We start from the raw sequence: 144,179 nt of genomic DNA on the forward strand, positions 1-144,179 counted from the left end.
CGATGTCTTAATTCAACACCCCTGGCTTCACATGGTCCTGATGTAGCCTTCAAGTATTCATTGTAGATGGCACAGCTCTCCCAGCTGCACAAGGGACATCCCTCACCCTTCATTTTTCCCCAGCTTCACACCTTGGGCTTAGCCTCTTCCCTGGTTCTCTTGCTCACAAGGTGTCCTGGCTTCTCACTTATATTGTTTTCTCAGTGATGCTTCCTGGCAGGGGTGAGGCACACGGGTTTTAGAGTGTGCAGAGGAGAGGACACTATCCAGCCTGGAGGTGTAGGGGAGTGTCTCCAAGGAGTTGACTCTTGGGGGGGACAAAGATTAGGAAGGAGGGGGAGTAGTGAGGGCCGTCTAAGGCTCTGCAGAGACAGGGCATTTGCTGGGATGCCTGGGCATTTGTGCCAGCCCACCTGATCTGAGCTCAGAGCTATTTATCTGTTTGTTGAGACAGGGTCTCGCTATTCATCTCAGGCTGGTCTCAAACTCTAGCTCCTTCTGTCTCTACCTCCTGAGTACTGGGGTCACAAGTGTGCATCACCATTCTTGGCTCATATGTTAACTATTAAACACACACACACACACACACACACACACACACACACACACACACACACAATTTTTCTCACAGCAAAGATTGCTCCTTGTACACACTTCTCACAGAACCCAACTTATGGGGAGGCACAGAGCCAGCCCTAGGAGAGACTCAGTCACTGATTTGTTAACATGTGATAGGGAGTGGGTTCTGCTGGGGAGATGGAGAGCAAAGCCAGTGCAGAAAAACCATAGGGCAGAGAGTCTGACAGATCTTCTGTCAGCCTGTATTTGCTGCGAGCTTCATTTTTCTCATCTGTGAAATGGGGTTGTTAGGCAGAGACTTAGATATTTAACAATCTTAAAGGGTATCGAGGCTGGGACTGTCCCTCATACAAATGAAGAACTAGAGAGCAAGACAATCACTTGTCAGGGACCTGAGCCTGGCTCTGGCTCTGGGAGGAGATATGGTATCTGAACACCTTGAAGGTCACAGACAGAAAACTATCTAAGCTTGGCTCTAGAATCTCCATGCCTCATAAAATTACTGTATAAGAGACTTTAACAAGGACACACCACTGGTCCTCCTGGGAGAGCCAGTCCAAATAGGCCTGTCAATCACCTGAATAAAGGAACACGCCCCCAGGAAAGCTGTCTGTCCTAGAGTCTTCAGAAATGGTATAAAGCTTACCCAAAGGTAGGTCAGCACCATGGTCTCTTTGACCATGGACAGTGCTTTATGTTTCTCTGTAATAAACTGGGCCTGTCTTCTATGCTACACTCTGGGGGCTCCTCTGAATTCTTTCCAGGTAGATCATAAGGACCAGAAAGCTGAGGGGAGTCAAGGGTGACATCTTTTGGTATTTCTTCCCTGGTTGGATTTATGTATGTGTGCATGTTTCTGTGAGTGCACATGCCCACATGGAGATGTGCTTGTGGAGGCCAAATGTCAGTACTGAGTGTCTTCTCAGTTGCTTTTCACTTTATTTTTTGAGGCAGGGTCTCTCACTGACCCTAGACTGTAGCTGGAGTTTTCTCCACTGGCCAATCAGCATTTTATTTATACAGAGCGATATCCACAGCACTAGACCTCACTGATTTGGCTACATTGGCTAGCCAACAAACTCCAGGGATCTTCCCATTATCCCTTCCCCATTGCTGTGGTTACATATTTGGGCCACCATACCTGGATTTTCACATGGGTGCTGGGGAGTCAAACCCAGTCCTCCACCACAAGCTCTGTATTGGCTGAGCCCCATGATTGACTTTTAACTATCATCATAATGAGGCATGGACTGCCCTTCCTTGGGGTGAGATAGAAAATTCCCTGCTCTTTTTTTGCCTGTATCTTCCCTTGGTGTGTGCATCTGTGCCTGGCTCTGGGATCTTCCCCACTTTCCTATATTGGGGGATACAGGCCTCAGCATGCTGGATCTTGCCCTTCTTGTACTTCCATTTCTTGCTACATCTATGCTCAGGTGCCCTTTCTAAAGGGGAGTGGCTTGGTGTGTGCCATTTCCCCTGAGTGACTCTGTTATTATGAGATGAGGTCACCCTCTTTCTGTCAGATGTGGGAGATGACACTAGACCCCAAAATGCTGGGTCCTCTGTTTTGGGGGCCCTTATTTCATCTAATGTGCTAATTGGTCCTGAAGGGAGCTTCTAGATTCCTCTGTGACTGAAAGCCTCTGATGCATTGTAACAAGGATGAGATTCTTTCTTTTTGCCCCCTTCCCTGTTATCTCTGGATGCTTACAGGTAGGAAATTTATCTGAAGGGTGAAATTACACCTTTATGATCTATAAAAAATAAAAAAGGGGAACTCAGTCCCTTGCTGGCCAAGGTAACTCCAGAAGCAGGCAAGGCATGATGTATCTGATTCCCAGGCTCCTGAATCAAATGGAGGCATCCTTTCATTCACTGGTGTTTTCTTCACAGGACCCTAGTTGAGTGGTTTGCCTTTGGCATGAACTCCTGACATTTTTCCTTAGTTTTTGTCAACCTGACAGAAGTTAGAGTCATCTGGAAAGAGGGATCCTCAATTGAGAAAATGCCTCTATTAGATTGACCTGTAGGCAAATTTGTTAGAGGGATACCCAGACCACTTGGGCAGGTGGTCCTGGGTTATATAAGAAAGCAGGCTGGGCAAACCATGGGGCACAAGCCAGTGAGCAGTGTTTCTTCTTGGCCTCTGCTTCAGTTCTTGCCTCCAGGTTCCTGTCCTACTTGAGTTTCTGCTCTGACTAAAGTGAACAACTATGTCTATAAGATTTAAATGAAGTTGGTTTTGGTCAGTATTTTATCATAGCAACATGAAGCAAAGTAGGGCACTCCTCTATGTGGACAACTATCCTTGGATTTCTGTTGAGTTTTCTCTCCAACATATCCTTCATAATTGGGACAGATTTTTATCCCCAAACCTTAAAAAGAAAGAGACTAACTTGATTTTTTATACAATGTAATGATACAACTTAAGTTGGGTGTTGATAAAGTTGGTGACGGATGGCCAATAACTGATAATTTAAATCCCAACACCATTCCCAGCTAGGTGCATCTTGTAAAAACAAAACAAAACAACCATCCAAAGTGGTCAAGTACTCCTTATGTCTAGGTTTTTATGACTTTAAGAAAAAAGGAAAAGAAAAACCCAGGCTGGGAAGATGACTTAGTGGATAAGAATGCTTGTTGTGTAAACATGAGGACCTAAGTTCGAATCCCCAGGACCCACATAAATGGCTGGTTATGGCTACATGTGTCTTTTGGATCCCAGTGCTGTGAAAGGGAGAGACAAGAGGCACTCTGCAGCTTGTAGGCAGCCAGCCTAGTTCTAGGCTTAGTGACAGACCCTGCCTCCAGTGAATAAGGCAGAGTGATGACCTCTTCTGGTCTTCCTATGTATGCATTGATTGCACCCCACACACTACACATGCATTCATACACACATGGAAAAGCCCAAGTTACACCAGCAATGCTATCAAGAAGAGCAAGGCGGAAAAGAGCCAGCAAATGTAAGGAAGAGATGTAGATGGTTATAGCTACAAAAATGCATGACTAACAAAAGGAAATGCTTTTGATAAGAAGGGATTGTACATGGCAAAGTAGTGTGGTAGAAAATTATTCCAAAATGGGAAAAGGGAAAATTAGGACAAAACCAGGAGGTTAGGATATATCACAAGGTCTGTGAACATTAGTAGAATGATGGTGTGGATATGACTAAACTGACTATTCAAATTTCTAAGGTCAAAATTCAGGACTACTTAAAATTAAAGCCCAATTTGCTGCTGGAAACCATAAGGTTTTCTTAAAATATTGATCTGTTTTAAGCACACTTTGTAAAAACAGGTTATGAGAAATAAGGATTTTGTATTACTTCCATTGTCTGATGAGTTTGTCAGCCTTTTAACTACTGAGGAACTAGAGTGTGGATAGTCAAAATCGACTTGAAAACCTGTTTATTTCGTCAGACTTGAAGTATTCTATAACGGCTAAACTGTCATTTGTCCTTCTAGGCTGGTGTAATTAACAGTCAAGTGTTCAGCAGCCATAGGTGGCAGTCCAAGCCAATGAGGAGAAAGGGCTGAGACAAAGACAATATTTTGGTTCAGGTCAAAAAGATCCTGGGTGACAATAGTCACTCTAAAAGGCCCTAAAGCTCAGATAAGTCACCCATCCACTTGATCATGAATCATAGGTAGTGGAGAATTGGCCATCCCAGCAGGTGATATGGCTGACAGAGAAAACTCTAAAGGAACTAAGGGCTGTTTTCCCAAGTCCTTGTGATGGTTACTACTGATTGTCAAGTTGACAGGGTCTAGAGTCACCTACAAGAGGGCTCTCTGAGGACAGCTGTGAGGGATTATGTAGATTAGGTTAGCCTAGGCACAGCTGTGAGGAATTATGTAGATTAGGATAGCCTAGGCACAGCTTGAGGGATTTTCTTCATAACATAAACAGAAGTGGAAAGATCCACCCTGAATATGGTGGCATTATTTTAGTGGTGGCCATAGGTACAGAGGCCTGAGGAAAAAGCTTTTGCTTTTTGTCTGGTTGCCTTTGTGTCTCCATAGCAATTTCATTTACCATGGTCACAAGTTCATCTACCCTGTTGTTGCCACTGATGCTCAAATCCAGCTTCTGTCTTCTCACGTGGACTGAAGACCAGTGATTCTCTAGGCATTCAGCACCAGATTGGGACTGCTGAGACATCCAGCTGCATGGACTGAACAACTACTGGGTTCTTGGCCTCTCTAGTGTGACAGCCATTGTTGAACTACCCTGTGCCCTACCATGTAGGCTAATTTAATAGATCCCCCTTTAAATATATATTCATTTTACTGGTTCCTCTAGAGAAACCTGGTTAATACAGTTGCTCCAAGGAGCCGTAACCTACCTAACATTAAAAGAAGAAAAATTTAATTTGGGGCTACCTATAGAGTTTTAGACACCTCAAATGAAAATTAAGTGAAAGACTGGAGTAATTGTTAAAAATAAAAAAACAAAAGGAGCCAGACCAGATTTTAAGATCATCCAACAATCCTTCATCCCTTACAGGTATGCCCATTAATTCTGAAACATGAATTATTGACATGGGACAATCATAGCCAGCCAAGCTATAACCAGATTGAAGGCTCTGACACTTCTCCTAACTGGGAACAATATTTTCTCTAGCCTGAGCTTGGAGTGAAATTTCAATTCTGGATGAATAAATCTTTCCACTATGGGCTTTTAAACTTCTTGCTCACTCTGTAACACCCCAATGCTGATCACTAAATTATTCTTCAATTTGTCTTCTCAAGACCCCTTCAAAGGTACAATGGTCCTCTACTTACTTCCTGGAATGCTCAGTCTATAGCTGAATCTCTGGGAAAGATAATGCCACTCAGGTCTCATCTGATTTAGGCAATTTACAAAATCATAATCAAACCATGTAAGACACATTCTTCACTGGATTGAGAAAGAAAAGTGAGACGAGATAGACGTGAAGAGCTGAACTCTGGACATTCCACACATGTTCTTATCTTTGTTGACCATCCACTGTGCTAATCCTCACTGCTTAATAGAGTCCTTGACTCTGCAGATGGCAACTAGGGGAGGCTAAATTATATGTGTAGAACTCGGCCTGCGATAGCTATCTTTAGCAGTTGAAACAACCTAAAATTTCCTGGGAAGAGAGCTTCATTGAGGGACTGTCTACACCACAGTGTGTTAGCCTGTGAGCACATCAGTGGGAGATTGGCTTAATTAAATTAATTGATGTGGGAAGACCCAGCCCATTCTGGGTAGCACAATTCTCTAGGCAGGAGGTCCTGAACTGTTGGAGAGTGGAGAAATTGAGCTGAGCACTAAGCATGTGTTCACTCATTGCTCTGCACTCTTCACTGTGAATGGGATGTAACTAGCTGCTTCAAGTCTATGCCTTTACTTCCCTGAAGTGACGGACTGGAACCTGGAGTTTTAGGCTGACAAAAGCCTCTTTCTCTCCCAAGTTGCTTTTTGTCAGGGTATTTTACAAAGGAAGAGGAGCAAAGCTAGAACACGGTCAACTTGGCCACAGACCATTGTTACAGAACCAAGAGAGGTGACTCTACTCCTTCCCTATCTTGGAGATGGGAGATTGCCCTATAGCGGAATGCAATGCAAGATGATCCCAGCATGCAGGAGCCAGCTTTCCTATCTATGCTCATCTATGCTGAAGGCACGGGAGTCACATAGACCTGTAGACCTAGGAAGGCTCAAGGAGTCTCTCTTACCCTAAGCACCTGGCCTTCCTCTTGAGCTCTCTCTCTTTGCTCTTTATAGCCCCGCCCCACCAATGTGAAAGCTTTTAACTTAAAAAAAAATCTATCTATCTATCTATCTATCTATCTATCTATCTATCTATCTATCTGTCTGTCTATATATCTATTTATTTATTTTTGCTGAGCTTGGGATAGTTCCAAGCATGGTATAAAGGTCAATGATTTGGTGGGGAGAAACACATACTGGCCCCCATCTCCCAGTCCCTCTCCCTCCTTTGCCTTCAAGATGGAGTTGGTGTTGCTAGATCACATGTTATCCCCTCCCTAGGCTTTCTTCATAGACCCGTTCCACATTGGTCTCAGCACCATTGACAGGAGGCTTGTGGGTGGCCAAGGAGGTCAGGGCAGTGTTCCTGCAGGAAGGTTCCTTTGCTGTCTGCTTTGTTTAGTCAAACTTGAAAGGAGCTTGTGGTCTGTGCTCTGAGATGAGTGACAGACATTTTCCCAGTGTCTTAATTTTTTTTAAATTAAAAATCTAGGTAGTATACAAAATAATAGGTTTTACTATAGTGTTTTTGTACATTTATATCGTTGTAACTCGATCATACTCCCACCACCCTTCCACATGACACCTTTCTCATCTCCTCCCTTCTCTGAAAGTCTCCCACTGTGCCTTAGATTCATGGCTGGCCCTCTTTGAAGCTCCTTCCCTCAGTGGACACTTTTCTCCTCTTCTAATAAAGAATCAATCTAAACTTACAGCCGATATTATTGATGCTTCCAGCAGCAGATCCATTCTTCCTCTCTGTGCTGCAAACTGGGTCAGATCCCCCTCTGTGACCGAGTACCTGTGACACACACAATGAGGGCATTCTCCTTGCATACTTCCTCCTTTTTCTTTCCCTTTGTAAGCATTGAGGTTGTCTTCAGACACATGAGTGTGTTCATGAAACAGATTGTCCCCATGTCTTGAAGGCTCACCTGGATTGTGTTTTAAAATACATTTAGTGGGGCTGCAGATTTGGCATAGTAGGGCAGCAAGTTTAGTTCCCAGCATGCACATCAGGTAGTTCACAACCACCTGTAGCTCTAATAGGTCCAACACATATGGCCCTAAGGGTACTGGACTAACATGAGATATCTGCCCTCCCATATGCATATTATTAAAAATAAAATATTTTTTAAAAAGATAGCTGAAAAGACAGTAGCCAGTCTGGTGTTGTGGCTTATGCCTGTAATTCTAGCTCTTGGGAGGGAGTGACAGGTCATCCTAGTTTGAGGTCATCCTGGGGTACATGAGACTCTGACCCTGTCTCAAAAAGAAAAAAACAGAAACAGAAGCTATTTTTTCTTGACACTTTGCTTCTTATACAATACAGCATGGTGTTTTCTTGGAAGAGAGGTCCAATTTAGGACCCAAAAGATATATCAGCACTGTCATGTGTGATGACTAATTCATTGCTAAGTTGGTTAGATTTAGAATCACTATGGAAACCCACCTCTGGGTGGGTCTATGAAGGGATTTCTGGAAAGATTTAGTTCAAGTGGGAAGACCCATCCGAATAGGGTGGCACCATGCCACCTGGACTGAGTGAAAGAAGAGAGTGAGCACTGAGCACCAGCATCCATTGCTCTCTACTTCCTGACTGTGGATGCAGTGTGACCAGTTACCTCATGCCCTTTCCTCCATGAAAATGTGAGTAAAAAGAGCCCCTTCCCCCCCGAAGTTGCTTTCTTTCTCATGTGTTTTGTCACAGCAATGAGAAAAGTAGCTAATACAAAATAATAGTAGTGATTACTAGGAAAAGAGAATTTCAAATCGAATTGGTGGATACAGTCTCCCTCCTGAGCCTGGCCACTAAGAGCCTTGCCTTCCCTCCTGCCTAGCCCAGTGACAATATAAAACACTAGGTTGCAGCCCGGGCAGCTGTATTAGTAAATCACCTGCCTGGAAGATAAGAGGACCTGAATCCAGATCTCCAGAACCTCTGGGAAAAGGCTGGATTGGTACTGTGTGCCCATGAAGCAGTGCTGTGGGAGGTGGGGACCGATGGATGGGTCTCTGGAAACCCAACAACAAGCTAGTAGGTGACGAGAGACCCTATGTCAGGCAGAGGGTTGAAGCAGCTGATAACTCACACCTGAGGTCCTCAGTGTGCTGAATGTGTGCACACCTGTAACCATACAAATTCAATGTGAGTTCCCATGTACATGCACACAAACACACATATACAAACATATATACACATACATGTATTCAAAATCATATACACTTACACACACATACATACACAAGGTTAATGGCCATACACAAGCTTCACTTATGCACACACACACACACACACACACACACACACACACACACACACACAAGGTTGATGGCCATATGCAAGCTTCACCCTAGATGAAATGACCATGGTAGGCAGAGGTAGCAGGGCAGAGCTTAATGAAACAGGATTCAGGAATGCCAATGGGCCTTCTATACACTCTCCATTTTCATCTCCCAATCAATAAAGCCATGCATGAGAGAGAAGTATGTTGGTTACATTACTTTAAAATAACCTGGCAAATATAATTTCTTATTGATTAGTTTTGAGGTTTGTGAATAAAAGAAAATTGACTTCTGAAAATTCTAAAATAAAGAAAGTAAATGAGGGAAGATGTTTAAATTTTTAAAGGGTAGAAAAAAGATGTAATCAATGTCCCCCAAAGTGCTACTTATGAAGGTGCTGCCAAGGCTGAAACCTAGGTTGTTTCTGATCTGATTGATGGGGTCTCATTTATTATAACATTTTAAAAATGTGAGATCAACTGGCTTTTGGAAAGCAAAACTAGGGAGAGGTTTCACAGGGTAAAGAAGGTGAAGGGACAGGGAGCAGGGCTGGGCATGGTCGTGCCACCTGACATTCCTGTTAGAGGGAGACAGAGGCAGGAGGATGAGGAATTTGAGACCAGATAGTGTGCTGCATAGTGAGTTTCTATTTTTCTCATTGGCCTGAAAAACCTTTGTCCCATGATCTTCCCTGAGCAACCCATGGCAGGGACTGAAGATGCCAATTGGCTAGACCTGGGCACATACCTCTGTGATGCTGACTCAGGGGTTGAGTTGGCCTCACCTACTCTCAGGGAGTTGTGGGCCAACCAGTGGAAGGTGTGCTTCCAAAAGTACCTGCAGTATGGGAGAATACATGCTGAACTGCCAGAAAATGATGACTACTGTATCTATCTATTTGTCTATTTGTCTATTTGTCTATCTGTCTGCCTATCTATCTATCTATCTATCTATCTATCTATCTATCTATCTATCTATCTATCTATCATCTATCTATCTATTCATCTATTTATCACCTATCTATTGTCTGTCTTCTGTATGTCTCTATATCTATCTATCTATCTATCTATCTATCTATCTATCTATCTATCCTCTATGTATCTATGTATCTATGTATCTATCTATCTATCTATCATCAATCTGCCTATTTATGTATATATGTACATATACATATATATTTGCCTAACTGTCTATCTATTAATCCATTTCTTTATCTGTGGTAGTTTGAGTGGGAATGGCTCCATAGGCTAATATATCTGAGTGTTTGTTTCCTAGATGGTGGACTGTTTGGGAAGGATTAGGAGGTGTGGTTTTGTTGGAGGAGTGTTGTGGAATATTATTTTAAGATGTTACATTTGTTTATGCTATGGAACATTTGTTTAATGATGCAAAGATGTGTTGCATTATTTTATGTTGCATTTTTTAACTCTGTGAAGCTGTGTTACTTTGCCTGTCTAAACACCTAATTGGTCTAATAAAGAGCTAGCTGAATGGCCAATAGTGAGGCAGGATGAAGGATAGGTGGGGCTGGCAGGTAGAAATAATAAATAGAAGGAGAAAAAGAGAGAAGAAAGAAGGTCAAGGAGCAAGAAAAGGAGTGGAGGACACCAGGGGCCAGCCACCCAGCCACATAGCCAGCCACAGAGTAAGAGTGAAAGATTACAGAAGTAAGAAAAGGAAAAAGCCCAGAGGCAGAAAGTAGATGTGATAATTTAAGGAAGCCTGTCTAGAAATAAGCCAAACTAAGGCCAGACATTTATAGTTAAGAATAAGCCTCTATGTGTGACTTATTTGGGAGTTGGGTGGTGGGCCCCCCAAAAGAACAAAAGACCCAAAAAGTAAAAATAAAAACAAAAACAAAACCCAACCAACTACAGAGGAGGTATGGCCTTGTTGGAGGAGGCATGTCCTTGGGGGTGGTGTTGAGATTTCAAAGAACCCACACCATTCCCAGTTACCTCCCTATCTGCTTAGGGTTTGTGTATCAGATATAAGCTCTCCAGTGCCATGCCTGCCTGCCTGATGCCATGCTCCCTGCCATGCTGGTCATGGACTCACCCTCTGAAACTGTGAGCAAATCCCCAACCAAATGCTTTCTTTCATAAGTTTCCTTCATCATGGTGTCCCTTCATAGAAGAGTAGAAAAGTAATAAATAGAAAAGTAATCAGACCGAAGTTGGTACTAGGGAGTGGCATATTTCTGTGACAGGCCTGGCCATGATGCTTGTTGAAAGAATGTGGACTTTGGGTCTTTGGATTAGGAAAGTGGTTGAGTGCAGAATGTAAGGCTTACCAGGCCATCCTGGTAGGAGCTTGGAAGACAGTAGTGCTGAGAGCAATGTGGACTATGGAGATGTAGCTCAAGAGGTTTCAGTGGGGAACAATGATGGCGACTGGGCTAGGGACCATTCTTGTGATAGTTTCCTTAGGGAGGTCTTGCCTCGATTTCAGCACAGAACAAACCTCAAGCCTCATGGCACCCTCATTTTCTTCACTTTGATTTTCATCAGAATTTGCAGTCTTTGAACTTTTGTACAGTTTTCCTGCCCAGCCTGTTTGAAGTTTTAAAGAATCACATACAACTGGTATCTATAAGCCAATAATGGCAGTTAAATCAATAAGGAAACAGCATTGTGGGAGGGAGGCCTTTAAGAAAACATTGTTTACAAAGTGTACCCTGTTTCAGATGATCAAGGCTTTAATGAGGATAGCGCTGGTGTTTGATTCGGTTCCTAAATAGAAGATGCTCACTTAAATCTCAACAAATATGTTAAGAAGGTCTAGTCTTTGGTTCTTCCTTTCTTGTTCCAGCCTTGTGGCATTTGGATATAGCACTGCCAACTACCAGTTCATGCTTGAGAACTGTGAAATAAAGTTACAAAATCTTAGGAAAAAAAGAAAAAGGAAAACAAAACAAGACCAATAAGAAGCCCTTCAGAGCTGGAGAGTTGGCTCAGCAGCTAAACCAGTTTGTGCTTTTGCAGGGAATCTGAGTTGTTCCCAGCACCCACATGGCAGTTCACAACCATCTGGAGCTACAGTTCCAAGGGATCTGATGCCCTCTATTGGTCTCCATGGGCATTGTATAAATGTCGTGCAAAGACACTTGTGTAGACATGATACATAAAACAGAAATATATATGAAAACTCTCATAATGTTTAAGTTTCTGGTTTTGTATAGATTCATATTCAGAGCTGTTCTCTGTTGTATGATGTCTTCAGGCTGTGGGTTGGACACACTGCATTAGGATGATTCATGGGACAGGACTGCTAAAAATTTTGGGGACTAGAAAGAAAGTCAGTGTTTATTGAGAACCAACTAGTGGCCAGGTACTGTGAAGCACTTAGAGAAGGCGTCCTCATCCAATGCTCCTGATTATGAAAAGGCTCCTTTCTCTTCCATTTCAGCCCCTGACAACTGCCATTCTGCTAAAATCTGTTTTCTAGACTCCTTTGTAACCATGATTTTGGCTATGACTTGGGGTCTGTGAGTTAGATGCTATATTTCCTTCTTTTTCTGTTGCAGTGATAAATTATCCTGAAAAAAAACAACAACAACAAAATGAAATAAAGTAAAACAAAACCAAACCCAGCAACTCGAGGGAGAGAAGGCTCCTTCTGGCCCACAGTTCAAGGTGCAGTTCATCACAGTAGAAAGTGAAGGTGGTAAGAATTTGCTGGTTATGTTGCATCCATGTGGGGAAGCAGACAGAGGATGAATGCATGTGTTCAGGTGCTTAGTGCTCTTTCTAACTTTACATATTCCAGGGTCCTCTGAACAGAGCATGGCCCCATCCACAGTGGATAGGTCTTCACACCCCAGTGAACACAGTCAAGATAATCCCCCACAGGCATGCCCTGAGGTCTGTCTGCCGAATGGTTCTAGATTCGGTCAAGATGACAGTCAAAGCTGCCATCACAGGTGCTTTCCCACAAGTCTTGAGTTCAGAACTGTGTTAGGAAGGGAGAGAGGCCTAAGACAAACTCCCGTGGGTCTCCAGAACCTGATCAAGTCTGCAGCCATTAGCTTCCTGACTTGGTGGCTTCTGGTAGTGGTGGCAACTATTGTCCCTGTCGTGGAAGAGGCAGTCACTCCACATCCAGTAAGGAATCCCTTTCAGCTGCACACTTCTGTGATAGCCTCTGTTGTCCGGGGCTGAACTCTAGGTCCTATGCTTCAGATAGCCTCCTCTCATTTCACATGAGGACATCTGGTGACTGCGTTGAAATAATTTGCTTCAGGTTTTTCAGTAAGTAAGAAGGGGGGGGGTGTCTTTTACCTCCCTTTTCTGGACCCATTTCTTATTTCAAATCCTTCTCCCACATCAGAGTTTGTTTGAAACAGATGGATCTGATGGTTTCAGATCCCCAGGACCCAAGGAGACCATTCCCAGGTGCCCTTCTGCTTTTTAGAGGACTGTGGTGTGTGTGGGGAGGTCAGACTTTAAGGCATAAACCCCAGGCTCTATGAGACCTGCTTGAGGAAGCAGCGAAGGGGTCAGAGAGAAAGCTGCCACAGGATGGAGAGGAAGGAAGGGCAGGACAAAAACTTCAGGTCCTCTTCTTCTGATCGGTCCTGTGTCATTTCCTGTGAGAGTCTTCCCAGTTTGCTGAGAGCAGTTGGCTCCAGGTGCTAAGCCTCAGGAGCTCTGGATGGAGGCATCTAAGCCGTCTGGAGCGCTTGCCCCTCTGTTCAGTTCCCAAGAGCTCTCCAGTCAGATCGCAGACATGCCAGCTAATTCCTTCTTATAGATTTGCCTGGCTTTATTAGCAGTAATGGTATCGAGGGTATTTTTCTTTATAGACATTATAATTAGTAATTGTTTTGAAGGGCAATTGCTGTTAAACTACTTATTTTTTCTTCTCCTGGAGGACAGGACAATTTCCAAGACTGATTATTTTGCAATTGAAATTCCACGTCTCCCAGAGGGAAATTTTTATAGCAGTCAGTGAAGTCAAATCTGCTCTGTTTTTTGTTTTTTTGCCTATTGCTCGTGTACACACACACACACACACACACACACACACACACACACACACACACACACACGTTTCTGTTTGACAGCTTTTGTAGGCAGTTCCCTGACTCTCTGGCTAATGGGATAGATGATAAATATTCCCGTGATACCATTTCAGTCAATTAATTAGCTAATGTTCAAAGATGGAAAGTGTCATGTAGACAGAGAACATTAAGACTGTCTTAATAAAAATAAAGGCTTAAGCTGAGGGAAACCATGGGTGGAGAGATGGTGTGTGCTTTGCCTTTGAACTCTAATTTTCTTTTCTTTCCCAGCTTTGCAGCCCATCACAGAGCTGAAAGGGCCTCGTGTTGTCAGGTCACCTCTAGACAGCTTTTTCTTCTATTTGAAAGTTTTCTGTACCACGTGTATGGTCAGGTAACGAACAGGCTATTTTCTCTTAAGTGGAACTGGGGTGGTATTTGGTCTATCAGGATTGCTGTAATACAATGCCATGGACAGTGTGGCTTATAAACAAAAAATTGTGCCTCAGAATCATGGAGGTTGGAAGCCCAAGATCAAAGACCTGGCAGATTCGGTGTCTGACCAGGGTTCCCTTCCTGGTGCATAGACAGCTCGCTTATCTCTGTGATGTTATGTGGCAGGAGGGATGAGGGTCTTTCCAGGTGTATCAGTTACATTTTTCATTGATGTGATTAAAACACCCAGAAGAAGCAACTAATAGAGGGGAGATTTATTTGGGGTTATGACTCTGGGAGGCATTGTCCATCATGGTGGGGAAAACATGGCAGCTGGATCTGTAGAGGTGGGAACTTGAGCCTGGGATGTTCATGTCATTCTGGATCCGGAAGCAAGGAGTTCAGGTTGGATCCTGAAGCAGGCATCACCTTCAGGACTCCTAATGACCCACTGCTGCTGCTAGGCCACAGTCCCATAGACTCTTCCCCAAATAGCAGCCCTGGATGGGGACAAAGTGTCCCAACACAGGGGCCTGTGGGAAACATTTCATGTCCAAATCATAACACTGGGTATCTTTGATGAGGGTACATCCTATCATGAGGGCTGCCCTGCTTAGACCTAACCACTCCACCCCCACCTCCAGAGACCCACATTCTAACATCATCACCTTGAAGATTTCAACTTCTGTGTTTTTGAGGGACACAATCTTATCCATACCACAGCAGCCAAGAATGTTTGGGCTTTGGTGACTAGGTAAGAATAATTACCTCAATTAGTTTTGCTTGGGAGCAACTGGGAGGTACGGTGTGGCACATCATCCCCTCCTTTTCATAGCCCCATCTATCAGTACTCAAAGAGTAGAATCTGGTCCTTCATGGTGAGCATTTTGAGCTTGAATTAGAGATGAGAGGGGTGGTGGGTGGTTTATATGCCGGGGGTGTCGTTGCTTTGGTAGGATGATTTGGGGTGAGAACAGACAGCCCTCATCAAACATAGGGTCCATCAAATTCACCCCTCCCAACCATCTTCCACCGAAGGCTGCCTGTACCGCCTGTTGTATTGTTGGCACCTCAACTTCTACTAAGGGGATCCCAGAGAGACAGGTGCACCAGAGGAGCTCAGAATGATGGCTCCCCAAAGTTCTGTTCTATTCTGATCGTTGACAAAGTGGCAGTGTCTGATGTGGAAGACGCATCCCTGGTATGACACGCTCACAACTGTGTGCTAATAAAAGACTTTTCCTTGTCACAGCTCCTCAGGCACTTCTCATTAGCAGGAGTTGGGAAACAATTGATTAAGACATAATCTCCCATCTTCCCACACAGCACCGAGCAGAGCAGCGAGAACACAGGCTGTGGAGTCACAGTGTTCGGTGGTCAGAAGCTTGCCTCTGCCGCTGGTCAGCTGTGCACGTTTGTGGTGTTTCCTGACCTCTCCCTTGCCTCAGTTTCCTTCTCTGCAAATGGGGGAGGGACAATGTGGGAAGAGCCATAGGGCAGGTCGCCTGTGCATTCGTGGCAGAAGTATGTATCGAGCTGCGTGTGGCAGGTGTAGTAGTCACTTAAAAGGTTTAATTGTTTGATAGTTTCTTAGATCTTTATAAAGAATTTTGGTCATGTCCACCCTGTTCTCCTCCCTCAGCTCCCTCTTTCTCCTTCTGGCACAAGTGTTCTCAGCCAGCCCCCCTCCTACTCTCGTGCCTTCTTTTTGTGGGTTTTAAACATTTTTGCTTTAGATTTATTTATTCTATTTTATGTATGTGAGTGTTTGCCTACATGCACATGTGTGTGCACACAATGTGTGCCTGCTGCCCCTGGGAGCTAGAAGGTGGCATCAGATCCCCTGGAGCTGGAGTTACGGATGGTTGTGAGTTTATTTAGTTTCTGCCCAAGTGTGGGAGGGAGGTTACTTTATATTCTCCGTCACCAACATTTCTGAGAGAACAAAATAGGGAAGAAAGGTTTGTTTTGACTCAGGATTTGAGGGAAACAGTCTCCATGGCTGTTTGAATATCACGGCAGAATCATGTAGTGGAGTAGCTGCTCACTTTGTGGCTGACCAGGAAGCAGAAAACAGGACAGGAAGGGGCAGGGAACAACTCATACCCATGTTAACATAACCATCTACACATCTGTTAACCCACTTCTTCCTGCTGGGTTCCACCTCCCAAGATCTTCAGAAGCACCCCCCCCCCCCAAGTGCCATAACTGAGGATTAAACATTCAAAACAGGAGCCTTCAGGAGATTCTTCCTGCACAAACTACAGCAGCAGCAGGTGTGGACTGGCATTCTGGTCTCATAGCACTTTGTCGGAATATCTCCTTGTATTCATGGAGCTTGCATATTTATGGGAAGCAGGACTTGGTCAAGTAATTAAAAATGGTGATGTGTTGACTGGGGAGATGGTTCCATTGGTAAAGTGCTTGCTCTGCAAGCTTGAGGACCTAAGAATGATCCCTAGAATTCATGTAGTGCTCGTGACTGTACCCAGTGCTGAGGAGTCAGAGCTAGGAGGATCCCTGGAGTGCCTTGGTTAGCCAGCCCACCTTACTTGGTGAGCTCCAGGCTAGTAAGAAAACTTTTCTCAATACAAGGCAGTCAGCATCGGAGGGATGACATTTGAGGTTGACTTGTGACCTCTACATGCACATATGCACAGCTGCACCACTGCCCCCTTACATGTGTACCTGAATGCACCCCAAATAGTGAAGTGCCATGAAGGGAATACAATGGAGGAACATGATAGGGAAAGACCATGGGACATGGGCAGCTTAACCATGGAGGGCATTTCTAAGGTGATGCCAGGTTGAGAAATGAGGCATGACAATGAATGATCCATGCACATATCTATAGAGGGAGTAGCATGTGCAAGGGTGAATGTTCTGAGGCAGGAAGTGCTTGGCGGACTCTAGAACACAGGCAGGGCTAGTATGTAGGTAGCATAGGAAGGCTGTTGGACTGTGAGCAGAGATGGGCCAAACAGTCTGGAGGGGTAGAGTGTTCACGGCCTCACAGGCCATAACAAGGAATAAAAAACCTATTCTTAATCCAGGGCCCAGCTCAGTTTTCACTCAGTCATCTACTGTTTGCTTTCTTAGCAAGTTCTCTTTCTTTTTTTCCTTTTTAAATTATTTGCATTTTTGATAAGAAAAATACAACAGGGAAAGAAAATAAAAAAAAATTATAGTCTGCTATTAGACCAGTGACTGATAGAAATAAGTTACTTTTTTTCTGTCAAAATATTTTTATTTATTTTATATATATTTCTTTTTATTTAAGTTTTTTTTTTTTTTTTTTTTTTTTTTTTTTTTTAAATTTTTTTTAAAGATTTATTTATTTATTATGTATACAATATTCTGTCTGCATATATTGCTACACCCCAGAAGAGGGCACAAGATCTCATTACAGATGGGTGTGAGCCACCATGTGGTTGCTGGGAATTGAACTCAGGACCTCTGGAAGAGCAGTCAGTGCTCTTAACCTCTGAGCCATCTCTCCAGCCCCTTATTTAAGTTTTTATATAATATATTTTGATCATGTTCTTTCCCTTTCTCAAACTCCTCCCAAATCTGCCCCACATCCTTACCCACCCAACTTCATGTTCTTACTCTCAAAAAAGACAAAAAAGAAAAGAAAAACAAAAAAGCAAACCAAACAAGGAGACAAACCCAAACCAACCAACCAAAGAATTAAAAAAAAAAAAAAAAACAAGCAAAATAAAACACGAAAATACCACAAAAAGAAATGGAGTCTTTTTGTGTTGGCCAGCTACTCTTGGACATGGGGTCTGCCCCGGATGGTGATAGGTATATCCAGTGACACTATTGAAGAAAACTGATTTTTCTCTTTCCCAGTAGAGAACAACTGCAAATAGCTTCTTGATTAGGGAAGGGACTTAGTGTCCACTGGAAAGATTGTAAGAGCCAGAGGTGGTGGAAGACTCCAAGGAAACAGTGTCTCCTGGACAGAGTAAGATTGATGCTCATACAAATTCACAGAGACTGTGACAGCAGGCACAGGACCTGTACGGTTCAAAGGCATTTCTTTTTCTTAAAATAGTGTTGAACCCTGTTAAGGTATCAAATGGCTGTTCTGGATGCGTCTCCCCATAGCAGTGTAAGGATCTCTTACTCCACACAAAAAAGGTCTTTGTTTCTGCACAACAGCATAGACCATGGGCAGGTACCAAGTACGGGTTTTATGCATCTCGAAGGGGAGAGAATTCCAGATGCTCAGAGGGCTGAGCAGATAGACTAGGATGCGCGTGACAGTTAAAGTCACTGTAAACTTGAAGGGATTTAGAGTCACCATGAACACACAGCTCTGGGTGTGACAATGGGTGTTTCCAGAGAGATTTATCCCAGCAGAGGAGACCTCCCTGAGTGAGTGACACCATGGGCTGTGGTCCCGGACTGCATAAAGAGGGGAGGAGAATTAAGCTGGAAGACAAAGTTTTAGATGACACCTGAAATCCCAGCAGGGTTGAGAGCATAGGCCAGCCTGGTATACACAGCCAGGCCCCAAGTCAGACTCACTCAGTGGGGTAACACCTGCCTACCATCCAGTACTAAAACCAAAGCCACAGAGAAAGATTCCCAGGAACCACTGCAGGCCCATCATTCCCTTCTAGGTACCCAGATGCTATCCCAGTGCCCAAATTAGATATGCCATCTACAAATCCCCAAAAACCTTGCGGCCAGCTTGTACCCTCCCGTACTTTTAAAAACACAAAACACCCCACCCATGTAGCAATTGGCTTCATCTAATCCTCTTCACCTTCAGTCATTTAAAATTGAACAGCGTTCCCCAACACCCAAAAGTTTTATCACACTTAGGAATGCCTCTGTCCAATGCAGAGGCAGGCAGGCTACAGAAGCAGGGAAGGTGTCAAGGTCACTGGGCTCCTCTGCAAACACCATCTTACAAGGCATCATGCTGTGCCGAGTGTTCTACACCTTAAGCAATCTTCTCGAAGCCAAGTTCGTAGCACAGACCTAAAGACTGGAGGCTTGATTTAGAAGATGCAGCAGCTGAATGCCTCTACCCCCAGGAAGGGGGCTGCTGGCTGGCATTCATGTATCCAGAGAATGGTGCTCCCAGAACAAGACATTCATCCGGAACATTCATAGCCGACAGCCACTCCAGCAGGAAGCATCTGCCCGTCCCCACCCCCAGAAGCTGGTCTGAACCACTTATAATGATGGGTTTCTGAACACAGGGCTTCCTGAGTAAGGCCTGGACACATGGCAGTGCAGAACTTCCTAAGCCTCTGGAATTCACTGTATAGACATCAACTTAGGTCGCTGTCTCCTTCAGGGTCTGCCCTCCTGCACTGCTAGGACTCACTGGCAGGGGGTCCCTTTCTTCTGGTGACATCTACTCGCCATAATAAGCACTACAGTAATAAACCACATCCATGAGGCATTTGGGTGACTGGAACCATGGCTGTGAGCCTACCCGGGGTCCACATTCAAGCCCCACTCTCTGCAAATCAACACCAACCCTCCCCACCCAGTCAGGGTATCCTCTACTTTTACCAGAAATACCAAGATACCGAGTCCAAGACTCCAACACTAACTCTCTACCTTACCCAGGCTTACCAGATGACCCAGAGGCAAGGTTTTTAAGTGAACCCATAACCTCAGAGTTAGAGGGAAGAGAAGGGGAGAGAGATCACAGACGAGGGAACCGCGGAACCTGGGGAAAGTCCAGAGGGGGGTACTGCCACCTGAAAAATAAAGCTGTGATCAATGTGCCTCCCCCCCCCCGTCCCCACAAAGAAAAAGAGGGGAGAAGAAGCTGAGCTGCAGCATTCATCCCCCTCTGCTTCCTGACTGCAGGTGTGGTGTGACCATCCTCCTCCTTCTCCCATAATGCCTTCCTCATGGTGATGGGCTGCACCTGTAAAAGTCTATAGCTTACTAATAAGTGCATTCCAACTGATCTGTGCTGGACCTTGAATCCAGAGCCCTCAGATAACCAGGTCTTAGACTGCCAGTACATTGCTTGTAGAGGAATGGTGAAGAAAGAAAATATGAATGAGAGCAAGTAATATTTCATTGCATTTATGTGTATGCTTGTATTAATGTTTGGGGGTGTGGTTGTGCACATGTGCATGCATGTGTGTGTATACACACATACACACATATATGTATACATATATTGTGCATGTGTGTGCATGTGTGTGTGTGTGTGTGTGTGTGTGTGTGTGTATCTAGGTCCAAAGTTGATATGAGATGTTCCTCTCAGTTGGTTTATTGAGGCAGAATCTTTTGCTGAACCAACATTTCACAATTTTTCTTTGTTTTTCTGGTGCTATGCTACAGGCAGCTGCCATGCCTGCCTGGGTTTTTAATGTGCATTCTGGCTCTAGGAACTGTGTTCTTTACCCTTTCATGGCAAGAGGTTTATCCATTAGCCCTTACTTTTTATTTAGGGTCTCACTAGTACAGTTTGGGTCTTGAACTTACAATCTTCTCACCTCAGCTTCCCAAGTAGCTGGTATTATAGGCTGTGTCATCAGGTCTGGCATAGAAGGAATTTGAAAATAAAAGATCCCACCTGTCAAAGATCTCTGCCCAACTGAACATCTTGTTATATCTTTAATCTCAGAATACATGATTCTTAAGCCTGCAAGGTGTTTATCTCTCATAGGCAGGCGCCATATCTTTTGGGGTAATTTATGGATAGTCTCAGAATGGACTAGCATATAAAATTTTCCCAAGTAATAAAGGGAGGAATGAGTGGGAATTTTAGTTTTATTCCTGTGCTAACCAGGGTGATAAAAAGCTACCCCAGTCACCTACCAATGTGCACAGAACCCTGCTTAATCATTCTTGCTATGGTTGGCAGACAAAAGCTGAGCAGATTTTCTCTAAGTATGGTGCAAAGCCAGGCTGGATTTTACTGTAATTTTGTCATTAGGACCCAAAGAAGAAATCACATCAATCAAAGATAATTTTCCTGGGCTTCCCAGAAGGGTATGAAAGGAAGAGTGAATTCCCTGTTGCTCTGAAGTGGCAGTGAGTGACTGTCCAGCAGATGAATCGAACAGATGGGAGGAAGTGTAAATGTGAAATTGATATACACCCTGCTGCTAGCAATGAAGGAGATGCTTAGATGACGATGTAAGGGGAGCAGAGAGTGAAGCCCTTGATGATACCGAGGCCTTCTCTTACCTCAATTTAGGAACCCCCAATTTAGGTAACCCCAAAATGATGGGTTATAATGAAATATTTGGCCAAAATTTCATGGGCTAAGTGATAAACAAATAAATTAATTACTTTGGTAAACACTTGTTAAATATCTACTATATACTGGATGCTGTGCTTAGGTTATGAATAAAAATGCCATGGGAGCTGGACAGTGGCCCACGCCTTTAATCCCAGCCCTAGGGAGGCAGAGCCAGGCGGATCTCTGTGAGTTTGAGGCCATCCTGGTCTACAGAGTGAGATCCAGGACAGGCACCAAAGCTACACAGAGAAACCCTGTTTCAAAAAATCAATAAAATAAAAGAATGCCATGGGAGTCATCAGTGATGTGCTGGCTGTGCAAGAATGAGGACTAGATTTGAATCCCCAGAACTTATGAAAAAAAAAAAAAGAGCCAGGCATGGTGGAATGTGCTGGAGTGGCAGGAGGTTCTCTGGGGCACACTATCACTCTAGCTGAATTGTTAAGCCCTGGGTCCCTGTAAAAGAACCTGTCTCAAAAAGCAAGATGGAGAGAGATCTAGGTAGACACACAAGGCTGACCTCTGGCTTTCAGATGCACATACACACACATAATTTTCTTTCCCAAAGGTCTTCCCTCCTTCTGTCAAGTAGGGGAGTCAAGGGGATAAAAGTGACTGAGGCATGATTTTAGGGTGATGAAGACCAGGATGGAGAGGACATAGAGGTTGCTTTCTGGAGATGTCAGAGGAAAGTTACGTTTGTGAATTTGAGATACTGGATCCATCACTTTTTGCTACATATTAACCCACACCAGAACTCAGCAACTTCAAACCATATTGTCACCCTCTCACAGCTGTTGTGGGTCAGGAGTGTGGCTGTGAGCTTGCAAGACTTGTCTTACGGTTATGCATAAAACTGTAGTCAAAGGTCAGGTTAAGGTTGAGGTTTCTCGTCTGAAGCCTCAACACAGGAAGGATGTGTACTCAAGATAACTTAACAGTAGCTGTCTGTTTCCATTTCTTTTGCTCCAATAAAATACCCCAACAAAAAGGAATTTAGGATACAAAGGGTTTATTTTAGCTCACAATCCCAGATTGCAGTCTAACACTTCAGGGGAGTCAAGGAAGGAATGTGAAGCAGCTAGTCACAAGACAACCACAGTCAAGAGCAGAGAATGAACACATGCATGCCTTCTGCTCAGCCTTCTTTCTACACTGACACAGTTCCAAACCCAAACCTACGGAGTGGTGCTACCCACAATGGGTGGGTCTTCCCACCTCAATTAGCTCAATCAAAACAATCCTCCACAGACATGCTCACATGCTAACCATATCTAGACAACCCCTCATTAAGACTTTCTTCCTAAGTGATTCCAGATTGTGTTGAGTTGACAGTTAAAGGCAACCAACCAGCATTACTAGCATTTACCACGGCATCCATCTGGCTCATGGTTTAGCTGTGGCTGAACCTACTTATGCTTCCCTGACATGTGGGTCTCCATTACGTCAGTTCATATTATCAGCACACACAAGGTGAGACAATGAGTCTGCTTGGCAGGATGGAAGTCAAAATCTTTTCCCTCCTAGTGATGGAAGTGACATCCATAACCTTTAGATTTAGAAACTCATCATATCAGAGTGAGGGGCTTGCACAGGAGCATGAGAACAGAACGTAGATGTCACTGGAGGGGTGTCATGCAGAATCTGTTAGACATCGGTCCCAGAAGTAGGGCCTGAAGTGAGAAACTCGTTATAAACCAATGTGTTAGGACAGTTTTCCAAGAAAAATCCCAAACAAGTGCATGACAATAAACATTGTGGGCAGGGGTGAACTTTGGCTCACTCAGTCAGGAAGATGGGCAACAGCATATTTTACAGTATTTCATACTGGGGTGAAGGGCTAGAGCACTTACTGCCCATCATAGGCTGTTAGACACCTTACATCACTGACAAACTACTTAAGAAAACCAATCTACAAGAGGAAAGAAAGAAGATTTATTTTGGCTCATTGCTCTAGAGGGTTTAGTTCACAATAAGTAGGTCCCACATGCTTGGGTAGAACATCTTGGTGGGACCATGTGGAGAAGGAGGCTGTTCACTTCATGAACTGGAAGCAAAGACACCAGTATAGGCTCAACTTTCATAGGTACCTTCTGAGTGATTTCCTCTGACTAGGCCTCGGTCCAAAGTTTCCAGAATCTTAAAACAAAAACAAAAACAAACCAGAATTACTTGCTGAGGATCAAGTGTCTAACTCATGAGTCTGTGGGGACATTTCATATTCAAGCTATGACAAGGAGGACAGGTATATTTTGGTTGACAGTTTCATAGGATTCAGCCCATGGCCAAGGGGCTCCATTGCTGTGGGCCTGAGCTGAGGGAAAGGAAAGCCGCTCACATGGTGACTAGGGTGTATATGGAAAGGAAGAAGAACCATCAGAAATATGACACTGCCTCCAGGGCCAACCTCCCACCACACCTCATTGACACCTCTTCCAGCTAGGCTCTGCTTCTTATTTCTCACCACATCCCAATAAAGCCACCCAAAGATGAATCTATCAATGCATTATACCATCAGTTAAGGCACAACACTCATATCCAATGGCCTCCCCAAAGCCTGACCTCCAAATATTGATTTGGACACAAGCCTCCACCATATGAGCCTTTCATAACTCAGTTTGTAACATGTGTGTGTGTGTGCGCGTGCGCGCGTGTGACAATAATAACATTTACTACTCACATTCACAGCAAAAACAGCAAGAATGTGGAGAAGCATGAACAAATGGATAATTCTGCATGAGTAAGCGGAACAAGAAGGAGTCTGAAAGGTCAGGTGGGAAAGAGCCCAGGAAGCAGAAAGGAGCAATGGCAGCAGAGGGAACATTGGGGAAGACTCACTGGGAGGGAAGACAACACATTGGGGTATGTCTAAGGGGTTAAGGAACAGAGTCACAGACTGAGGCACTGAGAGCCACTGGTCACAAGTGTCTTCCTCTCCACTCTATGTTTAGAGACAAGGCCTGTCACTGAACTTGGAGCCCAGTGATTCAGGTAGCCTAGCTGGACAGTGAGCTCCAAAGATTGTCCTTGTCTCTGCCTCCCCAATGCTGGGATACTCGCTGTTCCCTGCTGCACCCAGACTCTTATGTGGGTGCTAGGGATCCAAACTCAGGTCGCTGTGCCCACATAGCAGGCACTTCACCCACTGATCCACCTCTCTAGTCCGAGATCAGACTTTTTAATCAGACTTCAGATATTCAGAATCAGGTCAATTGTAATCCTCATTCATGATGTACTGTCATCTCCCTAAGAATGGATTTCTTTTCATTGACTTCAGTTCATTAAATATTTACTAATCTATTAAATGCCTGTGGTGTCATTTAACCAGGAGTGGTCACACTGAAGGCAGTTTACCTTTATTCTTATCTCACAGTGTAGTGAGGCTGAATTATCTTTGCTTGTTCTGCAGCCAGTCTCTATTACAGCAACCTGGTGGAGCTTAGAAGCCATGGGGTATTAAAATTTGAATCTGAATTGTCCTCCTACAGGCTCATGCTTTAAAAAACTGTATGTATGTATGTATATGTGTGTGTGCATGTGTGTGAGTGCAGGTTTGCATGCATCACAGTCCACGTGTTCAGGTTAGTGGATAATCCCAGGTATCAGTCCGCACTTTCCACCTGGTTTGAGACAGGTCTCTGGTTGTTCATGGCTACGTAGTCTCAGGCTAGCCAGCCTGAGAGCTCCAGGGACTCTGAGCACTGAGATTACATATATGCTGGGGATCTGAACCCAGACCTTCCCACGGTGTGCCAAGTGCTTTACTCAATGAGCAATACCCCAGTCTCATGTTTTGAATCCCCTCCTTTCCCAGTGGTGCCACTTAACAAGATTTAGGAGTTAGAGTCCAGCTGATGGAAGTAGGGCCTTAGAGACAGGCCTTTGAAGGATGTATGTTAGGTCATCTTGTTTGTAGTGATGGGAAATTCGTAACTCCATCAAGCAGCCAATTCCAGCTGTTAGGTCATTAGGCCTTCTGGAAGCACCTGCCCACTGATTCTAGCTGGGCTGTTCAGCAGCTTCCTTCTACCTGTGAGGAATCTGGGAAGCATAATCCCCACTCTCCCCGTGTTATGCACCTGCCTCCCACATATCACTTCCAGGAACACAAAGGTGCTTAAGATAAGCATTTTCTGCTCCAGTGGAGTTCAGAGTTTATAGAGAAGGAGAGAAGATAAAACAAATACATAAGTAATCATAATAGAGTGTGTCAAGAGTGCTATGTACTGTAAGAGAGGAACAAAAATGTTATTGGAAGAAAGGGTGGTAGAGGGGGGAGAGGAATGAATACATACATACACAGAGAGAGACAGAAAAGAGACAGAGAGACAGAGAGATAGAGAGACAGAGAGACAGAGAGCAGGTAGAAATGTGTCTTAGAGATGGTATTTTGGCTATGTCTTGGTGAGAGGTGGCAATAATGGTTTTGCAGATGAGGGACAGGACAGTGTTACCCAGAAAGAAGAAACAGCACGAGTGATAGAAGACTCCAGGCTTGATGGCTCTCAGGGACATGGTTATGAACATAGTGTCATTCCCAAGGAGCCTCAAGGTAGAAGCAACAGGCTGAGGTGACCACAGGGACACACAATCCTTGCCTGACAGAATATGTATCATTTGCTTCACTAATTCTGCTTTACCCACCTGCTCTCGGAAGCCTTTGCATAACTCTGCCTTATCATTGGCTCCATGTTACTGTGTGTTTATGCCTGTATTTCCCTGTGGAAGTCCACAAAGATTCCAACTTGTGGTGTGACTCAAGGTCAGAGAGTCAGAGTTTATGTGGCTCTCCAAGGCTGCATAATAGGGTGCAAAGGCCTGGTTACCAGGTGTCTTACTTCAAGGCCTAATCACAAGATGCTTTTGCCATGGGGGCGTGGTTACCAGGTGTTTTGAAGGGTCTACACTTGGTTGGTTGTTGTGCTTTGATCTTGAAAGGGGGATGTCCTCTGCCTCTCCCCTTGCTAGTGTATAAAATGCCCATCAGAAATAAACTTGAGGCTTCTGGGTATTGACCTAGGGCCCTCATGAAGTTATCCTGTGTCTCTATCCTACTCGTCATCTACTTCTATACTTCTTATCCAGCATTTCTCAGTTCCTCACTCCCCCCTTCAAGGGACCCTTTGATAGGTCGGGGCTGAACTCCAGTACTGGTCCTCTGACATTTCCCCCATAAGAGCACGGGCACCAGAGGGCTGGAATCATGATTTGCACATCACTGTATCCTCAGCACTTAGCACAGTGCCTGACCCATGGTAGATATTTGATAATGTAGTTGCTTAGGGAGCAACCACCATTTTGGTCCTTAGCTATTTATATCTTACCTTCCTTATCCTGTCCACTGACTTTAAATGTGTTCTTAGTTCCCTTTAGCATACCCTCAGCTGTCATTCCAGGTCTTGACTTTTTCTTATCCCAGTGTATATTTTCATTTTGTACGTGATTTTCGATTTAAATTTTAGCTTTCATCTTAGCCCACCCTACAATGAGACCTTTGGGAAAATTCCTTTTATTTAGCCAAGTTGCTGTGCTTTAAGCCCCAGTACATGGTCTCTTGGGCAATTTTCAATTCAGTAATTATTTATTGAGTGCCTACTACATGGCAAGACCACAGGATGACGGTGGTAGCTATGGCATCCTTGGGTTGAACCAAGCTGGGCTGTGTTCCTGAATCTCACCAGGAAAACAAAGAAGCTGAAGAAATTGGCAGTTCCAATGGGGGAATGAGGTCTGATACACTACCAACCAGATGAATTCATCCCAATGACCAGGTTAGATGAGTGTTTGGGTCTGTCAAGCACGCCTGATCTGACAATCATCGGGAATCTATCTGAGATCCTCCAGGGGAAACGAGAGATTGTAATTCTGAAGTGGAACAGAAAGAAGTATAATTGGATCAATGAGTTGTTAATGATGATATTGAAGAACTTTCTGCCAGAGCTGTGCTGGGAATGGGGCTGGCCACAGGCAGCCTGGCCACAGCCATGCATGTGCTTGGCTCTGACACAGACTCTGCAGGCTTTCTCTCTCCCTCCCTCCCTTCCTTCTTAATTGAAAATTCATACAGAACATTCTGATAATAGTTTTCTCTTCCATCTCTTCCAAGATCTTCCCCATCTCTCCACCCATTCAGCACCGTGCTTTCTTCTCTTTCTCTCTCTTTGTAGAAAACAAACAGGAAAAAATAATCAAACAATCCAGAATTTAAAGAAACACAGTGAAAAATCACAGGAAACACACACACACACACACACACACACACACACACACACACCATAGAAACACAAAATCATAAATCATAATATACAAGCAAAAGACCAGTAACATAAAAAATACCCCAACAAAGCAAAAACCAAGACAAAAAAATCTACAAAAATATCACTGAGTTAATTTTTTTTTTGGCCATCTACTCCTGGCCATGAGGTCTGTCCTTAAGCGTGGTTTATATACCCAGTGAGACTCCATTAGAAAAAACTGATTTTTCTTTTGTAAGTGGTTGTCAGTTGGAGATATCTTCTCATGGAGAAATGGGAGATGGTGTCCACGTCCCCCTCTCAGTGTTGAAACTCAATCTGTCTTGAACTTGTGCAGGCCTTATGTATGCTGCCACAGTCTGTTTGCGTCAGGTCCTGTTGTGTTTGGAAGACACTATTTCCTTTATGTCATCCATCCCTTTTCGCTCTTACAATCTTTCTGCCTCCTCTTCCACAAAGCTTCCTGAGCCCTCAGAGGAGGGGTTTGATGAAGACATCCCATTTAGGACTGAGTGTTCCAAGGCCTCTCACTCTCTGCACATCATCCAGTTGTGGCTCTCTGTATTTATCTACTGTAAGAGGAAATTTTTCTGATGTTGACTGAGCAAGGCACTGATCCATAGGTATAGCAGAATGTCATTAGTAGTAATTTCATTGCTCAATTCCTTCAGCAGAATAGTAGTATTTGGTTCCCCCATGCCTATGGGTGATTTAGTCACAGGTTCTTGGACACTCAAGCAATGTTAGGTGTGTGTTTCATGTGGACTGGGCTTCAAATCCAATCAGACAGTGGTTGGTTACTCCCACAGCTTTTGTGCCACTACTGCACCAGTGTGTCGTGCAGGCAGGTCATTGTTGTAGATCAAAAAGTTGGTAGCTGGGCTGGTATTGACCTTTCTCCTCTGGTAGCATTCGGAGTACCCCCCAGCATCACACATACTAGACAGCATAGGTGAGGGATCTAGGTAAGCACCAGCTTGGCTTCTCCATGTTCAATGAGATATATAGGTGTTGTCTTCAGGAATAAGCCTTTACCAGCAGTTTGTGGAGAAGAACCAATAGCCTTGGCAACAGCTCAAGCTTCTATATTAGTAGGTCTCCAGACGACTCCTTAAATGACCCTTAGTGTTAGTTTTCTTACCCTGTATTCCCTACCTTATCCCCTCTCCCCCTCATTTAATTCTTCTGTTCCAGTCTGCCCCATGTCTCTCCATAACTGTGTAGTCTACTTTCTCTTACTTGGGAGATCTTCTCTACCCCTAGTCCTTTATTTCATACATAACCTCTATGGTTCTATATCTTTGATAGGAATTGTGGCATTTTCATAAAAGAAAATACACACTATATTTTCTTTTTGGGCTTGGATTACCTCACTCAGGATGACTTTTTCTAGCTCCATCTATCTACCTGAGAATTTAATTTTTTAAACTACTTAATAATATTCTGCTGTATAAATGTACCACATTTTTCTTATCCATTCATCCACTGATGGACAACCAAGCTGTTTCCAATTTGTAGCTATTATGAATAGAGCAGTAATGAACACTGATGAACAAGTGTGTCTGTAGTAGGATATAGAGTCCCTTACATGTATGCCAAGAGTGGTATAGCTGGCTCTTGGTGTAGATCTCTTTCTAGTTTTCTGAGGAACTACCACACTGGTTTCTGTAGTGGCTGTACAAGGTTACATTCCCACCAGCCATGGGTAAGTGCTCTCCTTTCTCCATTCTCCACATCCCCACTAACATCAGCTGTCATCTAGTTTATTGATCTTGGCCACTCTGACTGGTATAAGATGAAATCTTTAAGTAATTTTGATTTGCATTTCTCTGATGACGAAGGATGTTGAACATTTCTTTAGTGTTTCTCAGCCATTTGTGTTTCCTCTTTAGAGAAGTCTCTGTTTGGTTTTGTATCCCAATTTTCATTGGATTATTTGTTTTCTTTTTGTTCATTTTTAAAGTTTTTTTAAAAATATATTTTAGGAATTATCCCTCTATTGGATATGCAGTTGGTAAAAATTTTATTCTGTAGGCTGCCACTTTGCCTGAATAATGGTGTCCTTTGCCATACAAGAGTTTTTTAGTTTCATGAGGTCCCCTTTATTAATTGTTGGTTTTAGTGCCTGCACTATTTTTGTCCTGATCATAAAATCTTTTCCTGTGCCAAAGAGTTCAAGACTATTCTCAACTTTCTCTTCAGTTCAGTGTATCTGGCCTTATGTTGAGGTCCTTGATCCATTTAGAGTTGCATTTTGTGCAGGTTAAGTATGGATCTGTTTGGATTCTTTTACATGCAAGACATCCCATTTGACCAGCACCATTTGTCAAAGATACTGTCTTTTCTCCAGTGTGTATTTCTGACTCCTTTGTCAAAAATCAGATGTTCATAGGTATGTGAATTGATGTCTAGATCTTTAATTTGATTTTGTTGATCAACCTATCTGTAATTAAAATGATGAATAAAAAGCAATGAGAACCATGCTGTTTTTATTAGTATAGCTCTGTAGAGCAACTTGAAATCTGGAATGGTAATACCACCAGCAGTTCTTTAATTATTTAGGATTATTTTTTAGCTATTCTGGGTTATTTGTTTTCATATGAAGCTGAAAATTGTCTTTTCAAGATCTGTGAAAAATTGTGTTGGAATTTTGATGGGAATTGCATTGAATCTGTAGATTGCTTTTAATAGGATTGTCATTTTCACAATATTAATCCTAACAATCCATGAGCATGGGATATCTTTTCATCTCCTGATATCTTCTTCAATTTCTTTCTGCAGTGTCTTAAAGTTTTTATTATACAAGACTTTTACTTGCTTGGTTAGAATTATCTCAAGAATTTTTGAGGCTATTGTGAATGTATTGTTTCTCTGATTTCTTTCTCAGTCTGTTTATCATTTTTATATAGGAAGGTTATTGATTTTTGTGAGTTAATTTTGTATCCTGCTACTTTGATGAAAATTTTTATCAGCTGTAGAAGTTTCCTGGTAGAGGGTTTTTTTTTTTTTTTTTTGGGTATGGCATAGTATGTTTTATTTGGATATAGACTTCCAGAGAATGGCCAGGTGAGCAGGGGCCAAGCATGTTAGTGTACACAGAAGGGGGGAGTCTGCTCTCAGTGAGATTTTTTTTTAATTTTAAGTTTTTTTAAAATTTTATTTATTTTATTTTACAATATCATTCAGTTCTACATATCAGCCACGGGTTCCTCTATTCTCCCCTCTCCCACCTCCTCCCCTTAACCCCAGCCCACCCCCCATTCCCACCTCCTCCAGGGCAAATCCTCCCCCGAGGACTGCAATCAGCCTGGTAGACTCAGTCCAGGCAGGTCCAGTCCCTGGTGGAGTTTTTAGGGTCTTTCATGTATACAACTACATCATTTGAAGATAAAAATTCTTTAACTTCTTCCTTTTCAATTTGTATCCCCTCGATATCATTTAGTTGTCTTACTGTTCTAGCTAAGACTTCACATGCCATATTGAATAGGTATGAAGAGAGTGAACATCCTCATCTTTTTTTCTGATTTTAGTGAAAATGCCTTACATTTCTCTCCATTTAGGTTGACATTAGCTGTGGGCTTGCTGTATATTGCCTTTATTTTGTTGAGATATGTTCCTCATATCCCTAGTCTCTCCAGGAATTTTATCATGAAGGGATGTTGCATTTTGTCAAAGGCCTTTTCTGCATCTAATAAGATGATCATGTGGCTTTGGCTCTCGATGAAGCCTATTTCATCATGGTAGATAATCTTTTTGATGTGTTCTTGGATTTGGTTTATATGTATTTTATTAAGAATTTTTGTACATATGTTCATAAGGAAAACTGATCTGTAATTTTCTTTTTTTGTTGGGTCTTCGTGTGGTCTAGATATCAGGGTAATTTTGGCCCCATAAAAAGAATTGGGAAATGTTCCTTCTGTTTATGTTTTGCAAAATAATTTGAGGAGAATTGGCATTAGTTCTTCTTGGAAGATCTGGTAGAATTTTGTGCTTAATCTGTCTAGCCCTGGCCTTTTTTTTTGGGGGGGGGGGAGTTGGAGACTTCTAATTACAGCTTCTATTTCACTAGGAGCTATGGATCTGTTTAAATTGCTCACCTGATATTGAGTTAATTTTGGAAGGTTGCATATATCAATATATCCATATCTTTTTTTAATTTTTATTTTTTAAGTTTTTTCAAGTTTGGTGGTGTACAGATTTTAAAGTATGTCCTTATTCTCTATTCCTTAGTATCTGTGGATATTTCTCCCACTTTGTCTCTAATTTTGTTAATTTCAAACTTCACTCTTCATCTTTTAGTTAATTTGGCTAAGGGCTTATCAATGTTACTAATTTTTTTTTAAAAGAACCAATCTTCATTTCATTGATTCTTTGTATTTTTGTTTGTTTCTATATTTCAGCCCCGATTTTGATTATTTCTTGCCATCTACTCTTTTTGAGTGTGATTTGCTCTTTTAATTCCAGAGCTTTCAGGTATGATGTTAAATTCCTAATATGAGATCTCTCCAAATTTTTTATGTAGGCACTTGATGCTATGAACTTGCCTGTTAGAACCACCTTCCTTGTGTCCTGTAGGTTTTATTATGTTGTGCTTTTATTTTCATTAAATTCTGTGAAGTTTTAAAATTTTCTTCTTAATTTCTGTCTTGACCCATTTTTCATCCAGTAGTGAGTTGTTAAATTTTTATCAGTTTGTATATGCTCTGTTGTTTTTGATATCCAGCTTTAATTCATGGTACTCAGAAAGGATGCAAGTGTCATTTCGATTTTTTTGTATCTGTTGAGACTTGCTTTGTGTTCAAGTATGTAGTCAATTTTGGAGAAAGTTCCATGAGCTACTAAGAATAATGTATATTCTTTTGTGTTTGGGTGAAATGTACTATAAATATCTGGTATGTCCATTTGATTTATGATGTCATTTAACTCTAGAATTTTTCTGTTTAGTTATTGTTTGGATGGCCTGTCTATGGGTGAAATGGGGTATTGAAGTCACTTACTATCACTGTGCAAGGGTCAATGTGTGATATGTAATTTTAGCTGTTTCTTTTATGAACTTGCATGCCCTTGTATTTGGTGCATAAATGTATAGAATTGTTAATACTCTCTTGGTGGATTTTTCCTTTGATGAGTATGTAGTGTCTTTCCCTATCTCTTAAGATTATTTGGTCAGATATTAAAATGCTTACACCTGCTTGCTTCTTGGTTCTATTAGCTTGGTATATTTTTTCCATCATTTTGTCTCAAGTAATGTCTATCCTTTATAGTTGGACTTTCTTTAGTGCACCAGCTCCCAAATAATAATGTGGAGATGTCTTATTAAGTATGAAAGCTTGGCCTTAGCCTAGGTTTGTTCCCAACTAGCTCTTAAAAATTAAATTAACCCATTTATAGTAATTTATATTCTGCTACTTGGTTCATTACTCTTCCCAGTACTGTACATTCCATTTCCTCTATGTCTGGCTGGTGAATCCTGCACACCTCAGATCCTTCCCAGAGTTCCTATTTCTGCCTGGAAGTCCCACCTATCCTCTCCTGCCCAGCTATTGGCTGTTCAGTGTTTATTAAACCAATCAGAAGGTGCCTGAGGCTGATGAGGTAAAACAGAGACACATCTTCACACAGCGTGATCAAATATCTTGCAACAATCCTTGATGGTATGATGTATTTTTTTTGGATGCAACAGAAAATGAATCCTGTTTTAAAATCCAATCTGTTAGAGTGTGTGTCTTTTTATTGGATAATTGAGACCATTATTCCTGAGAGTTAACACATAACAGTGTTCATATTGATTTCTGCTAGTTTGTTGTTATGGTGTGGGTTCCCCCTGCCTCTTTTGATGAACTGGTCTGGGATTATTTATTCTTTGTGTTTTCTTGGATGTGGTTTATTTCTTTAGATTGAAGTTTTCCTTCTATCTCCTTCTGTAGAGCTGGATTTGTAGGTAGATACTTCTTAAATTTGGTTTTATTGTGGGATTCTTTTCTTTTTTTTTGGCTATTATGATTGATAGTTTTGCGGGGTATTGCAGGCTGGATGAGCTCTGTGGTCTTCAAGAATTTGTAGAACATCCCCTTCATGCCTTTCTGGATTTTAGAGTCTCCATGGAGAAGTCAGGTGTTATTCTAATAGTTCTGCCTTTATATATTACTTGGTCTTTTTCCCTTGTGGGAAATTTAATATTCTTTCTTTCTTCTGTATGTTTTGTGTTTTGACTATTATGTGTCACAGAAAAATTTTTTTTTCTGGTTCTGTCTATTTGGTGTTCCATGTGCTTCTTGTACCTTGATAGCCACTTATTTTTTTAGGTTAGGGAAATTTTTGTCTATGACTTTGTTGGAAATGTTTTCTGTGGCTTTGGTTTGGATTCCCTTCTACTTCCTCTATTCCCATTATTCTTAGATTTGGCCTTTTCATAGTGTTCCATATTTCCTGAATATTTTGTGCCTGTTTTTTTCTTTTAGACTTAATATTTTCTTTGACTGAGGTATCCATTTTTGGTACCTTATCTTCAGTGCCTGAGATTCTTTTTTTCATGTCTTTGTACTATGTTGGTGAGGCTTACCTCTGAGGTTTTTGTTTGACTTCCTAAATTTTTCACTTTCAGTTTCATCTCAGGTGTTTTTTTTTATTTTTTGTTTTGTTTTACATGTGTGATTTTATTTCTACTTTTATGTTTTGAATGGTTTTTATTATTTCAGTTCACTGTGTTTTCACAAGCTTCATTAAGGGATTTATTCATACCCTGTTGCTATTTTGCAGTTCTTGTCTTCTGCTTCAGTTATATTGCATTTCTCAGGCTCTTGTAGTTGGGTTACTGGGTTCTGGTGGAGACACGTTGTCTTAGCAGTTAAAGATTGTGTTTTTGTACCATTTTCTAGGCATCTGGAGTTAGGATGATTGAGGTGATTCTAGATGTTGATATATGGTCTTGTCTTTTTTGGATGTGTGTTTTATGTCTTGGTTTCTTTGCTCTTTCTGGATCTTAGGAAAATGTGGTGGCTGTGGGTTGCCTGGTAGAGAGTGCTTCTGTAGTAGCAGAGAGGAATAGAGATGGGCTAGGAAAAAAGACAGCGAGGGGCTGCAGAAGGGAGCTCAGGGGATTCTGTCCACACCAAGTGGCAAGGTCTTGGGAATCAGAGATGTGGTGGGAGGAGGGGCTTTTGCCAGGAGATTGCGATAAGACAAAGAATAATCTGGGAGACAGGGATGAAAGGGCTGGGGGACTTTAGATTTGTACCCAGAGTTGGGCTCTACCCACTGGAGAAGCCACACCTCTGAGCCTGTTGTTACATGGCTGAGGTGAGACTGGAGAGATGGCACTGGAGGAAAGGAAGGAGAGTGAAAATTTCCTTCCTGAATTACAGCCTGGTGTAGCCACTGGGGATCCCAGGTAGAGAGTGTTTCTGTGTATCCCTGGCTGACACAGAGGGGTGGGAATGAGCTAGAAGGAAGGGCCCAGAGGGTTTACAGGAAAGGGAAAAGCTGAGTCTGTGTCAAGGTTCAGCGGCGTGCCCAGAGAATGCTGCTGCAGGCTCTTTCTAACACCTGTCTTTCAGGTTGTGGTGGTTTGAAAGAAAATGGCCCCCAAAGGGAGTGGCACTATTAAGAAGTGTGGCCTTGTTGGAGAAAGTGTGTTACTATGGGGGTGGGCTTTGAGGTCTCTTTTGCTCAAGCTAACCTCAGTGTGACAGTCAGTTGACTTCCTGTGGCCTGCAAGATGTAGGACTCTCAGCTACGCCTTCAGCACCATGTCTGCCTGCACGCCACCATGCTTCCCATCATGATGATAGTGGACTGAACCTCTAAAACTGTAAGTGGGTCACCAAATTAAATGTTTTCTTTAGAAGAGTTATCGTGGTTATGGTGTCACTTCACAGCAATAGTAAGCTCTAACTAAGACACAAGTCATTCATGACAGTCTTCCCCAGTTGGAGAAAGTGTTCAGTGGTATCAAGGCATACCTGCCTGGTGTGTTGGGTTGTATGTGTAGGGAAAGAATGCAAGTGACCTAGGGGTGTCTGTGCTCTGCAATGTGGGCACAAGCATCAGCTGTCCTTGTGATTGTTGTAGTGTGGTTTTTAGAAATTAGAAGCAAAGTGAATGCTCTTCTCTACCGGAACAACTAAGTGATGGTATATCCATCTGAGGTCTGGTGTGGCCCATTAGAGGGAGTGAAGAAGATTCCATTAAGTGGCTTGGAGAGCTTTCTATAAGACATTGTGGAATGAGCAAAGCTACATGGAGAACAGTAGGTAGGATATCATTCCAAAAGAGAGCATACAGACTTACGTTCCCATGAGTCTTTACCTCTGTCTAGAAATAAGTGAGGATGGAAGGGAGTGTCACGAAATGGAGTGATGGAGTAGGTCACAGGAGAGGAAAGGATGGTAACAGGCTGGGAACCATGTCAAGAGAGAAAAATTGAAAAGGAAGAAATTACATTCTCTCTCTTCCCTCTCTCTCTGCCTAGCTCTCCCCTAGAAAGCTTATATTAGTCATCTTAATGCATTTATGTAAAATTTATGTATACATTGATGTATGTATAAGGCTAAATAACTGAACAGGCAACATACACAGGCATCGAATGACACTATTGTTTTATCCCCATGCTGAGCATTCCTGGCACATTCAGTTGTGGTAACAGAGAGGAAGTTCCAGGACAAGCCTTTTAGAATGCATTTTGTAGTATATCAAAGAACAACCTGGGATAGAATCCTCTCAGTCCTGGCTATATATTACCTACAGTCATCAAGAGAAGATGGAATTTAAAAAAAATCCTGATACTGTAATTATATATACTTTTTTTTGCTTAGTTTTGAGATTGTAATTTCATTGCAATATTTCTCCCGTCCATTTCCTCCCTCCCAAACCTCCTATATACTCCTTCCTGCTCTCCTTCAAATTCACAGCCTCCATTTCATCAATTGTTATTGCATGTACATGCACACACACACACACACACACACACACACACACACACACACACACATTTTGTCTTAGTTAGGGTTTCTATTGCTGTGAAGAAACATCATGACCATGGTAACTCTTAGTTCAGAGGTTTAGTCCATTATCATTACAATGGGACATGGTGGCATGCAGGCAGACATGGTGCTGGAGGAGCTGAGAATCCTACATCTTCATCTGTGGGTAACAGGAAATGAACTGTCTACCACAATGAGCATAGCTTGAGCATATCAGACCTGAAGCCCACCCCCACAGTGATACACTTCCTCCAACAAGGCTACACATCCTTTGGGCCAAGCATCGGGGCCGTTTCTACTAAAACCACCATATATATACATATATATATTCCTAAATATAACCTATTGAGTCCATTTAATGGCACTTATACATATGGTTTCAAGGCTGACTGTTTGGTAAAAAGAGTCTAGAGTTTAAAGTACATCCAAGTAGGTAAAAGAATAATAAAATTTCAATAGAAATCATGATTCAGGTTATTATTTTAAAAACTACTATAAAAAACTTTCAAATAAAAATCATTTCTTTAAAAACATCCTGATACCTAAGGGCTCAATGCTGAACCAATTAAAGTAGAAACCAGAGCCTTCCTACATGAATAACAGTAATGATAATCATTATCATCATCATCATCATCGTCGTCTTAAAACCTTTTCTAATGTGTGGGCTCAAACCATTGATTTAGAACTCCAGTTATAACATTGTAAACATTTTGTCTTTGACCAGAGTCATTTATAAATAGCCAGAGTTATTTATAAACTTAGGCTAGACTTTTGTGAAGATTACATTTATTTAATGAAATGAAAAATTGGGGTGTAGTTCAATCATAAAGTACTTATCTGCATGCATGAATCTTGGGTTCTATACAAAGTGCACACACACACACATGCACACACTCATGCACACACACACACACACACACACACACACACACACACACACAGTGCTAAGCAACTGTTGCTATGAGGAAGTGGGACCAACCTGAGTCTTGTAGGAGCTCTCATGCCAAATGAACTGACTGAGCTAGGGGAGGAGAGGGCCACTTGCTAAAGGGTGGGCCAGCTAATAATGGAGTGGTTTGATCTCATATCCTGTGCCCTGTGCTGTGTCTCCCCAACCTCTGCTGAATGTGGGCCTCTGGTTTATGCTATTCAGGCAGAAGCAGCATTTCCTTGGCCTGCTCTCCTTCCAGGCTGAAGCTGTGTGGTTTGAAATTAGCTGGGGGCTCTGCCACCTCTGGGATGTTTTCACAACATGAGGAGTTGTTTCCCCACTGAAAAACATGCATGCAAGTCATTTAGAGGAACTCCACAGGTGAAGCCCAGTGATTAAGGCTCTGCAGGAAAACAGCAGCTGGGTCTTTTCTGAACATAGCTATTAATTAGCCCACCTGCACCAGGAAAGAGCCAGCATCCCCTTGCAGGCCGAGGGCACTAGCCCAGTATCCCCCTTGGGACTGTCACTATACAGCATTTTAAGGCTGCTGTGAGGCATGCCAGGCACCCAGGATGTGGAATGAAGCCTCGTTCACCTGATGTATGCATGACCAAGTGTCCTATGCTTCCTCCATCTTACAGAAGCATCCATTTTCTATGTTCTGTATGTGCAGGGTTCTGCACCTAAGAGTAAGCACCACCTTAAGTTTCTCATCCCAGGTACATTCCTGGCCTCACTACAGTCTCAGGGCTGGGAAAACAGGTCTGTTTAGGGATAGATAGAATTTTCATGATTCTACTTTCTAGCTCAGTAATTTGTTTCAAGAGACAGTTTTCTATTCGACCCTCAGTTTCCTTAGGGGGTGTGGTAGTTTGAATGTAATTGGCCCCCATAATCTCATAGGGAGTGACACTATTAGGAGGTGTGGCTTTGTTAGAGTGAGTATGGCCTTATAGGAGGAAATGAAGTGTGTCACTGTGGGGGCAGGCTTTGAGGTTTCTGTGCTCAGGATACTGCCCAGTGTGTCAACTGACTTCCTGTTGCCTGTAAGATGTAGGACTCTCAGCTACTTCAGCACCATGTCTGCCTGTGTGCTGCCATGCTTCCCATTGTGATGATAATGGATTCAACCTCTGAAACTGTAAGCAAGCCCCTTCAATTAAATGTTTTCTTTGTAAGAGTTGCCATGGTCATGTTGTCTTTTCACAGCGATAGAAACCCAAACTAAGATGGGGGGGGGGATGAGTGAAAAGCTGTGGGGAGCAGATGCAGTCCTAAGTTAGTGTGTATTGTTGATATGACCATTTCCATGTCAAGGACCCAACGCCTCAGACCCATGGAAATGGCAAAGCCTCCCCGCTGTCCAAGTACAAGTGTTTTGAACAATTGGCTAGTGTGTGTAGAAACTATCAACCACAGCTTTCTCTTCTCTGATGACTGCAGACTGAAACGGATCCCCTATAGTGACCTCCTTCCTAGATTAGCTATACAAACTTCTTTGTCCAGCTATATACAACAAACCTACCTCCTTGATCCAGAGGTATAAAATAGAAGTGATGTTTCTGGCTGCTGCTTGTGTGTCTTCATCAGAGCACATGGCCCACCTGATTCCAGCTTTTCTGTATGTATGTCTGTGTGTCTGTCCTTATTTCATTATCTAATAGGCCCAGTCATGTCAAAATCCAAAGCTGTGAGGCACATGGCAGAAAACACAATGCTCCATGCCAGTGTGCAGGTACACTGCACGATGTTACTGTTAGCTACCAGGGAACTTTTATTTAGAAAATTGGCTGCTGTTTGAGTTGATCCATATGGCAGGCTTAGGAAGAAGTCCTTTGCTTATTTTTTTCTCCAAAAAAAGATAGCTTAATTGGTTAGATTCGCTCATTTGCTGTGAGCCTTAGTTTGAGGTATGTGGAGGAGTTGTGTTGCTATGTATGATCAAGGACAGGGATGTGAGTTCTTCTAATTCTCAAGAAGAGGAAGTCTTGAGGGTCCTGGGAATTGCAACAAAGGGGAATGGTCAGGAGATGAGAGCAGTTGGGTTTTGGGGAAAGAACAGAACAGGCAGTTTCCTAGGGTGGGTGGGTACTTTCGAAAAGAATAGTTGAGCAATGTGGTGGTCACTGCCTGCTCTGCTACTCTGACGCCCTCCACTTCCCCAGAGCTTCAGTGAAGTCAGCGGTCAAGTCTGAAGCAGCCCTGACTTGATGCTCCGGAGAAATGAAGGAAGAGGTGGGGTCTGTTTTAGGTTGCAACAAGTTGAGAGAGACCGTAAAGCAGAGCTTGTTCTGGGGAGATGAGGGATTCTTCAGGAGTGGAAATTCCAAACGAGACACAGCTTGAGTGAGAAGCCTTTGAAAACTGGACCAAGATACACACTTCTTGTCCAGTGAGTTGTGGGATCTTGAGATATTTCATTTGGCTTTTAAGAAAAAGAGTGACCTAGAAAATTTAGGGACATCCAAGCAGCAGGCACAGGTATCCATGTAACAGAATGGCTCTTACTGAAATGCTCCAGGCAGGGGTCACTTGGGGGACCAGATGCCCAGAATCTACTGTCTTTCCCTTCATTCTTCCCTTCCTTCTTTGTGAGTGTGTGCACACAGGTACATGTGCATTTGTGTGTGTGAATGCACATGTGAGTGCCTGTGGATGAAGACCAGGAGACAATCACAGGTGTTCTTCAGGTTCTGCTCAACCTTGTTGTTTGAGTCAGGGCCTCCCATTGTTCTGAAACTCACCAAGCAAGCTTGGCTGGCTGGCCAGCCAGCCCCAGGAATCCACCTGTCTCTGTCTCTTCAGTGTTAGCATTATAAGGTTAAACTATAAGTGTGTCTCATCATATCCAGCTCTTTCTTTAATCTGGGTTTCAGGAAAATGACCTCAGTTTCTCATGCCTACAAGGCAAGTACTTCATGAGCTGGGGTATCTACCACCCTACCCTAGAACAGATTTTTCATAAAACCTTTCTAGTAGTAGTATGAGGGGTCATTCAACTTTGGGGATCACAGTCTATCCATCAGATAGAGCCACGGAACACCCCTACTGTTTTATCGCCTGCCATTGTAAGCCCTATCTTCCTGTCATCACCAGTGAGTGGCTCCCCACCCCCATCTCCGCCCTCATCTACACCTCTGGTTTTCCCTCTCAAATTGGAGTATTTGATTGTTAAGTTTCACTCTCAGTCTTAATTCCCAACTTTGGCTCTCACTTCAGAAATGAAACATTTCTGGAGATGATGACCCTGGGCCATAACTTCTCAAATGAGTCTCTCTTAAGCAGCCACAATGGAGCTTGCCCTGCCCAGCCATACCAGTCAGCACACATCCACTCACTCCTCCCCCCCTCCCCTCTGTCCACTGGTTACAAGAATCCAATGGAGGAAAGCCCAAGATGGACAATGTTCACACAATGCCATGTAGGAAAGAAGAAGTCCATATGTGTTCCAAACAGAGTAATGATGCACAGGGATTCTCAATAATTATTAGTTGACTAAATTATTGTTGTCAACAGATGGCCAAGAAAGGTCAGCAAGCAGCAGTTTCAGGCAGCCTAGGTAATAGAAACTAGAGAAGTAATGTGCTTCTCATCTCTGGATGGGAAGTGTCTGAAATGGTGGGGATATCCAAGCAGCAGATGTCACATGCCTCCAAACTTGTCTGGACTGCAGGATGTCTAAACACTGTCAGGTGGATACATACTAGTTAAGCCCATGTTTTTGGAGTCAGATGGGCTTGGGTTAAAAGCACCCTTTAACTAGTGTGCAGGTTGAGTGAATTGCTTAGTTTCTCTGAGCTTTGTTACTGTTTGTAAACTCCCCATGGGGTGCCTGATATCCAGGGGCTAAGAGGAGACGTGGGTAATGTATATGGTGAGTATATAAAATCAATATAGCCATGTGACTCATCTGATATCTGTCTGTCTATTTATCTCTCTCTTCTATCTATCTATCTATCTATCTATCTATCTATCTATCTATCTATCTATCTATCTATCTATCTATCATCTATCTATCTATCATCTTCATCTTCATCATCATCTATCTGATCTACTAATATGCCTATCTCCCCTCTTCCCTCTTTCCCCCATGGTTTACGAGCTTCCTGTCTATCAGTCAGTGTGTCCGTAAGAACATTTACTAAGTCTGAGGCTGTGGCAGCTCTGCTAGTCCCACCTCTAAGGCTGTCATTAGTGACTTTTCTTCCTGCAAGTCTGGAAGGTCCCTGACTCTCACCTCATCTAGCAAGTCCCAGTGATCCGCCTGTCTCAGTGTTAAGATTTACACATATGCAGTAGGCATGTACACCACTATGCTCACTGAATGACTCCTACCTCACTCCTCATCCACTTCACTTGGGGAGCTGTTATTCAGGGAGTGAGGGACAAACCCCTCTCCACTCCTGTTTGTATATGAAAGTACTGACCTCCAGCATGTCTGATAAATACTGAAGTGTTTTCCAGTCAAGTCAGTAAACAATCAAAACTCTAGATGTAATGACTCACCAGAATGTCATCCGAGGAAAACCATAACAGCAAGGAGCTGGGAGAAACTTTGGTGAATGTCCTTAAACACAGATGTGCATATAAAGGCAGACTGCCCCTCTGACTTCTAACAAAGGAACTATTTAGTAGTGTCTGTGGGATCTGTTTACCACGAGAGCCACTGACTGGGCTGACACACAGTAGGTGCTTCATCAACACTTTAATGGATGGACCATCATCTCTCTTCTGAACAACCTTGAGGACTAAGGAGAGAATTATGACCCCTATTCATTTCATTTATCTACCCCGACATTACAGATCACCCCAAACTCATGACTTAATACCACCACCCTTTTTATTTGCCCATAATTCTATGAATCCACAATCTGGGCTGAGTTCAGCTGATTGATTCTTCTGCTTTTTCTTCTGGGGCCCCTCATGTTTTATACTCTGTTGGTTTCACTGGATATGAAGAGTCAACGATTGCTGTTAGATTGTCTAGAATCACTTACCTTCTCATCCATAGAGTCAACATGGGCCACATCCTATATGTCAGTCTTGGGATAACCTTTTGAGACAAGCTTAGGCAGATTGTACATGTGCATGTGCATCTATTTTCATATATGAGCAGTTATGTGTGTGTGCCTGTATATTTGGAGGCCAGAGAAGAACCTTGACTTTTGTTCACCAGGAGCTACCCACCTTGTTTTTAAATGCAAACCCTCTTACTGGCTTACAAGTTGCTAGGTAAACTGGCAAGATAGCCTCAGAGATCCACCAGACTCTGCTTCCCTAGCTCTGGGATTGCAAGCATGGACTCCTACCCTTAGCTTTTTTATGTGGTTTCTGAGGACTGAACTCAGATCTTTCTGTTTACAGAGCAAGCACTTTATCATCTGAGCTAATGTTCTAGCTTGAGATTTTCTTGGTAAAGAAAAGCCATGTAGACATCCCAGACTCAAGAGGGTGAATAAACAGACTGTACCCTCAAAGGCAAGAACAAAGCCCTATTGCAAAAAAGCTGTGCATATGGGGTTGGGAGGAACTGGGGCCAGATTTCATCATCACCACAGTTCCAGCTTGACTCATAGCACTATCTTCTAGTCCAAAAGGTGGTCCTCAAAGCCACAGTGAGTATAAAGAAGCATGTTGACTATGACTTTGCCAGTATTAACTAATGTATTGATCAGTGATAGGTTGGCTCCAGACACACAGACTTTTGAGTACAACAATGTGTATTCCATGTTCAATCAGAACATCAACCTTCAATTTCCCTGCTAACTTTATCTTTTTTGACCTCATCTAATAAGTCCCCAGGCATGCACATGCATGCGTGTGTGTGTGTGTGTGTGTGTATGTGTGTGCATGCTCAGTTGGTCTCACATTATGACCTGTCAAAATCAGCCCATCTTCCCACCATCTTTGTCTAATCACATTGCTCTATTGATGTCAAGCCAAGTTCTATGATTGTCTACTGTGTAGTGTTTTTGGTGTGAACCTGGTTTTCCTCAGGTAGCTAAATTTATGTATTTAACAAACTAATGGTGAACATCAAATATCTTCATCTCCTTTAATTATTTATTCACAACCTTCCATGATCCAACTACTTGAAACTATCCAGTCCCAAACTCTCCCTTTTAATTTTTTTCTTGTTATTGGACTTAACACTACCTATTATTTTACATGCAATACTTATTTGCTTGTTGTTTTCTTCTAACCTTTTCTAGAATATAAACTCATCTTCTATACATCTATCTACTCTTTTTTCCATCTATCTATCTTTCCATTTATCTATCATCCATCCATCAGTCTATCCATTCATCCATTCTTCCCTTTTTCTTTCCATCTATCCATTTCCCATTCATTCTTCCTTTCCATTTTGCCATTTATCCATCTGTTGGTCCATCCATCCATCCATCCATCCATCCATCCATCCATCCATCCATCCATCCATCCATCCATCGGTCATCTTTGTGAGAGGCTTGCCTGACTACACTGTAGCATGGTTTAAGTAATAGAAAAAAAACCTTTCAACAAGAATCTGATGAATTAGTTTCAAGAGTTCAGTGGCTTTTCAGCCTGTTTTTTTTTCTTGTTGAGCATCTGCCTTCAAGGTGAGGTGAAGCCTATGATGTTCACAAAGATGAGTCTCTAACTGTACAGGGCCCAGATCCAATCCTGTCACATCTGAGAGCCTTCATTAGGGAGTGCAGGCTCTTTCATGCCTGAAACTATTTTTTGGAGGACATAAAGGGTAAAGTTTATTTTAAAAGTGACACTGTAGCAAGTTTTGCTCAGTATAACACTTTATTTGTTGTATGGAGGGGATACTGTTACTAGGATATATTATGTGAAAAAAATCTATTTTCAATAAAAAAGACACTATAGCAAGTTTTGCTTAGTACAACATTTTATGATTTTCTTTGTCTTTTTGTTTGAATTGTATCTCTTTCTCCCCTGTTATTGAAAACAGATTTCCCCCCTCATATAATATATTCTGATTATAATTTCCCCTCCCTAAAGTCTTGCCAGTTCCTCCCCACCTCCCTCCCATCCAAATCCACCTCCTTTTTTTTATCTCTCATTAGAAAAGAAACAGGTTTCTAAGGGATAATAATAAAATGAAATGAGATAAAACAAAAACTAACACAGTGGAATAGGAGAGAACTAACAAACAGAAGAAAAAGAGCCCGAGAAAAGGTACAAGAAAGAGATAGAGACACCGAGACCTACTCGTTCCCACATGTAGGAACCCCATAAAAACACTAAACTGGAAGCCATAATATAAGGATCTGTGGGGTTAAAGGAGAAAAGCAAATACAATAAAAAATAGCCTGACATGACATTATGAGACAAGAAACCTCCAAAGATGCCACTGAGTTCATTTTCTGTTGCCATCTACTGCTGCACATGCAGCCTACCCTTAAGAGTAGTTTGTTTCCCCAGTGAGACTCCTTTGGAGGAAACTGAAGTTTTCATTGGCAAGTGGCTATCTGGAGATAGTTTCTGGGTTAGGGATGTGGGCATGTGTCCACTTCTCCTTTCAGCTCTAGGATCCCACCTGGTGCAGACCTGTGCATGCTGCGTCAGTCTCTGTGAGTTCATATGTGCATTGATCCTGTTGATTTAGAGGACCTTGTTTTCTTGGTGTCCTCCGTTTTTCCTTCTGGCTCTTACATTCTTTCTACTTCCTCTTCCATGGGGTTCCCTGAGCCCTAGTGGGGAGGGATTTGATGAGATCTCCATTTTAGGGCTGAGTGTTCCAAGGTCTCTCACTCTCTGCATGATGTCTGGCTGCATGTCAAAACTGAAGCAAGAGGAAGCCTCTCTGATGATGGCTGAGCAAGGAAAGCACTGATTTAGGAGTATAGAAAATTGTCATTAGGAGTCCTTTTATTGCTATGTTCCTTAGCAGAACAGTAGTATTTGTTTTATCTTAGGTCCCTGTGCTATATGGTTTAAGGTTCTTGGTCACCCAAATAGTGTTGAGTATAAGTTAAATCAGATATTGGTTGGTATCATAATAGTTAGTGTTTCTATTGCAATGAAGAGACACCATGACCATAGTAACTCTTATAAAGGAAAAAACATTTAGTTGGGGTGGTTTACATTTTCAGAGGTTTAGTCCATTATTATCACAGTGTAACATGGTGGCATGCAGGCAGATTTGGTGCTGGAGAAGGAACTGAGAGTCCTACATCTTGACCCGTAGGCAACAGGAACTGATCTGAGACACTGGGCATATCTTAATCAAAGGAGATCCCAAAGCCTGACCCCATAGTGACATATTTCCTCCAGCAAGGCCACACCTACTCCAAAAAGCTACATCTCTAATAGTGCCTCTTCCAATGAGCTTATGGGGGCCAATTATATTCAAACTACCAAGTTGGTTGCTCCCACAAACTTTGTGCCCCCATCACACTACCATATCTTGCAGGCAGGGCAAGTTGTAGATCAAAGGTTTGTAGCTGGGTTGGTAATTATGTTTTTCCTTTGGTAGTGTACCGAGTACCTTCCTGTAGTAAAGGTGCTAGGACACAGGGGTGAAGGTGCTATGTAGGCACCAGGTCAAATTCTCCTGTTCAGTGAGTTGTGTAGGTGTTGTCTTTAGCAATGGGGCCTTAATGTCAGTTTGTGGAGAACAATCTATAGTCTTAACAAGCCTGAGTTTTGGGGTGGGGGGTTTCTGTGAGAACCCTTTGGTCAAAGACTTAATTAGATGCAATTTAATTCCAATACTGGGGTACTGGAAGCCTCATTTGGTGACAAGAGATGTCCAGGTGGGACTCTGTCTTCCTCAATTTTTGGTGATTTCATTTAGATGACTTACTACACATCATCACAAACCTGAGCTGTCAGCTCTCCCCCCACCTCCCTATCTATCTATTTATCACACACACACACACACACACACACACACACACACACACACACACACACACGGAGAGTGCTAAAATTAAGGACCATTTGAGGGGTGGAGAGGTAGTATAGTAGAGAAACCTACTATACTAACAGCTTTATATATATTTCCCTTTCTTAGGGAGATCTGTCTTCTCTAGTCCCTTACTCTATGCCTAACCTCTGTGGTTCTATGGATTATAGCTTGGTTATCACTGATTTAACAGCTAATATCCACATATAAACTAATACATACCATATTTATCTTTCTGTGTCTGGATTATCTCACTCAGGATGATTTTTTTCTAGTTCCATCCATTTACCCACAAATTTCAGTTTTTAATGACTGAGTAGTACTACATTGTGTAAATGTACCACTTTTTAAAATCCATTTATCTGTTGAAGGACATCAACATTGTTTCCAATTTCTGGCTATTATAAATAGAGCTGCAATGACTAAGGTTGAGCAAGCGTCTCTATGGTAGGATGAAGTATCCTTTGGGTATAAGCCCAAGGGTGGTATATCTGGATCTTGAGGTAGACTGATTCCTATTTTCCTGAGGAACTGTCACACTGATCTTCATAGTGGCTGTACAAGTTTGCACTCCCACAAGCAATGGATGACTGTTCTTACCTCACATCCTCACCAGCATGAGCTGTCACTTGTTTTATTGACCTTAGCCATTCTGACTTGGTGTAAGATGAAGTCTCAAAGTAGTTTTGATTTACATTTTCCTGATGACTAGGATGTTGAACAATTCTTTAAATGTTTCTCAGCCATATGAATTTCCTCTTTTGAGAATTCTGTTTAGATCTGTGCCCTGTTTTTTTATGACTATAGAATTAATTTTTAAATTTAATTTCAACAAAGTAAAATTTTAAGTTAATACTTATAGTAAAATCCTCACCACACACCATCCTGAAGAGTCAGCTCTGCTTAGTAATGCACTTTTGCAATGGAGAAATATGTAACATAGTTGAGAAACCTGGTCTATCAGCAGTGATCAGTCATATTGATAGCATCCACCGTCGATACATTGTGATGAAAATGGTGCTTTATCTCTGTGATCACCTTCTCTCAAACCCGTAAGCCCCAGTCTAACCCTGACAAAATTATCAACCAAAGATCTCATGCCTTTGCTTGGGAAGCACACACGCCTTTAATCCCAGCACTTAAGAAGAAAGTGATGTTGTGCCCCGTTTTTAATTGCGTTATTTCTTTTCTTGACATCTAGTTTTTTTTGTAGTTATTTATATATTTTGGATATTAGCCCTCTATCAGATGAGCAATTGGTAAAAATCTTTTCCCATTCTGTAGGCTGGCACTTTGTCCAAAGGACAGTGTCCTTTGCCTTATAGAAGCTTTTCAGTTTCATGAGGCCCCAATTTTTAAGTGTTGATTTAATGCCTATGGTAATAATGTTCTGTTCAGAAAGTCTTTTTCTGTACCCATGAGTTCAAGGCTATTGCCCACTCTCTCTTCTCTCAGGTACAGTGAATCTGGTTTTATGTTGAGGTCTTTGATCCATTTGAAGTTGAGTTCTGTGTAGGATTATAAGTATAGATCTATTTGGATTCTTCTACATGCAGCTGTCTAGTTTGGCCAGCACCATTTCTTGAAGATGCTGTCTTTTTTCCATTGTGTGTTTCTTACTTCTTTATGAAAGATCAGGTGTCATAGATGTGTGGATTTATGTTTGGGTCTTCAGTTCAGTTCTATTGATCAATATGTCTGTTTTTGTGCCAATACCATGCTGTTTTCATTACTATAGCTCTATAGTACAACTTGAAATCTGGAATGGTGGTACCTCCTGCAATTCTTTTGGTATTCAAGATTGTTTTAGCTGTCTTGTTTTTGTGTGTGTCCATATGAAGCTGAAAATTATCTATTCAATATCTGTGAAGATCATATCATCTGCAAATAAAGATACTTTGACTTTTTCCTTTCATATTGTATCCCTTTGGTCTTCTTCAGTTGTCTTATTGCTCTAGCTAAGACTTCAAGTGCTATATTGAATAGGTATGGAGAGAGTGGACAACCTTGTCTTGATTCTGATTTTAGTGAATTTTGTTTTTTTTAGTTTCTCTCCATTTAAGTTTATGTTGTCTGTGGGTTTGCTGTAAACTGGATTTATTATGTGTAGGTATATCCCTTGCATCCCTAAGCTCTCCAGGACTTTTATCATAGCAGGGTGTTCATGCCTGAAACTTTAAAAGAAGGGAACTGCACATATTAGGAAGTTTTTTTCTTTTAGTCTGAGATGCTTTGGTCTTGGTGGAGTGGGGGCCACTGTAGGAGGGGGAATGTCTTGTCTTTCCATTTCCTTTTATCCTTAAGGAAGCATGTGAGTTCTTTGCCCTTCTGTGCCTTGGGGGCTTCTCTATTTTTAAATGTATAGTGAGGGAGTTTGGTGACTTCTTTTTGTCACACAATCAGACCCAAGGTGAGAGAAAATTATATTCAGGTCAGCTTGGTAGCCTGATTTTAGCTTAATATGGGGAAGGAGGTCCATCTGCTCTGAGCCCTTGTCACCAGTGGCCAGAATCTGAGGAAGCAGGTTTTTCCTGTCCATCTGGCCAGGCATCATTTAATTCAATTTATACTGAAGTGATTTTATTTTATCTTTTCTTTTTGATTTATTATTTACTTATTGCGTGAAAATACATGTATAAGTGTGTGTGGCATATGTGTTCACGGTGTACAGGCATGTGCAGGTGCATGGGCCATGTGCTTGCATGGAGACCAGAGGAGGGTGTTGAGTGTCCTGTTCTATCACCCTCTACCTTATTCTTTTGAGATAAATCTCTCGCTGGCTGCCAGCCAAGCTCCACAGTCCTCTGGTTTCCAGTTCCCAGCACTGGGCTTATAGGCGCTCACATAGCCTGAGGATTTGAACTCAGATCCTTCTGTGTATACAGTAAGTGCCCTAACCACTGGGCTATCTCTCCAGCTCCTTCTTTACTTTTTGGTTGGGACTAAAGACTCAGAGTACATTATTATTGGTCTATACAAAGACCCCATACGAGGAAAGGTGACCAAAACTGACGTAAAGTTGATATCTTGAGGAGGCCTGCTTTGGACTTGGCTTTGACTGGGGACTTGGCTCTGCATTGTGCAAGCCCATTGGGTCCACCTGGGACACTGTCTGCTTCCATTCTGTGAGACTGATGCCAAGCCTGAAAACTTGAGTTCGATCTGTAGGTTTCACATGGCAGAAAAAGAGACCCGACCTCTGCAAGTTGTCCTATGATTTCTATATGCATGGCACATTATCTCTAACAAACAAACCCATTAATAAAAATGAGAATAATTTTGTCTTCCTGATGAAGTCATGTTATGGACTGAACACTGATGGTCCCTTCTCCCATCAAATTCATATGTTGCAGTATCATCCTAATGTGCTAGTATTTGAGTTGAGGTTTTAGGTGGAGACCTCGCTAGTGGGCTTAATGTTTTTAATGAGAGGAGCCCGAGAGAGCTCTCCTGTCCTTTCTCATATTAGGAGACAAGAAGCTGACAGTGGGACACTTGGAAGAGAGCTTCCTCAGATTCAACCATGCTGCACCTTGATCTTGTGCTTCTGATCCCCCAAACTGTTAGTCACGTATTTCTGCAGCTGGAAAGCCATCTGGGGCACAGTATTCTCTAACAGTAGTCCACTTGGACCGAATGGTAGTTCTTAAGACAGACAGTTTCACCCAGTTGATGCTTCTGAGGTTTGCAAAGTTTGTTCCGTGCATAGCAGCTCGCTCTCATTACTGAGTAGTATTCTGGGAGGTGGCTGGCTGTGCGTCATCCCATTGTCTCTGGTTTTGGGTGATGCTGAGTAGATGACTGGACATTTGTGTATCTGTCTAGGTTTTTATGTGAACAGTTTTTGTTTATTGAAGAAGGGGAGGGCTTTCTGGTCATATTGCAAATGTGAGTTTAACTTTTCAGGAAATTGCTAGACTGTTTCCCAGAGTGTCTGTGCCATTTTGTAGCCCCATCAACATCATATGACTGCTTTGAATTGCCCTGTGTGTTGTATTTCCAAGTATCCACAATTGCCATGGGAATCTGTATCTGCAGAAAGCACCTCACCAAGCTTTAAGTTAAGACATGCTTTTATTTTTTTATTTACTTATTTTTTAGTTCTTGGAGTAAAAAGTTTTTAATTTTTTTTTTTAACAAATGAATGTATCAAACAAAGAAACTTAGGGAGAAACTTTTGGCTTATGATTCCAGGCTACAGTCCATCTCTGTGAGGAAGTCAAGGCAGAAACCCCAGACAGGTAGTGCACATCCATGTGTAAGAACAGAGAGACAATAAATGCTTACATGCTCACTTGCTCATTTGTGTTCATCTTGATTTCTCAATTTTTATACAGTTCAGGACTCCCTTGCCTAGTGAATGGCACCACTCTCAGTAGGCTGGATCTTCCCACATAAATTATATTAATTGAGACAATTTCTCCATAGACATGCCTACAAGCCAAATCAATGTAGAAAGTTTCTCATTGAGACTAATTTTTCAGGTAACTCTAGATTGTGTCAATTTGACAAGCATAACCATCACATTCCTTCCCTTGTCAACTTGACACATAAACACACCCCTTTAAAACCACAACCTTCTGTCCCCTGTCCACAAAGTCTCACGTTTATCTCATAACATAAATATATTTCAACTTTCATAGTCTGAAGTCTCTCTAAGTTCAAAGTTGGGCAGTAGAGATGGCTACTGAATGGTTAAAAGCATTTGTTGCTCTTGCAGGGGACCCAGGTTCAGTTTCAAGCACCCATATGATAGTTCACAATCATTCATAGCTCCAATTCCAGGAAATCCGATGTTAGGCATGTTTTAGAGGCACAAAACAAACATCTCATGACCTCATTCATCTAATAAAGCATGTCTCACAGAAGGTGAGGACAGAATGCTGACCAGGGCCTGGAAGAGTCATGTGTAGGTTCAGTGGACGGGAGGTTCCATATTCTCCCACACAGTGGACTAAGCAGAGATGGAGCTCATCTACTTAAGATGACTGAAACATGAAATGCCCCTTGGAGAGAAGTGGGTCTGTATGGGTGGGGCTCCTACCACTCAGGGCTATGCCACACCCAGACCCTCCTTTGTTCTCTTTTGCTTCAACATGTCCACCATGATGTGAACTGGTCTACTCCACCATAGCCTCTCTGCCAGGCTGAATAAACACCTATGAAACCAGAAGAAACACATGTCTTTTTTGAAACCCATCTACATGCTAGGTATGCTTTGACATTGCTTTTGTGTGTGGCAGTATGTAAATATGTGTGTTTGCATGTCTGTGCGCATGTGAAAGGCAGAGGTCAACACTGGGTACTGTTCCTCAGGCGCTGCTGCTTTATTGTTTTGTGGGAGCTTCATTGGCCTGGGGTTAATCAATCTATCCAGGCTTGCTGGCCAGTAAGCTCCATTGATTGGCCTGTATACTTCTCCTCAGCTATAATTACAAGCACTTCCATGCCTGGCTTTTTGCATGGGTTCTGGGGATTTGACTCAGGTCCTCACGCTTTTGTAGCAAGCACTTAACTAGATAAGTCATCTCCCCAACCCATAGCATCTCTTTTCTGTACGTTCGTAGTTCAAGGGTTAACAGTAGTATTTCCCCACCATGACACTGTTGACACTGAAATAAGATAATCTGTCATTTCAGTGTGTGTGCTACTCATTATAGCTACTCATAGCATGGTCAAGAGCATCCCTGGCATCTACCTACTAGAGTCCAGCAGCATCTAGACTCTATTGTGACAATCTAAAAGGTCTCCAGATACTGTCAAATTATCTGAAGTAGGTGACATGACCTCTGCTTGAGGATCTTTGCTGGAAAGGGCCAGATGAAGCAGACACAAATTAAGAACAAAATATCCATTTATACAGGCTGTGGAAGCAAGCATTGGAGAGAATCGAGCCAGAGGAGGTTGGGATTATAGGCCACTGGGATGTGGGGTTGATATTTACTCTCACCTAACTAGTTTTCCTTGATATAAGAACCTGAAATAAGAGCCTTGATTTTTGTCTTCCCACTACCCAGTGAGATATATCTTAAATATTTTTAGGTCAAGAGCTGGAGGAAACCTAATTATTGGTGCCACCTGATATTATAAAGCGCAAAAGTAGGGCACTGAGGTCAGGTAGGTAGGGTCCATCTTGGGGGCCAAGTGGAGGGAGATGTTAGATATGGATGAATTGAGATGGAAGCTAGATCCAAGAGCTGGTTATATCAGGAGAAGACTGGGTAAGAAGCCAGAATCAGGGTAAGATGGGTGGCCCTGTATGTCTTCAGGGTACTAGCCCTGCTTTTGAGGATGCTGAATGCACACATGCTTCTTCTCTGAACAGCACAAGGCTTTATCTGCCTCACGCCTCAGAAATGATACTTCCACCTCCATGTTGTGCTTATGTAGCTGGCTCCTTATTGTCACATAGGAGTTTGGCTGCACTACCACTTTGAGCCACACTACTGTCCACTGTCACATTCCAAGCCCAGAAAATGGTGTTGAATGGATTATGAATTATTTGTAGATGAGAAACACATACCTTAAGTAACTTATTTTAGGCCACAAACCATTAAGTAGAAAAGTTAGGATGCAAACTCCTGGTCTTCAGAGCCATGGGCTTATCCTTATGATGTACTTTACCTCTTCTGAACTGGAAAAAGAAATAAATGGGATGCAGTTTCTTAGTTCTTGAACAATACTTCTAGAACCTTTGGAATGTTCTAGAACAATCTCATGAGAAACAGTAGTGTCTTAGTTAGGGTTTCTATTGCTGTGAAAAGACACTATGACTACAGCAACTTTTATAAAAGAAAACATTTAATTGTGATGATTCATTTACAGTTCAGAGGTTTAGTTCATTATCATTATGGAGGAAAGCAAGGTAGCACACAGGCAGACATGGTGTTAGAGAGGTAGCTGAGAGTTCTTACATCTTGACTCACAAGCAACAGGAAGTAGTCTGAGATACTGGGCATGACTTGAACATATATGAGACCTCAAAGCCCACTTCCACACTGAAACACTTCCTCCAACAAGGCCATACCTTCTAATAGTGCCACTCCCTTGGGGGGTCATTTTCTTTCAAACCACCACAGGTGGTAAGAGGACAGAACATCTTTTGTATTCATGGCAAGTGTCTGTTAGCCACACCTGCACTGCTGCTGTCAGGGTGGGGTCCCTTGGTGGTACCTCAATAGCTTCCAGATGGAGACAAGCTGCATGAAAACTAACTGTGAAACCATAGGGCTGGAACTCTGAGTCCTATTCCTTATTGTATTCCAGCTCCATGTTTGAGGAGAGGGGAGGAAAAGGTGATCAGCATTGATGTAAGAACAGATGATGAAGAACTGACTCAGCCACTCCTAAGTAATGGCTCCTCTCTAGCCTCCTAGTGACAATATGTATGGCGAGAACCTCACTTGGTAGTCATGGCTGTTTGTCTTTCTTTGAGTTAGAACCTTAACAATCATCTATCAATAGTGAATTAGGCCCCTTCCCAAGTTTTGTGAGTCATTCTAAAGCCAGTGATCAAACCTGAAGGTGGAAGTTTACAACCAGTGGGTCAATAACATAGGTTACAACCTGGGACTGTGATTGGCATTTTGCAGTACAGCCTGGTGAGCTAAGTCATTTACTCATGGGGTCAAACTGTCATCCCAGAGAAATGATAGAATTGAGTTGACTCATAGGACACTCAGGCTTTGTGCAGAGGGAACTGGAAAACTGCTTGGTGTGAGAGATCCTACACCTACAGTGTGCAGAAGTTCAAAATCTTGGGCTAGGATGGAGCTCAACTGGCAGAGTGCTTATTTAGCATGCACAAGATCCTGTGTCCATTTCCAGCTCTTTATAAACAGGGCATGGTAGAGCACACCTGCAATTCCCAGCACTTGGGAGGTGGAGGTAGGTACATCAGAAGTTCAAGATAATCTTCAGCTATATAGTGAGTTTGTGGTCAGCCTGTAGTACACGAGATCCTGTCTCAAAAAATGTAGGTGCACCTTTGAAGAGAATCATGTCCAGTGCTGCATATGCTGGGATACTATGGAGAAGGGAAAGTTATCGATACACTTCAGCAGTTTAAGTCTAGGAAGACTTCCAGGACTGCAAGAAGACATTTTGAAGAAGAGTGTGGTAAATGCTTATGAGGTGATGCAGAGCAAGAGAGGCTGGCCAGGTAGAAGAGCAGGGATGACAGAAAGGACCACTCTAGGAAGAGATGTCACACATGACAAGAACTTGAGGTGAGCTTGAGGGGCAGAGAACAAATCTAGTTCACTGGAGGGTAAAGAGAGACAGCAGTGTGTGGGGTATTCCTGAGATAAGACTAAGAGGGGCAGAGTATTTGGACTCTGTTCCAAGGGTACTGACATGTCATCTGAGACTCAGGTGGGGGTTTTAACAATTAATTTTATTGATATAAATTCAATGTATTTAGTGATGGGTTTAATAAAGACCGTTTCATTCAAGAATATCACGTACTTTAGCTATATTCACAAGATACCAGGGGTCATGACTTGCTTGTCTAGAGGACCTTATTGGTCTCAGTGACCCAAGTAATCAACCTAGAATCTTCTCTATGCCAGGCAAGTATTTTATCACTGAGCTAGTCCCAGCCTTCCAGCCTTGGTTTTGATGGGGTTTATTAGCCAGGTGGGCATACAGGGCCACTGACACATGCTGAATTAGTTAGCTAGCCGTTTAATTGAGCATTGAATCAATCATTTGGCTAACTGATTACTTAGTTAAGTGATTAGGCATCAAGTGCCTAGTATAAGCCAGACACTTCTTGGTGACTGGGGACAGGGCACTTGATGAACATGTGAAATTACTGTCCCCATAAGGCACACATAGTGGTGAGGCAAAGAGAGTCAGTGAATGAGAGAAACAGGGTGCAGGGGTGCAGTCAGTGGGATGAGCACAAATGGTGTAAGCAAGTGGCAGCAATGGCGGGGACTGTCCTATTCCATTTTCTGTTATCACTCTAGGCCATGATTGAGTGACTTACAGATAATAGGTATATTTATGCTATGGTTCTGAAGGCTTAGAGTCTAAGAGTGTGGCTGTGTCTCTGCTGAAGGTATCCTTTGCCATGTCACACCATGACAGAGGGTACTAAAGGCAGTACCAAGCAAGCCTGGTACAGGGGTTAGCTGTTCCTAGACTAGCTCATTGATCATTAATCCATGAGCTGCCAGATTCACTTCTGAGAGCATTTTCTTGACGTAGTCACCTCTCCAAGGCCCCACCTCTCAGCACCACTGTGATGAGGACCAGGTTTCCAATACATGCAATTTGGAGAATGCATTAAGATTATTAAAGGGACTCACAGAGTTAAATAGGGTATGAGAGAGTTAACATCCGAGACAAACTGAAAGGCAAGTTTTTGGGCGTGTGAGTGTGCATGTGTGTGGTGTATGTGTGTGTATGTGTGATGGTTGGTGATAACTGTCATCTTGAAAGAATCTAGAATCACCTTGGAGATAGGTCCCTGGACATGCCCGTGGGAGATTATCTTGGTTACATTAATTAATTTTGAAAACCTTTTCCTAATTGTGGGTGGAATTGGTTCCTGAGCCAGGGATTCAGGACTATAAAAAATGGAGAAAGGGAGCTGTCCTAGTTAGGGCTACTATTGCTGTAATGAAACACTATGATCAAAAGCAACTTGGAGAGGAAAAGATTTAGTTGACTTATATTTCCATATTACAGTTCATCATCGAAGGAAGTCAGGGCAGAAACTGGAACACATGAGCTGATGCAGAGGCCACAGAGGGAGAGCTGCTTACTGGCTTGCTTCACATGGTTTGTTCAGCCTGCTCTCTTATAGAAATTAAGACCACCAAGCCAGGGGTAGCCCTACCCACAATGGACTGAGACCTCTCACACCAATCACTAGTTAAAAAAATGACAGATGTGGTGGTATTGTGTTCCCCAAAATATTGTGTACCTTAATAAACTTACCTGGGGTCAGAGAACAGACAAGCCACTAGTTAGTCAGTGATAGCACATGCCTTTAATCCTAGCATTCCAGAGACAGAAATCCCTCTGGATCTCTGTGAGTTCAAGGCCACATTGGAAATAGCCAAGCATGGTGACACACACCTTTAATCCCAGAAAGCCAGCCTTTAATCCCAGGGAGTGGTGGTAGAAAGCAGAAAGATATATAAGGCGTGAGGACCAGAAACTAGAGGCTTTTGGCTGGTTAAGCATTGGGCTGGTTAAGCATTCAGGCTTTTGAGCAGTAATTCAGCTGAGACCCATTCCGGATGAGGACTCAGAGGCCTCCAGTCTGAGGAGACAAGACCAGCTGAGGATCCGGCGAGGTGAGATAGCTGTGGCTTGTTCTGTCTCTCTGATCTACCAGCATGGACCCCAATAACTCGCCTTAGGTTTGATTTTATTAATAAGAACTTTTGAGATTCCTGCTACAGACAGACTTAGGTACAACCATGTGGAGGCATTCTCTCAATTGAGGCACCCTCCTTCTGATGGAAACTCTAGCTTGTTTCAAGCTGACATGCTAAGCCATTGGAAGTGTCTCTCTGCTTCCTGATTTTCGGTGTCATGTGACCAGCTGCCTCAGGGTCTAGCCACATTTACTTCTGTGCCATGATGGGCTGCACCTTGAACTGTGAGCCACAGTAAACCTTTTCTACCTGAAGTCTTGTCAGGTATTCTATCACAAGAGCAGGAAAAAGAAAGACGGGGTAAGAAGGTACAAAGGACCTTCAACTGCAAGTGCCCTTGATGAGTTTGAGAAGAGGACAAGAGGCCTAAGTTGCTGAAGTGAATGGAGCCCAGGATGAGGAGAGAGAGAGAGAGAGAGAGAGAGAGAGAGAGAGAGAGAGAGAGAGAGAGAAAGAGAGGCCAATCACAACCTCCATAACTGAAGGTGAGCCTCCCTAAAGCCCCCATGGCAGTAACAAGGTTGCCCAGGCATGGCACCCCTCAGCTGGCTCAGTGAGGGCTGAGCAGACTGTTGTTAATTACAAGTCTCTAGCTCTAGCTTCTTAACCAAGGTGGTTTAACTTAGATTAAGTCTTTGATTTAATATCAGGTTCATGTCCCAGGTGCTTGAGGATATGTCTTGATTTAATGGCTGAATCTATAAATTGACCTTCTGGTTGTGGGTTTCCTTTTGATCTTTCGATGAGCTCTAAAAGACAGACTCCATTTGTAGAGGACAGACTCTGCTGCACTCCAGTGGCTTCTGTATCTGTGTGGAAGATCCAAAGAGTGTTGATAAAATTGGCCTAGGCTAGCCTTGACAAGCCCTGATTGTTCTTGGGCTAGCCTTCTCCTTTCAGATATGCACCATAGATCCAGAAATGGAATAAGAAGAGAAAGCCTCAAGCAAAAATGTTAAAGGGACAGAGGCACTAATGTGAGCCCAGAGTTCTGGACAGAATGCTGCTACCGTTTCTGCTTGAAAAATTGAGAGAAGGTGGTGGGAAGTCAGAAATAGGTACTTCTAAGTTTATCTGTCTATTCACTGAACAGCTGCCATTTCCTGGGTACTGGTGACACAGTGGTGGACCAAGAAGACAGCAGCTCTTGACCTCAGATGCTTTGGGGATGGTTGGGAGGGAGAGTCAATTCAGGGCAAACTGTGGTAGTTTAGATGCTAGAGGGTTCCATGAAGAAAAACAATAGAGGTCCGGGTCCCACAGCATGCTGGCAATGATGGGGTTCTAATTTTAAATAGTTCCACATCTTATAACAGAAAACATTCAATTGAGGGCTTACAGTTTCAGAGGCCTGGCCCATGACTGTCATGGAGGAGAGAATAGTGACAGGCAGGCAGACTTGGTGATGGAGCAGTAGCTAAGAGATTATATCCTGATGTGCAGGCAATAGCAGAGGGACAAAGGGAGAGGGGGAGGGATGGAGGGAGATGGGGGGGAGGCTGGGCCTGGCAAAAGCTCCTGAAACCTCAAATCCCACTCCCAGTAACACACTTTTCCCAACAAGACCACACCTCCTAATCCTTCCCAAACAGTTTCACTAACTGGGGGCCAAGTATCTAACCTATGAGCCTGTAGGGGTCATTCTCATTCAAACCACAGTACAATGCCAATGGATCTTATTTTAGGCACTGGGTATCTCAGGACAACCCACCTGTTTAACAGGACACGGCATTATTACTTTAGTAATTAAAGTGCCTCACATGGTAAAGAAGTGAGATCTCAAAAACAGATGGGGAAAGTAAGAGAAATGAGCAAAGTGCTGTCCACGAGAGAAAAGAGCTTGCCGTCAGGCGGGCTGGGTCGGAATATTAGCACGTATGTGTTAGGTGAAGGAGTCATTTCTCCTCTTCAGCTCAGTTGAGTCTCTGTCCTCCCACTCCTATCCCCGCTGGTCTTTTACTCTGCTGTGAGCACCTCATACCAAGGCTGCATCTCACTCATCTGTGCCTTCTCCCACCCTCTAGATGGGCTGGCACAGGGTGGTGTTCAGTGAGTACATTGCTTGAGTGGAGGTAGAGACACCATCCCTGTGACCCGAGTTTTATCCCCAGAATTGGCACGGCAGCCCACAGCTGGATTCTGAGCACCTGGTACATGGTGGATGGTTAAACATTTGTTAGTGCTGAATGAGTGCTGTGGCTTGAATGTGTTCCCCAAAGTTCATATTTGAAAATCCAGTTCTCAGGGCAACAGTGTTGAGAGGTGGGACCTTTAGGTCATGAGAGATTTGTGTTGCCCTCGTGGGAGAGTGGCATGCCCCCTCCCCTCCTACAGTGTTGCCACAGAAGCAAGGAGGTGAATTTGGCCTCTTTCCTTCTCTTTCATGTGTTCTGTTTCCCTCCCGCCTTCTACCATGCGATGATGATGTAGCAATGTCATTGATGGATGTTGGCGCCTTCACTTTGGAGTTTCCATGCTCAAGGACTATATGGAATACATCTCTGTTCTTTATACATTACCCAGACTACTCATGTCTTCCATGATAAGCAATGTAAAACAGACTAAAACAGTGAATAATTAGCAAGGTTTCTGAGGTACCTACAGTTACACCACACATGCCACGGAGATGAGGCAAGCCTGCTAGTGGGTGTATATTTCGCTACTTCTATATGTATATTTTATACATATAGAAGCACATGGGTGTATATTTCGCTACTTCTATATGTATATTTTATACATTAAATGATTTTCTTATATGTTCTCAGTAAGCATCATGGAAAGATTTATACTATATAGTCACCAGCAATTTCTTTGAGGTTGTGGTTCTCAATTTTTAATTAATGCATATCTACCAAGTCTCCTCACACTGACTTGAAAACTTCATTATAAGCCGGGTGGTGGCAGCACATGCCTTTAATCCCAGCACTTGGGAGGCAGAGCCAGGAGGATCTTTGTGAGTTCGAGCCCAGCCTGGGCTACCAAGTGAGTTCCAGGAAAGGCACAAAGCTACACAGAGAAACCCTGTCTCAAAAAACCAAAAATAAAATAAAATAAAATAAAATAAAAATAAATAAATAAAATAAAATAAAAAAAAAAAAAAATAAAAAACTTCATTATAAACTCAAAGGACCCAGTTTGTAAAAATGCAAATTCACTGAAAGGAAATACCCTTAATTGAGAATGCTACCTCAGGTGTCTCTTCCCTTAAAATGGCCATTAAGGAAAGTATCTTCCCTGGTTCAGCCTCAAAGGCACACAGAGACCACTGTCTGTGGGGTTCAGACAACATCTGGAATTGGTATCAGAATAAAATAGCACCATCCCTGTGGCTCTGACTTTTCAGGCATGTTACATGCAAGAGTTCTGGAGAGTGGAGGCTTGTACTGAAGTTCAGAAAGCCAGTGTCTGCTTGTGCCTGAGTTTTACAAGGATGCCATTGAGTGAAGCTGTGAAGGTGAAGCCTAAGTTATAGCTGAGACCTTGGGATGTTGGAGATGCTAGGATGGTAGGACATTTGCCGAAGAAAGCTTTAGGTGTTGAGTGGAACTAGCCCAAGGAGAGGTCACAATTGCTACAGGCAACTGAATTGGGGGTGGTATGGGGCTATGAAAACCTGTTGAAGTCCAGATGATCTCATCATAGCCCCAGATGCTAGATGTGGAGATGCAGAATTTGGTGTTTCCATGATGGGTTTCTGTCTTATTTTGGTATGGTATTTGCTTACTATACTGACATTCCTCCATTTCAGAATAGAACTGTTAATTCTGTGCCATTGTATATTGAAAATATATAAGTTCTTCTTTTTTTTTTAAATTTATTTATTATTATGTATACAGTGTTCTGCCTCCATGTATGTCTACAGGCCAGAAGAGGGCATCAGACCTCATTACAGATGGTTGTGAGCCACCACGTGGGTGCTGGGAATTGAACTCAGGACCTCTGGAAGAGCAGTCAGTGCTCTTAACCTCTGAGCCATCTCTCCAGCCCCCTTCTTCTTCTTTTTTTTTTTTTTAAATTTATTTATTATTATGTATACAGTGTTCTGCCTCCATGTATGTCTACAGGCCAGAAGAGGGCATCAGACCTCATTACAGATGGTTGTGAGCCACCACGTGGGTGCTGGGAATTGAACTCAGGACCTCTGGAAGAGCAGTCAGTGCTCTTAACCTCTGAGCCATCTCTCCAGCCCCCTTCTTCTTCTTCTTTTTTTTTTTTTTTTAATCTTACAGACATTTCCAGTAAGAGATTGCCTTGAGCTTCGGGAAAGACATTGAACTTTGCTTCTGAACAAGGTTAGTACTGTTAGGACTTTAGAGAATCTTACAGATGAACTAAATGCATTTTCCCCCACAGGATGACGATACACTTTGGCACTAGAGATGAAAGTTTGTGATTTAAAGTAATGTGCTATCAAATTGACAAGGGATGGTTTATGATGGTTAATCATTGTCAACCTGACTGCATTTAGAGTCACCTAGGAGACACACCTCTGGGTGTATCTATGAAGGAATTTCCAAGAAGATTTTATTGATGAGGAAAGAATTCCCCTGGATGTGGGTGGACCTTCTCATGGGTGAGATTCCCAGACTGAATAAAAAGGGACAAAGGCTGAGTACTGACATTTCCCTTCTCTGTTTTCTGCTGACCCCTCAGATTATGCCTGTTGCTATACCTTCTCCATCATGGTGGACAGCATTCCTCTGACCCATGAGCCAAAATAAACTTCCTCCATTGAGTTGCTGTGTGTTAGGCATTTGGTCACAGTGATGGGAAAGTAACTAATACCAGTATGATACATCAAAGGGGGCTAATAAACACTCACTCATATTGCTAGTCAGCCTGGCTTCTGATACAGGGCACAGATCCATAGACGCTTTTCATAATGACTGCCATATGCAATTCATTTGATGTGGATAGTGAATTGGCTGCTAATTCATGCGCATGTTTCCCACCTGTCCCACCTGAGAAATTGTCTTCAAATTGCCAGCTGTTCCGCTTTGAGATGACTTTTTCTCTGAGGTCCAGTCTCCTCACCTTACCTAGTGCATTGTGTTTACTCTTGGTGAGTTTCTGGTAATCTTATTGGTTTGCCATCCTGGAGACTTTATGCATCCATTATAATTTGTTCCATGATTTCCTCAGATGACAAGCCCAAGAGATCAGTGTGCTGACCATGTTAGCAAAGATGTCTTGTGTTCTTGAAGATTGCTAAGATCATAGATTCTTCTCCCTTCTGGTGCTGGCATGGAACTCAGGGCCTTACACATGCTAAGCAACTGCCCTACTACTGAGCCATATTCCTATCTATGAAGGAAGGTTTTACACAGTCTCTCTACAGAAGGTGATAAACACATGAAATAAAGTGTGCTTTACAGTGTGGGTTTAGCCATTTCATATTACCTTGCTTGTGGTTGAATATACATCATTTTTCATTATACAGTTTAGAAGTATCAGCTAGAAACTCCCTCAAAAATCAATGCCTGTCTTGGATTCTCAAATATCAATGTGTGGCTCCTCCTGAGCCTGGTGACCTCTAACTAGCTTTCGAGTTTCTCCTCAAGTGTCATAGTATTGGTCATCTCCATGGATACTAACTTGAACTCTGAGATTTCATTCATTTGGTCTGGATATTTGAATTCATTTACAACAATGTCTTTTTACTGCTGCTTATTCATCTTTGGGTCTAGGCAGTTTTTTCATTTTATCATCTATCTATCTATCTATCTATCTATCTATCTATCTATCTATCTATCTATCTATCTATCTATCTATCTATCTATCTATCTATCTATCTCTATTATCCACCCACCCATCCATCCGTCCATCCATCCATGCATATCTGAAGTGCTTATCTTTCCACCATAGCAGCATCCACCTGTCTTTGCTTCCTGACTACAGATTCCATGTGACCAGCTCCTTCCTGTTCCAGCTGCCGTGACTTCCTCACCATAACAGACTGCAGACTGTGAGTCAAAAGAACCCTCCCTTCCTTAAGTTGCTTGTGTCAAGTGTTTTATTGCAGTGACAGATGAATAATTAATACAGGAGCCCTTTTATTGCAGCAGCATGGTGAGTCTAATACAGAGCCATCTGCCTTTTAAGTTTTGGAAAATTACTCAAGGATGCATACCTTACTGACCACACTCTTGACCTTTCCTGCCCTTTGCTGTTTCTTGATCACGCATGCCTTCTTAGATGTGCTGAAAGGTTCTAAGCAAATCCTTTGCCTGGACCCATGCTTGCTTAATCTCACTATTCCTCCTGCCCCCTCCTCCCTCCTCACCTCCAATCTCCTCTCTTCTCCTTCCCTATCATCTTTCCTCCCCTTCTCTTCTTCTACTTCTCCTCTTCTCTTCCTCCTTCCATTGCTTTCACCCTCTTCCCAGCCCCCCATTTCCTCCTCATCTTTCTCCTCCCCAGAACCCTGCCACGTGGTCTCACATTTAACAGAAACCAGCCTTAGTCGTGCCATCCTTTTGCCTCTACTTCCAAAGTTGTAGGGTTAAAGGCCTGCACCGCCACACTCTGGCTCATGTGATATATAGTCAGTTCTTTTTGTAAAGTTAACACTTGTCTGTGATGGAGAATTTAAAGCTACCTTGCATTTCTGAATGGTGATGCTTGGAATTGTCCCTGAGTCAGTAACGTTACTTCATTTTCCCATCATACAGAAAGGACAGAGATAATTTAAGGAACCCCTACTGTCCGACACTTGCTTCATTTCTGTGTCTTGTGACGTTATAACCAGTGCTCCACATCCCTGTGAAAGAATTCTTTGTGACAGTCCCACAGGACAGACTCAGAAAGAACACTGCCAAAGGCACAGTGCTTTTAAAGCCCCTGGTACCACCACGAAGTTATCTCTCCAAGGTACAGTTCTATTTGCTACTCCTGGGAGCAAAGGAAAAGATCTATTGGTTTAAATACATGCTGCACTAAGATCATTGTTCACTCACAGTAAATGCTAAATAATTTAGACATCACAGCTGACACTCTTATGGTGACTTGCCTTTTGGACTCCTCTGCTGTTCCTACCTCATTGGCATTAAAGAGAAGACAATGATCAGCATCAGAATCCTGCAAATGTCTCTTCCCAGCCTGTGGATTGTGACCCAGGAGATGCCACCTTTCCTCTGAACTTTAGGAAGTAATCCTCACCTCCCAGGGAACAGTGTTAGGGCATGAATGCAAGCAGAGCTAAGGGAAGAAGAAGGAAGGCTCTCTCTGGATGGACTGAAACAAAACTGTGGCTGCCTCCTCAGCTTCTTATGGTTTCCTGTGCTTTCTTCTTCATGTGTTGTTGTGAAGCAGGACCCTGACAGATAGTCCAGGTCTCAAACTTTCCATCCTCCAGTCCTGCCTTCTGATGCTGCAACATCAGATATGCAACAGCACACCGTGTTTCTTCCATAACTTAGTTCTGTCAGTCTGTCTGCCCCCTTCCCTCCTCCCTCCCCCCATCTCTCTCCTCTCTCGCTTCCCTGTGTGTTGTTGCATGCTGTCCTTCTCTGTGTGTTTGTGAACACAATAATGCACACATGTGTGGAGGCCAGAGGTATCTTCCTCTGCTGCTATGCACCTTATTTTTTTGGATACAGCTTCTCACACTTGATCTGGGGAGTTCACTATTGGGGGTGAACAGCTCCCAGGATCTGCCCATCTCTACCTCTCAGTGCTGAGGTTTGCAATGTATCTCACCATGTCAGGCTTTTTACATGTATGCTGGGGATTGAGTTCAAGCTCTTATGCTTTTGTAACAAGTGCTTTCCCAGGGAACCATCTCCTCAGCCCTATGTTTTCTATTTACTTACAGCTTATGTCACAGAGTTGGGGATGGGGTTTTGTTTGTTGTTTTCTGAGACTGACTTTGAACTCACTACATAGCTGAAGATGCCCTTCCTGTCTCTGCTTCCCAAGTACTGGGATCATAGGCATGTGCCACCACACCTGGCTATTGGTGCTTTGCTTCTGAATGAAAGGATGAATTAATGGTTGACTGCTGGGCTTTCTGACTAATGTCAACCACAAGCTTGACAAAGAATGTGACTTATTTCTTGCTTACTAGAAATACAGTGGGTATGTGGACAACTGCTACTCTGCTAAATGGACATGTCCAGATACTATCATGTGTCCTTTAGTGATGGAAATATGTTCTGAGAAATGTACTGCAGAAATTCTGCCACCGTGGACACATACTTCTATAATCCTAGATGGGACAGTCCACTGCACACTTAAATGATGTGGTCTAGCCTCTTCCTCTTCGTGCCAAGAAGCAGGACACAACATGAAATCAAACAAAGCACCAGAGAAAATGATGTATATAGACAGATGCAATGAACTTGAGACACATACAGGTAGTTGTTGGTTTAATTCAGAACTTTTTACAGGAACTTTTTGTAAGTAGTAAGAGTGCAGCAAATGATAAAAATGAAACACAGTAGCCACCTAAACAGCAAGAGCTGTTTTACCGTTATCAGATGCTGTACATTAAATGTAGTTATGTGTGTTCCACTTTTGTTCATTAAAAATTTTATGTGTATGGGTATTTTATCTGCATATATATCTATGTACTATGTGTGTGCACTGCCCTCAGAGGCCAAAAGAGGATATCTGGAGTTACAGATGGTTGGGAACTGTTATGTGGGTGCTGAGGATTTAACCTGGGTCCTTTGCAAGAACAGTCAATGCTTTTAACTACGGAGCTATCGCTAAAGACCCATTATCTCCTTGTAAATGTGTGTGGTGTGTGGTGCGTATGTTTTGAGACAGAATTTCCCACTGTAACATGGGGTCTGGAATTCAGTTAGGTTGGCTGGCCAGCAAGCCTCAGCGATCCACCTTCCTCTGCCATGCCAGCGCTGGGATTGCAAGTGCATCTCAACATGCCTGATTTTTAACACGGGCTCTGGGGAACAAACTCAGGTTCTCCTACTCGTGAGGCAAGCACTTTAAAGATGGAGCCCTTTTCTTAGCTCTGGGGTGTAGCACAGATCTTAAAGTGTTTGCGTCTTATTAATAAAAACAAATCCAGAGCCAGGTATTGGGGTCAGCGCTGAAAGATCAGAGAAACAGAACAAGCCACAGCTAACCTCACCTTGCCAGTTCCTCAGTTGATCCCATTTCCTCAAACTGGAAGCCTCTGAGTTCTCATCTGAATGGATCTCAGCTGAACTGCTGCTCAAAAGCCTAAAAGCTTAACAGAGGCCCTAGTTCCTGGTCCTCATGCCATGTATACATTTCTGTTTTCTGACATCACTTCCTGGGATTAAAGGCTGTTTCCAGTGTGGCTTTGAACTCAGAGATCCATCCATATCTCTGCTTCCAGAATGCTAGGATTAAAGGTGTGTGAAACTATTTTCTGGCCTCTAGTGGCTCTTCTGTTCTCTGACCCCAGATAAGTTAATTAGGGTACACAATATATTGTGGAACACAATATCACCACATTGGTGCTTCTGTGATTGGGAGTGCAGTGGGTTTGTTTACATGATACCACCATGAACACGGGTGTGGGGATTACATAATGACATTATGGTGGCTACCATGTCAACAGAGACAGGAGTCTCTCACCTGTATGGTCTCACAGGTTCACCAACATGCGCAATCTGTTGCTGAGACACTGTGTGGTGCATGGCCTGATCTGGCTTGTTTATATCCAACCTAGTTACAAAATCATCCCTCTATTTTAGCTCAGACCCTCTGAAATTGGCTGTCTTCAGCACCATGGCCTGAGATTGTTTAAAACAAAATGGTAATGGTGGCCCGGGAGATGACTCAGTCACTAAATGCTTGCTGTGGAAGCATGAGGGTCTTTGCTTGATCCCAAGAACCCATGTGAAAAATAGAAGCCTGGTGTGGTGGTGCACATTCCTTGTGCTGGGAAGATGGAAACCGGAGGCTGCAGGGTTCACTGGCCCCCCAGCCTAGCCTAACTGATAGGCTCCAGGCAAGTGAGAGACCCTACCTCGAAGAACATTGTGGGTGACCTCCTGAGAAATGACACTTGAGATGGACCCCTGCCTTCCACATGCATGCACACAAGCACCCATATTCTCACACATGTGCTCATGCACACACATGTATACAGGAATACACATGTATGCATGCATGCACACACTTGGTAATGAATCCCTGCATCACTGGATTAGAAACTCTAGGGATTGTTCCCTCTGTGTGTCAAGGAACCCAAACCTCTGATGTAACCATCTTTTCAGACCACTGTGGTTCGGTACTTGGGGAACACTGGATTTCCCATCCTCTCCCAGAATGTCACCTCCTATTTTCATTGCTGGCTGCTCAGTGAGGACATGCTATTTCACACTGATGAGCCACCCTGGCTCTCTGGCTGTCAACCCTGACTTCAATCCTCTTGATAACCTGTGCCCGGTCTCTAAGGATGTGCCCTTCATTTTGTTCTCTAAGGCTGCTGCAAACAGCTTTCTTCAGCATCCCCACAACTCAGCTTTATTACAAAAGTCTGCTCTCTTTTGGAGAAATAGGTTTGAGGCTGGGGTTTGAATCACTGGGTCCTGCCTGGCCAAATGGCTCATCTAGTGTTTTTATGGGGGTGCTAGTGATTCTGCCATACTGTAAAATACTAAGCCAAGCAGGAAGCCACATTGAACCAGGTTTTTCACCTGCCAAGCATGTTCCAGGCATTTACACTTTATATCAATGAGTAGATAGAGTGAACCCACTTTTCAGGCCAGGAAACTGAGGTAAAAAAGACTAGGAAGTGATCCAGTGTCACAATTAAGACGACGCTGAGTATCAGGATTTAAAGTCAGCTCCGTAAGACTAAGTTCTCACTTGGAACCAGGGAAAAGTTTGTGATGGGGGCATTTGGGTCCTGTGCCTTGGGAGATTGGAGAGCACCCTCAGAATGAGGGTGCTGGGTTCTAGGAGCCAAGCAGGGTAAATCAGGAGTGTTGGCTGACCAGCAGCCATCACATGCCAAGTGCAGGAGAAAGAAACAGTGCAGGAAGGCAAGAGCAGGATGGAGGGAATGGCCCAAAGCATCGCATTCAAAGGTGGCTGGGCAAGTCGCAGAGGAGGATCCAATATGGAGAATGTAGGTATGGCCAGGAGAGACCGAGTGATGGGCCAGGAGGGGAACCCTGATCTTGTCCAGTCTTGGTGGGAATATAAGGGTCCCTGAGACTTCCTTATGGGGTGGCAGCTGCAGCCCAGGGCACTTGGGCAGCAGGTTGGCAGGCTGATGCAGGTCAAAATTTGTTGCCAGATAAGTTTGTCATTTAATTAAGTCATTCAACAAACATCATGAAGTTCCTTTGCAGTGCTGAAAAAAAAAGGTAGATAATTCTCCAGCCATTTCTGAGTACACATAACACTATATTAATAATCATTATAATCATAGCAACCAACAGCCATCGAGTGCTTAAGCGCAAGGCAGTGTTTTAATTACTTTACGTATATTAATACGTTCAATCTTAACAACTACCCCACGAAGGCATGTGCTATTACTATTTCTATTTTACAATCTAAGAAGCTTTTGTGGAGAGAATTCATATCCCCCGCCCCCGTGCCTGGGTGTTGTGGCTGCCATAGCCTCTGCAGGAAGCAGGCTGGTGACTCTTGGCTTCTGATCCCTGATCCCTGTCGCCTCTCATGTGGCCACTCAGCTTCTTTTAGCAGCCTTTGATAGCTTCCAGTTCCATCGACCCGTGTTTTGTGCTTTTAATTGTCCTCACAGGCATTTCTTAAACAGTCTGCTTTGAAAATGTGGAACTCTTAATTGGTCTCGCTGGTGAAAAGGCGGCACCTGCATTGTGCTCGATAGTCATCTGTATGCAGATCACCCGGAAAACCACATTGTCGTTTCTGAGTAGATGTGGAGAACCAGAGCCCAGGGGAGACCCTCTGCTGGCTGCCCAGAGGATCCCCTCTCCCAGACATTTATTTGGCATTTGTTGAAAAGGACATGTTTTTATATCTGTGTCCCAAGTTCCAACACTGTGTAGGGTACTAAGAATATAAGTGGAGGGATCTGGCCTCACAGACTTTGCCGTCTGCTGTGGAGGCCGTCAGTGTGGGTACACCATGAAATTCAGAGGTAGCCTAGCCAGGTACAAGTGAGGGCTAACCTGGCAGCTGGGATCACCGAGTGCTTCACAGATTAGGGGGAAGGAAAAGGCAGCACACTTCCCTGAATGAAGGAGATTCATTGGGAAGATCTGGGTAGGTGGAGGTGACCAGGAAGGCCATTCCAGGCAGGTTCAGCCAGGGCAAAGGGGACATGGGCAGAACAGTGCGGCTTCTTGTGTCACTCAGCTTTCCTTCTTCATGGCAAAATGTCCAAGATAACTGCATTGTGGGAAGAGCTCTGGTTTGTGGTTTCAGAAGTGCCAGCCCGCAGGGCACTTGGGGTCTGTTGTCTCTGGGCCACAGCGAGGCAGAAAGTCACATGAAGTGCCCATGCTGGTAGATCAAAGCTGCTCGCTTCACGGAGGCTGGGAGAAGCAGGCAGGGAAGAGGGAGATGATGAGAGAGAAAGAGAGAGGGAAGAAAGAGGGGGAGGAGAGAGAAGACAGCAACAGCGAGGGGAGGGGAGAAGCGGTGTTGAGGGAGAGAGAAGGCATTGAGAATAGAGGGAGAGAGAAGAGAAAAGAAACAGTGAAGGAGAGGAGGAGTGGTGTTGAGAGAGAGAGAAAGCATTGAGAATAGAGGGAGAGAGAGGAAAGAATGGAGATAGAGAGGAGGAGAAGGGGAAGGAGAGATGAGGGAGGGCAGAGAGAAGGGATGGGGATGGGGAAGAGAAAGAGAAGAGGAGAGAAGAGAGAGGGAAAGAAGGAAAGAAGAGAGGCAGGGAGAAGAGAGACACAGAGAAGGGGAGGAGTAGGGGGAAGGGGAGGGATGGGGGAAAAGGAGAGACAATTGGTCGCTGCTCTAAATGCTTGTTAGCACTGAGAATTGTGTGTAAGATGCTTCCTTGTTGTTAATGTTTAGAACACAAAATAACAGAATTCTCTTTGACATTTTCATGCATGTGTGTTATTGTACTTGGCTCATATTTAACTACATCCCCCTCCTCATCCCTCTCCCCAACCTCTTCCTCTTCCAGAATAGTCCACCTGCTGATTCCATGTCAGATATATAGTCTACATATGAGAGAAAGCGTGATTCCTGCCTTTTGCTGTTTGCTGTCCTCATTGGGAACATGTTAGAGGCACGGATGCACAGACCCCGCATTTAACAAGGTAGACTTACTTGGGCTCTGCTCAGACAGCAGTATTTCCTTCCATCTTTCTATCTGACTCTCACTTGTAGTTGAGGTTGGGAAGTATTACTTTGGAGTGGGTCAGAAATTATTTTTAAACCTTGGCTTTGAACTTACCGGTTGCAGCTCGGCATATCGGCTCAGCCTGTCAAAGCCTGATGTCCTTGCCTATAAAAAGAGCCTAATCACATGCACTTCCCCAAATTATGTAAAATAGAATGAAATAGCCATCTAACGAGCACTCGGTGAGCACCGTTACATTTCCTGAAAATGGACTTTTGTTTTATTTATAAGTGGTGGCTTTTCTAATGAAAGCCAGGGCTGTGCAGAAATGGGTGGGAGGCTTCTGTCTTTGCACAGTGCTCCCCCTTCACTGTGCTTTTAACCAGGGCTGACATCATGGCACATACTCTACAGTTTCAGTGTTTGTGAGGAAAAGGGGAGACCGACACCCCCAAATCTGCTAAGGTTTTCCAAATCCCAAATGTCCGACACAGCTGAGGTTGATGGAAAGTCATGGAAAATGGTCAGTCTCCCTCTTTGTGATTTCCCAGGTTAGTAGACTGGTCCCTTGCATTCCCTCTTTTTGTGTTGCAGGGAGCAGCCCCAAGGGCATGAGTGTACAGGTCAAAGCTACTTTTCACCTGGGAGAGCCTGCTGCTGTGTGTATCCCGGGGGTGGGGGGAGGGGGGAGTAGGGATGCCACCTCCCAACCGAACCAGCATCTTCATAAATGTTTCCTCTTGTGACTAATGCAGAGTGAAGATGCTCTCCACTGAGGCAATAGTGCTCAAGCTGTGGCATCTGTCAACAATAACTGGAAGATCTGAAAACACAAATTACTTGGTTTTACTCAAGTTTCTAGTCATTGTGAGATTTTGGCTTGTACCCCATAGGTGCATTACAACACAGAGACCATATTTTGGCTATGGCTTTATTTTGAGTATGGCTATATTTTGGGTATGAGCTAATTGTTTATGTTTAAGGCCTAGCCCTCCCCAGGGGGGGCTCCATTGGGAGGTGGTAAGCCTTAAAAAATCAGGCCCCAGTGGGCAGTAGTTAGGCTATTGGAGAATGAGGACATTTTTGGGAGACTCTCTGAGTTTCTGTGAGGCAGTTCTTGTAGAAGGAGTGAGCAGGAGTCCTCCCATCCTCCCTCCCTTGGGAGGTATCTATCATCAGCTGCTTGCACCTATGCAGACACCCACTCTTTCTGTCTTCTGGGAGGGGATACAGCTGAGAGTTGGTGTGTCTCTGTGTCTTGCCCTTTGGACGTTCAGCCTTCAACTTTGTTTTCTTCACAGGTAGCTTGCCTCAGGTATTTTAGTTACACTGAGCTGTCAGGGCATCTGCTGCTGCTGCTGGCCTGTGACCCACACTGAAACCCACAGCCACATAGCATCATTATTCTCATGTATTAGGTTTTAAAGGAAGAGCTGTAAAAACACCACTAACAATACCACTAGAGCTCTATGTTCTTAAAATGTTGTATAGCTTGGCACATGGCTCGTGTCTGCAATCTCAGCACTGAGAAGGCTGATGCAGGAGGATTGCCAGGAACTCAAGGCCATTCTGGACTACCTAGTGAATTTCAGGTCAGCCAGAGACACAATGCGTCAAACCACCCAAAGGGAGAGAAAAAGCATAAATAAATGATTGACATGATGGAGCTAAGGCTTCTTTGTAAACATGGTGGGCAGTCTCTTTTTCTTATACTTAGGAAAGATGGGAGAAGGGTTCAGAGCTTGGGCTCTGGAGTCAGATCTGCTCAGGGTCCCCCCTCAGCATTACCCCTTCAAGTACTAAAACTCATGAATGTCAAGGAACGTTTTTGACTCAGTTTCCTAATCTATAAATGGGAATGAATTGATGATCTGCACACTGGATTGTTGGGGAATAAAGAAGACAGCATTTATGGTACCCTAGTAGAAAAGTTCTGTCTAAATGTTATTGTTACAGCTAGAGTGGTAAGTGATGTGTAACACCATTAGTGGGATTTTGCCTATTTTATGTGTCTGCCAGCTTTCAATTGCCATGACAAAACACGAGAGGAAAACGCTAAAAAAGAGGAAAGGCTTATTTCGTCTCAGGGTTTCAGAGATTTTAGCCCATGGTACTTGGCTCTGCTGTTTCTGGGACTGTGGGGAGGGGAGCATCATGGGAGGGTGGTGTGTGGTAGAGCAGAGCTGCTTGCTTTGTTGTGGGCAGGAAGACAAGTGAGGGGTGAGGAAGAGGCTGGGGACAAGATACATCCCCCAGGGACTGATTACCTTAGGAGACCTCCAGGCCCTTCCTCCTAAGATTTTGCTGCCCCCAATAACCATCAGTTATGAGCCCATCAATGACTGATCCGTCAGAGCTGTCATAATCCAGTCACATTTCAAAAGTCCTACTTCTGAACATTGCTGCATTAGAGACAAAGTCTTCACCGTGTGAGCTTTAGGGGGACATTTCGGATCCAAACTATGGTACGGTCTTATCTAAGTCTCCCAGCAATGCTAGGAAGTTGATATTATCAGCCTTAATATATAAGGGAGGAGACTGAGACATAGTGATTAAGGAGTTTTCACAAGAATGCATGCATACAGGAGGATGTGTCTGGGCTGGCACTTCACTCAGTATTTTGGCCATGCAAAGCCTTTTGGCATTACACAGGCATGTTGAAAGAAGGCCAGCATCCTGGCTGCAGCATGGAGTAAGGCCCTTTCCATCCTGTTCTTTTAGAAACTCCTCGCCTGCACAGTTTCTTTTTCTTCCAAGATGTGCAAACTTTGCTCCCTCCTCCTAGCTGCCCTGCCGTCCTTTCTGTCTCACTGATGGGCAGGACCGACACAGACATTCCCAAGTCCCCTCGGTGAGGCAGGCCATGCTGTCCATCACGCTTAGAGACTGATAGATGCAGTGGCCTCACTCACTTGACGGCAACAACACCTCCCAGGAGAGCCGTGCTACAGCAGGACCAGAAGCACCTAATTGCTTAGACACATGTTTCTGCAAGCTGGTTCTCCTCAGAGGACCTACCTCGCAGATGAGACAGGTCCATTGCTCCTGTACCAGAGCAGGATGTGGGTCTGGTCTGTTTTTTTTTTTTTTTTGAGAGAGAGAGGGGGCTGAGCAAAAGTGAGTATGTTCACCCATAAATGGCAGCTATAGGTTGGGGAAACAACTCACTCAGTCAATGAAATGCTAGCTGCAGGGCACGAGGAAGGACCCATGTTCAATCCTAGTAATAAAACCCTAGCACTGATGATGTGAGGATAACGTGGTGGACAGTGATAAAGGAAGACTCCGGTTGTCAACTTCTGGTCTTCACAGGCATGCCTGTCCCACCCCCCAGCTTGACTGCCCCCCTCCCCCCGCCCCCACCCCAGCCAATTCACGTCCCTCTTTCACAAAATGGCAGTTTTAACCAAATGTTTGTGTCAGCTGTAGGTTCTGGTCATGGATGGTCTGGACAAATGCCTGTGAGGAGGTCACTTCTGTGAGAAGGTCAACTCAGAAACACGTAGATGAGGGGCCATGAATCAGGCTGCTTGTACTCGACCTGTGTGGCCTCTGGTGAATCATTGAAAGCTCTAGAACTGCTGCTGCTGGTGGTGGTGCAGCTTTCAATCCCAGCACTTGGGAGGCAGAGGCAGGTGGATCTCTGGGTTTGAGGCCAGCCTGGTCTAGAGTGAGTTCCAGGACAACCAGGGCCACACAGAGAAACCCTGTCTTGAATACCCTCTTCCCACAAAAGCTCTAGAACCTCAAGGATTTCCCAAGGGGAGGAAACCCCTGTGCATATGTTCTTCCTTGAAAGGAGCCTTTTTCACACAGACAACTATTATGGTTTGGATCCTCAGTGTCCCCCAAAGGCTCCTGTGTTGAAGGCTTGGTCTCCAGTGCAGCAGTTTTTAGATGTAGGACTCCTGGGAGATGATTGGAATGCAAGGACTCTGACCTCATCAGTAGATGAGTCCATTCATAGGTTTATGATGTGATGGGCTGTTGAGACATGGCAAAAAACATTGGAGGTGTACATGTGTATGTGAGTGCAGGCACCCACGTGTCATAGCGCTCCCATGGCCACCAGAGGTCAGCCTTCAGTAGTAAGTTTTGGCCTTCCACTTTTTGGAGGTAGGTCTTTCTCGTTATTTCTGCTGCTTTGCCTCATAATCCAGGCTAGCTGACTCACAAGCTTCCACATGGTTCTCCTGTGTTCACCTCCCACCTCAGTGTAGAAGCCCTGGAATTGCTGGCTTGTAGTGTGTACCACATCCATCTTTCTGCACAGTCAGGGGATGAAATTCAGGTTGTTAGGCTTGCTTGGCAAGAGCTTTTATCCACAGAACTATCCCCCTGGCCCTCCACCAATTCTTTAGTTATTACTAGTAGTCCACATCACATAGGTCCATCAGAGACACATTTGTATAATCTACAACACAGAAAATTCACAACACACATTTACATCACATAGCTCTCCCTACCCACAACCCTTCCCACATGACTGAAAACGTATCTGCATATATGCAACAAACACACCACAATCCGCAACATGCACACAACCCATAATCCATATACAACATCCCATAACCTATAACTCACCCATATAACCCAAGATAAGCACCCAAGTCTTACATGCATACAGTTCTTCAGTACATATAACCTATATTGTGCATAACTCACATGTTCCATACAAACCAGAGTTCTTCCCTCAGAAATTAAGTCCTGACCACACAGCTCAAAGTCCACACTCAGAAAACACAGATTCTCCAGAGACATCACATTCCCCCTGACATCACACACAACCACACCACATCATGTACATGTAGATACACACACACACACACACACACACACACACACACACACACACACACACACATATATATTCTCTCTCTCTCTCTCTCTCTCTCTCTCTCTCTCTCTCTCTCACACACACACACACACACACACATTCACTCACTCATACACACATACATACACTACTTTTAAACTTTACTTTATCAAATACAAAAAGCTTCTTAATTTCCAACCTGAAGTGGTCGAATATCCTTTTCTTTTACTGAATCAACAGACATGAAAATTGTTTATTTCCTTTAATTTTATGTGTATGAGTATTTTGCCTACATGTATGGAAGTGTACTGTGTGTAGAGTGCCCACTGAGGCCAGAGACAGCTGATGAGTCTCATGGAACTGGAGTTACAGGTGGGAGTGAACTACTATGTGAGTGCTGGGAACCTAATCTGGGTCCTCTGCAAGGGCAGCATGTGGTGCTCTTAACCACCAAGCCATCTCTCAAACCCTGAAATAATGCTTTTTCTTTGTTTTGTTTTGTCTTAAAGCATGGCAAACAGAGAGGAAGGGCTGAGTATTATGAGGACCATGCTGAGCTCACTGGCTTTATGCTTTTAGCAGAGTTGGGGGGGCTCATTTCTCATTGTTACTAGGGAATTTCTAGAATGGTCCATTCTTCCCTGCAGGCTGATGTAGGCTGTGACAGCCTTGAAATGGGTCCTCAAGTCTTGTCATCTGCTTCATCTCCATTTCTCCACTAACGATCTCCTAGCCAAGGTCATGAGAAAGTTTCAGATGTGTTTGTGGCCTTTCATTGACAAGAGCCTGAAGCCCCTGGTCTTTGGATAAGAAACGAATCTTTAAGCAATTAGAGCGTCAGGGTGCAGCAGGCTTTGGATGCCAATTACCAAGTCTCTGTAGGTCCTCACTTCCCTGAACAGTATGGAAAACATTTGCTAAACTGTGCTGTGAGAAGAGGCAGCACGGCCAGGTCTGAAGTGTGTCCTTCAGGCTCCAGTTCGTGCTTGCAGAGACAGGAGTCCACTTTGATGTATTCCACGTGGTCACTGCAGCCTCACAGGGTAGCAGGGGAGGCTGCTGGTTCTCTCTCTTTTGTCTGCCAGAGCCTGTGGGTGCCTCTTGGATAGAGGAGTGGTGAGGAGGGTAACTGTCAGGACCTATTGCAGAGCTAATGAATCCTGCTCACAGGTTTGTGGTGTCTGCTTAAGATGCTGCTGAGAAGTGTGTGCACAGTGGTCCCCAGGCACTTAGCAGGGACAGGAGGAGAGCATCCATTCCTTGGAGTGCAAGGACCTGGTTTTGCTCTGATAATGAAGAAAATGGTAGGACAGGGTAGGTGAGAGGGTGGGAAGCAGCCTGTACAGGAGTCAGGACTGTGTTTATCTTGAACCCACCTGGACTGATCCTATAGGGAGGGTTAAGAGAGGAATTAAAATCTAGGAGGATAAAGAATACCCAGTAAAGGAAAGAAAGCAAGCTCATCCACTGGGAGCTTGGGTTGGAACTGGGTTCATTCATATTTTGTTGTTGATTCTGTCTCTGTCTCTCCCACCTACCTACCTACTGACCTACCATCCATCCATCTATCCACCACCATCTATCTACCTACTCTATCTATCTATCTATCTATCTATCTATCTATCTATCTATCTATGTGTCATCCATCCATCCATCCATCGATCCATCCATCGATCCATCCATCCAATCATCCATCCATCCATCATTCATCCACCTATTCTATTGGCTTTATTACTTAAAAAATTGGCTAACACATTAGCGTTTACCATAAAATATTAAGTATGTAATTACTAGAGTACATTAATTATGATCTTCAATTTATAGGGGTGTGAAAAAGACAGGAGTCACACTAATCAGTTCCCCAAGGGTTTTGCTTGGTGTAACTATCATACAAAAGAGGCTGATAGCTGCTATTCGTCTTAAGACACCAAATCCCAGCATGCCAGTCCTGCACAGAAAGCCTTCTCTACCCCTCCCCTGTTGACTGAGCTCCAGCTGCCAGTGTATGCATGTATAATATGTGTATGCATATGTAATGTGTATGTGCATACATGCATGCTTATGTGTCTGTATTCCACTTAGGGAGTTAAGGGGTACTACATAGGCTAAAGCGTGGAAGGGGAATGGCCAGAAAAGTGGCTCAATCTATATCTATTTTATGTGCAAATATGTAAATGTATAATGTGTGAATGAATGTGTATATATGTGTGTACAGACATATATCTGTGTGTGTATGTGTGTGTGTGTGTGTGTGTGTGTGTGTGTGTGTGTGCATATGTATCCACATGTATATATGAACACCAGAGAGTGTCATCCTTAGGAATGCTGTCCACCTCCTTTGAGGTCTCTCATTGGCCTGGAGCTAAACAATTTGGCTAGACTGGCTGGCTAGTGAGCCTCAGGGGTCCTCCTGTCTCTGTCTCTCCATTACTGGGAAAACAGCCAAACACCACCATGCCTGGCATTTTCACGTGGGTTCTGGGGACCAAACTCAGATGCTCATCTCTTCAAAGCAAGCACTTTCTTAACTAAACTATCCCAAGTCCCCAAGTTTCCTATTAAATAAGGCAGGTGATATAGCTTGGGGCTCAGTGTAGAGGCTTAGCATATGTGAAGCCTTGGATTCTCACCCCAGTTCAACACAGACACACACACAGACAGACACAGACACACACACAGACAGACACACACACACAGACACACACACACACACAGACAGACACACACACACACACACACACACACACACACACACACACACACACACACACACACACACACACACTTTTCCCTGTCTTTTGACTGTTGTTTGCATATGTGGACTGATTTGGCCAATCAGGTGCAGTCAGAGTCACAGTACTAGCTCTAGTTCTGAGCTTGAGTTTTATCAATCTGCCCACGTTGCTTCTGTCTGTTGTCATGATTCTCTGGCATCACTATGAGGAACAGGTACCTGTGTTCTCAGCACAGCATTTAAGCAGCCACATCTGCTGAGAGATGAGAGAAGAAACTTACTGGGATCACCAGACTCAGAAAGGATGGTCTTGTGACTAAAGTCTGTGTGCTCTAGACAAATGTAAAATTGTGGGGACACAGACACAGGAACAGAAGGATTCCCAGGACTCACTGACCAGTCCTACTAGTTTGGTTAGTGGGCTCTAGGCCCATGAGAGATGCTGTCTCAAAGGAGGTGGGTAGCATTCCTGTGTTACTTTACGGGAGTCTTTTTCCTTCCTGTCAAAGTGTCCCCAGAGACACAAAGGGATGTTCAAATGCCACACAAGTTAGCAGAGTCACAGCTGAGACAGAACACTCCTACCTCCAGGACCAGAGTCCACTGCATCCCATGACTTTTGTGCCTTTGATATTCATGCAGAGCATAATCCAATGACCAGATAAACTTCCGCTGCCTGGTTGGTGAGGTCTCAGGACTTCTGCAAGATACCGATGGTCAGCTATTATCTAGACGGATGGGATCATTGGCCATAACAGTTATCAACCTCTCTATCAAGTAAATGGCCAGAGAGGCTTCTGACACTTGCAGTATAAAAGAGAGGAGAAGCTATATTCTTCAACGTTACAAGGTTGTTTGAACAAGACCCATTAAAGGGATCCGTGTAAATTGTGGCTGAGTCAGTGGTGCCTCATACTCCTCCAGGGTTTTTCTGGGAATGGTGTGGTTTGAAGGTGATTTTTCCTCTTATGCTTAAATTTAATCCCCATTGTGAGGTATTAGGAGACTGGAAATTAAATCTGGTAATGCTGTTTAGAGGTAAATCCTTTAGGAGGTGATTAACAGTAGACAAAGTCATCAGGATGGAGGCCCCATAACTGAGTCCCAGTGACCTTTCAGGATCAGGACTAGAGATGCACACAAGCATGGTCCTCAGCTCCTTTCTTTCTCCCAGATACCAGCTCCATCTGTTTTCCTCCTCATCTCCGCTTCCAGCTCAAGTTCCGTCGTCCCCTGAGCTCTTCAATCATTCTTCCAACTGAAGTTAGATTCCCAGAGAGCTTCTTAAACCACACTGTCCCTTTTCCCTCTTTTCTTCAGATGTCTATTGTACTTTTAAATTTAATACAGTGGAATGCAGTGATCAGGAATGAAATGAATTAAAATAAGTTCTCCCATGAACAAATTTGGCTACATGTTTGCAAACAAGAGTGGCCTTCTAGTAAGTGGTTCAGAGTAAAGGTTGAGGGTGTGCTGGGGTCACGTCAGACTTCATAGGCCCCTCTCTGATGCTGAGCAGCACCCTAATGCGTCTCAACTTTTAATCTGTGAATTGGGGGAGATGGCAGAACTGCCAGTCCCTAAGTTCTTTGTAGGTTGGTGAATTCCTATGGGCAAAGTGTTCACAAAAGCACCCAGTCCATGCCAAGTATGGCCACACCACAGTTATTATTATGAAGTAGATTATAACTGGGGAGAGACTGTAAATGGTAGTGACTACCTTATGTACTTATTTTTATTTTTTTCTCTGTTTCTTTTTGAGACAGGGTCTCTCTTTGTAGCCCTGGCTATCCTGGAACTCTCTATGTAGACCAGGCTGGTCTTGAACTCAGAAAGATGCTACTGTCTCAGCCTCCCAAGCATTGGGACTAAAGAAGTACTATCATACCTAGCTTACTTTACATGCTTTATTTTGCTGCCGCAAGCCAAATGCACAGACTCAGTATAACAAGACAGTGACAACCTGGCCATCAAGGTCAAGTCCTTCTCAGGTAAATGCTAGCTTTCTCCTGGGTGACTCGCCAACATGGGCTGATTATCCAGAAAGAGTGGAGGATGAAGTCCACATTGTGGGATGCTGAGGAGAGTTAATGAGGGTGTCCTGACCACAGACTCTTCTCTGTGGAAAGACACAGATGAACTTGGAGGTTGAGAGACACCAAGCAATACAAATGGCAGAGGTGCGGGGCGTTTACCCACCAACCCCACAGTTCCCCAGAGTTTTCTTGAGTGCGATCGAGCAGCAGGAAATATCAGATAGAAGGATTTAGATTTTGGAGATAAACAGCTAGAAAATACAGAATAGCTTCAAGAGGGCCTGGAACCTATTCCAACCAGCCCTGGCTGTCTTTGCCCTAGGGTGTTTATAGAAACACCAAGGGGTGGAGCAAAAGACCTCCCCCCAGAACAGCCAAGTGCAGACCATCTCAGACACCTGCACTCAGGCCCTTGGTCCTAATCATCTTCTCTATGCAGATCTACTGGGGTAAAGCCATGAGAAACCTGAAAACAGGCTCTCACATAGAAGATAATTCAAGAAGACTAAAGAAAGTCCCTAAGCAAGAATGATCATGGTGGTCAGGGATCTGAAAGGCCAGCACAGCTGAGCTCAGGTGGGGCATAGAAGCAAAGCAAGGCTGGAGAGACCATAGCTGTAGAGTCAAGGCCAGCAAGAGGGAGTCAGCAGTCTAGATATCCATAGAAGATGCATGGAGAAAGACAGTGTGGTATGTAAGTGCAGTGGGGTGTTTTCCATACATAAGAAAGAATGAGATCAACCATGGCTGTGCATGGAAATGGATGGAAAAGAAAAGCATCATGTTGAAGGAAACCAGGCTAAAGACATGGACAGAATCTAGATGTAAAATATTATATAATATATAATACATATGATATACATATGTATATATGATATATCTCTATTTATCTGTATCATATCTATCTATCTATCTATCTATCTATCTATCTATCTATCTATCTATCTATCTATCTATCTATCTATCTATCTATCTACATACTGTTTGGGAAGAGGAAGCAGACTGTTGAAGTATGGGCCAGAGAGGGTAATGAGGTTAAGAATATGAAATCAACTCCCTGATATACATGTGTGAACATGTCATAATAAAACATCTTTGTACATGTTTTTGTATGTTGATTAAAAGCACACAGAGAGAGACTTCATGAAAGGCTCCTCTGGATTTAAATCTGAGCATGGAAGAGGTAATTCTGTGGAAGATATAACTGTTGAAGCCAAGGGCATCAGGCCCACCATCATCTTTTAAGCCATTATTCAGTCACAAATTGCAGAAATGCAGGCATTACTGGCCGAGCTGTCCTTTGGAGTCGCGTATGCCTTGTAAGGATGTGAGTTTTCATTTGGCATCTGAGTGGCTTCATATGAAATGTGCATTTGAGTATGTGTCAAGAGCACAGAAACAGCTGTGGGGGGGAGAATGATGGCAGTGTGGGAGGCTGGTGTTGGTGGAGTGAGGCTTGGAGAATTTCTCTCCAGAGAGCTGAAGAAGCTAGAACGAAGCGCCCATCTTCATCTTACAACCTTAGAAGCCTCTTGAGTCTCAAGTGGCGACAAGTGAGAAAGCGCAGAGGGGCTGAAGGGCTCTTGGACATCCTCACTATTCCACGTGTTGTCCACACAGCACCAGCAGCACCACGGCTGCCTGGGTGTTTGCTAAAATGCCAGCTGAATCCAAAGCTGCATTTAACGAGGTCCCAGGCGACCCGTGTAAACAGAAAATGTGAAAGGCTCTCCTTTATGACCAAGGTGAAGGGGTGCATGGGAGGCGGCTGATCCACAGGCTGTGAGCGCTGGCCCCGGGTGAGGCCACGTGGACTTCAGATTGGAAAAGCTTGTGCTTCAGCTATAGCCTCCTGTATAGCTTTGGGAGAAGCTTTGGGCTCAGTTTCCCCAAATATGCAAGGGGAATGACAGGCAGGACCAGCCTGCAGTGATTTTATTCAATTATTTTTCATTTCTCTGAGACAGAGTCTTGTTTCATAGCCCAGCCTAGCTTTAAAATTATGACCTTCCTGCCTTAACTTTCCAAGTGCTAGGGATAGGTGTGTGTGTGCCACCAGACTTATCTGTGGAGACTAGGTAAGAACAGGTAAACTGAACAGTTAGTAGAAAGCTGGAGTTCAATGGATGGGCATTCTGTTGCTCTTTCCCAGCACAGTAACATCTGTCCTCTCTGAACAGGTGAGCAATTTGGGGAAGCATTAACACATCAGCTTTGGACCAGACACTTTCCTAACAGTGGTCCACCAGAGGCTGATGTAGAGTCTGTGGTGACACTGGGCAGGTCACCTTCCTGCCTTCCATTCCTCACCTGGAACCTGAGGACTGTCTCCCACTTGCTGCTCGGTAAGAATTATATGCACCAAGTTGACACTTGAATAACCATCAGCTACTGTCAGCACAATTACTCAGTCCTCACTGTGACCCGTTGGGGACACAACCATCATTTCTCTTCTGTAGTTAACAAATGGGAACCTAAGAAGTCGCCAGAGGGGAATGTGGCTGTAGCTTAGTCGTGGAGTAGTTGCCTGGCATACATGAACTCTAGGTTCAGTCCCTAGGATGGGAGAAACACAAACAAAAGCAAAACCCAGAAACAGGTTTCTGGGGCCTGAATCTGGGGCAGGAAGACTATGAGTTCCAGGTCAGCTTGGACTTCATAGTGAATTTCATTCAGCCAATCCATACCTAGGAGTGGCAGAATTTGATCTCGCATCTCAGTCTCAGAGGCCGTGTATCTCATCAATTAGAAATCTACTTGCAGTCACTCAGAGACTGGGAGAATAGCCCTGCAGCAGTCCCTCCCTGACGTCTGCTGTCGGTTTCCTTCCTTCAGTAGCCAGGGTAAACCCAAGCAGGACAGGAAGGAATCGAAGTGCCAGGCCAGGGAAGGCGTGAGACCCACCCTCACAGCAGCTGCTCTGATATTCAGTGCAGTCCTTTGAAATGCTCTGCTCATTCCCTGTCAAGGGCAATTTGGAAATGTGGTCATGGAGGTGAGTGGGGGCTGCTCCTGACAGCAGCCCTTTTATTATGCATGAGGTGACAGGCATACAGCAGCAACTTGGGCATGACAGATTCATGGAGCCCCAGCTGAACTTGTCCTTGGTGCATGCAACAGATTTCACTAGAAAAATAGGGAATGTGCATTTGCGGGAGATAATTTTTATTTTGCAAACTCATTTTAAAAAAAGGGGGACGTCCCAATTACCATTGGGATGAAAGAAACATTGTGTATTTATGGTTTTGAACTTACGCCAGATGAAAACGTATAAAGGAAGGCTGTGCTGCGCAGGAGTCAGGATCCTGGGCTCACGTGCGGCTCTGTCTCTTGCTGTCCAGATATGCCTCTGTTCCTTAGCAGCTGGGCACCCTTGAGCAAGCTATGCCACCTCTCTGAGCCTGTTTTCTAATCAGTAAGAGTAGAGCTCTGGCTGCCAAGAGAGACTGAATCAGGTAGGGCACATCAGAGGCCCATGCCAAATCCACTCATGCTCGTTGCCACTAATGAAAACCATGATATGACAACTTTGTAAGTTGATTCCTTTACCTTTTAAAAATGAGAAAGTGAGGAAAAACAATATTTTAGATTTCTTTTAATCACATTCTGTACCCCCCTGAAATCTCTTTGTCTTATGTGTCCTAATGTATAGAGACAGAACCCATTGGAATTGAATCTATTGTGCACTTATCTCTATGTCTGCCCACATCTCTACAGCTATCATATATCTATCAATAACTTATCACTGGCTTATCTATCTGTTTATCTGTCTGTCTATCACCAATTTGTCTATCACCTGTCAATGTCTATCTATAATCTATGAATCGCCTATCATCTATCAATATCTCTCTATATATCCATCATGTCAATATACATATCATGTATCTTTTTATCTGTCTTCTCTATCCATCATCTATCAATCATCTATGTATTTATCATCTGTATATCCAACATCTATCAATCTATCATGTATAAATCTATCTATCTATCTATCTATCTATCTATCTATCTATCTATCTATCTATCTTCTATCTACCTGTCTATCTATAACCTATCTATCTATTTTAGATGCTCTTTCCATAATGACTAAAGGAATAAAAGGAGGAAGCTTCAAAACAATCTATTCCTCAAGGATGAGCAGGGTTTAACCTGCCTGTTTGAGTAGAAACTGTGTGGACAGAACACTGTTTCATTACAACCTTAATAAACATATTAATTCATGTCTTGTATCAGCTGCTGCCTACTCCATCTCTGTTCAACTTCCTCTCCTTGCCTTTCTGTTTAACAGCAGCCTGGAAAGACTGGGCTGTCTGCAACCCACCTTATCATCAAGATGCATCAGGAAATCTCTGGGCCTAAGCTGATTTCTCCTAAGCCCAAAGCCTAGAAATAAAATAGCGATTAACAATAGTTTTTGAGCCAGCAGGATGCCTAAAGTGCTTTAACAGAGTTAGTTCTACGGAATTCATTCTGTAAGAAGAATTAATGGAGTGACGTAATTTCCAGAGTAATCTTTTTCATGGATATTATCATGCTCCCTAGGAGAGGGAAAGAGAAAAGGAGAGAATAAGTCTGAGTTTGGAGTGTGATATTTTGGTGATAATTATTGTCCCCTGTGTTTGAAAACTGTTAGCATCCTGAACACTTACGCACCCTCTCTTTCTTCATCCTCACAGCCACTTTGTGACTGTGGATTGATTTGACCACTGCGCAGATGCAGAAGCTGCTCCTGGGAAGCTTTTCCAGAGGGTTACATCTTAGAAATTGACGACTGAGCTCACACCTAGTGTACTAGACCTCAGCTTCAGGATAAACCTTACAAGGATGAGCCCAATGCCCAACAGGGCTTAGCTTCCTTCCTTGTCTTCTCCTCTCTGAGTAGACAACAAGTGTACCACTTGGTGGAAACAGAACAGGTTGACTAAGAACAGTGCTTGCAGGCAATTTGTAGAACACTGGATTTCACCTGTTTTTTCTATAAGGGGAAAAGTCTTGACTCAGAAAGTATGTTGAGCTCTCATGAGATCTGAGCATCCTGGAGTTAAGGAATTGGCTATTCTTTCTAGAAATCTGAGAACCCTTCCAGAGCACTCTGGGATCCTTGGTTGCTCATGTTCCGAATAAGATATTTACTGGACCTCATCCCACAAAGCAAACATGCCTGTTGTGTTGCTGAGGAAGCCTCCTAGCCATCTTCATTTCCCCCGTGCTACTCAAGTCTCTCTCTGTTGGGATAGGCATTAGCAGTGTGGCTTAGTAATTAACTGGTCAACTAATTCAGTTAACAACATTAAGCAGGAGGATTATAGGCTTCATAATCAGAGACGTTCCCATGGTGTGCTTACTCCTCGTGTGTAAGTTCAGAGACCCCGACAGTGGTTCCCAGTTTAGAGGCATGAGATTGACACAAGCTCTTGTTCCAAAGTCTGTGACATGTGATCCAGAGTCTCCAGGAAGTGAGCGCTAGTTTCCTGCTCACCCACATTCAGAGAAAGCAAGAAAGAGAAAGAGGGAAGAGAAGAAAGTGTGTGTGTCAGGTGGCAGGTAGGATAGGAGGAACAGAATAAAGATGAGGAGAAGGAGGAAGAGGAAGAGGAGGAAAAGGATCAGGAGAAGGGAGAAGAGGAAGAAGGGGAGAAAGGTGAAGAGAAGAGAAGAAAGAAGAGGAAGTGAAGGAGGAGGAAGAAGATGATGAGGAAGAGATAGAGGAGGGAAGAGAGGAAGAGAAAGAGGAGAGGGAGAAGAGGAAGAGAGGAAGAGAGAAGGCAAGAATCTCTTTCTCAGCCTCTCCCTAAGGCCTTGGATCTTTAAGCTGCATGTCTAGGTTGAGGGCCACAGCACCATCTGTGCAGGAAGGAAATAGTTGTCCTGGGATATTTACATACTTGCAGGGCAAGGGTGATCTTCAGTAGATACTTACCTTGTAATGTGTTTGCTCATCACTTTAACTGCAAGCAAAGTCATCTGTTGCTTCTGAAGAAAGCTGCTGCCATTTCCCCACCTCTTCCTCCTTTTTCTTAATTTGAAAGCACATTTTGTGTGCTTACTTGTGTTTTGTTGGGTCTATTCCTCTGTGGGTCATACAGGACATAAGAGAAAAGAGACTTCAATTTCCATTTCTTAAAAGGAAATCAACTATAATCTCAAATAGAATTTTGAGCAAGCAGAGGAGGACAAGGAGGGAACTCATACCTCTTATTCAAGTACAGGTGTTGAGTGGGCCAGTAAACAAAGGAGCCATGGGCTTAATGAAAGCTGAACAGGGAAGGTGGGAGCAGGCTTCAGTAGATTTCCCAGGGGTCCCCACCTCTTAACTCTAGTGATGAAAGCTAAACCTCCACTGGTCTCTGTGGACATCACTATTCATCCCTCATCTCCCAAGCCTCATGGAGATTCTCTGCAGCTTTCTTACATTCATCAGCATCTGCAGGAGCAGAAGATGTTTCCCAGATTAGCATAAGAAATGTTCACAATATATGTCTGTTTGCATGACCATTGAAAAACAAGATAAAGGCAGACACCACTCCTATATATTTCTCAGCAGGAGAAGGAAGTTCTCTTTTAAAATAAATAAGAGTGTAGAGTGTCTGTGAAGAGAAATATTAAGTAAATAGCAGCAGGCAAGGTACCAATACCTCAGAAAGCCATAAAGATGGTAATTGAATGATAGAAGCATGGGAAATATTTGCCTTTTAAAAAACAAGTAACCAGAATGCCTTTGGTTGCATTATACAAGATGCTTGAAGTAGGAACTTAGAGCTGGATTTTGCCATGTTGGCTGGAAGTGGCCTGTCATGACAGCACACCTGTGGATGGTCATGGTGTAGAGGGCTGGTAAGGAAGTGGGCAGTGAGTTCTAATTTTTTTTGGTTGTTCAAATCCTCCTTTCTGCAACCTGCTTTAAAGATGTGCTGGGTGCTTTTCCTTTGTAGCAGCTGAAGGGCTTTAGCAGGCCTGAGATGGGCAAACATGGCACTGACAGGTTTTACCTTTTACTCCCCCACCCCGCCCCCCAACTAAAAACCATTAGATTACGTTCCTAAAGCTAGTCCCCAAGGTCTATTCCCTTACCTGGCCACTTCCTCCTTCTGAGGCTGACCACCAAGGTCCAACTATCAAAGTACTGAAACCCAGCAATCAAAAGCTCTCTTTTGGCTAGCCTAATTAACATGTCCAATCAAAATGAACCAACTTATCCTAAAATGGGGTTTCCCCCTCTCCCTTTATAAACTGCCAATTGCCTATGGCTCATGTCTGTCTCCTCTCCATCTAGAGGCAGTCCTTTGTCCCTGGGGCAAATACATCTCTTTGTGCTGAGAATGTGGTCTTGGTGTGTCCTGTGCTGACTCCGGTCCTTTCAGAAGCTCAAGGCCATACTTGAGCTACTTCCCATTCCCCTGGAGGACAGAGTATAGGTTCTAGAACTAAGCCAATAGCAAGAGCCCTCCTGGGACTTTGAATGTGGAGATACCGACACAATGATGTGGGCTGTAGACAGGGCTGGGTTTGGAGCTCAGTGTTGGGTACTTGTCTTACACTGCATGCATGAATTCCATGTCCAGCTCTGTAATACAAGTGAACAAATAAACAAGTTAGAAAAAAAAACAAAAACAAACAAAAAACAAAAAACAAAAAAACCCACAAAAACCAAAAAAACCAAAAAACCAAATGTGGGTTATGGAGGAGGGATACCTTCCCTAGTCAATTCTTCTCCGAAGATTTTAGGTAATATGTGACATTTGGAGTCCCTTGATCCTACTTCATTTTCAAAGCCCACTTCCCTTTATGTGTGACACTTATATGAACACACATACACCCATGGCACAAAAGATTCCTTCCCTCTTAGGAACAGGAAGAAAAAAAATGTCAGTCAATATACATCAGCTCATTTTGTATTTGAGGCTCTTTGATTTGACTAATGTTTTTGCCTTTCTTTTGTGGCTTATTGAGTGATTTTTCTCCCTCTCAATGCCTTCCTGATTCCACCATGGAGCCAGATGGCAAACAGTTAAGTTTTAGTTCTGCTATTGTGTCTATGGGGCCTAGGTTGCAAACTGTATATGGATGGCCTCTTTGATGGGTCAACTCTCTAACTCAAGGGCCCAGGATAGTGATTGACCCAGAGAAGATGCTCCTTGGAGGAATTATGGCGGCACTCTACACATTTGCTAAGATATAGAATTAAGCCAAGTGTTCATCGGTGTTTGAAGGGATAAGGAACATGTGGTCTATCTACACAGTGGAATATTACTCAGCCACAAAAAGAATGAAACCCAGTCATTCGTGTTAACATGGATGAGCCCAGAGAATAATGATGCCGAATGAAATAAGGGTGGTACAGAAAGTCACGACCTTGTATTCTTATTCCTATGTGGAAGCTCAAAAAGATGAATTCACAGATACAGAGCAAAGTGACAATTACCAGATACTTGGAGAGGAGAAAGGATGGATGGATGGGTAGGTGCAAAGAGACTATCAAAGGCCAGGTACGGTGGTATACAGCTCTAATCCCAGCACTGAGTGGATGAGGCAGTAGAATCATAAATTCAAGACAAATTTGGTGAGATCCAATTTTGAGGAAATAAAATCCAAACCATAACATATACTATGTGGCACATTAGGGAGACTGTAGTTAACCACAATTCATTTATATTTCAAGACAGATAAAAGGAGTTTGAATGTTCCCAACACTAGAAATGATAAATATTTGGGATGATGGATATGTGAATTACCCTGATTGGATGCTTATATATTGTGTATACAGGGTGAAATGCCACACTGTACTCTCTAATCATTATATAGCAATTAAAAACATTAATGGGGAATAGAGCTGTGAAATGCCATCTTCTGGACATAACATGGCACATACCTCATGAATTCACAGTGCTGACCTGCATGAGCTCTGTACAAGAGCAAGCCAGTCAACTTACCAGCTGGGGAAGGGCTCACAAGGCCACACCTCTAGTTGAGGAACGATTAGAAGCTGATGGCTGGTGGGGGAGTCATTTTTCTTCAGGGTGGGTTTGCAGAGGTGTGGGGTCACTCACGCTCTAGTGACCCCACACCTCTGAGTGCATGGGCAGCACTAATTGGACTCAGTAAGTTATTTTAAAAACTGAGGTAGCATTTTCTGGATAGATGGTTCAGTGGTGGAGAGCACTGTTCTTGCAGATAATCTGGGTTTGGTTCCTAGCACTCACATCAGGTGGCTCACAACAGCCTGTAACTTCAGTATCAGGGGATTGGGCACCTCTTTCTGGTCTATATGGGTACTTGCATGCAGGAGGCTCACAATTAATTAATTGATTAATTAATTAATTAATTAATTAAAAAGGAGACATAGAGATGGGAGAGGCACACATGGAAGGTATCCAACAGGAGTGGGAAGCAGTAGTGGGGGGGGGAATGAACATGACCAAGATATATTGTATCATACATGAAATTGTCCAAGAATAAATTAAAATACTACGAAAACTATTTTAAAATGAATGAATGAGGAAGGTCCAGTCTTATTTAGAAATGTAAGTTTTACACAGGAGAAGCTGATGTCTCAATGAAGAAGGAAGCAGGAGATAACAACCCCAGTCCATAGATGCTCTTTTAAGAGAGGAGATGGTCCTTCCTTTTCTTCCCCTTTCTATTTTCACTGTTTTCTTATCAGCTATATCTCTTTATGGTCCATCCGTCTTCTCTTTCTTCCTTCTCTCCAGGGTTTTTGATAGTTTCCACACAGTAGGGTTGTCTCCAGGGTCTGGAGTTTGTGGACAGAGGGGCAACTTAATGTGAAGTGAGCATGCCCTGTTTAGTGAGGGTGTTAGCCTGCCGGGGATGCTGTATTTTTATTCTGAATGAAGTTGACACAAAGGAAGCTTTGAGTTGCCGAGACAGAAAGCCATGCACCACACTGACCCAAGTGTGACCCCTCACCAAGCCTTGGAAGGGCGTTGCTGGGAACTTACCCACTTCTCTCATATTTTCTTCTTTGCTCATAGTGTAGTAGTTGTACCCTTCCACCAAGGGAAACTGAGGCAAAGGGATGACATAGGCAACTCTGTGCAGCATGGGACACTGAAGTAGAGCAATGCTCTCAGAGGGGAGCTGTGAAGTTACTGTCTTCTCCTCTAACCCCTTCCAGGGATGATGAGAAAATACCCTATATTTATAGCCAGAAGATTTCCTGTGTCCCACCTGGCCTGTGGTTGGGACAAATCTCTCATCCACAGTTCCACAGCCTTTAATAAAATAATCACTCAGAAGCTTATATTAATTATAACTGCTCAGCCATTAGCTCAGGCTCATTACTGACTAGTTCTTACACTTAAATTAACCCATCATTCTTTTTTTTTCTTTTTTTAAATTTTTTTTTATTTTACAACACCATTCAGTTCAACATAATAGCCACAGATTCCCCTGTTCTCCCCCTCTCGCCCTCCTCCCCCTCCCCCCAGCCCATCCCCCATTCCCACCTCCTCCAGATCAAGGTCTCCCATGAGGACCTGGATCGACCTGGTAGACTCAGTCCAGGCAGGTCCATTCCCCCCCTCCCAGGCTGAGCCAAGTGTCCCTGCATAAGTCCCAGGATTCAAACAGCCAACTCATGCAACGAGCCCAGGATCTGGCACCAACGCACAGCTGCCTCCCAAACAGATCAAGCCAAATGACTGTCTCACCCGTTCAGGGGGCCTGATCCAGTTGGGGGCCCCTCAGCCTTTGGTTCATAGATCCTGTGCTTCCATTCATTTGGTTATTTGTCCCTGTGCTTTATCCAACCTTGGCTTCAACAATTCTCTCTCATATAAATCCTCTTCTTTCTCACTAATTAGACTCCCAGTGCTCCACCAGGGGCCCAGCTGTGGATGTCTGCATCCAGATTTCTCAGTCCTTGGATGGGGTTTATGACACAACTATCAAGGTGTCTGGCCATCCCATCACCAGAGTAGGTCAGTTCCTGCCGTCTCTCGACCATTGCCAGCAGTCTTTTGCGGGGGTATCTTTGTGGATCTCCGTGGGCCTCCCTAGCTCTCTGCTTCCTCCCCTTCTCATGTGGTCTTCATTTACCATGGTCTCCTATTCCTTGTTCTCCCTCTCTTTTCTTGATCCAGCTAGGATCTCCCACTCTCTTTCCCTCGACCGTCGCCCTTCATTTTTCCCACTCATGACCAGGTTGTTCATGTAGATCTCGTCCATTTCTCCGTGTCTTTTTTGTTAACCCATCATTCTTATCTATGTTTAGCCATGTGGCTTGGTACCTTTTCTCAGTTCTGCCTTGTCATCTTGCTTCTTCTGTGTCTGGCTGGTGACTCCTGATTCACCCTTCCTCTTCCCAGAATTCTCCTTGTCTGCTTATCCTGCCTATACTTCCTGCCTGACTACTGGCAAATCAGCATTTTATTTATCAACCAATCAGAGCAACACATATTCATAGCATACAGAATGACATTTCACAGCATGTATTTCTTTTCTTTCTGTGTTTTTTTTTTCACCCTGCATTTCTAATGACTGAAGTTGTCCTGGAGAACTCCATTTTATTCTTTTAGACAACTTCAGAAAGATGAGACTTTCTTTTAATAACTTGGCCTTTCTCTGTCTAGTGATACATCCTTCCTGGTGACAATGCATGTTTCTTTTGTACATTTTAGTTTTATATATATATATATATATATATATATATATATATATATATATATATATATATTTAGCTTGGTTAGAATGCATACACTCAATCAACAGCACAGCATCAGCAGTGAAGTTCTAAAATATGAACAATGCATCTAAAATATGAACAAAGACACCTAGAGTAGGGCAGAGTGGCCTGGGAAGGACACTTAATGGGACTTTACACTTCTTACAAACAAACGTTTTTAAAAAAGATTTATTTTTAACTTTTAAAATTTATGTGTTTGTGTGCTCCTTACTCACTTTCTCTTTCTTAACCTCCTTGTGTGTGTATGTGTATGTATGTGTGTGTGTGTGTGTGTGTATGAGAGAGAGAGAGAGAGAGAGAGAGAGAGAGAGAGAGAGAGAGAGAGAGAGAGAGAGAACAAATGATGAAGGCCAGCAGAAGAGGGTGTTGGATCCTCTGGAGCTGGAGTTACCAATATGAGTGCAAAGAACCAAAATCTACAAGAGCCACAAATGCTCTTAACCACCAAGCCATCTCTCCAGGCTCATGTTAGACTATGTTAAGTAATACATTTTAAATACTGGTCTGCCTATGGAGGTGCACACCTTTAATCCCAGAATTTGGAGAACAGAGGCAGGCAGATCTCTGTGAGTTAGAGACCAGTCTGTCTGGTTTATATAGTGAATTTCAGGTCAGTCAGAGCTACATAGTGAGACTGTCTCAAAACAAAACAAAACACCCTCAAAACTTAAAATACTTTCATATGTGTGTATTTTGCTTATGGAAAGTGTCACACATTCTGTTTACCCATTAGAAAGCTAAAATCAACTTTTTCTCGGTTTTAGGACTATTCAGTCACCACTACAAACCAATTTTAGCTTTCCTTCCCTTAAAAGCCCATCTGTTCTCTTTGGTCTCTTTATCTGCCCGCAACTTCCAGCTCCAAGAAACTGTGAATTTACCTGCCCTCTGCTGACTTGCCTGTTCTGCACATTTCACAGGAATGGGTCATAGGTGCATTTTGTGACCAGTATCTGTTACTTGGCATGGCATTTCAAGGTTCATCCACCCTGTAGCTTTGGTGGCTTTCTGCTCCATGTGTGTTTAATCAGTTATTTAATTAGTTTAATTTGTGCCTCTTTTTGCCTGATTCTGTCTCCTCACTTTTGACATATGAAAAATTTCTGAGCCAATTTAAGCATTTCTGACTCCAGGCATTGGTGACAGCAATGTCACGCTTATCTGGATTGTTGAATGGGAATCTTCAACTTCTGAGGGAAACCTGAGGAGCCCATTATCCATGCTCGGGAATGAGGAGAGCAGAGAGTGAAAGCCTTCAGGGACCAGGGAACGCGGGCTTAGCTCATTCTACTAAGGAAGACATGCAGCCCTAAGGGGTCCTCCTGTGGCAGCACACTGGCTATGCTCCGGGCTGGATCTCATCTCTTTGCTTTCTTTATTCCCTTTTCTTTATCAGTCCCCCAAAGAGCATTGCTTTTCCTTTGTTTCTCTCTCATTGCATTTTGACCACAGGCCACTTGCATATTCTCCTACCTTTGCCTCGAATAAATTACCTGCCTTCTTTTTTTTTCAAGTAACTCCTGTGCACCACTCATAGGGTCCTGATATCACCTCCTCCACCCAAACCCAGATTCTCTAGGCCTTATTTGGAGGGATGAGTAAGTCAATACCATGAAAATTAAGAAGAAGCCATAGAGTGGCGCAGGAAGAGACCAAAGTACACGGTGGTTAAATTAGAAAAGCTAGTGTTGGGAACATTGTTCTGTTTCTATGGATAAGGGAGACTTCAAGATCTATAGTTAATTTGAGCCAGCCTGGGCTACACAAGACCTGTCTTAAAAGTAAAAGTTAAAAAAAAGTTAGTGAAGGACATGATTAGACATTTCTCCAAAGAATTTTAAAGTTTGTAACATGAAAAAGGATGTTCTATATTACTATCATTAAGGAAATTAAAGATACAATTAGATGCCCCCTGACACTATTAGGGTGGTTGCTATCAAAATAACAACATTCAAAAACAAGTGACAGTGAGGGTACTGAGATGTTGGAACGCTGCATGACTGGTGGAGTATACAATATGTCTCCCTGGTAAACAGTCCGGAGGATTCTTAGAAAATCACAAACAGAATTACCATGTGGACTAGCAGTCCTATTTCTTGGTATGTAGACAAAAGAATTGACAGCAGGAAGTTGACCAGATGTATGTACATCCACAGTAGCATTTGCCTGGTAGCATAAAGTTAGAAGCAACTCAGATGCCCATTGATGAACGATGGACAAACAAATGCAGTATGCACACTATAGAAAACAATTTAGCCTTGAAAAAGGAGATTCAGAAACATTACAGGAATCAACACATAAAAGGCCTGAGGCCATTGTGCTGAGTGAAAAGAGCCAGTCACAGAGTAACACCCATTGAACGGTTCTGCTCTTGCCATCTGTCTAAGGCAGTCACAGTTACAGAGGCAGAAGTAGAATGGTGGTTGTCAGGAACTTGGGGAGAAGACTTAGGAGTTACTTGTTAGGTATAGAACCAGTTTAGGATGATGAAAAAATACACTGCATGGAGGTGCATGAGATTAAGATTGTACTCAATGTTTAGGGTCAGTTTAGGTTATGCATATTTTATCATAATAAAGAACTAAAGAAATATTAGCATGTAGGAGTGGAGCAGAACAGCTGCCCTGTGTTGGTGGCTCCCAGGGCAGGGCAGGGCAGGGACTTTACCAATGCTCCCTTTCTAGCCCACCCCAGCTAACCTAGGCTGGCTCTGCTGAGCAACTTCCCAGCCCAACACTCAGCCTGTGCTCCCTGCTGCACTTTTGTGAAGAACCCGTTTTTCCAGCATGGCTGTTATTTCAAATTAGATCTCCACTTCAGTGTGTGTCATCATCTGGTGGATTTTCCTGTGACTGGGCTGATGCATAGGAAATCCAGCTGCTCTTGTAAGTTAAGGAATGAGTGGGTGTCTGCAATCTCATTGGGCTCTGGACTCAGTGGGAAGTGAGCACGGGAAGTGTCCACGTTGGCTCTGTCTGGGAAACTCACTCTCAACCTTGGCACAGCAGTCTGCAGGCCTGAAGCTGGTGATCCTCCTGCCTCAGCCTCCAGAGGAGGTTGATAGGTAAATATTTGCTGAATCATTGAACTGGATTCTTTCATTGAATGTAGTAAAAAAAAAGTGTAAAGCTTTAATCCTTTGAAAAAGGACATACCCATGGTGAGTACACAGTAGTTAAGATCAACAGTGTTTGGTGACTTCGAATCTTGATTTTATAGTTTTGAAAAACATAACACAGCAAAATTAAAAATCAATTAAATAATACTTGCCATTCTATGTGGGCCCTCACCATATCAGTGAACAGGCAAGAGCTTGCTTTCAGGAATTAACTTTCATTCCATTAAGGAATATTAGAGTTGAATAGGAGCCCCCATTCCTTCCATATCTATGTCCAGGCAGTATCCTAAAGCATTAAATGTAACCTTACAACCCAAGAACCACATCCAGCCCCATGCTGCAGATGAAGTGTTCTGTGGCTGTCAGGACTCTGAGATGAGACTCTGGGTCCCTGCTTTGCTGCTATGGTACCATCGATGATAACCTCCTCTTTATTGTCACAGGACACATGACCTGCTGTAGCCACAGAATATGGGAGAGGTGGGACATGGATCATGTTCCCAATCAAGTTTGTTAAACACCGAAGGTGTATGCTGCCACTGCCCACTGACTTACTACACATGTATTAGTTTTCTGGCACTGTGTAAGATACTTAAGATAAACAACTTGAAAAGAGGAAAGATTAGGTCCAGGGAGATGACTCAGTTATTAAAGAGCTTACACCGCAAACACAAGGACCTGAGTTCATATCTCCAGGATCCACATAAAAAGGTAGGCCTGGCAGTACACACTTGTAATCCTAGAGACAACAGGGTTTCTGGGGACTGCTGGTCAATTAGTCTAGCTGAATTGGTCCAGTGACAGCCTGCCTCAAAAAATAAGGTTGAGGGCAATTGAGGAAGACATCTAGTGTCAGTTTTTGGCTTACACACACACACACACACACACACACACACACACACACACACACACACACTCTTGGATATACACACATGAACATATGGAAAGAAGGTCTATTTTGGCTCCTGGTTCCAGAGGTTTTAATTCATGGATGGTTGACTCCATTGCTTTGGTTCCTGTCTTGAGGCAGAGCATCATGGTGTCTGCCCATCTTATGGTGTATAAGAAGCATAGAGAAAGAGATAGAAGAGCAGGCCAGGATTCCAGGATCTACTTCAAGGACATGCCCAGTGGTCTAATTCCTTTCACTGTGTCCTACCTCCTAAGGGTTCTAGCCCATCCTAACACAGCCATCCCCTGGGGATCAATATACTTAGACATATTTATATTTGCATGCGTGTGACTCTAAGAAGGCTCACTCTTGAAGAAGCAAGCTATTATGAGTTCCACAGCCAATAAAATGCAATCTGCCAACAACCTGAATGTCCTTGGGAAGCTGCTTTTCTCCAGTCAACATCCTATGATAACATGGCTACCCATGCCTGGTACCTTGAGAAGGGCCTTGGGCAAGATTCTGCAGTTAAGCCACATCCAGACTCCACCCACAGCTGGGAGATCATCAATGCAGAGTTTTGTGCTGCTAGATATGTGGTAACATGTAAAATGGCAGCCAAAAGCAAGTGAGGACAGCTAAACAATCCCCTCCAAGGTTCAGGGAACATGGCAGAAGGGGGGGAGAGAATGTAAGAACCAGAGGATAGGGAGATGTAGAGCACAAAAATGTCTCCTGGCCACGCACCCTGTACCCTTGATGCTGTGGTTACCTGGGCAAAATCTGCCCCAAATTGAGTCCTTCAATATTTCATCATGGATTGAGGAGGGGTTGATGAGGCCCCTGACTGATGGTCTTGATGGAGGTGGGAAGTTTTGTTGCCACACAAAAAGAGGACATAAAAGTAGGAGAGGGGACTTGTTGACAAGAAGTGTTCCAGAGAGAGAGGGAGGGGGATGAGAGAGGGGAATGAAAGGTGAAAACGTTGAACATTCATTAAAGAAACAAACAAAACTGTCAAACAATAGAAACAATTTAAAATCACTAAGAGGCATATACATATATGCATACATACATAATCAAGTCCTTTGCACAGACCTTGGGCTGGACTTGCTTCCACAATTCTGACAATTCAGGCCACTTGAGTTTCAAATCCCACCTACCTCTCCCTTCTATACTGTGTACTCTTGGCTTTTTTTTTTTTTTAAAGGTTTTGCTTCCTTGTCTGTAAAATGGAGATAAAAGAAATCACCTAAATATAGCATTGTGGTAAGAATCACCCATGCAAAACCCTTGAGCATGAAGCAAACCCTCAGGAAATGTTGGTTATCACAGTTCTCTTATCATTGTGTTGCCACATCACATCCAGTTCATGCCATGAAAACACATCCTGTTAGCAAACTGTTTGTACATTGTAGGTATGTGTGTGTGTGTGTGTGTGTGTGTGTGTGTGTGTGTGTGTGTGTGTGTGTGTGTACTCAATGCATGTAATATTTGCTGGTTCACTCAACCTTTGATAAAACATTGTAGTCTGAAGGTCTCATACGCAGCCAGCATTGGAAATCTGGGCTCTTCTTTGGAGCTAGGTCCAATATCTAATATGTTCTCTGAGGGAGCCAAGCCATATGTGACTCCCCATTTGGGCAGCTTGGGGGAAGGGAGAAGGATATATTGTCTATAAGTACAGTAAAAGTATTTTCCCTCACTGTGAGCCCTGTGGCACCTGAGATTCTTGGATATTCATTAGTTACTTTCTCAAGTTATTTCAGTTTTTAAAACTTTTATCAACAGTAGCCTGCAAATACAATGTAGTGACACATTTCATCTCAGAACTGCACTGGGATTTTATAGCAATATTGTCATGCTTGTGGGTGGTCCAACAAAGGCTAAATATTTCACACAATGAACATGTGTTAGGAATTTCATTTCTCCCTCTCTCCATGGAGCCTGATGGTTATCTTCTCAGAAGAAAACAGCCAAATCAAAAAGATGTGTTTTCTGGTGATACCTGAAGTCTCTGTCTGGAAGAGGTGACCTTCTCTTCTCCAATGACTCTCACTCATATCAGCATAACTAGGCCACACTTCCCCAAAGTTTAGTATGCACTAGAACCCTCTGTAGAACCTGTTAAGAATGCAGATTCCTGGGCTCGGGTGCAGCTCAGCTGGTAGAGCTTTTATCATCCAGGATTCAAGCTCCAACACTCCATAAACTGGGCATGGTGAGGAAAGTTTAACCCCAGCACTTGGGAGGTAGAGGTAGGAGGATCAGAAGTTCAAGGTCATTCTTGGGTACTTAATGAATTTCAGGTCAGACTGGGAAATCTGAGACTTTGTCCCTCCAAGCCCCTCAAAACAAAATAAAAACACAAATTCTTAAATCTCTAAAAAAATCTCTTAAAACTCTGTAGGTCTGGAGTGTGTGTGACAAGACTTTCCCTGGGAAGATACCATACACATGTCTACTCATCCCAGACAGGGGCCCACAATAGACAAAAGTTCAGATACCACCGAAGTCCAACTTGGTGAACTAATGAATTTGATTGTGGTTACTTGAAGGATTGAGGGTGAGGGGTTACTTACAGGAGCAGAAATGACCCAGAGATAGCTACATCACCAAAGCACAGTTTTAGGACAGTCCTGAAGCTCTGTGAAGTGGTTTACCTTCTGGCTCAAGGTGCTGTCCTGCAGGATAGAATGTTTTGATCCTGAGGAAATTTACAAAGCATTGGGTAGCATGACTTTTTCTATATAAAGGGACACAGGTGCTTCTGATGGATGTGGGATCAGAACTATAGTTTGGGAAAATGGGATGGAGGGATGGCTGTCGCCTGAATCCTGTCATCTCTTCCATAGCTAGACAGAGATTACCTTTTGTTCATGCTCTATTATTTTGACTGGAGATTCAACTCCATTAGAAATGAGAATCCAAGTCAAGAATCAATCAGTAGTAGAGGTCTTGGGAGTGTAGCCATTGAGCTTTCTGATCAGAGGAACAGACTGCACTCGAGAGTCTACCTGTTGAGTGACACATACAAGCTGTAGGTGTGGTCTTTGGAAATGACAGTGTATTTGTTACTCATCTTGTTACTAAAAAACAAGCAAGCAAGCAAACAAACAAACCAGAGAAGCAACTTAAGGAAGGAAGGGTTTGGTTCACAGTCTGAGTATTGTCATGGTGGGGAGGTCATCAAGACAGGAGTTTGAGGCAGCTGGTCACGTTGCATCTGGAGTCTGGGAGAGAGAGAGAGAGAGAGAGAGAGAGAGAGAGAGAGAGAGAGAGAGAGAGAGAGAGAGAGAGAGAGAGAGAGAAGAGAGAAGTACTAATACTCAGCCAGCTCTCTCCTTTTCATGGTATCTGGAAAACCCAGAATGGTGCCATCCACATTCAGGGGGAGTCTTTCAACCTCAGTTAATCTCATCTAGAAACTTTCTCTCTCTCTCTCTCTCTCTCTCTCTCTCTCTCTCTCTCTCTCTCTCTCTCTCTCTCTCTCACACACACACACACACACACACACACACACACACACACACACGGAGATCTGTTTCCATAGTGGTTCTAAACCTAGTTAAGCTGACAATAAAGGTGAACCTTCACAGACAGCATTGCCTTCTGGTTACTACGTTCTTGGATGGCCAGACCTGTTGAAGCAATATACATTGGCTTCCATAAAGATTCCTTTTGGAGGGACAGATTCTCACATCCACAGCTAAAACTGTAAGTGATAGAGGCAATAAGCTTCAGAATGGATTCCCCTGCCTCAGGCAGACAGACATTGTAAATCTTGCCCAGAAGTCGAGATGCTGGCTAAACTCATTATTTGCTGTTCAAGACTCCTCTTACACTTCTCATTCTTTGTAAAATTTATAATCTCTAAATCCATAGCCAAGACCCAAGGCTCTAGGGAGGGAGCAGCTGGAAGATTTAAAAGTAGTCCTGTCCCTGGGGTGTTAATGGTGAAATAGACTTTGGTAATACGTTCTTAATTGTCACCATAAATCACCATGGTTCAATATCGTAAGTTCACCCATGTAAATTGCTGATTGGAGAGGCTTTTCCCGGCTTCACAGACAGCTGTAGCTTTGATGAGGCTCATGGTTTGTTGCAGGGGATGTGGCCCAGCCGACACGCCAGTCCATTCTCTTGATACCTGCCATGTTCTTCACCCTCAGAAAAGGACAGGAGAGGCTCCTGCTGCTCAGGGTTGAAGTTTCCCCATGCCTAGGGAAGGGCATTCTCACCCCCTGGGCTGTAGTTTTTCACTGAAATCTTTTGTGCCTTTGGATTTTTCTTCCCACTCTGAGTATGTCCCCTGGAATATGCCAGGCAGCATCTGAGAGTTTCTGCTGGGACCTTCCAGTTGTTTTTCTTCACACACATTCATTCGTTCAGAGAGCATTTGCTGCACACTGACAGGGTGCATGGCTGACTTTGTCCTTGGCATGAAAGCTCTAGCAGAGTAAAAAAAAAAACAGACAAGAATCCTGTGTGCATGGAGATTAACAAAAGCCTATTGGTTCTCATAAAAAAAAAATTAGTAGGTTCTAGCATGAGTGTAGAAGAGTGACTTCAATTTGAAAGGGAGCCTGCTTGGTTAGCTTCCTGTTGCTGTGATAAGTAAGCACCATGACCAAAAGCAACTCAGGGGAGGAAGTGGGTTTTTTCATCTTCTAACTCTCTGGTTACAGTTTATCATTGAGGGCAGTCAGGCAGGAACTTAAACTAGGCAGGAACCTGGAGGCAGGAGCTGATGCAGAGGCCGTGGAGGAATGCTGCTTAGTGGCTTGCTCTCTGTGGTTTGCCCAGCCTGCTTTCTTATACAACTCAGACCCACCAGCCCAGGGGTGGTATGATCTATAGTGGGCTGCCCCCATTAATCATTAATCAAGAAAGTGCCCTCACAGACTTAACTATGGGCCAGTCTGATGGAGACATTTCCTCACTTGGGGTTTCTTCTTAGATGAGCCTTGCTTGTAACAAATTGACAAAAAGCTACTCAGCACTGAGTCCGTAAGTCTTATCAGAGACAAGGCTTTCGTCAGAATGGGAAACAGCCATTCTCCAGGCGAAGGATAATTTAGTCCCTGGGAACAGCAAGAACAGGGCTTCTAGGAGGAGGGGTTAGTTTGATCTAGTAGGCACATAGTAAAAAAGCACAAGTAGTTGAAATCTGTGCAGATGTGCATTGTGAAGAGCTGACCTCAGAACGTGGGAAGAGATCAAATCATGTATGGCAATAGATCACACACTAAGCATGAAAAAGGGAATGTAGGTTTTCAATGGTGTCATGCCATTTAAAAAATAGGTAGATTATGCCGAGATTGGTTTGCAGCAGGGAAAGTATGGAAGCTGGGATGTCAAAGACAAGGCCCTGCTAGCCTTCCAGGTGAGATGGGGATCATCTGAGAGGGAGGCAGTGAAGGCAGAGAGGAGTGACGACGGAGCAGGCACACTGGAGCTGAGGGCGTCAAGAGTGATGCTCAGGTTTTAGATTGAGTGACTGGTGTAATGGTGGAACCATTTACTGAATGGGAAAGAAGTTGTTCCTATTTGGAGGTTTTGTTTTGTGGTTGAGTAGGGGACAGTGAATGACCAGGGCTATTTAGTCATGTTAGGATGAGGTGGATGTAGATACTGACATGGGGCTGTTGAGCCTCAGGATCCAAATGAAAGCCTGGGGTACAGGGATGGGTCATGTGAAGACCATTATAGTGACTTGAGAGTCTCCCAGCAGAAAAGCAGAGGGATGATAGTCAAGTGCTCATCTTGCTGGAACACTGAATAATTAAGCAACCAGGACCCTGGAAGACAGAGATTCAAGATATTCCTCAAGGACTTTCTAGCCACTCCACTAAACTATTAGGGGGTGAAAAAATATAACATCCATATACATATAGACATGTATCTATGTTCAGTATATAAAAAGATGTGTGTGTATGAATTATCCAATATATATGTATTATGTGCATACATAATATGGTATTTGGCATATAATATTTAATATAAATGCTTATATGTCCACATATAATATTTGATATATGCATGATCAAGATATGTCTGTCTATATGTATGTCTGATATTCTATTCATTCAAGATATGTATACAAATATAATATTAATACTTTTGCATATTCAAGATGGAAGGGATATTGGTACAGATGTGTAATATCTGTTACTTGAACTACTTTTTCAGCTAAACTGTAGCTGCCTTGAGGAATTTGTCTCCTAAGATTAAAATTCCGAGGTTTGGATCCCCATCTTGCAAATCTGTTACTTCTCTATTTTTCAGCTAATCTTTGTAATAGTCAGGAGCAAACTTGAGATTTGTGTACAGTTCTGTGACTGTCCGGGCAGAGGTTCACAGAGCTGCCACTGCACACAGGATCGAGACGACACCTCTCCTCAGCAGATTCCTTCATGCCATCCTCTGTCCTCTGTCACACTACAACCTATGCGTATTCATGGCAACCACTCATTTTCTCCCTGTCAACATAATTTTGTCTTTTAAACAGGCTCCTTCACTGAGCTTGGGTGGTGGCTCAGCAGTTCAGACTGTCTGCTGATCTTCCAGAGGATCTGAGTTCTGTTCTCAGCACCCCTGTCAGGTGACTCATAGCCATCTGTATTCCCAACTCAAGAGATTTCATAGCCACTTCAGGCTTCTATGGGAACCCACACATTGTGCACACATATAGAGAAACACAAATAAAATAAAATAAAATAAAATAAAATAATGATGTTAGATTAGTGAAATTACACAGCATGTAATAATTTGAGGCTGGTTTATTTCATTCAAAATATTGTCTTTGAATTCATTTAACTATGTAATGTCAACCAGCTCTTTCTTTTTGCTGAGTAGTTCCATTTCATGGACACACTGTAGTTCATCCAAGCTTTTACCCAATGAAGGACATGGAATTACGATTACAATTGCTATAAGCATTTAGGTACGGCCAGTACTTCTGTGCACCCACGCTTTCAGCTCTTTAGAGGAAAGAGCCAGATGTGGTTTTACTGGGGGACCATCTAGTAACAGAGTCAACCAGATGAGAAATGATACTCTATAACTTAGCTTTAGTTTTTAACTCTCTGCCCTCCACCTTCTACTTCATCTGGCAGTTCTAAAGACTAGATAATGTAGCACATGCCAAGGGTTTGGCACAGACTTTGTAAGGCCAGCAGAGTGTTGTTATGTCCCAAATACCAACATATTCTGGGATAGTAAATTTCACATAAGTATAATGTCCCAGGAGAGTTCTTGGGGGTCATTAACATTTGGAGCTCATCATGTGGATCAGGTAAGGTCCCAACCTACGTTGGCTACTGGAAAGCTGTCACTGTTCCCACTCCTTCCACTCTCCAGAAAAAGCTAATGTCCTACATTCCAGGACAGTGGGATGGGGAGGGGTAAAGGACACAGTGTAAGGAGAAGGGCATGCCGGTTCACAGAGCTGGCTTCCATTTCTTCTCAGGTGGAGCCCGGCTGACATACAGTGTGGGTCTTCTCTGTTTTTTTTCCAGCACAAAGGAGCGCCAATCAGACTTAGCCAAACAAGAATTCCTGGATTGCCTTCATTTTGTATGCCAACCATGGAATTGGGTATTCTTTGTAGGGTTTTTAGATTCAGCAACAAACCCAAACAAATCAAAATATCAACAATAAAACGGATGCGCACGCAACACTTTGAGACACACTGAAACATTTCTGTTTATCTGAAATGCACACTCAGGTGGGCTTCCTGTGTTCTATCTGGCAGCCCCAATCCTTCACTTTGCAGCATCCATGCTCATTTTTAGAGAGCTATGGTTACTGCAGGTCTCCACCGTGGTGTGCTAAGTCAGGTGGGAAGGAAGAGAACAAAGGAGAAACTTTAATGCCGATGTGAGCCACCCAAAGCCATTCAGCCTGGGACTGGGAGTGGGGGGGGGGCTTGATCCCTTACCCCTTCTGCAGTTCTTTCTAGTTAGTGGTATGTTGAAACTCAAAGCAGATTATAATATCTTGAAGAGTTATTCCCATGTTCATCCCATTCACTGATGGAGCTACTCATTCAACAAGTATTTGACCACTGCCAAGTATTTTCCTACATGGCAAGAAAAGCCAGTAAAAGCATGCTTCTTCTCATGAAGAAGAAGGGAAGTGTTTTAGTCAATTTCTAGCAATGAATGAAGAGTCTCTCCAATGGTGCCACTATTTTAAGAAAATGACTCGAGTATGACCGCACAGTCAAGGGCTGTCGGCATGGAGATGGTGGTAGTGATGATGATGATGATGAGATAATGGTAATTAATGGCTAACTAACATCCACTTAAGCCCCTATACTGCATCAAGGGCTCTGCTGAATGCTTCACCTTGACTATATCTTTTAATACTTCCAAGAGTCCTGCTGTCATCTCCATCTGACAGATAAGAGCATCAAGGCAGGGAACAGCCAGCCACACACCTGTCCAAGGACAATGATCATATTCATTCTACATCACTCTGAAGAATTTCAGATCTCCATTAGGGAAGAAACTATGCCTGCAACATCACACCATCCTCTGCTCAACACAGTCCATCTCAGATCTTGGAAAAAATGAAAGCCATTTGACTTCCTGAGCACAACACGTCCCTGAGTCAGGGTCCCCCATGAACCCCTGTAAAGAGCAGGAAGTAGAATTCAGATACTTCCTCATTCCCTCCCATATCCTCAATTTCTCCGACCTATGACCTCTAGGGCTTAACTCGTGCAAAAGCAGCCCAAAGAGAGGTCTAACCAGAATGACAGGAGACAGCGGGAGAGGCTGAACCTGGGACAATCTTGGAAAAGGGCAGGAGGGGAAGAGCAGGAAGAGTGAATCCTGACAGGATTCCATGATCCCACCTGGAAAGCAGGCAGGGACTGGAAGCAGGTTGATAGTGCATATGGGTTGCTGAAGTTTTGGAGGTGGCCTCAAAAGAAGGAGGTCCTAAGACATAGTAATGAAACGAAGCTGCTACCTTTCCTTTGAAATGAAACCTAGAAAAATCAAAAGTTCAGTTCAGTTTTGGAAAAAGAACGCCATTGTCTCATCTTTCCTTTTGGACTCTTGATTTTAGTCCAGGAAAGCTTGAGGCTGAGACACTGAGCTCACCACGGGCTAGGATTGTAGAGGCAGGAAGTAGAGCTGTGCTTGGTGGCTAGGTTGTAGGGTAAGTTTTTAAGAGCCTCTTGCCACATGACATTACCCAGAGTTCTTCCCCAAACCCCTGATGCCAAGAGTGGGAAAGAAAGCTGATGCCCATCTGCACTTTGGGGGGACTGAGCAAACTTTGACTAGAATTTGACTTCTCAAAGGATTTTGTCTTCTCTCCAACTCTCCTTCCCCCGAATTCTACGGCACATTAAACCCTTAAACAATAACAGCTTTCAACACCCAGGATGCATCATTAAATAAGTTAAAGAGCTAATTAAAGGGGGCCCAGCTCCCTGCTTTTCTTGTAGTAAATCACCTGTGCCCCATCTCAGCAAGTGTTTCCAAGCCAGGGATTTGCCCGTAAAATGATCTCCCATTAGCGCCGCATGTTGGATTTCATTTCCTCTCATGCAATTATCTATCAGTAATTGGAGAAGGCATTACAGCAGAATAAATAATTGAACATAAATTAATCGTCTTCAGAGTCACCCTCAGGCTGGAGAGAAGTACATGTGTCATGTGTCATGTGTTTAAACTCTCTGAGAGCACAAAGAAAGTGTATGGTTTTCTTTCATATTGTGGTGGCACAGAATCTCGCATGTCTTTGTTGTGGTGGTATTGCTGGGACCAGACATAAGGACATTCATTTACTAGGCAAGTGCTCCACCCCTGAGCTTCATCCCCAGGCTCACCCTCACCCTCTTTTGAGACAAGGTCTTGCTAGGTAACCTAGGCTGGTTTCAAACTCACGATCCTCTTGCCTTAGCTTCTCAAGTGTTAGCATTATGGATGTGCACCAACACTCCTGGTTTGCATGTCTTTTTGTTTAAAAATAAGAGAAAATGGGAACTCTGAAAAGCAGGCAGGGACTCCCTGAGCTCAACATGCCTCTGAGTCAGGGTCCCCCATTAACCCCTATAAAGAGCAGGAAGTAGAATTCAGATACTTCCTCATTCCCTCCCGTATTCTCATCCCCAATTTCTTGCATCCATCTGTTGTAAGTGGAGATGTTCTGGTTAGTTTTCGTCAACTTGACACAAACTTGAGTTACTGGGAAGAGGGAACCTTAACTGAGGAATTGCCTCCATCAGACTGCTCTCTAGGTAAGCCTATGGTGCATTTTCTTGATTAATGATTGGTGCAAGTGAGACCAACCAGGCAGGTGGTTCTGTGTGGCATAAGACTGAGCAAGCCAAGAGGAGCAAGCCAGTACACAGTGCTGTTCATGATCTCTGCATTAGTTCCTGCCTACAGGTTCCTGCCCATCCTGGCTTCCCTCAGTGATGGAGTGTGACTGGTAAGCCAAATAAACCCTTTCTTCCCAAAGTTGCTTTTGATCACAGCAACAGAGAAACCTAACTAGGACAGAAGAGAAGTTGACTGCAGTGTCAGGGTGAAGCCAGGAGTATTGCAGCAGACATTCAGCATGGGTGGACCAAGGTCTAGGACTGCATAGGCCAAGACATTTTCTACAGCAGTGTAGGGCTGAGGACCTCTTCTCAAGCACAAGGGTGAGAACTTAAGCCAGTTAAACCTGTGGAGACAGAGAAAACCTGCAAATGCTAACATGGCCGGACAATGAAGCAACATGCCATCCTGACAGCAGGGTCTCTGCACTGGTCACATGGGTATTCTGCATGGTACCCTCTGATCTCGAAGGCTCTGTTCATATTGAACTCCTGGCAAGCACACACTTTTGCTCCCTGACAAAGCCTAGACAGCCATCTTATGTTACAGATGACAAAATGCCCAAGAAATTCAGGTAATATATCTTCCTTCAATGTTTCTCTCTAGTGAATTTGGGCTCAAATCTAGGTCTTGTAATCTCTAGTCCAGTTTCACCTCTCACTGTATGCTGCATTTCGGATGATGGCATGTGCATTTACCACCTGCTTGGAGACAAAGGTTATGTCCTATCTATCTATTTCTTTCTAGAGTCTAACATGATGGCATATGTGTAATACCAACATGGATTCTCATTATTTGCAGTAGTGAGGTTCTATGAAGTTACTGTGAACACTGAATTCCGGCATACTGGACCCAGGGGAGATACATGTTAGAGTCCTGTGAGCCACAATGTTTTCCCAACTCTACCAATTCACAGTCTTGTGCTAGTGCCTTTCTGCATAAAGATACCTCATTTAATTTACATTGTTGACTTGCGCACATTGAACTTGCTGCCAAACGCTCTACCCCTGGAGCCTGAAGGAAGCGTCCCTGACACAGCATTTTCTTCGATAAGCATGTCACAGCCCTCTTTGTGCTTCTAAATGCTCCAGACCACTTCAGCACTGCACTTGGGGAACACTGTCAACAGTGAAATTACCATTAAAAAAAAAAACCTACACAAGATAGACTGCAAACAGGATGCTTGCTTATTGTATAAGAGTTGAGATCCAGGGCAAGCAGGAACAAGTCCAGGGGGAATGTGCATACACTGGATGCCTCAAGGTTTCTGTAACTGCCTAAAAAAACACCTTAGGAGTGCTGGAAGTATTGATGCAGGGACCACTCTTCTCCAGCCACAGAGGTTCTTGGGGATACCGAGTTAGTTCTTATGAGGACTTCGTTGTGAAGAAGAGAAGTCTGCAGGGGAGAAGCAAACTTTAGTGAGCAAGTGAATCACTGAATAGATCAAAATTAGGCTCCATATCTGGGTTCCTGGGAGTCAACTAAGCATGGACTGAAAATTATATATATATATATATATATATATATATATTATATAATATATATATATAATGTTATATCTGTATGGAATATATGCAGTATGGCTTGGATGTGTTCGATCCTTCCAGGGTTCATCTGTGGGAGGCTCTGTCTTCACTCTGGTAATATTGATGTGGTAGGGTATTTAAGAGGTGGAGCCTAATGGGAGTTTTGGGGAGATGCTGCCTGCAGAGGTATTATTGATGTAGTATTACCAGAGAAACTAGGTCACCTTTTGGAGTTCTTAATCCCACTAATAAAATAATTTGAAAATGGACTGGGAAAGAAACTAAAAACACAATTTTATTAAAGTTTTAGAGAAACACATCAGGACAGACAAGCTGAAAACCCCGGTAGCTGCCAGGAGGAGGGAGATGGAGAGAAAGCCATGCCTTTTAAGTTAGTCACAGAGGTCAGACAAACAGTGAGGAAGCCAGAATACCAGGGCAGGCATGTTTAGGCTGTGGGCTGTTGAGGCTGGTATCTAAAAAGTGTGGTTAGTCCTGAGTTGTGGCTCTGTGTTCAGGGCACAGGATCACAGGCTCTCGTGCTGTGGTGTCCCAGGGCAAAGGATCACACCAGGGACATGTGGTTAGAAATAGAAGTACAGGCAGCTTATTAAGAAAGGAAAGGCAGTCTCAGGGAAGGGATTGTACTAATGAGCTGAGAAGGGACCCCTCAAAGCCCAGGGCCACACAGTGTCCCTTTTAGGAGCTTGCATATTTCCCACCTCTCTAGCATTTCTTTTCTGGGCTTTTCTCTCCCGTGCCCTATTTGTCAAATGAAGCCCAGGGAACAAAAGGCTTCCAGTCTTCCTCTGCGAAGTGGATTTCTCCACATGTCCATCTTGATGTGCCAGCCTCGAGTCCTTGTTCTCCGGCCACAGTTATTCTTGTGGGATGCTGAGTAAGTTCTTGTGAGGACTTGATGTGAAAAAGACTAGCCCCTTCCTGCTTGCTGGGTTCCTGTCTTGTCATGTGACCACTCCCTGTTGCACATCCCCCACCACAATGCTATCTGCCATCCTGTGACATGGCCAGAAGGTCCTCATAAGACCCAAGAACTATGAGTGAAGTCGGCTTATTGTTACAAAGCCCCTGGCCTTGGGTGTTTTCATCATAGCAAGAGAAAAGAGACTCAGACAAGGCAGGTATTTTTCTTATCAATACTCTCTAAACAATTCAGGATTATGACTCTTTATACCACATTTGCAATGTGTTAGGTCTTTTAAATAATCTAACAATTATTTACAGTGTACAGCGGCATGTATGCTTGTTATATGTAAATTCTGCACCATCTCTCATAAGGAGTTTGAGTATACATGGGTTTTCATCTTACAGGGGATGTGTTCTGGGACCCATCTCCCATGGGTACCAGGAATAGCCGTTGTTTGACAAAAATCATAGACAAATGTTGAAGGAATGACTAAATACCTCATGACCAGATCTGGTGAAGGGAAATTGAGTTCCTGAAGAGAAACTCATCTCCCCACATCAAGTCCACCACCTCTTAGCATCCTGAGAGCCTGTACTCTTTACAGCATGGTGTTTTGTTAGGCGGGTGGAACACACATCTTAAAACAGGATCCTTTTTATTCTTGTTAATGTCTGATCCACTTCTCTCTTTCTCTCCCTGCCTCTTTGAGATAGGTCCTCATACACACCAGGCTGGCCTCAGACTTGCTATGCAGCCAAGGATGACCTCAAACATTTGTCCTTTCTGCTTGCCCTTCCAGAGTGCTGGGGTGACTGGTGTGTGCTATCACACTTGGTGTATACGGTGCTGAGATGCAACCCAGCTTAGGCTAGAGTTTCCCCTTCCCTCTTCTTTATTGTCTTTGTTTACCTCTGAGCTGCTCTGTGATTTAGATTATAAAGGAGGAAGATGAGCCCCCGAGGAGGCAAAATGATGCTATCCAAAGCCTTCTGGGCACACAGTTGCTCTGAGCACTAGGAGATGCTTGCTGTCATCTTGGAATTGTGGTTATTCATCTTCAGTTGTTCCAGTGTCCCAGGCTCATTGGCACTGACCGGCAAGGAAAGGTTTTGACCATCTATGGGTTACCATGTGGAATACTGGCCCCCATGGGAAGAATCTCCTCACTGACATTCAGTACGATACCCAAGGGGGCAACTGGGAGTCCCAGTAATTACACATAGGTGTAGGCAAAAAGGCCAGCCCCAGTCCAAGCAGATTCTCTGTAGACACACAGACTTCTTCTCTTGGGTGAGTATTGCCTCAGCTGCCCACACATTTCCCAGAATGGTTTTTCTTGACTCAGGATGTTATCTCCAGAGGGACTCTCTCTCTTCATATATATATATATATATATATATATATATATATATATGTATATATATATATATTATAATATTGATAAGCTAATCCCTCTCCAGGTAATGAGTCATCCAAACAGTGATTCTGAAATGCTTATTCAATTTTCTAAAAACTATATAGAAGAAGCCTGGGCAGAGGAAGGAAAGAAAGTAGAAGTAGATCAATGGTGGAGGCTCTGTCTACCTATGCCATGGACCGCAAGCCCACAAGCCAGAGCATCTCTCTCTCTCTCTCTCTCTCTCTCTCTCACACACACACACACACACACACACACACAGACATATATACACACATACATACACACACCACACACACATATGCACACACACATATACACACACCACACACACATACATACAACACACACATACACACACATACACATGCACGTATATGTACACACACATACACATACATACACGCACATAATGAAAGCAGGAGGGAGGGAGAAGAGAGAGGGAGAAGGTGAAAGAGGGAGAGGAGAAAAGAGAGAGATGGAAGATATGAAAGAGGGAGCCAGAGAGGGAGAGAGAGAGGCAGAGAAGGGAGAAGAGAAGGAGGAATCGGGAAGAGTAAGGAGGAGAGGGAGAAAGAAGCAACAAAACAGCATTGAGATCAGCAGGAAGGATGAGTAAAAAGGCTATTAAATGAATAGGAGTATTGATTATCAAATCAAATGTGAAAAGCAGAGCTTTACTGCTTTTAGATGAAACTAAAGTGGAAAATGCTACCACAGGGGAAAACGGGTGAAGTCTTTCCAGGGACACTGTATGCTTTCTTACAACTCTGTGTGAATCTACAATTATCTCAGTAAAAATTTCAATTAAAGAGAAATTGGGTTCTATACAACAACATAAAAAATCTGAAATCTTGTTTTTTTGGCAAAATTCCTTAAAACCATTACAAATTTTATAACTTTTCAAATATATAGGAAAATAAAAATTTTTACTGTAAAACTTTTCAAGCATACAGAAACATAGAGAAAGTGGTACAGAGAACATCCACATGGCTGTCACAATATTTTCCTCAAGCATCTTAAATTAAATACTGACAAGATAATGTCACACACTCTAAGTGTGTAAACTGAGTCCAGTTGGAGGAAGTAGCTCACAATATGGGGGCACCCTTGGAAGGTTATCTTGCCATGGTCCCTTCTGTATCCCCATTCTTTACTTCCTGGCTGCCATTCCGTGAGTTCCTCTGCCATAACCACCACCCTGTACCACACTGGACTGAGCTCTCTGAAACCATGTAACCTAAAAGAAATCTTTCCTTTCTGTAAGTTATTTCTGTCAGGTTGTATGATGAGAAGTAGCTCACAGACTTCTCTCAGCTCATGGGCCCTTGGACCTCTTTTTGATAAGTGAAAATGAATCCTTATTTTAGGGTTTATTTCTAGAAGAACTCAGTGAAGAACTCTCGTGAATCTTCAGTTGGAATGCATAAGAGATCTGACTTTTGCTCTCTCTCTCCCCTCCTTCTTGTGTGTGTGTGGTTTTGCTGTATATGCATGTGTGTTTGTATGTGTGCATGTGAGTACATGTGTGCCACAGAGGGAGTGCGTGTGGAAGTCGGAGAACAATTTCAGATTAAGTCCTCACCTTCCACCTTATTTAGGACAGGTTCCCTCCTTTTGCTCACTGCTGTGTGTGTCAGGACAGATGGCTTACACGCTTCTGGAAAATCTCCTACCTCTACCTCCCACATGTGCTCAGGAGTGCTGGCCTTTGCACTCAGGCTAGTCTAGTCTAGCTTCTGTGGGTGCTGGATCCATTCTTGGGCTACCAGTGTGTACACAAGCTCTTTGCATATTAAAGCAGCATCTCAGCCCTGGCTTTCTCTTTCCCGTGACCATAATTCACATGGCTTTGCAGGGAAAATGGCTTGAGATAAAAAAGAGACTGAGCATCTAGGCTAAAAAGTCTCCTCTCACACAAAAGCTAATGACCTGGGCTATGAAGAGTCATCTGGGGTCAGATCTTCCTTGGAAATAGAATGAGGTCTTCAAGAGTAAGGCACCCTTAAAAGATAATTCACCATAGCCATTAAGAGAGGCTTGTAAATTCTGGGGCCACTCTTTTGCTTCTGGAACCTTGAAGTATGATATTCTTATTTTTTTATTCCTTGGGGAAAAGCTTGTAGAAAGCTTTGCTTTTAATTAACAACACGTAGTTAAACTAATATTGGTTCATTAGGTAGAGTGACAATTTCTTCTGAGGACCACTTTCAAAGGGAGAAAGACCCAACCTAATCTATGCGGGCTGTAAAACATCGTTTTTCAAGCAGCTTAGCAGAGGCAAGACAGGGCCGATTTATTTAGGTCGTTAACCTCGAGAAGTCACACTTCAGAGCTGTTTTTGGGGTCTGCGGAATGGTTACCCGGCTCTCATCCATGTACTTTACTTCCCAGTAGAAGAGGGAACTGGGCTGGAGCCATGACTCAGTCAAGTTGTTGCTGCACAGATGAGACAAGCGGAGTTCTACCTACCAGACCCCACCTGAAGCAGCTGGGTGTGGCTGCGCTCACCTGTGACCCTGGATCTGGAGATGCAGAGGCAGAGGTAGGAGCACCTTGGGGCTTGCTGGCCTGCCAGTCTAGCTGAATTGGAGAGCTCCAGCTTCAGTGACGAAATATTGTCTCAAAAGCTAAAGTAGAGAGAGATCGAAGATGACATCTGAGGTTAAATTCTGACCTCTAAGTGTATGTACACATATGTGCCTACATGGGGCGGGGGGGGATGAGGGGGAAGGGGGGCGTGGGGAGGAGGCAAATGTACTGAGAACTAAAGGTTATCCTGTCCATGGCACCCAGGGTGTTCCCACCATGTAAGTAGTCCAGACAATTGAAGAAATATATGACATAAGTGAATTCAAACCTTAAATGAAGATAGTGTAAGACTCTAAGCATTTATAGCCATTTTTTTCATAGCACTAAAGAAAACTGGAAAGCCGGGCGGTGGTGGTGCACGCCTTTAATCCCAGCACTCGGGAGGCAGAGGCAGGTGGATCTCTGTGAGTTTGAGGCCAGCCTGGGCTACCAAGTGAGTTCCAGGAAAGGCGCAAAGCTACACAGAGAAACCCTGTCTCGAAAAACCAAAAAAAAAAAAAAAAAAAAAAAAAAAAAAAAAAGAAAGAAAGAAAGAAAAGAAACTGGAGAAACCCAGACATCTGCCAGTATACAAACGAATAAATGAGTAGTGTTGTATGTCTGTCCAAACAAAGTGATACTCTCAGCCACATAAAGTAGTAAGTTTCTGGGAGGCACAGGGATACAGATGAAGGGAGCTGGAGAAAGGTCGAGGAGTTAAGAGCCAAGTTTAGATCCTGGCACTCACTATGGTGGTTCACAACCACCTGTAACTTTAGCTACAAGGGATCTGATGCCCTTTTCTGACCTCTACAGGCACCTTCACACACACACACACACACACACACACACACACACACACACACACACACACACACACACCAAAGAAATTCTTAAGAAAATAATATAGATGATTCTCAGAAACAGCATTTTGAGGGGGAGAAGTCAGACCCAGAAGAATGCATACCATGTGATCATTGATAGAAAATTCAAGAACAAAACATCTAATTTTTAGTGACTTAAAGGACTGCATGTAAGATAGTGAGGGCCTTCATTCTGTTTGGAATATTGCCATATAGGTGTGCATACATGTGGAAATCTGTCAGGCTGTACAATAAAATGCATACATTTTGTATATATCTCTATAACACTATGCAAAAAATATTTTTAGAAAAGCAAAAACAAATAAGATGAATCAGGAAAATAGTTTTAAGCTGAGAACTCAAAGAGAAAAGAAGGACCGAGGAAAGAGTAGGAGATGGGGTTCATGCCAGGGTTGTCAAAGGTAGAGTGAAAGAGGTAGAGAGGTAGACCAGGAAGACAGTGACTCGAAGTTCTCCAAGCCACCCTGGTAGGTGCCACCCAAGGTAAGGCATCTGAGGATAGATGACAAATATTTCCAACACTTCTTTATCCTAACCAGATCTCCCTTGGTCCCTCCTCATGGAATTTAGTATTAAAATATTGTTTTCTTAATGTAATGAGTACTCTTGTTTTTCTTTTTATCTTTTTGTATATATAAGCTTCTAGACCTGTGAATGACATAGTCAAATGCCTGTGGATTGGTTTATGGAACCATCTCTATCACATATATGTAGATGAATTTCTAAATCATCTTATTAAATAAAAAAACATGGAGCCAGATATAGGTGTTAAAACCTGAGAGAGATCAGAGGAATAGGAACAGTCACAGGCTAATCTCATCTTACCGATACCTCAGCTTCCAAAAGCAAGATACTTCCTGTCTGCTCATGCCTATATGCCTTGCTGTTCTGCCATCTGATTTCCTCTCTCTGTCTAGCTATATCACTTCCTCTTCCTGCCCAGCTCTGTCACTTCCTGTCTGTCTGTACAGACTTCCAGATCTCCATGTTTAAAGAGGGTTGGAATTTAAGGCGTGTGCCACCACACCTGGCTCTGTTTCCAGTATGGCCTTGAACTCACAGAGATTCAGAAAGATCTCTGTCTGTCAAGTGGTAGGATTAAAGGCATATGCTACCATTGCCTGACTTCTTTGTTTACTTATAATGTCTGGCCTTTTCCTCTGATCTTTAGGCAAGCTTTATTTATTAAAGCACAAATAAAATATCATCACATTTGAGCACAAATAAAATATCACCACACATACATGAAATCATAGATTATTTTAGAATACAACCATTGTCTATGCTCTTACTTCATGGAACAATAATTTAGAGGGACTGTCTATAACCTCCTCAGATTCGTATGTTGAAACTCCAGCTCCAACATGATAGTATTTGAGGCCTTTGGAAGGTGATCATGCTTTGATTATGTTATGAGGGTAGAGATCCCATGAATGGGATTGGTGGCCCTATGGAAGGACCCACTGGCCCTTCCCCATCAACAGAAGCTGCAACAGGAAGAAGGAGCCCCACAGCCCATGAGATGGTTCTTACCAAACCTGACCCTGCCTTCCAGCTGCCAGAGCTGTGGGAGATAACTTTCTGACACTCAGTTGTCCAACCTACAGTGAATTCTCATAGCAATAGGTACTGACTGTGACAGGCTTTTCATGTGTGCCATGACTTCTCCATCTTTATTAGCCCTCAGCTAACCCAGAAGAGGCATCCTGTTAGTAAGCGCTACCTTTTATCCACCCTCATGAGGATCCAATTTTCTCAGGGCTGGCTGCCTCTGGACATAGTTGACATGTGGAGGTTCTGAAGGGGTTCACTGGCCAGTCATCTGTGGAGTAGATATGAAACAGGAGGGCTGGAGAGAGGCGTCCACACTCTCTGGAGTAGTAGGGAACCTGCTCCTCTGAAGTGTGTGTGTGGAAGATCCTGAAAACATCTGTCATGGGCAGCCGCTCTGGCCAGTGAACTCAGACAGATAGATCTCTTTCAGTTTGGGCCACCCAGGGGAAGTTCACTCATGTAGTCTGTGAAGCCCAGAGCTCTAGGCAGCTGCCCCTAAATTAGCTTCCGAGTCTCTGCTAGAAAAAAAGCACAAGTTGAGGAAGAGGCCAGTGCTCTCTAGTGGCCTGTTATCTTACAAATAACTAACTAAACTTGACTTCCTAGAAGCCAAGTTCAGAGAAGACCTGGAGGGAATCTTCTGCCCTCTGGCCATTCTCTCCCTGAATAAATTGTGTAGAGACAGCAGCAACTAGGTAAAGGCTAGATAAAAACTTAAAAACCTTCAGTTTTGGTGCATTCATTGTTTGGGAAGCCTGGTTTTGAGAACCAAAGCCACTTAAAAATGTCTTAATTGGGAAGAGTTGTGAGCACAGAACAAGGAGCCCATCATGTAGACAAAACTGCAAAGCAAGACACACTAGATAAATATACCCCGAGTTTAAAGTATTTAAATTTTTTTATTACATTTATTTACATCTGTGCACACATGCTACAGCATTTGTGCAGTGGTCAGGGGACAACTCCTAGGAACCTGTTCTTCCCTCTACCATGTGGGTGCCAGGGATTAAACTCATGTCTCCATGCTTGGCTTCAAACACCTTCACAGTTCCTCCTGCCCCAATTCTTTTTAATTTTCCTTTTCAGGTTTTTCATCCAAGGTTTTACTCTATAGTTCAAGCCAGCATCAAGCTCGCTGCCGTCTTGCTTCAGCCTCCCCAGGAAAGGGACTGCAGACTTATGCCACCATGCTGGGCTATTGCGTCTCCACATCTCTGTATGCTTGAAGTTCTCGCTCCTCCTCCCCAGTGTGTGTGAGGGTGCATAGGCGCAGTCACCTGTGAGGGGGACTGGAGGCTGAAGGTTGATGTCAGCTGTCCAGTGTCTTCCTTGGTCACGTCTCCACCTTATCTTTTTGCGGCAGAGTCTCTCCCTGAAACTTGCCATTTAGTTGGTTGGTTCCGGGGATGGAACTCGGGTTCTTAATTGTTGCACAGTGAGCACTTAATGTGCCTGGCTCCCGGAGTTCTATATAGTGGGTAAGACCACCGACAATAACAACTGTGGTGTTTACTGATCTTTCACTAGATCTATAGGGAAACTTTGCATCCCCTTCAGGTTTGTTATAGAACATAGGACATAACGGGTACTGTGTCACCTAAGATCTTCTGAGGGAACCAATTTTATATAGATTTCAAGACCCCAGTCAAACCATAGTATGCCATGATTTTACATCTTGACACCTGCTGTCCATTTTTGCTGGGTGAGGGGTCACTTTCCATTGACACTTCTTAATTTATCAGCCAAGAACACGCCTACCTGTCCTTCAAAAGTCCATTTGACACAGGACCCTTTCTGCAAGGTCCCCTGTAGCATTGCCAGGTACTCCTCAGCTTCTGATTGAAGGAATGCCACCCTGTTCTGTGCTACGCTGTACCTTATTGTGTTTTCCCTTTATTATGCCTAATTGAGACTTTTGTTTGTGCCTCTTTTTCTCTCAGGTAACTGGGATCATGTTTGGGAAGAATTTGTATGCGTTTTCTACTTTTGTACACCACTATGCCTAGCATGGGGCATGCATTCAGAAAATGTCAGAGAGTGGTTCTCTGAGCAAATTAGACGTCCAGTCACTGCTTACCCTGTGTCCTGGTTAGCCTTAAGGGTCAACTTGACAGAGTACAGAGTCTCAAAAAGGAGCCACAGTTGGATTTTCTAGATCAGATTGTCCTGTGGGCATGTCTGTGGCGGATTGTCTTGGTTATTTATTAATTGATGTAGGAGCGCCTAGCGCAGTGTGAGCGGCACAATCCCTAGGGAGTTGGTCTTAGCTTATATAAGAAAGCTATTTAAACACAAACCTGAGCAAGCCAGAAAACGAGACAGCAAGCAGTTTACCTCCATGGTTCCTGTCTCTAGATTCCTGCTTGAGTTCCTTCCCTGACTTCCTTCAGTGATGAACTGTGACTGGAAAGTATACGCCAAATAAGCCCTTTGCCCAAATTGCTTTTGGCCAGTGTTTTATCAAAGAAAACAAAGCTAGAGCATGCTGAAAGGCTGTTTCTCAGAGCTAAAGGGTCACCTAGATGGCAACTTCTCGTATCTACTTTGGGGTCTTTAGAAATCACTAAAGCTATGTATCCTTGCTACCCTTAACCTTAGTGTTGAAACCAACCTACTTTCTCCCATTTACCTACCCTATGTGCGTTTCTTAAGTGTCTGCTGCCCTGGCAATCCTTATGTCTACCTATTTACCTGGTTTCTTTCACCCCAAGAAAACCATTTGGCTAGATAAGTCCCATCATCCCATCTGGAGTTTTGACAAGTTGAGGCATTAGCCTATGCTAGACACTTAACAAGTTGAAAGCAGGGATTAGAAGTTGGGTGTTCTGTGATTTTTAACTCCTTGTCTCTTTAAAAATACTTGTGTGTGTGTGTGTGTGTGTGTGTGTGTGTGTGTGTGTGTGTGTATCTGTGTGTCTGTATTGGATGTATATCACATGAGTGCAGGTACCCATGGAGGCTAGCAGAGGGCATTGGATCTTTTGGAGCTGGAGTTATATGAGGCTGTGAGGCACTCAGTGTGGGTGCTGGGAACTGAGCTCAGATCATCTGGAAGAACAGCAAGTACTCTTAACCACTGAACCATCCCGTTAGCCCTTTCTGATTTGAATTCTAATTGTAATACACGTTTTGGAGTGTACAGGCTCCCTTGCCAGTATGCCTAGCACTGTATATTCCCATGTGTGTTGTATATTCCAGAGGAAGTTAAAATGGTGACTTTCATCACTGGTAGAAGAAAGAGACCCTGTTCTAAGCAAAGAAAGCAGAGAAGTAACATGGAGAACTGAAGGGATGTATGAGGGACAAAGAACCCGAACAGTTGGGAGTAGCCCAGCATTCAACTGCTCCAGTTGCTTATGAACAATTTGATAAATGACAAACAATGGACAAAGGTCCCTCAGTGGTCATGGTGGAGCAAGACAGACACAGGACCTTCCATAACCACACCTGAGCACCGCCAGAGACCATTGTCTGAAAACCAGCCAAATACCTGTGGCTTCTAGCTTATTATAGAGAAGCCATTCAAAGGGCCATCTGTGTCAAGCTCATTAGCACCTGGGAGGAACTGCTGACTGGGGAATGGGATTTCAGCTGATGAAAGAGAGGCAGTGCCCAGGGTACCTGGACAGAGACTTTGTAAATCCTATGTGGCAGTCAGGTGCCACCTTCTGTAAGGCTGCTCATGTGGTTCCCCTTCCCGGGTGTGTAGTGACCTTCCAGGGGTAAGAGCAGGATTCCTCTATCATGGACAACTCACCTTCATGTCATTTTGCTTAGAGCCTTTATGCTGGTTGGTTTTATTTATCAACTTGATGCAGTCTACAATTCCCCAGGAAGAGAGAGACTCAATAAAGATTTGTCTAGGTCACGCTGGTCTGTGGGCATGTCTGTGGGGGAGTGTCTAGATTGCTTTAGTTGATGTTGGAAGACCTGTCCCTTAGAGCTGGCACTGTGCCCTAATGCAGGAGATCCTGAACTCTATAAAAGTAAAGATGGGAAGCTGATTAGTAAGCAGGTTTGCATTCATTTTGGTGTTATCCCTGTCACCATGATACCCCCCACTATGATGGACTGTAATCTGGAATTACGAACTAAAATAAGCTCTACTGTCCCTAAGTTGCTTTTTGTCAGGGTGTTTTATGACAGTACGGAAATGGAACTGGGACAGCCCTGAATTTTCCACTTGAGCATGTGGCAGGATTGACTTGGGGATTTAGGAAGCACAGATGCCAGTGGGCAACAAGGAGCTGCTGATTCTTTGCCTTTAGGAAGTGTTCTGAGAGTTCGGATTTCTAGCAAGTGCCCAGGGCATGCTATTCCTGCTGGGCTCAGGCTGTCTGAGAACTGTTGGTCTGGACCACTGCTTCAGGTTCTCTGGGTGACTATACCAGACTCATCAGGGAAGCTTAGCGAGCAAGCTTGTTCCTTCCTGTTACAGTGCGCATCTGAAATGTTCCCATGAGGCTCGTGTTTTGAACGCTTGTTCCCCATCTGGTGGTATTATTCTCTGGGACCTGGAGCATAGGAGTTGGAGCCTGGCTGGTGGAAAGAGGGAACTAGGGGCAGGCCTTTGACGACAGCCACCAATCTTAGTTCTACTTACACTTTTTGCTTCCCGTCTGCTATCGATGTGAAGAGCCCCAGTCGGTTTCACTGCTGTACTTTCCCATGGAAGGAAACCCTCTGAGACTGTGAGCCAGAACAAATGCCCTCTTCTCCTGCATGACTTCTGTCAGATATTGTAGTAATCAATAAACAAGTATACTCCATGGGCTGCATAATTTCTGGAAAGTGTGAACTAAGAGATAAGAATTTTCTTATCTCTTCTGATGACTCTAGTGTTTAGCAGGGCTAGAATCCAGCCTGCCATGTAAGCTTCATGATATCAGGCATTTTAATATATCCATGTTTTGTCTGTGGATCTATCTTTGAGTGCCTAAAACAGAGTAAGCATCCAGTAGATGCACAATCAGACATTTGTAGAATGAATAACTATCTGTTACCAGTTACCAGCCCTCCAGGACCAAGAATTACTTGCTCATTAGACATTAATCTGAGAACCTCCTATAATTAAGAATGTGGGTCATAGCCAGGCAGTGGTGGCACACACCTTTAATCCCAGCATTTGGGTGGCAAAGGCAGGTGGATCTCTGTGAGTTTGAGGTCAGCCTGTTATCCAGAGCTAGTTTTAGGATAGTCAGGGCAACAAAGAGAAACCCTGTGTCAGAAAACAAAAACAAATAGACAAAAAAAGAGTACAGGTCACAAAATGCTTTCACAGAACTCCACATTGAGATCTGTAATAGTCGGCTTTCGGAGAGAGAGAAGTGGGGAACTCACAGGTTGAGTATAGCATGGGCTCAGAACATAGGTCTATGGATATGGACAAATATTTAAATATTTATCTTAAAAAATTCAGGGATGAGAGAATGGGCTGGTCATCTTCAGCTGCTCATGTCTATTGTGCCAAGTGTCCCAGCCCCGTACCAGGAGGATGCTACTTCCAATTCTCATGTGGACAGCTAACTTGGCTCTGATTTGTTCCCTTAATGACATCCTCAATGTTGGGTACCAGTTGCTGTGTGTGGATGCCTTAGGGCTCAGGGTGTTTTTCACATTATTTATCTTTTTTATTTCTTTCCAAATGCACTTGGAAATGCATGGTGCTGGTGATTTGAAAACAGGGAATGAATCTGAGAACTCCGTGTATGTGTGTATGTGTGTGTGTACCATGTGAGTGTGCATGTGTATGCACATATGCTTATGTTCATGTGTATGTGCAAGTGTGCACATGCATATGTGTAGAGGTATTCATGTGAGTTTGCATGTGCCTATATATATGTATGCATGTGTTCATGTGAGTGTGCATGTGTGTACGTGTGGGATCTGGGGGCCAATGGCAGGTGTCTTTCTCATTTAATTACCACTTTGTTATTTTTGAGACAGGGTCTCTCCCTGAACCTGAAGCTCACTCATTTTGCTGGACTAGCTCGTCAAGAAGACCACGGGATCCTTCTGCTCTGCCGCTCTCCCACCCCCACCCCCAGTGCTGATACTACAGATGAGCACCAATGCACACAGATTTCAGATTTCATGCCTGTATGACAAGAACTTTACCAACAGGGGTAAATGAAGACATTCTACTGTAGTTACTTTAATGAAAACATCTAACTGTAGTTAGGCATATTTTACCAAGTGTTAGTATGGTGCCTAGAATTTGAACTGGGGATGGGGTAACGTGAACAAGCGTTCATGGAACTGATACTGCCCAACAGAACTGAAGTGATAGAATTTTTTTGGTATCTTTTTTGTCTGCAGCTGTAGCTAACCGTTAGTTGTATGTGGTTACTGATCATGCCAAGTGGGGTCAGTGTGACTGAAAAGTAGAGTTGTAGGACTTACTGTATTTTAATTAGTTTACACAGAAATTTAAATAACCACATGCTGTTTAGAGTGCTAACCACATTTGGTAGTTTAAGACTAATGAGTGCCATACACTGATAAATTTCACAGTAATATAAATATATGGTGTAGAAGTCATACAATGACATCATTATGTATCACAATGATATTTTCTCATATGCACTTTGAAGGAGAAACACAAAATGCTTATAGAGTATATAAAAGGTCATGTGACCACTGGGAAAATGGGTAGGCTCCCCTGAAGGAATGACATTTAAGCTCCTGCTTAGAACTCCTTGGAGAGTCTTTAAAAATCAGTATGAGGAATGGGCTATTGCTGTGCTGTCACAGCCTTTAAATTGTCCTTACTGTCTCCTTACACTAGGAACTTTCCCACAATCTCTTCATTCTTTATTGGTTCTATACAGCATCATGAAAAATAAAAAACCCTCTAGGAGGAACCTTTGATTGTCTATATCCAGGTGTACATTATAGGTTAGGGTCCCGACGTGAAAAAGAACACAGAATTTTGTGTTTCTGAATTTGGGTCATTTCACCTAATATTATACTTTCCATATCCACCCATTTTCATTCAAATTTCACAATTCATCATTTTTCTCACAACTGAATATAGTCCCTTTTTGTGTATATACCACATTTTCATTATCAACTTGTATGTTGATGAACATCTAGGCTGCTTCCATTTTCTTGTTCTCATGAATATAACATCAATAAACATGGATGTATATCTCTGTGGTAGAATATGGATCACACTGGGGATAGTCCCAGGAGTGGTGTATCTGGGTCACATGATAGATATAGTTTTAACTTTTTGAGGAACCCCTATACTAATTTCCAGAGTGATTGTACTAATTTGCTCCCCAACCAGCAGTGAATAAGGGCTCCTCTTTTTCTATATCTTCTCTAATATTGTTGTCAGATATCTTAGTAATAGATATTCTTAATGGGGTGAGGTGGTATCTCAAAGTTAGGTGATGAGGATAGAGGGTGTCTTAGTTACTTTTCTATTCTTGTGAAGAGACACATGACCAAGGCATCTTTTAAAGGAAAGCATTTAACTGGGGGCTTCTTCACAGTTTAGAGGATGAGTCTATGGTCATCATGGCAAGAAACATGGTGGCAGGTATGGTGCTAGAGCAGTAGCTGAGAACTTACATCTTGATCTACAGGGAGAGAGAGAGAGAGAGAGAGAGAGAGAGAGAGAGAGAGAGAGAGAGAGAGATCTGAGACTGTGCCTTGCATGTGCTTTTGAAAATTCAAAGCCCACCCCCAATGACATACCTTCACCAATAAAGACACACCTCCTAATTCTTCCTAAACAGTCCACTAACTGGGAGCCAAACATTCAAATATATGAACGTCATATGGGGGGCCATTCTCATTCAAACCACCATAGATGGATAGTGGACTTAAAAGGACACATGGAGCACACAAGAGAAGAGTTTGGGGTTGGGAGGGCACAAGGGGGGTAGAACAGGAGTGTCAGGGAGAGGGGCAGGGAGAATGACAGACACATGTTCAAAATGTCTTAATGACTTCTAACATGTTATATGTAAAGAGATGAAAACAAAACATATAATAAAGAGAAAATAAAAGGAATAGGAAGAAAGTGAAGAATCCTTGAGCTCTCAGGCTCAAACAGCTAATCATCATATCTAAGCCAATGAAAGTTAAATCATGCATTAGGCTGCTGTTTACCATGCAATGTACACTAGTTGGTTTTGTGTGTCCCCTATCATAGTGCCAGTATTCCCATAAGTTATGAAAGATACTTTAATATCCTAATTCAATGGCTGTGATCATTTCCCATCCTGTGGTTGGATGCCATAATGCATCTAGTGGAGTTACTGTCCTTGGACACTCCCCTGAACCTTTAACTTCTGAAACAAGCCTCAGTGTGATGAACGTCTTGTAAAGAAATCTGCTTTTCTGATTCTTTACCTGTTGTCTGGGGGCATCATGCACGAACAGGAAATATTTGGCCCAACAATTGTGTAGCAATGTAGAAATGTTGGACATTCCTGGGAGGTATGTTCTCACAGGATGGGAGGATGAATCCGGAGCCAAAGCCTCAAGATTTTGTTGTAAACTTTGCTCAGTACTGCAGAATTGTTTTCTAAAGAACTCCCCTTTCTTCTGACCATGGATGAAAATTTTAGAATTTTCTGCAGTTCTTTCTTAAAATCATACAGAGCCCATCTATATGCTTGGGTGGAGTCTTGATCACCATTATTTATAGTTAACTGCATGAGGCTTGATTGCAGTGATGTACTGTCATCATCCCTTCTCCAAAGAGGCTGCTAATTGATGCTGCTCCCGCTGAGCTCTCCCTGGTCCTGCCAAATGGAGCGCCTCCATCAGAGCACAGATGTCTGGACAACATCTGGCCTCAAGGGTGATGCTGTCAGCCTTCCATATCCATGGGCAGTCTGTCTCATATGCATACTTTATTTTGGTGATATTCTAAGAAACAGGGGTTCTTAGAACAAAATCAAGGTTGACCATGGTGATATGGGGTTTGGGTCAGAAAAAAAGATGCTTCAGACAGGGCATTCTTTTCTTTGTGATGCACAGTGAAATAAAAGAGCACTAGAATGGGAATCAAAAGAGTTGGAATGAGACCCATGTCTGCTTCTGCTCCCAGCTTCCTGCTGCCTAACAATCAGGATTGTTTGTTTGTAATGGTAAACAGTTCACTCTGCTTAAGCAGCAATAGCAGCAGCAGCAGCAGCAGCAGCAGCAGCAGCAGCAATAACAACAACAACAGCAAGTAAAAAGGACTCAGGGCTTTAAAAATCATATTTTGTCCTGATCTTGCTCTCTTTTGTAGTGATTCTATTTCTAGAAGACAAGTCTCTTATGGCAGCTTCCAAAATGTACCCTCAAATCCTCTACTTCATGGATCAATAAATAATGTTCATGAGTCAAATCCAGTTTGTTCCCTACTTTAATTTTTGATAAAGTTTATTTGGAACATAGCCACAACATTCATAAATGAATGGTATAAGGCTGCATTTGTCTAAAATCCATAGAGTTAAGTGACTGTGGCAGAGACTGTATGAAGCTTGGAAAGTTTAAAGTGGAAGCTTGATCTGGTCCTTTATGTGAACATTGAGCTAACATGTACCTTTGCAAGAAGTCATCTCCCCTCAGTTTCAAAGCTTTCCAAAGATTATCATGTCTAATGAATTATTAGTGTCCATCCATTCTTGGATTCATTTAATTTTTTTCATTTTATTTTTTAAGATTAAAATATATGTGGTGTGTGTGTGTGTGTGTGTGTCTGTCTGTCTGTCTGTCTGTCTATTTATCTGTGTTAGTTTCTGTACACCATGTACATGTGGGGGCCTGTGGAGGCCAGAAGAGCATCAGATCCCTTAGATCTAGAGTTACAGGTGGTTGTGAGCTACCATGTGGGTGCTGGGAACAGAACACATGTCCTTTGAAAGAACAGTAAGCACTCTTAACCACTGTACCATTTCCAGTCCCTGGATTCCTGATTTTGTACGTGTGTGTGTGTGTGTGTGTGTGTGTGTGTGTGTGTGTGTATGTACATGTTTGTGTTTGTGTGCATGCATGTTTGTGTGCATACAGGCTAGAGGTACATGTTACACATCTTTCTCAGTTGTTCTCCACCTTACTTTTTGAGGAAGGGTCCTTCACTGAATCTAGACCTCACTGGTGCAGCTGTACATGCGGTACACAGAGCCCTAGGGTTCTCTTGTCTCTGCTTCCCCAGTGGTGGGATTACATATGTACATTGCTATGCCTGATATTTTTATGTGGGTGCTGGGATTTCTTGCTTTCACAATGAAGTGATGATTTCCCTAGTCCCTATACCATGTATCTTATCTAACCTCTTGTATCCAGGCCTCTGTGTGTGGCATTTTGAATTGGCGAAGACCATAGTCATTCTGAAATATTTCCTTACTTCCATCTACAGTATGATGAGGTTGGTGTGCTATTGCTCATATTGCTCATACTCCTGGCCATACTACCTAGCTCCTGCAAGTCAGTAGGGAAGTGTGCACAGATCATTTATTTTCTGAGGACCCATAGTGGTTACCACCCTCCATTCCATGTATGAGACAGCCTTAGCTTTGTAGGCAGCGTGTCTGTGAGTAGAAAGGTTTAATTTGTGAGGCTGTCAGGTTCCTAGGCCTGGGCTGTGGTCTCCATCCTTCAACCTGACATATGGCTCTGGAGTTTCCTTACAGTGATTTACACACATGGTTTATGAACCACACGCAGAATCTTTTGTTGTTATTTCAAATGAAATTTAATTTTAAAAAGTAGATAAATATGGTCTTGATATAAGGGTGCTTGTGTGTTAGCATCTTAGCTCACCCCATGTCTCATTGCCTGTCCCAAGTTTCCCAAACCTTACCCCTAGTTTTAGTTCTAATATGAATCCTAATAGGTTCTAACCTAACCTTAGCATGAACCCTGACCCTAATCTTAAACTCTAACTGTAGCAATAATCCTTCAAGAGGTCTAGGATTAAGCCGATGAGATGGCTCAGCAGGTCAGGGCACCAAGCACACAAGCCAGGAGACATGAGTTTAATATCTGCAACCTGTAATAAAGACAGAAGGGAAGAGCTTTCATCTGTCTACCTCAGGCACAAGTAGTGGAGAAAGATTAAATGCCAGGGAATTAGCAAACTGGGCTGTGATAGAAGAGTATTTAATGATCCTGTCCTTAGCTCCCTTAACCTGAGGGCTATTTTAGGAGGGTCAAAATACAATGAAGAGAGAAAGAAGAGAAAGAATATGATAGCCAGAAGGAAAAAGGAAGGTTTGGGAATGTCTAGTCCATGCAGAAAGTGAGCAGGAGACAGGTGATTGTAGCCAGAAGGTTTCTCTGGTCCCACCCAACCCCACAATCCTACAGCCATTTATAAAATGATCACTCAGTCAGTGGCTTAATATTATTTACAAACTATATGGCCTGTGGCAGGCTTCTTGCTAGCTAGCTCTTTCATCTTAAATTAACCCATTTCTATTAATCTATGTTTTGACACGTAGCTGTGTCGTTACCAGTCTGCTGGCATCTTGCTTCTCCTTGGGCAGCAGCTAGGCATCTCCCCCGACTCCACCCTTCTTTGTCTCATCTTCAGTCTGAATGTACTGCCTAACTTTATCCTGCCCTGCCATAGACCAATGGAGCTTTATTTATCAACCAGTCAGAACAACACCTATTCACAGTGTATAGAAAGACATCCACAGCAGGTGATGAAGGGCTTGTACCAACCATGTTAAAATGGTTGGACTCCATCTTTAGAGCTGTTCACGATTCAAACTAGGGGCCCATAGACACTTCTATGTTTTGATATATTTAAAAATGTTATATTGTTTTTATATAGTAATATCAGCTGTTACTGAAGGATATTGGAAGATAGAGTGTTGAGGACTGTACCTAGAGTTTGTGTGTGTTAGGCATGCTCTCTATCACTTACAATCCCAAGCCTCAGAAAGATACTGTATCAAACCCTTTAGATAGAGTCTTGCCATTGAGGCTTACAAGATTGGTACTACTACATAAGCTTATTATTTTATCATGTAGAGATGTGGCAAGATTAAACAACTTACTAAAAAAATCATGCTTTTTACTATTGGAGTAATTCTGCACTTCATAATTATCTAAAAATTAAGGTACTCAATGGTTGCTGCTTGAGAGATCTCAGCACATTTGTGTACATGAACTTAATCATCTGCATGATGTACTCTGAGCTCTCAAAGAGGCTTCATTTCCATTTCATGAATGGGGGCATCGAGAAAGGAAGGTGGCAACATCTTCCCAGACCTGGTCTTACTCCATTTGAAATGTGGGGTCACAAGGACCCTCTATTTTGTTGTCTTCATGCTAGTTCACTCTACAGGAGGCACATGGCCATAGGGACCATGATTTAATTATTCTTCTCACATAACCAAAGAACATGGTTCCTTTCTCATTCCTGGAGGAAAAGAGGGCTGAGTGATAAGTGAGGCTGTAGGGGATCCTGCAGCTCTAGCCAATGGCATGGCTGGTGTTGTAGCCTCAATCAGAAGAAGGATACGTGTTCTAGATACAAGAACCCTTTAGGTTTGAGCAGATTAAGTCTGTCACCAGTGAGTTATAATTAATGCTTCATTGAGATCCTTTCCTTTCTTCTTTAATCTAGGCTCCTGTATCCTTCCTCCTTTATTTTTGGATTTTCTTCCTTTGCTTTGTTTTGCCACATCAGTGACATCACCAGTAACAAGTACCACATTGTGATCACTGATTATAATGGTCTTATTATACTGTTCTTGTTGCCTTTGTTGTCACCACCACCACCACCACCACCACCACCACCACCACCACCACCACCACCACCACCATCATTATTACATTATTGTTACCACCATGATCATCATCACCACCATGACCACCACCACCACTACTACCATCATCATCATCACCACCACCACTACCCTCACTGCCTTTAGCACCACCTCTAACACTGCCACTATCATCATCGTCATCATCATCATCATCATCATCATCATCATCATCTCTACCTCAGCCACCATCAACACATAGCTGCCTTGTAGCTAGAGTTTTCCTGCCTTGCCCACAGTCAGGACAAATGTTTCTCACCCGCCAGTCCCACAGCCACTCAGACCCAACCAAGTAAACACAGAGACTTGTATTCTTACAAACTGTATGGCCATGGTAGGCTTCTTGCTAACTGTTCTTATAGCTTAAATTAATCCATTTCCATAAATCTATACCTTGCCACATGGCCTGTGGCTTACTGGCATCTTCACATGCTGCTTGTCCTGGCGGCGGCTGGCAGTGACTCCTTCTGCCTTCCTATTCTTTCTTTTCTCCTCTCTGTTAGTCCCGCCTATACTTCCTGCCTAGCCCCTGGCCAATCAGTATTTTTTTTTTATTGACCAATCAGAGCAACACATTTGCCATACAGAACATCCCACAGCACTGCCTCATCAAGGTCTTGCTTTCTTTTTGTGTGTATGAATTGGTACATATGTATGCACATGCTTGTGGAGATCAGAGGTCAACCTCATGGGTCATTTCTTAGGATAACATCCACCTTGTATACTGAGATAGGGCCTCTCACTGGGGTTTGCTGATTAGACTAGACTGGCCAGTGAGTCAGAGGGATCATACTGTTTCTGCACCTTTACTCTGAGATTGAAAGCATGCCACTGCAACTGGATTTTTACCTGGATTCTGGGGACCAAATTCAGGTCCTTATGCTTTCCTAACATGTACCCTACCAGCTCAGCTATCACCCCAGCTCCATAGTCTTGTTTTTGTAATTTTCATCATCAGTATCATCTCTAACATCACCACTACCTCATCACTTCTTACCTACTTGGAAGCAGGCATCTTATTCCCATTTTACATGTATCATCTCCCTTCATCCACAAAATAAACTGTTGTGTATGCTAATCTTCATTTTCATTGATGACAGACCCTAAGTCTCAGTGGGGTGACATAATTTGTCTAAGGCCACAAAGTAATCATCAAGGTCACTCTTGTTTCTTTCAGTAGATTAATGTGCATTCCACCGACACCAGAGCTTCTTGGTTTATTTTTAGGAATTAAGAAAGTCACAGGACAGAGCTCTTGAGCTCCATTAAGCTTGTGAATGCAAAGAAAGAGATTCAAGGATATTATTCTCCAGGGACACTTGTTCTCTGAATCAGAAGAACTGCTCTATTTTTGACTAATCATTAAATTTATATTTATGATTATTATCACTAAAGGGAAATTTAGAGTTGAACTTTGCTCCATAGGGAACTGAAGTCATGATTCAAACCTGTATTTGCCTGATTCCAAAGTCTACATTCCCTGTCAGTGTTGTCTGATTTCCCCTACTGATTTGCCCAAAATAAGTCCTGAAAGCCCTAAGCCCATGGTGACCCATGTGGCTCACTGAGGAGGAACTTATGGCAAGAGTTACTGTCAGGAATCTTTGTTTGAATCGGTGCTGCCATCTCCACTTCCACCCAATGACTGGGCAAATGCATTTCTCTTTTTTTCTTCTTTAACTTCCCAGGTATTTTTAGGAGGTAGTGTATCATGGTAGGAAGACAGACAGAGGTTCAAATCCAGGTTCTAAATTGGGTTAATGTGTCTCAAGGGTCCCTGGTTTCTTCAGTCTTCACCAATAAAAACAGACAGAACATCAGTTACTCCATGGAGATTCTGAGACATTTAAATGAGATAATGGGTGGTGAGGTGGTACACACCCATAATCTTAGCACTTGCGGGATGGCATAGAAGCAGGATGGATCAGCAGTTCAAGACCAGCCTTGGTCTATCAGTCAAGCTTGAGGCCATCCTGAGCTTTATGAGACCCTGGAGATAGAGGGGTGTGGAGGGAAAGGGCACAGACGGTGAAAAGTGCTTGACAAGCATTAGATGCCGATAAATACTATGGTGTTATGTTTCACTATAAACCCAACCTTAGTGTCTCTTTTCTTTTAACACCCTGATAAGTGATCAATCTAAATCTCTAAGGTATAGGAGGAGAAATGCACCTGATGGATTTGAAACAGCTCAATCCCTGACTGACAGAGTGTCATTCAGCCCTCCCCTCCAGGTTACTTAGCTAGGAACTGTCTTCCCATCCCTTTACCATCTACATGTTAGCTGCCCATTTATCCTGCTCTTGAAGCATTGTCATAATTACCTACGATGTGGGGGATGGGAGAGCTGGGAAGAATCGTGGAGGTCAGCAAGGGGTGGACATGGTCTAAACACATTGTATTCATGTATGAAATTACCAGAGAATAAAAATTTAAAGTCTACTCACACAAGAGAAACAATGAGCAAAGTAGGATTGAAGATGTAATAGGAGAAACACAGGGGTGGGCACATATTACATTGCCCCATGGCACACAATTGAAAAGTCCCCCTGTCTCTTAGTAGTCTACCATTCTCTTTCTCCCCTGGTTCCTTCTACACCAGCACAGAAATCCCTGTCCAACTTTAATTTGCATATTCCACATCCAGTAATGTATGTCAAAGTGAGAGAATCCAGAGTTAACTGTTTAGGATTCTGTTGTGAGTTGCATATGACATCAAGATCCTCAAGTCCCAATGCAGTCAACGTATCTCCCAAAGATGGCCGCTCTCCAGGAGGAGTTATCAGGCCAGGGGGAGGTGCAGAAACTTCCACTGTACCTCCTGACAGGTGACATGAAAATGGTGGTGGTCATTCAAGTCTGTTTACATGTCTGCAACAGGTTTTAGGTTCCACTGGGGAAAAGACACTCAACGACAGCTTCAACATTTGTTTTCAGGTGAGGCTTAGAACCAAACTCTCCCAGGTTTGCCTGGAATTTTTTTCCCTCTTGGAGCTTGGCACCCATTGTCTCTGGAATGTCCCCATCTCGTTGCACTGTGCAGACACATGCAAATGAACTTTGGAATTTAGCTCCATTTATAATCTCATTTCTCATGTCTGCCCATTAATTAAGGAATTAGTGAACTAATTGTTTAATTCCCATACATACTTATGTGTTAGGTGCTGTAGCAGGTACTGAAAATATGGAACAAAAAGGCAGATGTAGCCCTTGCCTTAACAGTTTTGTGTGAATGTATGTGTAACATAATTTAATTATTACACATGTAAAGTAAGAGCACATTTATATCATGTACACCAAAGGAAAAGCTCTAGTCAGCAAGCCAAGCCAGCTAGAGAAGTTCAGTTGGGAGTTTCCTAACTCTCTTGCTTCTGGCTCTTATTCCCATCCCTGAATGTCTTCTCTATGCACACATTTATGTTCTACAGGTACAAATGACTGTGGCCCAGAGGTCTCCGAAGAGAGCTTCCTTGAGGAGGCTGTAATGCTTGGGCTGAGTTTTATAGGGTATTTAGCAGAACAGGAATGAGGAGGGAAAACGTGTTGTAAGCAAAGGAAGGTACCCAATGCCAACATTTAGGAACAACGGACAACTGTATGGGGGTAGCAATGGAGCTGAGAGGCAACTGCAGCCTCCCAGCAAAGCTGGGTGTTCACCCAGAACAATAATAGATTTTTACAGAAAACTTGGGGCATGACAGCTGGGCCACTCCAGGTATTTTTCTGCTCTATTATAGGTGCACCCTCCATACACAACCCAAGCACACACATACATATACACACAGAGACACAGACACAGACACAGACACAGACACAGACACAGACACAGACACACACACACACACACACACACACACACACACCAACTACCATGGAGTCAAGATTGTGTCTTTCTTTTTTTTTTTTTTTTTTTTTTTTTGGTTTTTTTTGAGACAGGGTTTCTCTGTGTAGCTTTGCGCCTTTCCTGGAGCTCACTTGGTAGCCCAGGCTGGCCTCGAACTCACAGAGATCCACCTGGCTCTGCCTCCCGAGTGCTGGGATTAAAGGCGTGCGCCACCAACGCCCGGCACAAGATTGTGTCTTTCTTTTTCATATTTCCAGTCTCTCTTTTCCAGGCACTTGTTTAAACTCTTATTTGTGGAGACCCATTTTTGTGTGGCTCTTTGCCCAAACATTTCTCACTGCTTAGCCTGGTAATGCATCCCATCTGTGACAGTAACAGGATGTGCACCGTGGGAGAGCCTTGCCTGAAGTGGCCAGAATGACTCTAGGGGCTGAGACGACAGCAGACGTGTAAATCACCCAGGAAATGTTGAACTTTGGAGCCAGGAAACAGCAACATGCCCCTCTCACCCACCCTTGCAGGAGGGTTATATATGTTGCTGTCACTTTTATACTGTTCCCCACCACTGGTAATTTTCTCTCAATCTAATTTTTATTTCCCAAGGGCCTATCTACCAAGGTTGAAAGTGCTGGGAAACTAAGGAGTATTCTTTTGTCAAGGGATAGTAAATTAAATTAACCATTGCTTGTGGCTGGCTCTGGTTAGAACTATTTATATGTAAATAGGTGAGCCCTGAAGGCCTTGTTGCAATTATTATTTGTTCATTCCAGATGTTGACCATCATAGGGGAGGTCAGGACCAAATTCTGGGAACAGCTGGAAGAATTAGTTTCTGCTGGGTCTGTCCTGCTCTTGTCTGGACACACATGCACTCACATGTGCACGTAATGATGAAATCTTTCCTGCCCACTTCATGAGTTGAGAATGTAAAATGCTCTTAGACCCAGACTAATAGAGTGAATAGGACTGGAAAAGTCCAAACCTATTGCATCACCATTGGTTGGTACCTTATCCAATCAGCATGGTCATTATTTGCATATTGTTTCCTGAATGGCTGCCTCCTTGCTACTGTTCCTTGGAAGTCATCACTCCTTGATACTTGGAAGGACACAGAGGCACATATGTGAGGACAATGAACTCTTCCTCCGAGTCTGTAGAAAACATAGCCCAAGTACCTTTTAGTGTTTCTGGTTGGATTTTTCCATTCAGAAGACAATACTTCAAAGGAACAAGGTCTGGGCCTTGTGTCTGCTCTGCTCCTTTCTTTCCACGCAGAAGAACTGGACCCTGACATTCCTCTTTAAGCTACTACCACCCCAGTTATCCTTTAAGCCATGCAACCAAATGATTTCTCTGTGGCTTTCAGGATTTACAGCTTGTTTCTATGCTCTTGAGCTCAACTGAATGGCTCTTTAAATCAAGCGCCTCAAGACAGAGCACTTTAAAAGGGGAAAGGAGTATTTTTGTTGAAATGAACCAGAGGCAGCAGAAACTGTCCCTATATCTCAACTCTGTATTCTGCCATTATTGTCCCTGGCTGGAGGACTTGTACAGGTCTTGAGATGTGTACCCTTGGGACAGACATCACTCTGTGAATTGGCTACTCTTCTTCTCCTTGTGACAAAATGTCTTAAAGAAGCAACTTAGGGGAAGGCAGGTTTATTTAGCTCTTGGGTTAGATGGTGAAGTGGGACCAGCTTTTGGCTTGGTGACTGGAGCATATATGAGGCAGCTGGTCACACTGTATAAGCAGAGATCTCTAGCTAGAACCCAAAATAGATGTCATCTTCATAGTCCATTTCTGGCTTGCTGGGCTATGGCCTCACCTATTCTGCAACTCCTCAAATAGCATCTCCAACTGCAGATCAAGTGTTCAAACATGTGAACATGTGAGGGGCAGTTCCTAGTCCAACTACAGCCCTGAACTGATTGCTCCTTAGCTGCATGGCTTAGTTGACTGTCTTATGGTATCTTGGATGTTTTCTGAAGCAGCCTGAGCTTCCTGAAAGAAGTTGGATTTGAAGGCCGAGCTGAAGCTCCTGTACCGTACTTGTTGGTCTTGAACTTGACCACTGGGGATTTTAGGGTCACATTATCTAGACCCTTGTACAGTCTTTCCTTTAGAATTTCTATTAGAGCAGCTCATCCCTCTCTATAGAGAAGGAAAAATAGTCAGGAACTCAACCTTGGGCCTGCATGTTGAGCAGTGCTCTCCTTATCTAGTGTGGTACCCTTTTAACCCTTCATGAAAGAATTCAGACTTACATGCAGGTTCTTATTCGTAATTCACAGCTTCATCTGGATGCTGAATGGAGCTAGTGCATTGCCAAGCTCTCCTCATTGGCTGTTCTCCTGGAGAAAGTGATGTGTCAAAACTCTCTCCCATAGGGAGAATTGATTGCTGTGTTTCATGAGGACAATGTGTTTCTAACAGGGATCTTCCCTTGGGAGGTGTGTGTGTGTGTGTGTGTGTGTGTGTGTGTGTGTGTGTGTGTGTGTGTGTGTGTGTGTTTAGTGGTTATCTGTTCTCCTGAAGACACTATGACACCATGCTTTCTTTGAGTCAGGAAATATCTACTTTTCCTAGTTAATGCACAGAATGAATACAGTTTCCCTTTTTGTCTTGGTTTCCAGGGAACTCAGGATAAAGTTAAATAATTTCCATGAAGGTATAAAGATCTTGAGAAGTAAATCTCTGCATTATATATTGGTCTCATACTGTCTTTGACTCAGGTTTTAACTTTTACACTTAAGTTTTACAGAGCTAGCTAGCATCATGTATACTTTCTGATAACAATAAAAAGATGATTTCAGAGCATAAACTAAGAAGCCACTGAGTGGGTGGACCAGGATTTCTGGAGAATGGAATGTACTAGCACTCATGAGAAATGCCTTCTTTTTGTTCCCACAACCTCAGTGATATGTCCTTTTAGGATGTCGTCAGACCCCTGGGAAAGACATGAAGCAGTTCTCATGTCTAAATGGCACAAGCATTAGATGGTAAATTCAGCAAACAATAGGGGGCCTCACAACAAACAGAAGGGCAAGCATGGTACAAACCTCATGCTGATGTTGGGTTTATTCATGGAGAAATGCTCTCCCAAGAGACTTCATGAAATTATCTTAAGAAGAGAATCCTGGCTTCGGGAGCCCATGTTGTCATTGTGAACTTGAGTCACCCCTTTCTCAGGTGTTAGTTATGTTCCTTATTGCTGTGGTCAAATACCTGACAAGAAAAGATTGAAGAGAAGAAAGGTTTATTCTGACTCACAGTTCAAATGGATCATGGTGAGAAAGACATGGCAGCAGGTGGAGAAGGCCTCATGGAGGGAGATAGAGGCCAACTGGTTGCATCTGCAGTCAGGAAGTCGAGGACGAACAGGAAGTAGAGCCGGGCTATGAAGCTTCAAGGCTCACCACCAGTGACCCACTTCCTCCAGTCAGGTTCCACATCCTAAAGGTTCCACAACTTTCTCATGCAGCATCCGTAGCTGGAGACCAACTGTTCAAGCACATGAGCCAGTTGTGGACAGTTCAGTTTGTACTTCAACTACCAGACTGGGTCACCTCCATCCTTCACCAGAACAGCACCAAAGAAACTTAAGAGGATGTTCCCAGGAGACAAATCCCTGTCCAGATTTTTCTAAATGCTGCCACTATCATTTAATTGCACAGCTCCCTGCAAGACTCACACACACCAGCCTGATACATGTAGCGCATGGTTTTGTTTATATAGGCCATTTAAAAGTGTTTATTGCTAGACTGGAGAAATTGGCATAAATGAAGAGTGGGCACAATCTTCTTTAAAATGGTGCATGTGTGATAGGCTGCTGAGTTCATAAATTAGCTTTTTCAGAGAGCTCAGTCACAATCAACTGTGTTTAATATTCATACATTGTAATTTAAACATTAAAGATCTCAAGCAAAGATCATGATCTTAGATGGTATTAAATTTAAAAAGCCCACTCCCCCGGAATTGCACAGTTAGCCCTGATTTTTGGTTTATGTCCCATTAGCCCGTGGTGATAAGTATGGACTCATATAAAGGAAAAGCACGAATTCCCATTTCAGAACATTAAATCCTGATTTTTGATGATAACCTATTTTTGTGCCACTATTAGGGGGCACCAGCCTGTACCCACAGCCAGTTATTAATCTGTGCAACCTTGTCTCTCTGGCGTATTATGTTCTTTCTAAGTCTGCTGAACTTAAGCATCACCAACTAAGTGGGTTATTTAATGGGAGCGAGAAATGAATCAATCAAGTATATTCAAATGCTCAGTCTCTGGCATTGTTCTTTGACTTCATTATTTAGGCATTAAATTCCATGCAACACCGGATGTAATTGTCAATACAGAGAGTCTTGATTTGTGGGGGACGAGTTCTTTCTGGCAATTATGGTTTTAGGTTTACAAGCACACCAGAAATCCTTACAGCACGATAATACCATTAGCATGGCTTTCGCACTCACATCTTCAACAAATCACATCTGACTGTTCTGGGAGGGCTGACAGGTTCATTAGAGATTAGGGAATGGAGAATGGTCTTAGCAGTCACTCACAAAACCGTTTGCACACAGGCACAGGATATACAAATTATTTCAGTGTATGCGGTTATCCCTCTGCACCAGAAGGCAACCATTCCTCTTGGTTTACCCAGCTTGATCAGAAAGGAAAACACGCCGTGTTAAGAGCCACACTGCCTTGGTTTGTTGACTTTACCACTTCCCAGCTGCATGACTGCAGGCAAGTCACTGAACCTTTCTCTGTCTTGGTGTTCTCCTCTGAATATGTAGCTGCTTATGACAGCATTAGTATGGTCTTAGTTTGAGTTTTCTCAGGGGCAGACATTGAGACAAGAATTTGGGTGCGAATAATTGCTTTGTGAGTTTCAGAGAATGAGTGTAGGGGAATAGGGAAAAGAGACAGAAAAGAGATGGCAGGCAAGAAGGTGTGTCATTCAGTGCTCCTGGAGGACCCATAGGTGGGGCTGCATTGGAAAGGCTGGGTAAAGTCACAAGTACTTGCTTCTCACTTTGAATGAAGGACTTCACCTGTGAAGATTCTCCTGGGGTGGGGAATCAACACAAGGACACTTCATGTAAGAAAACGTTAAACAGATGGATAGAGCATGTGTTCCCAAACATGATTGGGATAAGAGGAACCTGGGACAATGTTCAAGAGTATACTCACAGATTTCATTTGAGATGGGCTTAGTCAGAATCTCAGGAGGGGTGGATGGCCTGAGAAATAATAGGTTGAATGAATGTTCTGGACCATCATTAGATGAATGGGGATGTAGGCATTCGATATAGGTTTCAAATCATCTGTATATCCATCCATTCATCAGTCCAACCATCATCCATCATCCATCCATCCATCCATCCATCCATCCATCCATCCATCCATCCATCCATCCATCCATCTATCCATCCATTAATACATCTATTCTTACTTTCATCAGTCTATACATACATACATACACCTACCATTCACCCATCCATCCATCACCCAACCACCCCTTATTGTTCCTGCTCTCCCTCCTTTAATAATCAGTTTATCTAGCATGAATTTAACTCACTGTCTAGAATATATTTGGCTCTATAATGGTCTCCAGGAATGTAAAGGTTAATGTCAAACACACGTGGTAGGGGACAACAGACTGGTCAGGAAATAGACAAAAAAAAAAAAAAAAAAAAAAAAAAGAGCCCTTTACATCTTGGCAGGAGATTCAAAGGAGGAGCACTTCCTCGGTGCAGATTGTCCTGAACCCCTTTCATTCATTCAATTTGACTTCTACTCTCCAGTTCTTTGTAGCTGGCTACATAGAGTAAAAAAAAAAGAAAGTAATTTAAATATGTCCTTGCATATGCCCACTCAGGGACATCTGACTTGTAAGGATTTCAAAGGGATGTACTGTCTTATACTCCCAGAATGCTCAGTTAGCAAGCTGGGTGAGACTGCTGGCTTTTCATACATCCTTTCAGAGAGAAGGACTCATTGTCAGTCTCTGTCTTCCCGCCTGCTGCATTCCTTCTTCAGGGAGCAAAAGCAGCACCAGCCTCCGGAAGCCAAATGCTCAGCCTTGGCCTCAAACTGCTTCCCCCAGGTTGGCGAATAACAGATCTGGAAGTGTGAGGAGGACCAGGGTGGCTTTCTTTTATTTTCCTGCAAAATATAATTGATTGAATCCCACTGTTTCCTGAAGATGAATCCTTCTGCTGGGTGGATTTGCTTTGTAAATTATAGACTTGAGTGGATTTTTTTCCCTACTGCTTCTTGCTGCTTCAGTGAACTTGGAATTAGACATATTTGCAATCAAATAAAATGCGAGGGCCCTTCACTAGTTAGGATGCTAACAACGTAGGGGTTTGGATGTAGCGAGCTGTGGTAGCACTGACCTGATGGCTTTACAGGTGTTTGTAACGTTCTTCCAGGTTGTCAAGATGTCCTTGGTAGAGGTGACATGATGGAACAGGGGATAAAAGAGACAGACCCTGGTCCTCCAATGCTAATAGTTGGGAGGTAAGAGTGGTTTTGCATGAATACCAATAAAACAAGTAAGTGTCACTTTGTGCGTGTCTAGTCCCTTAATAGCGATAGGTCAGGGTCTGGGTGCAAGGCCACTGGAGACAGCAGTGGCCAAAACAGACAAAGATCATGGACTTCAGTGTGCATTCATTTCTGTGTGTGCACGGGGGTCATCAGCCATGGTTTTCTTATTTATTCATTGCCAGATGGTGATGTGTGGAGACTAAATCAAGGTGAAGGATAAGGTTGTGTATGAATGCAAATACATGCATGAGCACAAATAATGGAGAATAACATTTCAGATGAGGTGGCTGAGGAGTTTCCTCTTGCTGCTGAGATAAATTACCACCCAACTTAGTGGATTAAAATCGTGCATGTGTTATCGAACGCTTGTGGAGGCTGAAAGCTTGTAATGGATGCACAGGACTGTGTTTGTGTTTGTTTTTGGAAGCTCTAGGGAAGAATATGTTCTCTTTCTCCCTCTCCCCCTCCCACCGTGTGTGTGTGTGTGTGTGTGTGTGTGTGTGTGTGTGTGTGTATCTGTGTGTATGAACGTGTGTGTTTGTGCACTTTAAGGCTAGAGGTCAAACCTGGCTGTGGTTCCTCAGATACTGCAGGGTTTCTCTCTGGCTTGGAACTCACTGAGTCTGCTAGGCCAGTTGGCAGGGATCTCCAGCGATCTTCCTCTCTCCAGTCCCCAGTACTGGGATCATAAGCACATGGCACCATGCCCAGCTTTTGGTGGATTCTGGGGGTGGACTACATTTGTTGTGATTGCATGCCAATCACTTTTTCAATTGAGTCATTTCCCCAGCCCTGAAGAATTGGTTTCTTGTCTTTCTAGTTTCTGAAAACTCTCTGTGTTCTTGAATTTATGGGATTAATTGGCCCTTCACCTCCAGTTCAAAGGCAGCATCCCAGAATACTCCAATCTCAGCCCCCGCTTCCTCTGTTTCCCTTCCTTTCATTCTGTCTCCCATATCTCATTCTTGAGGACCCATGTGATTCTATAGAACCTACCAGAATGATCCAGCGCAGTCTCTTCATCAGGCAAACGTATCTGCAGGGCACCTTTGGCCATCATGGGCTATTTGCATATGAACAAGCCTCGGGGATTAGGACCTGGATGTCTTGGGAGGCTGCCTTTGAGTGGACTGCAGTATCCAGAAGGAAATCTGACTGAAGAGCTACCTGATAAAGTCTTGAAGGAGAATGAGAAGAAACCGTGCAGACATCAGAAGACAGTATGCTCTGAAAGGACGGACAGTTGATGGGTGTGGGGAGTGACTGGAGAGTGTGTGGAACAACACTTCTAGAGGCTACCATAGCTGCAACAGAGGGACTGAAGGAAGGTTAATGAAAGCAGGCCCAAAGAAGTGATGGGGAACTGATTAGTCAGGGTCCTAGCTTCTTTTTCTGTTGCTGTGGCAAAATAGCCCAACCACAGCAACCTGGGGGAGAAAGGGTTTATTCTGCTCACAATTCCAGGTTATAGTTCATCATTGTGGGGAAATCAAAGCAACAGGCACTTCAAACAGCCAGTCACATGACATTCACAGCCAAGAGCAGAGAGCACAGAGTTAATGCATGCTACTGCTCAGGCCTTTCTCCACTCTTATGCAATCCATGAATCTCTGCCTAGGGAATAGAGCCGCCCACAGTGGGTTGGGTCTCCCAACTCTAGTTAAAGTTAAGACAATCTCTCATAGACCCATAGACATGCCCTTAGGCCAACCTGACCTAGACAGTCCCTTTCCAGCTCTAGACTACCTTCCCAGATGACCCTAGGTTGTGTCAAACGGACTATGTAACTAACCCTCATTGGTAGTATAACCAGTGAGCCCGGTACCTGCTTGTTTTCAGGAGGAGGTTTTCTGGGAATGGAGGTGAGTGTTTACAACTTACAGACATCCGGAACAGCAGCCCTGCGGAGCACAGGCTTTCTAAGCACTTGCTGTTTCTCCCTAGCAACATCTGCCTTTGATTAAAAAGCAAACACTTCTCTACTGAAGTGCAATAGACATTCAGAAAAGTGCACCGACATAAGAGGTTCACACACTGCACGTGCCCAGACAACCCCTATCCTTTAGAAGAAATGGGAGACTTTTTCTGCCAAGCCGTTTTCAAATGTGAGGAGAAGACACTAGGATGACTGACTGCTCTGTACTCCTTCACATCTGTGCCTAACAGGCACCCATCTTCCTCCAGTTCTCCAAGCCCGGTATTGTACATGGCAGTAGAAGCTGTTTTTGGAGGCCCTTCTCTTGGATCCCATGCTTACCTCTGAACCTCACCACCTTCCCTGTGTCTGGGTCACCCAAAACTCAGTCAATACACACCAGATTCTTGAATGAGACACTCCGGCCGAGTTTCTTCCTTTTTTTTTTTTTTTTTTCTTCTGGCCAGGGACAATCACTACTCAGCGTTTTCTCTTTGATCAACTTTGTCCAAAACCTAGAGATAAGCACATATTATCTTTCAAGGTGGTGAGAAGCTTTGCAGAGAACAGGAAGTTTCTGGTGAAAGCTTTGGAGTTTTAGATATTAAAAGACACTCTGGGTAGAGTAGATTGAGTAAGAAATGGGGTTTATGTATGTTTGGGTGTGTGTGTGTGTATTTGCACATGCATGAATTGTGGAGGTCAGAGGTCAACCTTGGGTGCTGTTCCCCAGAAACTATCCATCTGTTTTTTGAGACAGGTTCTCTTACTAGGACCCGAGGTTCAGGAGCTGTTTAGGCTGGCTCACCAGTGAGTTCCAGGCATCCTCCTGTCCTGCCTGTCAAGGACTGGGATTAAAAGTATGACCATCACATCTAGCTTTTTGCATGGGTGCTGAGGATCAAACTTGGGTCCTCATGTTTAAATGGTAAGCACTTTATCAAATAAGCCATCTCCCCCATCCCTGGAAATAGTCTGTTAATGCTTTGAGGGGGTCAAAAAGTCTGATATGTCAAAGTCTGAGAATACTTTTATAGTTTCTTCTTTTCCTTTGAGATTTGAAAGTCCCTCTAAGGTAGGTAGGATGGGTGATACAGCATGATAGATATTTGAAGCCTAAACCAGATAGAATAGTACTTAAAAGTAAGACTTTGGAGAATTGATTAATGATGCTAGAGCTCTTGCAAATAGAGGCATGCTTTTACAGCCGAAGCCTTCTGGGGCCTGTGTGTTCTTCTGCCATATGAGGATGTAGTGAGAAAGTATGACCTTGGGGAACATAATACTTCTAAATTACAATCTGAGGGATTTAGCCCATAATGAATGGGAAGCTCAGGTATTGGAGTGGGAGGATCTTGGGAGGAGGGAGTGTGCAGTGTGATTTGTTCACAACTTGGAAATTTGGGAAGCAGAAATGGGACCTGAAGCAGAGCTGGGCCATAACCCTCAAGGCTCACCTCCTGTGACCCACAGCTGCCAGCTAGACTCTACTTCCCAATGCCTTCACCTTCTTCCCAAAGAGTACCATTAGCTAGAGATGGAGACCCAGCCCATCGGGGCATCTCACACTCAAAGTACAAGTTACTTTTCTGAGTCTCAGTTTTTCTCATCTGTAAAGCGGAGGTCTGCTGTGTGACTATTTCCTCTCCATTACAACATTCCAGGAGGAAGCTCCTTGTGACTCAGGAAGTTCCAAAGGGAGACTGTCAAGACTCAGGAAATAAACAGCTGAGAATTCCCAGGAAGTCCCTGCAACTTCCTGGATGCATAGGTTATAGAAGCGGTAGGGACTGCTGAGGCCATCCTTAGCTGAGCCACTCTGAAAGAATGTCTCGGACCTGTGGAGCCAGCTGCCTTCAAGCCATGCAGAGAGCCGCAGGGGTTCAGCTTTCATGAGTGTCACCCACACTGGAGTGGGCTTTCAGTGCAGGTGCCTTGGACTCTCCACACTTCTGTAAGTAATCCCTCACTCACACTCTCATAAGCAACCCCAACCAACCCACTGGTTGGCCATGTTAGACTTTGGTGGTCTGTCCTTGGTTCCCTACCTGGGTTGAATAGATTTTTTTTTTTTCATATCTTCTCAGGAATGGCTTCACACAAAAAGATCCCGCAAGATACCATCTCAAAGGGCAGTTATGAAGACGGACTAAAATAACACCTGCAACATGTTTGGTAGAGTGTTTCCATTAACACCAGAGTAATTACCACCACCATTAAAGGAATAATCTTTACCATTAGAACAATATACAATTATTCTTACTGTTATTATTACTATAACCATTTGTGAGGGGATAGACTAGATACTCACATTCACTGGCTTATGCAAGGCCACAGAAGCCTGAGTCATTTCACTTAGCATATTTCCCCCACCCGCCCCTTAGGCCCATCCATGCCCCCTTTCCAGCCCATCTGGTCATCAGTGGTAGTTTTTGGTGAATAACAGGGGTAGCTGCCAGCCTGAGAGGAGCTGGGCAGCCCTCTGAGCTGGGCATCATTTAGTCAGGTGACCTCCAAAGCTGGCTTTTCCGGCCAACCATCCGGCCTCCAGAAGAGCAGCATTAAGGAGTTAATGAGGCTTGGCACAGGCGATGGGCCATCTGTTCTTAATTACTCAAAGTGCACGGGGCCGAGGGCAGGTGGACGTGGGGGCGGCTGGGCACTGCTAGTCTGGTGGAGTTGGCTGCCTTCTCTCAGATGCCTGGCTCTCTGTGTCTCCATCATTTCACCTTCTCCCTATTTCTCCTCTCTTGGAGGCTGGGACAAGAAGTCAGAACTTGTGTTGGGGACCCTCAAGTGAGCAGAGGCGGGGATGGAGAACAGGGGAAGCGGGGTGTTTGTGGGGTGTCTCAAGACTGCTGCTGCTGCTGTTGAAGCAGAGCCCAGGAAGGGTATTCGTGGGCAAATAAATTGTCAGGAACGTGTTCTGGTGGGAGTGGGAGCAGAAGGATGGGCAGATGAAGCTGAGCCAGGAGGAGACATCTGTATACAGACTCCTCAGGGGTTCTGGGGGGGGTGTCAAATTTCAGTAGCATGTCAGACCCTGATGCAAGAGGAAACAGCTCTCTAGAGACAGCATGTGCTGGTGTGTGCTGCTCACGGCCAGCTCTAGAAACAGCTGGGAGAGAGGAAATCTGGTGAGTCTGTGGGACAGGAATCCCCCTTTGGAAGGAAGCCACGTCGACCTGCTGCTTTCCTAAAGGCAGGAAGCTGGGTCATGCCCCCAGGAGCTCTGGTTCACATGGAGCCCACCCTGCTCCCCTCAGATGCAGGAGCTGGCCTAGGGAGCAGACTTAATGCTCAAATGTGACTGAGTCTTGACTTTTCCTCTGACCTGCTGAATGCTCTCTAGGGTTTGGCTATAGTATGAATGTACCCTGCAGGCTCCTGGGGCTGAACAGCGGGTCACGAGTTGGTGGCAGTATTTTGAGAGCCAGGAATCATTTAAGACTTAGGACCTCTCTGGAGGAAGTGGGACTCTTGGGCAGGGGGTGGCAGGCACTCTGGGTTGCGTCCCAGGCTTGTTTCCACCTCTGCTTCCATATGGGCAGAGAGGTGAGCAAGCCATTTGGCACACTCACTGCCGTGGAACCTCTGTGCCTTCTCCACTGGGGTGACTGTCCCCCCTTTCAGCCATGAGCCAGAACAAATCCTCTTCCCTTGTTCGCTGCTTTGGGTAATTCTATCACAGCAATGTGTAAAGTAACTAATACCGTGACCTTGGGAAAAGCCTTGCCCGGTCTGTAGTGTCTTTTAGTGCCATCTGTGAAGATTTTATGACAAGGGACACGGAAAGCACTTGGCCACTGCCTGGTACTAGCTGCTTCATGAGCGGTCTTGAGGAGACTAAGGATGGTCCTTCTGCGTCTTCCTCTTTCTGCTCCCTCCCTTACTCTTTCCTCTGTCCTTTTCCTCCCGTACCTCCTTTGTCTTCCTTCTTTTCTCTGTTTCCACCTCCCTTCCCCACTGCTGACGGGGTGGGGTAGGCATGTTGCCCTGCTCTAGAGCTAATTGGTTTGTCAGGTACAACTCAGAGGGGCCCTTCCAACCTGACCCTAGGCTGAGTGTATGTGTGTGTGTGTGTGTTCTGTCTTCTGAACTTGCTTGCCTAGCTTGTCTCTGAGACTCTGAAGCAAGCAGAGGTGCTTATTCATGGAGGCATAGGAAGCAGGAAGTCAGGCAGCACAGGGTCTCTGGAGGAACTGTGCCTCTGATGGCCTTAGGCAACTCAACTCATCCTTTGTGAAGCTCAGATTTCTTAACCACAAATTACCTAACTTGCCAAAAGTGGTGGTGCTCAGTTGAAATCCCAGCATCTGGGAAGAGGAGGCAGGCAGATTAGGAGTTCGGGGTCAACCTGAGCTAAATATGGAATTTGAGACTGGCCATGGCTACATGAGCCCCTGTCTTTGCCAACCCCAGGAAAATACACTTATAATGCTGCTGGAAGATTAGAGGAGGTGACATCTTGAGTTTAGGCCTGGTACTATAGGAACTCATAGTCTGCACTTGTTGGCATTCTGGAGCATAGCAGGTCACCTTAAACTGGTTTCTTTCCTCGTGT

General features: G+C 43.5%; 2 long non-coding RNA genes across 2 annotated transcripts; one reads left to right on the forward strand and one right to left on the reverse strand.

Annotated features, from left to right (window-relative positions):
- Nucleotides 1-12,108: 12,108 nt before the first annotated feature.
- On the forward strand, nucleotides 12,109-69,965 carry LOC143272358 (uncharacterized). Its single transcript, XR_013049860.1, has 4 exons — nucleotides 12,109-12,270; nucleotides 13,898-14,000; nucleotides 60,985-61,047; nucleotides 69,834-69,965. It is a non-coding gene; the product is annotated as an uncharacterized LOC143272358 (long non-coding RNA).
- Nucleotides 23,184-53,024, reverse strand: LOC143272357 (uncharacterized). The gene is made up of 2 exons (XR_013049859.1): nucleotides 52,885-53,024; nucleotides 23,184-23,414 (listed from the first exon to the last, which is right to left on the reverse strand). It is a non-coding gene; the product is annotated as an uncharacterized LOC143272357 (long non-coding RNA).
- Nucleotides 69,966-144,179: the final 74,214 nt, after the last annotated feature.

Source organism: Peromyscus maniculatus, chromosome 1 (genome assembly GCF_049852395.1).
Source record: "Peromyscus maniculatus bairdii isolate BWxNUB_F1_BW_parent chromosome 1, HU_Pman_BW_mat_3.1, whole genome shotgun sequence".
Classification (NCBI taxonomy): domain Eukaryota; kingdom Metazoa; phylum Chordata; class Mammalia; order Rodentia; family Cricetidae; genus Peromyscus; species Peromyscus maniculatus.